The sequence below is a fragment of the Euleptes europaea genome, chromosome 4, assembly GCF_029931775.1.
Source record: "Euleptes europaea isolate rEulEur1 chromosome 4, rEulEur1.hap1, whole genome shotgun sequence".
Taxonomy (NCBI): domain Eukaryota; kingdom Metazoa; phylum Chordata; class Lepidosauria; order Squamata; family Sphaerodactylidae; genus Euleptes; species Euleptes europaea.
The window spans coordinates 54692091-54836269 of record NC_079315.1 but is presented as its reverse complement, the minus strand read 5'-3'; the positions used below and the strand labels follow the sequence as shown (position 1 = coordinate 54836269).

The window sequence follows — 144179 nt, the reverse complement described above, 5'->3', positions numbered from 1 at the left end:
GAATGACATGTAGGGTGAAGTCTGAGACTGAGAAGATAAAACCATCACCATGTTGTTTTTACAGCTAGGGTAGGCAAGCATGTGACAAGAGAGGTATGTGTTGGTATAAGACTAATAAAACATAATCGTATTCATCATGTATAAAGAGAAAAATAAGGGGATTAAGAGAAGTTACACCATAGCTGTCATCACCAGATTTCTGCAGATAATATATATATATATTTTCAAAAGTTGCATCCAGTGCCAAAAAGAAAGGCAAGTGGGGGGAAAAACACCTTTGTACAAAATGTGGCTATATATGTAACACAGGAACTAGCTGACATATCAAGAAATGCATGGTCCTTTCATTTTCTTGGAAGACAAGAATGTGGGGTGGATGGGGCAATTGCGGGTAACAGCCAGCTTTCAGTGCAAGGATCAAGAAGCCTTTTCCTTGTCTTCTAAGTCTCTCCACTGCTGCATTAGCATTAAGAGTGAAGACAAGGGAAGGTTGCCTGTGTTTTCTTTGTAATATCTCATTTTGCCCTAAAGGAAGTTTTTGTGGTTTTTTTGCTGTCAAGTCACAGCTGACTTATGGTGACCCCATAGGGTTTTCAAGGCAAGAGACATTCACAGGTGGCTTGTCACTGCCTGTCTCTGCGTAGCGATCCTGGTATTCCTTGGAGGTCTCCCCTCCAAATACTAACCAGGGCTGACCCTGCTTAGATTCTGAGATCTGGCAAGATCAAGCTAGTCTGGGGCTGTCCGGGTCAGGAAGTTAGTAGGATTGAAAGCCAGAAGTCAAACAGTACAATCCCAAGAACAGTTTTGGTTGAATAGAACCAAATAGGATTCTGAGATACTTTTTTTTAGGATTGCTCTTTTCTTTCCTCATTAGCATAAAAGATAGAGTAATTTTACTGTGCTGAAGTATTTATTGGCCGTAAGTCATCATCAGTATTATTTTCAATAGAAAAGTAGAATATGAAGATGAATATAAATATATACGAATAAATATATACATAGGTAAAAGTATACTTCATTTATTTTGGTGGAGCACACCACATTTAAGCCACTGTGGCTGTAGTCCTAATAATACTTTCTTAGGATTAATCATATACTTGTTAGGCTTGTTCCCTAAAATTTGTAAAATAATCGACATCACCCCATTCTAATTTAGTTAAATCCCAATCTTATTGCTATTGATGGGGAAGATCCATCCATCTTGAACAGGCTTGTCTCTTCCTATGCCTATTTGGAGTATTCTTGAGGGGGGAAGTCTCGCTTTTCTCCCCTGACAGTTTTGTGATAATCTGAAAGATCAAAGCTGTGGGAGCTCTTCCATCATGTATTGCTTGGATCCTTTCCAATTTGGTTTCAGGACTGGTTGTAGCACTGAAACAGCCATGGTTGCTCTGGTGGATGGCCTGTGCTGGAAGCTGGGCATAGGCAGTATGTCTATGTTGATTCTCATGGGCCTCTCAGTTGCTTCGATACCATCAATTATGGTATTCTTCTAGACCGCTTCTTGAGGTTGGAACTGGGAAGCAGCATTGTGTGGTGGTTTCAGTCCTACTTTGAGGAAAGGTTTCAAAAGGTGGTGCTGGGAAACTGCTGCTTGCCTGTTTGCCCACTAGCTATGGAATCCCACAAGGCTTCATCTTGTCCTCTATGCTTTTCAACATGTATATGAAACTGCTGGGTCATGTCACCTGGACTGAGTTATCACCAATATGAGGATGGAACTCAGTTCTATCTTGCTCTTCCAGTGGATATCAGGGATGCTGTCAAAACCTTGAACAGATTCCTGGAGGCTGTTTTGAGATGGATGAGGGCCAATAATTGTTTGCTGCCTTGAGAGCCCCATTTGGGTGGAAAGGCAGCATACAAATGCTTTAAAACAGGGGTGTCAAACATGCGGCCCGCTGGCCGGATCCGGCCCCAGAGGGTTTCCCTCCGGCCCGTGAGCTGAAGCAGCCAGCCCCCACTCCCCCTCCTTTTATGGGTTTCTTGGGGCCATAGTGGCCCTGCTCGCCCAACTAGCAACCCTCCACCATCCCATTCTGGGCTCAGCAAGGCTGCTCTGGCCTCACTGCCCCATCCAGCCACCTCCCCCCATCCATCTTGGGTGCAGCGAGGCCTGCGTGGCCTCACTGACCCATCCAGCCACCTCCCCCCTTCCTTCCTGGGCACAGCAAGCCCCATGCAGCCTCGCTCACCCTCCCCCCAGCAACTCCCTGTCCCGTTCTGGGTGCAGTGGAGCTGCAGTGCCCCACAAGTCCAGCCACCTACCCTCTCCATCCTTCTTTGTCTTTTTCTTCCTCCCTCTCTCTCCCTCTCTTTCATTATCTTTCTTTATCTCTATTTCTTTCTTTCTCTCTTTCCCTTTTGCTTTCTCCCTTTCTCTCTTATCTGTTTCACTCTTTCTGTATATCTCTCTTTCTCCTCCTCTCTTTCTCTCGTTCTTTTTTTCTCCCTGTCTTTCTCGACTGGGGGAGGACTGCAAGCTTGGCAGCCAAGGCAACCCCCTCCAGTCCAGCTCTGGGCTGGCGAGTCAGCTGTGGGCCCCCCAACAAAGGCAGCCACTCCCCCAGTTTAAAATGTTAAAAAATTAAAGTGAGGGACTAGGTATTTATTTATTTATTTTGTACACATGGTCGGCCTGACCAAGTGACATTTATGTTATATCCGGCCCTCCTCACAAATGAGTTGGACACAACTGCTTTAAAATGAATTACAATGAAATAAATAATTATTGTATCTTCCAGTTTCCCTCTTCCTTCTCTTTCCCCCAAATGTCCTTAACTTTCCAAACTAAGTGGTTGAGATGGAAGATTGCAACCAAAAGGACTTGCAAGGCCTGCACATTCTTTCTGAGATCTTGACTTCCTACTGTGAAGGCTTAAGAACAGTGGTTCCCAACCTTTTTTTGACCAAGGACCACTAGGACTTTTTTGTTCGGTGCAGGGACCCCAAGGTTCAAAATAAAAATTCTGAGAATTTGAAAATAAACTTTAATCATAACTGTTAGTTAAACATTAAACTTAGAATAATATTTGAATATATATTTTTATAATAGAGAACTTTTAATTGAAAATATTAATTTATTATGGGTTTATAACTTTGTTTCGTGGACCTTAATTTAGTTCTTGCGAACCCCTGGGGGTCCACGGACCCCTGGTTGGGAACCAGTGCTTTAGAATGATTGGAGTTTACATTCTCAGTGTAAACTAGAAGAACTGCCATTTTTATTCCTCCTGGTCATTGTGAGGAGAAGTAGATAAATAAAACTTTTCACTTTCCAAAGGTCATGTGAACTATTCAGGCTCTGCACATAGCCACAGGCTCTAACTTTTGCAAATATTTCTTAATCACATTTTCTCGTTTCCTTCAGTCTAGTACGGGGGTCGGCAAACTCATTAGTCAAAAGAAATATCAACAGTACAACGATTGAGATTTCTTTTGAGAGCCAAATTTCTTAAACTTAAACTATATAGTTAGGTACACTGTTTATTAACTTAATAAACTTTAATTAAAGTTTTAAGTCTTAATTAAACTATAGGTACACTGAATAAAACTTGATATCATACTTAATAGTGATCTTATTTATTGATAAAAATTAAATTGTAAGTCCCTGCCATTTCCCCCTCCCCATCTGGAGTCCTCGTCTGGAGGCCTGGTCTACCGCCATAAAAGCCTATTGGTAGACCTGGCCTCCAGCTGAGTCCCATTGGGAGGCCAGGTCTACCCATTGGCTTTCTTGGCAGTAGACCTGGCCTCCGGAGCCCATAGAAGCCAATTGGTAGACCTGGCCTCTGAAGGGGGACTTTTTCCCCTCCTCGGAGTCCAGATCTACCGCCAAGAAAGTCCAGATCTACCACCAAGACATGGCTTCCCAATGGGACTCAGCCGGAGGCCAGGTCTACCAAAGGAAGCCCGCCCCACCCAACAGCTGATAGGTGGGCAGGGGGGCAGGAACCGCCGAGCTGCCCACCCAGCAATTGCGCGGCTAGAGGGAAGGGGAGGCTTTAACCTCCCAACCATTGAGGGCAAGGGAAAGGGGGACCTGGCCATTCTCCATGGCGGGGGGAGGGAGACAGTGCGCCCACTCGCCTGCTCTCTCACACTTGCTCGCGCTTTCTCTCTCTCTCAGGTGCACCGGCTCCGCAGCCCAGCTGCCGGCGCCAGTGGGCGTGAGAGCAGGGACTCCGAACCAAGTTCGGAGAGCCGCACTCAATGGGCCAAAGAGCCGCATGCGGCTCGGGAGCCGCAGTTTGCAGACCCCTGGTCTAGTAAAGTGGAGACAGAGTGGAAATCAGAGTGAGGATGTTAACTGTAAGATGAGAGAGCTGGTTCTAAACCATTTTAAATTGACCTAAAATTTCAGGATTGTGTGTATGTTGTCAGGTCATGAAGGCTCAGGGATTTCAAAACTCAGTGAGTTCACTTTATTCCCCTCCCCCAATTTCCAAATCACCATCATCAGTGGATGGAGCATAGTGACTAAAAGACTGAACTATGAATCAAGAATCCCAGATTCAAATCTTGCTTCTACTAGGAGCTCACTGGGTGTTGTCAGGCTAGCCACTCTCAGCAATAATCCTTCAATGCTATTCTGTAGGCAAGATCATATATGCAAAGCCTTTTGAGCACTCTAAAAACTCTTTTTAGTTTTATGTATGCATTGTTATTGGTCACCTTTGAGTAGAGTGATTTGCAACCATTAATTCATTTAAATGCAAGTATGGAATATTTTGCTTCTTAGATGCAAGGCTTGTCTGTTAAAGAAAATCAAGCACCTAAAAATGGTCAGTCTTGCTTAATACACACGAACAACGATAATATTTCCAAACCCAGAACCATATAGGCAGAGCCATGCCACATCCAGTCACTACTGCAGTGGTATGGAGAAAAGCTACAGTAAAGCAATTTTGGTACTACTATGTCCATGTATTAAAGGAACCATAAGGTTAATCTCAATGACAGTTATGAAGAAAAACGTGTGGTGTTTGTGCATACCGTGTAGCATGCATGCGCTGGCATTTTTATCCATGCTACTCCCTTCTCCCAATCTTTTCTTCCAGTCACCATAGGCTGTGGCATGTGCTGCCCCAGTGAAGGTTGTGCATATCTCGCAATTGGACCAGCTCCAGGGATGATTTTTACCTCTCTTGGACACATTGTTGGCTTCTCATGTTTTTGATTTACCACACAGTTGCTGAAATGATAGGGCAGGAAGTTGTCTGGACGTGCCCCCAGTATGTGGTGAAAACTCTGCATAAGAAGCCCTAGAGAGTTTCTTGAGAAAAAATATCTGACAACACAAATGCATTCTACACCTGTTTGTGGTCTGAAGCCAAAGCAGCTAGTTTCAACCACATTTGTTTCTTATAAACCACAAACAGTGCATTGAAGGCCATTGCAAATGCTATGCATATTTTCCATACAAAGTAAATGTTCTTTTTGTGCTTTTCTACAGTCCATTTGCATGCTTTTCTCTCACATCATTAAAAATTATAATCATTATACATCTTAATTGCCATGTTCTGAAGTTAGTCAGTACAGTGCGACGTATAGTACACCATTGTACCAGTTTGATCTACACCAGTATATTTCAATGACATTTATACAAGCAGTTCAGCTTATGGCAGGACAGCCTGTTGTCATGTCCCAGGAGGATTATGAAATAGGCTTTAACTCTAAACATATATCATTCAAAGAAATCATATTATATATCTTTTATCTAGATACATGAGATACGTTTTTCAAACATTTTGAAAATCTAAGGAACAAATTTAATCCAATCCTTTAAAATCTAAGGAATAAATTTAATCACACTTCAGCATAGCTTGTAATAGTCCCCCACCCAAAGTACAGGAAAAGACAGTCATGCTGCTTGAGGAGATATTATGAAGATTATGTGGCTGAGAGTATCTTCATATCATGGGTTATGCCCACATAGAGGACAGCAAACAATGTAAACATCAACAATCCTTTCTAAAAATCATAGTTAAAAGGAACAACTTAAACCACCTAAAGAGACTGATCGTCTCATAAAAATGAGGAGTTTTAAATGGATTCCTCAAGAGTGTCACATGCCATCCCTTAAAATTGTATCATAATTGTAAACAGCTCATCAGAATGTGGTTATAAACACAACCTTATAAAACAAAAAAAAATAGCCTAATGTATTCTGTGTTTCCCATAAAATGGCCAGTTTCAAATAAAGTATTCTGTATTCAGAAAAAAAAGTTAAAGTCAATTATTCAGTGTATAAATACCTGCATACAAAAGCTGGGGGGAAATTATTCTCTGGTCTGAAATAAAGGAAAACTTTATAACAAGTCCATTAAAAAAAAGGTAAAGTTCCCCTGTGCAAACACCAGGTCATTCCTGCCCCACGGGGTGATGTCACATCCAGACGTTTTCTAGGTAGACTTTGTTTACAGGGTGGTTTGCCAGTGCCTTCCCCTGTCATCTTCCCTTTACCCCCAGCAAGCTGGGTACTCATTTCACCAACCTCGGAAGGATGGAAGGCTGAGTCAACCTTGATCCGGCTACCTGAAACCGACTTCTGTCTGGATCGAACTCAGGTCATGAGCAGAGCTTGGACTGCAGTACTGCAGCTTACCACTCTGCACCACGGGGCTCTTCGACAAGTCCATAACAACATAAAATAAGTGAACTTGCCCTTCTTTCCTACCCTCTTGGAGAAAGTGGATATACATGCCGTCTCTGCTGTGGACAAGAGAGAGGTTGTGTACTTTTTTTCCCTTTTTTTTTTTGCACTCCTTAGCCAATCTAGTTTCAGACCCAAGATCTGGCCAGAAACAGATTGAAATGTATCTAGGTTATCAATACCATCCAGGACAACCTGGGACTAGATTGCCACCACAAGCTCAAGCATCTTGGCCATGCACAGCACATTTAGACTGGTCACAATTTCTTTTAATCAGTGAGGTTTAATGGAGGCATTTTGGGGGGCTGCAGGGCTTATGTCCTGAACCCAATGTCCAGAGAAAGCACTCCGCACATGTGGTGGCCTGCATTTGTGTAGTATTGGAGAGCCAGTGTGGTGTAGTGGTTAAGAACAGTGGTTAGGAGCGGTGGAGTCTGATCTGGAGAACCGGGTTTGATTCCTCACTCCTCCACATGAGTGGCGGAGGCTAATTGGTGAACTGGATTTGTTTCCCCACTCCTACACATGAAGCCAGTTGGGTGATCTTGGGCTAGTCACATTTCTCTGAACTCTCTTTGCTCCACCTACCTCACAGGGTGTCTGTTGTGGGGAGGGGAAGGGAAGGTGATTGTAAGCCGGTTTGATTCTTCCTTAAGTGGTAGAGAAAGTCAGCATATAAAAACCAACTCCTCCCCTCCTCCTCCTCTTCCTCTTCTTCTTCTTTAGAAGTCCATGGCCTGGGCAAGTGTGTTGCACCCATGATAAGTACGTTGCAATGTGACCAGGCATGTGTTCATGCATAAAGCGCCTGCAGTCAACATCACATGAAAGCAGGCCTGAACTCACAATTTCAGAATAACATGAAGGAGCCCTTCCTGTTGAGCCAGCCACCTCTCTCTTCCCTGTTTCTCTATTGGGCTCTGTGGGTGGGAAGGATAATTAAAGACAGTACGAGGTAGCTGCAGTCTTCAGACAAAGCTCAAAGAACACTTTATTACTTTACTGTCTTGCTCACTTTGAAGTCCTGCCTTTATCCCTACACAATTAAATTGGTCCCAGATTGGAAAAAAAGATGGGATACCCTTCTAAGTCCTCCAAAAAAGACCTCCCAGAAACCATGTAAAGCCTGGCAATCCTAAGTACCAGAATGAGCCCAGTACACAGAAATACATGGTTAGAGAGAAAGGTCAGAGACTTTTCTGATATAGAATTTAATTGTCATTCTCCCATGACAGTATAATAGAGAAGGATGCGATTGATTGATGATTCACAGGTTGACATTTTATTGTATGTAGATGTGCTGACTCTGTCTGTGTGTCAATTCTGGCTGATCTATGAACGTAACAAATAAAGGTGAAGATTCATAGGTAGGGTTTGAGCTACTGGGATGAAAGTAGGGGATCTCATTCAGTCCTTTTCTTTAGACAGATACATACAATTTAAGCATGCTTAGGTAGTGCACAGATAGAAGGGACTAGGATTGTGCATGTTATTTCAACCTTGTCTACTCATCTTTCACCTCCTGGGTATATAAACTATACATAGCCAAGCTTTGTCTCCATAGTGGTAAGCCACCTTGGACAGATTTCTAAATAAATAAATAAGTTGTGAACCTTGTAAAAACAGGGATCCCAATTGTAGGAACAGAGCTCATGCACGTATAGTTTGTATACATGATGGTTCTTTGCCAATGTTAGGTTGGACTCATATAGGGGGACCTACAGGCACAATCCCTCCCCCTGATAGACTGTACAAGCTCATGTTATGGGCAATAAATGCAAATTTAATCTTCTTTTGAACCATGCTGTTCAAGGTATTGGACCACATCTACTATAATAAGACATCTACTATAATAATATCATGAATACTCTGTGGTGTATTAACACATGGAATCTTTTTCTCCACTGAGTGAAAAGGATACATGGTTATTTTATCTGTTGCTTTTAGTGTATGAAGCACTGAATAAATGTACCTTTGTTGGAAAATTCCAGAGATGCTAAATTTATGTGATAATACTGTCTCAAAAGTTCCTGGTAAGGACACATTTTGTGGCTCCTTAGACAAGATACTATTATAAGTAGTCTAGTAATATTACTGGCACAAGCTATGACCAGTGAAACTACCATACCATTCATATGTAGTGTATACTGTTATGGAATGTTTCAGAAATAGGAGTGGCACCATGATGTGGGACAGCATTGAGCCTGTGCAGTAACCACTTGCTCGTTGCAGCTTGTGGTTGCTATTGCCCAGTCCAAGAATGGAAAAAGAGGCAGTTTTCTCTCTGGGTGTGGCCATTTGGTCTTTAATCAATTTGTTATAAGTAGACAATTGCTTGCCATTTTCACCTGTGCAGCGGGATGCATCCTTTAAAAATGACTGCCACCGGCATTGCCATTTTTTTGCACCTGCACACAGACTTAGTATCTATTTGACAAGTGGTCACACAAACTGATTACAAGATTTCCCTGAAGAAGTATACCTGAAGAAATGAGCTGTGACTCACAAAAGCTCATACTCTGCCAGAAATTTTGTTAGTCTTTAAGGTGCTACTGGACTCTTGCTCTTTTCTACTGCTACAGACAGACTAACACAGCTACCCACTGTGATTACAAGATTAGCTTTGTTCACGGGCAGACACCGAAGGCACCCAGAAACACTTAGGTGGTAAGTCTCAACTTAAATCTCAGACTGAATTGTTTTCTTTTTACTATGTGCCTTTTCAGTATTAGAAGTAGTGGCTGTAGTAAAAAGTAGGGCTGTCAAAAAAAAATTCGGTACAGTTCGGATTCGGCCGAATTTGACCCTTGTGGGTTCGGTACTTGCCGAAGTCCGAACTCCCCCGCTTCGGATCCCCAGTAATTCGGGGGGATCCGGAGTTCGGGGGAAAATTCGGCCCCAGCGCGCCTTCAGAGGGATTCCCTGAAGGCGCGCAGGGGCCTTTAAACTGATCTGAGCCTCCCAGCTGGGAGGCACAGATCAGTTTAAAGGACAGTCCGCCCCCCTTCAGCGGGCTCCGCTGAAGGGGGGCGGGCTGTCCTTTAAACTGATCTGCGCCTCCCGGCCGGGAGGCACACATCAGTTTAAAGGGCAGCCCGCGCCTCTCCAGCGGAGCCCGCTGAAGGGGGGCAGGCTGTCTTTTAAACTGATCTGTGCCTCCCGGCCGGGAGGCACAGATCAGTTTAAAGGGCAGCCCGCGCCTCTCCAGCGGAGCCCGCTGAAGGGGGGCGGGCTGTCCTTTAAACTGATCTGAGCCTCCCGGCTGGGAGGCACAAATCAGTTTAAAGGACAGCCCGCACCTCTCCAGCGGAGCCCGCTGAAGGGGGGCGGGCTGTCCTTTAAACTGATGTGTGCCTCCCGGCCGGGAGGCACAGGTCAGTTTAAAGGGCAGCCCGCGCCTCTCCAGCGGAGCCCGCTGAAGGGGGGCAGGCTGTCTTTTAAACTGATCTGTGCCTCCCGGCCGGGAGGCACAGATCAGTTTAAAGGGCAGCCCGCGCCTCTCCAGCGGAGCCCGCTGAAGGGGGGCGGGCTGTCCTTTAAACTGATCTGAGCCTCCCGGCCGGGAGGCACAAATCAGTTTAAAGGACAGCCCGCGCCTCTCCAGAGGAGCCCGCTGAAGGGGGGCGGGCTGTCCTTTAAACTGATACGAGCCTCCCGGCCGGGAGGCGCAGATCAGTTTAAAGGGCAGCCCGCGCCTCTCCAGCGGAGCCCGCTGAAGGGGGGCAGGCTGTCTTTTAAACTGATCTGTGCCTCCCGGCCGGGAGGCACAGATCAGTTTAAAGGGCAGCCCGCGCCTCTCCAGCGGAGCCCGCTGAAGGGGGGCGGGCTGTCCTTTAAACTGATCTGAGCCTCCCGGCCGGGAGGCACTAATCAGTTTAAAGGACAGCCCGCACCTCTCCAGCGGAGCCCGCTGAAGGGGGGCGGGCTGTCCTTTAAACTGATGTGTGCCTCCCGGCCGGGAGGCACAGGTCAGTTTAAAGGGCAGCCCGCGCCTCTCCAGCGGAGCCCGCTGAAAAGTGCGGGCTGCCCTTTAAACTGACCTGCGCCTCCCAGCTGGGAGGCTCAGATCAGTTTAAAGGGCAGCCCGCGCCTTTCAGCGGGCTCCCCTGAAGGGGGGCCGAATTTGCCGGATTTATTTGCGAACTCCCGAACTCGCTGAATTCGCCCCCCCCCCCGGTTGCCCGCCAGTTTTGAGTTCGGATCCGTCCGAACAGAAAATCACAGAATCAGGGGAAATTCGGTTGATTTTCAGTTCGGACCGAACCGAATTGACAGCCCTAGTAAAAAGGTAGCTGGGGAAAACTGCTGCAAGAAAGTCTTCTAAAAGTGTGAGAAAGCAGTGCGATGATGATTGAATGCATCCAAACAGCTCACCAACTGGGTCTCTGCTCACAGCTAGTGATTAGGACATAAACCACACTGTCAGGTGTTCAAGCACAACTAATTAAAATTCCTTGTTAAATAAGTGTGGGAAATAACTCATTATTACAGAAGAACAGTAACATTTAAATGTCCCTTTATCAAAATTTAACGTGTTCCTTTCACACAGGCTGTTAAAAAATAAAGCACATGTTTCTTGTGGCTAACAACCACAATTAGATGGTGACAAATGAGGGAAATTCTTATGTGTTTGTTTTTTAAATCTCAAAAATTACCTTTGGTGGAAATGTTATGATAGTACGGTGACCGTTTATAAAGTTCTCTGGCATTCAAAAGCAATGATGTGGTTATTCTGGAAGTAACTAAAGAAATATGATGAAAACAGGGCAAATTTTCAAAAAGGGAGCATTTGAAAATATTTCTTCTGCCAAACTAAGCAGCTACATAACTTTTTTAAAAAAAAATCACAATGTACATTTAGTTGTGGCACAGTGACAGATTTCTAAGAATAAACACATATAATATCTAGGAATCATATCATATATAGGAATAAAGGAGAACATTTTCACCTTAGCTTCAATTTAACTTACTGCTTATATATTCATAATTTTAAACTACAATGTACTGTTAGGGTAGCATAGTTTTTTGCACAGCACTGACAGAGCCAGCATGGTGTTTTGGTTCAGAGCGATGGAATCTAATCTGGAGAACTAGGTTTGATTCCCCACTACTCCACATGAGCAGCGGACTGTAATCTGGTGAACCGGGTTGGTTTCCCCCACTCCTACACATGAAGCCTGCTGGTTGACCTTGGGCTAGTCACAGCCCTCAACGAACTCTCTCAGCCCCACCTACCTCACAAGGTGTCTGTTGTGGGGAAAGAAAGGCAAGGCAACTGTAAACCAGTTTTAGAGAAAATTGGGGTATAAAAACCAACTCTTCTTCTTCTTCTGGTTTTAATTTTTCAGTTGCTTATTAGTGTTAAATAGCAAACATAAAGTGATTCCATGCTTAGTTGCTGAAGTGGACAACTGAGAGTTAATTTGATTGTGCTCATTCTGATTGAAACATAAGCGTGCCAGTATTTTTAGAACATACTGTATGGTATACTGTATGGTAAAACATACTGTATGTATATTGTTATGTATACATCGTTTTAAAGTTCTATGCCATATTTTATGTGCGATCTTGAATCTGGACACATGTATACCATCCTGTGGATATTAATGGCACTTACACACTTATCATACTATGATCTGGGAAACCCTCGTTCACATTTCCACTCTGGGCCCCCTTTGGGGAAGAAACATGGGGTAGAAATGAAGTAAGTAAGCAGTAAAAACATAAGTAACTGTTGTAGGATTTCAGTAAAATAATTTCATTTAACAATAGTTCATGGGCAGAAGCTTGCAAGAGAAATTGCTGTACTGCCAGATGGTCTTTATTATTTGGGCCATTTAAAATATGAAGCATCTTAGGAAGATAGTACATCACCTAAGAGGTTATCAGATTGGAGCAGTGGAGTCTCAATCAGTTTCTTTGACAATGAAGGAATGGGTAATATTGCTGACACCTTCCCCAAATTTGACTTGATATAATACATTCTAACTAGAAAGCAAAATACTTTCTTTTCTAGAGTCTCTCCTTGTGATTCTGCTTGCCTCTTTTATCTTTTTTGCCTCCCTAAAGTCACTTTGAATTTGTTTCCCCTTAAGGGCCCTGTAAAGGTACTGAAGTTGTAAAGGAGCTACTTTAATTACAAGCTTTCCTGGAGGACACATCGGCTCTGGGCCCATTTCAATCAGGCTTCCAACCTGGCCATGGGACGGAGACATTATATCAACAGTAAACCTGTGCAGTAATCTGAAATCATCCAAATGGCAAATACAAAAAATAATCTTATTTACACAAAATGTATTCAATAACACCAAGTAAATATCAACAAAAATACAGCTAGCTCCAAAGTCCACAAATTGTACAACTATCAAAGTAACAACTAAGTTCAGGAATCCGGGTCTTCCTTAACAAACAATTTTCTTCTTAAACAATCCAATTCAGTTGCAGGTCAGCGTTCCAGTAGCAGATAAATCGCAGGTAACAGTCAAAATTGGATCACCAATAAGAATCTAAATCAGTCAATCACAATCTCCATCTGATTGTGATTGATTGGTTTTGATTCTTATCGGTGATCCAATTTTGACTGATACCAGCAATTTTTGTGTAAATAAGATTATTTTTTGTTACCAGCATGCTGTATTTACCATTTGCATGGGACGGAGACAGCACTGGTCGCCCTCACAGACCATCTCCGTAGACAGCTGGATAGAGACGGGTCACCACTGCTGTTACTACCTGATCTGACAGAGCCCCCTCTCCCAGCTAGTCTGGAGTTTCAGGCTGGGTTGTCATCAGTATGCAGACGACACCCTGCTGTATCTGGCGAGTTGGCGAGTTGTCTGGGGGCCGTGATGAAGTGGTTGAAACAGAGTAAGCTGAAATGGAATCCATTGAAGATGAAGGTTCTGTGGCTGAGCTGGGGAGACTTGGGGTTGGGATGCCAGCTGCTAACTCTTGACGGAGTGCAATTAACACCAGCATTGACTGTCATGAGTTTGGGTGTGATTCCGGATGCTTCTCTTTCCATGGAGGCGCAGGTCACAAATGTAGCCAAAGTGGCATTTTATCATGTCTAACAGATTAGGCAACAGGGGTACCCTTCCTATCTCATCCTGACCGAGCCATGGTGATCCATGCAACGCTCACCTCCAGGTTAGACTACTGTAATTCACTCTACACAGGTTGCCCTTGAGACTGCTTTGGAAACTTCAACTTGTCCAGAATGCGGCAGCGCAGGTACCTACGGTGCCCCCATGGAGGGCACATATACAACTGGTGCTCCGCCAGCTGCATTAGCTCCAGATTGAATACCAGATCAGGTTCAAGGGTTTGATACTGACCTTTAAAGCCCTAAATGGTCTGGGGTGACCTCTCCTGGTATACCCCCCAAGAGTGTTACACTCAGCTGGGAACAATTGCTGGTGGTCCCTGGCCCAAAAAACATCTGGCTGTCCTCAACCAGAGCCAGGGCCTTCTCAGTTCTGGCCCTGGCCTGGTAGAATGCTCTGTCAAATGAGATCCAGGCCCTGCAGGACCTGAAGCAATTCTGCAGGGCTTGTAAAACTGAGATGTTCCACCAGGCTTAAGGCTGAAGACAGCAACGGTTTCTAACTTGCTGGCCTCCCCCTCCCCTCCCCTCCCCTCCCCTCCCCTCCTTTTTGTTATTTGCTTATATCCTATTTATTTTAATCCCTATTCCTCCCTTACTGAGAGTAATTTATTGTTTCCCTTATTCTTCTCCTCTGAATTGGTTCCTGCTATAGTTTATTGTGATATGGTTTTAAGGTGCATCTGGTAAAAATTTAAGATATTGTGGTTTTAAATTGAAATTTGGGGTTTTATCTGTGCTAGAATGTTGTAAGCCACTCTGAGTCTGACTTGAAAGTCAGGAAAGTGCAGCATTTAAATCAAATAAACAGATAATGAATGAATTCAAGTACATTAATTTATCATAAAGCACTCTACTATCTCTTTCTAAAGTATTTTCCAAAATTATATGAATGTGATAATATTATGGTTCAAACTTTATCACATTCTTGTTATTACACACACATTACACACTTGCTTTTTATTTTATAGAAGACATTATATCAGTGTGTGTGGTCTTCTCCTAATTTATTTGCACTTCAAACTATTAGGATCAAGCATTCAACCCTGTAGGCTAATGGAGATTGCGGAAAGGGACAGTCTCCTACCTCCTCCCATCAAAGCAGTTTCTCAAGTATCACAACTTCTTCATCTGGCCACTGTACAAATTGTTCTCTGCATGGAGGGATTCCAAAAGACCTAATTAGCAACTTACTGCAAACATTTTTTGCATTAGCTAATGATCCGGCTACACTTGTAAGTAAACAGCACCAACATAGCTAGCTAATCAATGAAAAGAAGAAGAAAAAAGCCCAACAGAATGCCTATTAAACATCTGGATGTAATTTTCCAGTTTGGCTAGAACAAAATGAAAACATGTGCAGATTTGTTTGATCTTTGCCTCAACAAAGGAATAGTTGGTCTTTAAAAAAAAATACACTGGCCAGTTAATGTGTCATTTTCATAAAACCTGATCATTTTTCTTCAAGTGTTCCCAATTTAATTCTGTTGGTTTCCTTCAGTCTCTAATTTTACCATACTGTGTGAAACCAGAAGAGAATCTTTGGAGTTGATCTTATTTATAGTGCTGCATGATCACTGCTACTGATTTTTCTTCTTCTTTTGAGAATACAAAACCAGGGCCGCATGCAGAAGGCAGCTTCCCCAGTGGATGGTTTAGCATTGTACTTTTAAACTAGAAGTTGAGGGGAGGAACACATGAAGCTGCCTTATACTGAATCAGATCTTTGGTCCACCAAAGTCAGTATTGTCTACTCAGAGTGGCAGCGGCTCTCCAGGGTCTCAGGCAGAGGTCTTTCACATCACCTACTTGCCTGGTCCCTTTAACTGGAGATGCCGGGGATTGAACCTGGGACTTTCTGCATGCCAAGCAGATGCTCTACCACTGAGCCACAGCCCCTCCCCATATTCTTATATCCTTAAGTGGAGGCACACACACACACAACCGGGCCCATGTGCCCTATAGAGAAAAATGAGGCTTCGCCTGCTAAAAAGCAGGTGCAGCCTTACTCTTCTCCATGCCGGCGTTCATGGGGCGAAAGGGGACAGGAAGCTGCCTAACGGCAGCTCCTCCCACCGGCCCTCCCTGGGAATGCCTCCCGGGATGCTGGTGGAAGGCCCCGTCAATGTCCTGGGGCAGCGCTACCGCAGCAGGCTTCCCTGGCATAAGTTGCCCAGAAGCTGGCGTAAGTTGCCCGGTGTAAGTTGCCCGGATGCTGGCCGGGGCCCCCAAATACCTGTGCAGTGCCTTCCTGGCCTCCTAAGGGCTTTTGCCTTTCAGGCTCAGGAATGCGCTGTCAGTATGTCAGGGGTTTTTCCACTGAAGTTTTCTGAAAGAAGCACAGTCCCAGCATATAGTTGGAGGGCACCTTCTATAACAATCTTGCTAAAGTTAAGTAGGTCTGAAGTTGGTAATTTCTAAAACAGGAGATCTCTTGATAACCTTATGCATCTTTCTTGAATTCAGTGACAGAAAACAGGCAGGCTATGCATGAAATATCAAATATTTGCTTAGATTTGGTATTGTATAATTTAATCTATTATTTTACAAATTTTATATATTATATAAAATGCATGCCTTCCTGTCCAAATAACATGGTAATGCCTTTAGACTGCTCTCTTTCCTGAAAGAGCATAACAAAGCCGGTTTGGGAACAAGTATACTGAGGACAGGGAAAGGACAACTGAAGCACCCTTAGAGCACAATGTTGTGTGAGTGCTCCAAAAACACTCCAATTTGGACATAAAGTGAAGGACCACCTCTACGTGGGAGCAGCCAGACTATTTCGAACCAGAATGTAAACACAGTGGGCGGTTTGAGTGAGGTGTTCCCTGTATGTTTGTTGAATACAATAAGATCCACTTACAGTGCAATCCAGGAGGGGGACACACCAAGGGAGCTGACCATCTGTTACGGTGTCACATATCAGCTCTGTCCCGCCATTCTCAGCTGCTGTCACAGCCCTGTGGTGGCTGCCTGTTGGTGGGCCAGTGGCTTAGTCAAGTTAACCCTAAGTTATTTCAGCCCAGGAACACCTCTGTCAATGGGGGAAAGCTACCCCAGCAAAAAAACATGGCATAGCTCATAGACAGCCATACAAGCCAAATGTGGGTGGCACCCCACTGGTGTCACTGTCCTAAACAGGTCTGAATAAGCGCAGGATGCCAACCATGGATGCAACCAATCACTTCCCTCCCCTGTGGCAGCCAAACACTGGCCAGGACACCCCAGAACTCATGAGATAGGGTTTACATCACAGGAAGTCTCAGAGGGAGGGATGCTTTCTCCGGGGGCATGGAGGGGCTGGCAGCATCTATGGCAGCAGTTACCAGGCACCTGGAGGGGCTGATGGCTCTCTCAAATGACATCAGGGATAGCCAGGTGTGCATCAAGAGGGGCTGTACTAAAATTAACAACAGGGATGGCTGTTGAGAACAATGGGCTATGATGGAATGCCCATTGGATATAATGGGAGCCAGGAATGCCAACTGACTTGCATGGCTTCCATTGAAATACATTACTGCACACAAAAGTTACAATGAATATTGGAATGGATTTAGAATGTAAGTCTCTAGGCATAGGTAGATTGCTCTTGGACTGGAATGACAGCACCCAGAGTGGAATTGAACCAGATCAATTGCTGTAATAAGTGGTTATGTTTCTAGATTTTGCATTTCACTAAAAAAAATACTTTATCTTACTTAACTATCCACCTCAAGCAATGACACAACTTTGAATTTTCAAAAAAATCCTTTTTATTGGAAGAGCTTCAATAATACTAATAAAAAAGTGAAAAACTCAAAAAACTCACTAGTATATATGAAAAGTAGATTACATGAATAAATCTAACAGATTCTAACAAAATAACACAGATCTGAAATACAGTAAAAATTACAATGGAAAAATGCAGTAAAGTATACCCTTCAATGTGTCATGCCAGGGATAATTCTCAGACAGACAGCATGCAAGCCTGCCTGGCCAAGAATATCCAACCTCTCACAATCTTAAGCCCCTTTATATACTTTTGGCTATGGGAACCAACGAGAATCAGCAAAAAATTGTTATGACATTCCTGTAAAGTTCACAGACATCAAAATGTATAAAAAGACAAAACATCCCTTTAACGAACACCTTTCCCAAACTTTGATCTCATATCAGACAAACAGATGTCATATGTATAACCCAAACATATTTCCTTTCTCAAAATAACTTTTCATTCTCACACTTTCCTTCAAGGCTTATTAACCACAAAAGACAAACAACTTTGTTATTCACATTTTGACTTGAAAGCAAGGAAACCACGAAAACAGATAAACTTGTTTTCCACTACTTAGTATTATCAGTAACCTTATAAACTATACCATGTCTGACCTTGTTTTGTGGTTTTTGTGGTTTAACATCCTGTCTCACAAACAACTTGTTTTTCTCAAGTGTCTGTCTCTATTTGCAGGCTCAATTATGAAACCTTAAATGTTAACTTTAATGTTAACTTTAAATGTTAAAAAGATTTTGAAGTGCAAGGATGTGACTCTGGCCACCAAGACTAGATTAATTCATGCCATCATATTCCCTATTACTATGTATGGGTGTGAAAGCTGGACAATGAAGAAAGCTGATAGGAAGAAAATAGATTCCTTTGAAATGTGGTGTTGGAGGAGAGTGTTACGGATTCCGTGGACTGCCAAAAAAACAAATCAGTGGGTTATAGATCAAATCAGGCCTGAACTGACCCTAGAAGCTAAAATGACTAAACTGAGGCTATCGTATTTTGGTCACGTCATGAGACGACAAGAGTCACTGGAAAAGACCGTCATGATAGGAAAAGTAGAGGGCAGCAGGAAAAGAGGAAGACCCAACAAGAGATGGATTGACTCAATAAAGGAAGCCACAGCCTTCAATTTGCAAGATCTGAGCATGGCTGTCAAAGATAGGACATTTTGGAGAACTTTCATTCATAGGGTCGCCATGAGTCAGAAGTGACTTGACGGCACTTAACACACATAAATGTTAACTAGATCAATGCTGTAGGTTGTCAATATACCTTTAACCATAAATGTATTGAAAACCATAACAGAATGAGGGCCTCTGGGACTGGAACACTTCTGGGACTGGAATGACTGTGCTCAGAGTAGAAGGCTGGTCATTCCAGTCCCAGAACACTTCTGCTTCACTGAGGAGACTATTGGGGGATCTGTCAGTAGCACAGCATGCCCCACACCAGAGCCCACACAGTGGCCCTCTCTCCTGCTCTGCCACTGGTGAGGGTGGCCAGGAGGGTGGCCCAGGGGTGACCTTGGCAGCATGCTAGTGAGTGGTAGAGATCCCTGGCTGGGCACAATCTCATTATCACCCTGTGCTCATTTCTTGGTGATTGTATCCTTTGGACTGTTTGGTCCATAGACCAGTGGGAGATCGCTGGGGCCCTTGCCAACTCTGTTAGCCGCCCTGTTACTGTTAGGCAGGGCTCTCTTCCTTTAAGAGGATGGGAGCGACATGGACAAGGCCCCACAGTCCATGGTCCTGCCCCTTCCCACACCTTGGCTCTGACATGCACAGGGCTATGTCCCCGGTCCTGCTGCCCCATGAGTGATTCTATCTGCCCTGTCCATCACTGCCCTGCCATTACACCTTGTGACCTGTATGGGACACGACAGCATGGTTGCTCGGGACACTGATGTGGTTGCAGCCTGTGTGGCCCCACTCAGTCTTTTGCCTGCCTCCTGATCTCTGCTGGAACCCTTCAGGAAGCAGACTAGCTGCTCCATGATTAGACCGGCACTGGTCCACTGTAGCATGGGTGGTCCTTAGTATCAACAGAAGAGACTGAAAAATGCTCTCTGGTATGTAAGCGCACATCTCAAGTGGCTCAAAAACATTTGTTCTCAAGAACATGAAAAACAGAAAGCTCTCTCAGTATGTGTTAGAACACACCCTGCAAAAATTAAATTTGATCAATAAGATTACGTGGCCTACTCAACATCTACAAAGGTATAAGCCATTTGAAGTGCGGGTGGGGAGATGTTGCAAAACACACTGTTTGCACTGCTTTTCTCTTTAGGTCATATCAACAACTTGTGCCAGCAGGTTAAAATTAAACCTTAACCTAAACTTAACAATCATAATTCCACACAAATGTTGGTTCTCAGTCTGTAGCTCCCACTTCCATATACTTCTACAAATCTGAACATCAGTTACCTCATTTAACACAATTATACCATTTAAAATGGGACAGAATGTTTTTACTGTAATTGTAATTTCATTGCTAAAATGGCACTCCTTGCTATTATTGCTTGGGATCTAGTAGTGACATCCTAGGCAGAGTCAATGGTCTTAGAAGGGTGTAACATGCTCAGGTTAGCATTGTAACTCAGTGGCTTTACACAGTTAGGGAATGCTTTACACACTGGCTTGTTTACTGTTGAACTCCTGAGTGTTGTAGAAGTGAGAACTACTGATAAGCTAATATATGTGTGTGTGCATGTATTTATCCGTATGGTATAATGAAATGTAATGTTAGAAATGCTTAGTGTTACTTGTGAGCGATGTGCTATGCCTGCAGGATAATACAGAGGCCAAGATCCAGAGCACTGCTATGATGGTCCACACATGCACAGGGTTTTTTTTAATCCCTGTCTAACAGTGCCTGAAAAGTCCCCTTTGCAAAGGTCAGAGCCTTCAAGAATAGCATGCCATCAGATGCAGGGTATAGCTACCAGAAGCAAAGATCAGCCATCTACTCTTTGTGTACAGAAGATGAATCCTGGACAACAGGATGTGAACACTAGAATGTTTATTGAAAAATAATGTCTGGCCTTGTCCTTCACTGAAAATCAATGGGAGGTTTGCAGCCCCCCCCCCCCCCACAGAAGACCCATAAGAAGTTTGTGACTGCCCTTCCGGCTGGAACTTGAGAATCAGATTAAAGTTTGTGACTGCCCAGTTCTGGTATCATAGTCCCCCCCCCCACCTCACCAAAATTTAGCTACTACATAACAGCTCTTTCTTCTGCTGTGCATCCTCCTTGCAATGGTTGTGTTGTGGGGGCAGTTTAGTGTTGCTGGCATCAGACACAGTGTCAGTGCAGAGGCCACACTATACCTGATTAAACAAGGACAAATTTTCCCTCTTGCCAGCTCTGGGAGTGAGTTAAGTGCAAATACTGTTTTAATAGAGACCTTGTTTTAAAGAATAATCACTATTGGACACTACAGCAGTCAGAAAATCAGCAAGCAGACCACAGTAGGCTTATAAACCCTCTGGGCAAGGAACTGTGTTACTTCTGTGCACTAAATAAATGTTAAGTATAAATAGTGATGAATTCTAGGCAAGTTTCTAAAAGAAGCATATGATGAAATCCCAACCCTGTGGGGGCACATTGTAAACCTAGCCTTTTCTGTTTGTGGATTTTTTTTTAAAACTAATAACTTCCATGGACACTTCAGGCAATTCATCTCTTGAGAAAACTTCATTCTCCCACCACAAAATACAACTTTCTCTCTCTCTTTGTAGGTGAGTGTAAGGTTATGCTAAGTCCAGTTTTCATAAAACACAGCTCAAATTGACTTGCATTCAAGAACTGTCTAATCCTTTTTTGTATACCAGTATTTTGAATAGCAGCTGCTGGGAATGACTAACTATAGGAAAGGCTGTTGAATTCATAGCCCTCTTGTGAGCTTTCTAGGGGCATTTGGTTGGCAATTGTGGTAAAAGATACCTGAATAGATAGGTTTCTGGTCTGAACACACATTGTGTACATTGGACTACCTGCCTACAATTTTTAATAGACATTCCTGAGTTGTAATAATCAACAGATCTAAAATAAATTGCTTGTGCAATAGGAAATAATATGGCACATTTGTCATAGCCCTATAGCAAAGAGTAGATAGAAATTAGGTAGTAAGGTACGTCTGTAATGCTCTGTTATTTGATGACTGTATGACAACAGGGGCTTGGATTCCTACATCCTTTCCCACCCATAGTAGACATTTTCACTTCCAGGGCAGGATAATTTTTTTTGCCATTTCTCCCCTTTCATTGCAGCACCCCATGGTGTTTCTAGGGGCCCGCTGATCTATGGGAGCACCATTTCGGGTGGGGCTTAGAAGACTGCAGCAGCAGAAGGTAGGAAAGCTGCCATTTGCACAGTATAGGCCAGTCTGTTCAGATTGGGCAGGATCCAAGGCAGAATCCTCAGGGTGGAGTTAATTACAGCGTGGGTGTACCACTGTCCCAAATTCCTCTTTTGATTTTCAATTTGCCTGCAAGTGTAGGAGAAAAGACAGCAGAGGTCAAAAGATGCCCTCAGGGTCTTCAAAGTGGGGCATCTTGACCACCACCCCCGTGAAGTGAACAATCAATAGTGTGGTTCGAATTGGGATTTATTTTTCCATCAGCTAACAGGCAAAAAGCAAAGCCGTCGGCAAGCCATGAATGTTTGGTCAGTTGATAGCTTTAACATGAGATGAATATATTTAAGGGAACAGGGGGTTACGCCAAGTGGCCCCTTGCTCTGCAGGGGAACCTTGGCACTTGCATTCACAGTAGCCCTTCAGACAAATAAAAGGGAACCGTTGGTGAGCCGCAGCTACGTTTTCTTAAGCCCTAGAGAGGAGTTGTTCTGAGGAAACTTTGATACAGATAGGTATGAACACGCCATCCTCCAAGGCAACATCATGTCCCCGTTCCTCCATTAGCTTAAACAGGGCAGCATCTATCTGACTCCAGCTACTGCCTGTCCTGTAGCAGGGATGCATTATTTATCTCTCCGTGTTATTTTCACAGATTTCTGGAGAGAGTGGGGCAAGGTAAAGGAATAATAATAATAAAAAAAGAAAGCCTAGCATAGTCATCTCTCTCTTTCTCTCCCCCACGTTACTTTGATTGACAGCTCAGCCGCTCCACTCTCCTTCTCACCGACCTTCCCATTCTCCCTGCCGGTCTGAGCATTCCGCTGCCTCCCATTGGCTCGCTCAGAGGGGTCCTGCAGCTTCGCGAAGAAGGCTTCCCAGCAAAGGCAAGGGGGAGAAGGGGCGGCGCTGTCTGGCAGGAGCCGTTCCCATTGGTTGGCTGTCCCTGTCCCACGTTGGTTCAGACGCAGGCGATTGGCCCCCTGCCTCTCCTCCCACTCTCTCTGGGCGGGGCCACGCTGCTGGTTAGCTCGAGGAGTGTGAAACCGCGTGTTAATGTAACCAGCGCGGGCGGATACATTGTGTCCCGTTTATCAAGATCCCGCCGCCGCCGAGCTGGGTTGTATGTCCCGAGGAGTTTTCTTATTACACACGGCTCTTATTTCCACGGAGGAAGAATCTTTGTGATTATTATTTTTTTTTTGGAGGGGGGGGGGGGTAGATCGGCTTTCCCCCACCCAGCCTGGATGTTTCCTCGAGGGATCCTGGAGAGAACTTTAGCCCGGGATTGAGCAAGAAAGAAAACGAGAGAGGAGGACGCGGGAAGAGCGTCGCCTGTTTAGGATGCGGTTGTTCCTGCCGCGTGTTTGTATAGCTGGTGGGAGCCGCCTCGTGTCCGATGGGCCGCGGCCCTAGGGAAGCTTGCACTTGATTTGCGTCCCGTTTGCGGTTGGGGGGGTTGCGGGGAGGCCGAATCTTTTTTTGTTGCAACCGTCTGGGGAGAGGGGTGCTCTTCTTCCTCGTCGCCTTTCCCCAGCCGGGCTGCTCCGAGCACCGCAGCCCGGCCCCCGGTTTCCTCCTCGGCGTCCCGCGCGTGACCTGGCCTTGAGTCTCGCGCCGGGAGCTGCGCGGCCCTTTGTACTGGGACTCCTCGGCGGCGGAGCTCGGGCCCCCTTCTCGCCCGGGCCGGGCCCTTGACTCGGCTGGATTTCCCCCCCCCCCTTCTCGGAGCGAGAGAAAAGGAGCCGCCGACGCCTCCGCGCGGGCTTTCCGGTCTTACAAGTGCATCTCGCAAGTTCGCCGCCGGCCGAGAAAGGGGAGCCCGTGGACTTCCCCCGCGAAGAAGCCGAAGGGCGAGCCACGAGGGAGGGCCCGGCCCGGACGGCGCTTGCGGCCCCGGCGCGCGGCGAGAGCTCGGCGCGCGCGCACCCCCCCCCGCCCCGCGCGCAGCCGGTCATCAAACAAGCGAACAACAAAGAAAGGAAGCGGCTGGGCTGGCGCGAGGCGGCGGCGGTAGGATGACCCTGCCGCTGAGGCCACAGGCTGTGTAGCGCGCTTGGTGCCCCCCGCCCCGTCCGGCTTGTCCCCCGGGATCTAAAGTTTGGGGGCTCGAGTCGAGGATTGAGCTGCGGAGAAGCCAGGCGGCCGCCGGAGCCATGTTCCCTCAGAGTCGGCATCCCGTAAGTGGGGCTCCCCCCCTCCTTCCTCTCCCACCCCCCCCTTTGCGGGATGGCAGGCCGCGAGCAAAGATGGCCTGGGGGGGGGGGGAGAAGCAGCTGCTCGCGCTCTCTCTCTCTCTCTCTCTAAGAGCGCGCGCCTGCCTTTGGGGCGGGGGGAAAGGCCTGGGAAACTTTCTGGATCGAGTTTCCCCTTTGGCCGGGGCTGCCTGAAAGCTTCCCGCTGCGGCGGGATGCCGGGAGGCTTCTGCTCCTTTGTTGACTCTGGGACTTGTTTGCTCTCCAGCCTACCGGTGGCGGGGAAGGGTCGGCCGCTTCTGGTCCTCTCGGCTCTGTAGCCTGGGAGGAGGCTGTTGCAAGTGAAACCAGGGTGCGCTCTTGAAGTTTCCTGGAAGGCTACCAGCACTTGGGACCGCATCTTTTCCCTCTGGGCTGTTCCCTCCCTCCACCTGAAAGCCATTGTTATTATTAAGGGTGAAAGCACATAAAAGTAGAAAAGGGCCAGAGTCCAGTAGCGCCTTAAAGACGAACAAAAATATTTTCTGGTAGGGTAGGAGCTTTCGTGAGCCACAGCTCATTTCTTCAGATACAGAAGTAGAAGTGAGCTGTGGCTCACGAAAGCTCCTACCCTACCAGAAAATATTCTTGTTCGTCTTTAAGGCGCTACTGGACTCTGGCCCTTTTCTACTACTGCAGACAGACTAACACGGCGACCCACAGCACATAAAAGTATGAGGCATGGCAAAAGATGTTTGGTGGGTCTGCTGGGGGAACCCCCGCAGGAGGCTCCTTGCTGCATGGGCTGGGTAAATTGAGGGTGGGCCCAACTTAGCAGAGCCCTAGGATTGCTCAGTGGAGAGATGACTGGTTGTTTTTTTAATCTCAGTGGCTTCCTTATAACTCTGCTTCCTATCCAGCCGCCACATCAGGCTGCAGGACAGCCCTTTAAGTTCACCATCCCAGAGTCTCTAGACCGCATCAAAGAGGAGTTCCAGTTCCTCCAAGCTCAGTATCACAGGTGAGTGGTGCCTCTTCACTTTTTTTTTTTTACTCTGTCAACCTCTGGCAGTCATTAGTGTTGGAGATTTCAGGTTTCTCTCTACACAGCATGCTTGTTCAGCGGGGTGTATTTTGTTTCTTCAAAATGTACTTTGTATTGTGCCCAGGTGGTGGCGTGTAGAGTCAGTTTAAGGCCTGTCACTCACTTAAAAAAAACACATTCTCTTTATTTGTATAATTTGCTACAGTTCAGGTGAACTTCCCTCCCTCTTCAAAAATGTGCTTTAACAGGAGCTGTCAATATTTGCTCTGGAGTTTTTTTTTTTTTTTTAAAGAGCCTGACCTGACAATTGGTTAGCCATTGTTCCTGTTCTTGTATTCCTGCATTCTGTTACTAAATGACTGAACAACTTGTTTAAATTTTATTCTGAAAACAAAGCAGTACCAGAATATTAGGAATCAGCAAGTGGCCATCACTGCAAGCACCTTCAGTTTTGGTTTATTGGCTCTTCAGAAAATGGTGCTTGAACTTGGCCACAAACAACATGATCCTGTGCATGTGTTCTTAGAAGTAACTTCTATTAAGATTTGTGAGACTTGATCCTCAAAACATATTTATAGACTTGCAGTTCAGGGGACAGTTACATTATCTGTATGCATAAAAATGGGTTTTCAGCTGTACTTGTTTAGACAGAATAAGTGTTATTAAAATCAATGGGGTATAGTAAAGCAAATTTAGGATTAGTGTATTGTCTTAATTTGTGACAGAAATAATTTAGATACAGCTTGATCACTGCTCTGTTCACAAAAGACCATGCCTATTCAGGTTTTGCGTTCAAACAGCAAAGTTTTCACATGGTAAGAACGACTTGGACGTAACAGTAAACTACTGATGACATTGCAGCAACAAAATGGAATTACTTGAAGTTAGTGGTGATAGGGCCTTTGTTTATCCCAGCTATTGCAGTTTAGAAGTAAAATCCAATGAAGTTAGTGTGCGTAGAAATCTATTTAAGGCACAATAACCTGTTCCTGTGCATGACTGCTTTGAAGTAAGCTTTACTGTGTTCAGCAGACTTATTTACAAGTGTGTGTTGTCTTGTAGTTAGTCTGGTTGCTCATTAAGGTATTATTCAGCCAGACTTCTTTTTATTATTTAGTTACAATGTAGAAAGCTAAATTGATAATGTGTGTATGATAGTGAAGCACATGAGTGATGCTAAATGTGCATGACAATCTCTCTGGTGTGGTGTCCTTGAAATTACACTTTCATCCTTGTTGTCAGGTACTTATGTATATGGATTTTAATTGTAGGAAGTCCAGGTACTACATACTCATAGTCACTTATCTTATTCAACTAATTTTAAAAACAAATTGGTAGAAATTAGCTTTTGTCTTAAGTATATCATTTTAGATATTTTAATGCTTAGAAAGAATACCAGAAGACAAGAAGAACTCCAGTTCTCTTTGATTTTTAGTAGTCTGTTTTGTGGAGCAACAGCTTTAATGAATCCTGTAATTCCAGCATTCACACAGTATGTGACTGAAGTTTGTAGTAAATCTTGTTTCCCATTATTTGTGTGACCTGCAAATATCATGTGAATAAAAACTATTAATTGAATCTGAAGAGATACTTCCTAAACATATTTCAACTTAGTCGTTTGTAGTATTTATTTATTTGATTTATAGGCTTTCCTGGCCAAGAGTGGCTCACAACCTTTTAAAACAGCATGCTGACACTTTTGGGCATTTATGTTACGTTAGTTTGGGGAACTGTTACAAGGTATTTCTCTTTAGTATGTCAATAGAAGCAAATGCTTGAAATGAGCAACACACTTAAGAATACCTGTTTTTATCTCCTAGCCTTAAATTGGAATGTGAGAAGTTGGCAAGTGAAAAGACAGAAATGCAGAGGCACTATGTGATGGTAAATATAGTCTTTGCTTCTTGTTTTGTTTTGTTAAAATATTGTTACATTGCGCTTGTTACATTGTGCTTGTCTTTAATGAGATTCTTTTCCCTTTCAATTGCAGTATTATGAAATGTCGTATGGATTAAATATTGAAATGCACAAACAGGTAAGAAGTTCAGGCAGTCCATCAAATCTACAGTGTAGTTTCCTTTAGGAGCATCTATGTTCATGATAGCTTTGAAAATATGAGTGGAAAGTGATACAAGTGCAAAAATTACAGCTTTTGTTTGATACATTGCTGCTTGACCATATAACTATTTGAATGAATGTGAAACAATTGATATGTTACTGTGCTATTATTTAATACTGCTGCAAAGGTATACTTAATGTTAATTATTTCAAGGAATCAGATTTATAGGTGGAAACTCCATGTTGGTGCAGCCCTGTATCAGCCTAACCATGCAGCATATGTTGATGGTTGCTCAAACCCTAGCACTTTAAAAGCATGAAAAGATTAGTGACTTGGAAAGTGCTCATTATGACTGAGTTTGCAAGTTCCCATAAAATTCACACTTATGGCTACTATAATGGTGAATAAAAAGAGTATTGAACTGGAACAAGGCACTAAGGACCTCATAAGAGAAGAAAAGCTAAATGATTGCTCAGCCCAAAGGACCTTCAATTGAGTAGTTATTGTCTGCCAAAGAAAGCATTAATGGCAGGGTATAAGTATTCTGTAGATATGCTGACATCCACTTTTTCATCAAGATGCTGGTACAATAAGTCTTTCAGAAATCGATGGCCTCTTAAAAAATTATCATTAGATGAAGTTGCACAGTTGGACACATTTCAAAGTGCAACAATACAATTCTTTCTTGATGTATATGTGCTATTTCATCTAAAACTCTTGTTTCATTAAATTAAAGAGCATGGCTGACCGGCTAGGGCACAGCGAAGAAATTGATTAGTTCAGGCTTCACATCTTCAGTATATTCAAAGACTTCCATTAAGCAAGTGTGTTTCAGTTCTGAATTCTGCTTTTGTAATTCTGAACTCTTTGATTTTTTTTAGCTTTAAAATCCATCATAGATTTGAGAACATTGTATTTGGTAACATGAGGTGACCACTGTGTCAAAAGTAGATGCCTTTTAGCTGTAGAAAGTGTTTACATTCATAGTATTCACTCACGTAAATATCACAAATTTTATCACAAATCTTAAAATGCTTGGAGGTATCATTGAATTTAGCCAAAAAAAATTGTAATATGTTCCATGTTGTAATAATTTAATATTTTGAAAATATTTGGTGTGTATGGATACAAATACTGTAGTTTCTCTAGAGGGGAAAAAACCCAAATGTCTAAGCTGCAATTTGCTGATTATGCTTCTATCAAAAATTTGGCAGCTTTGTTGCAAATAATAAATTATATGTTTGTTAGACATTAAAATATCTTCTAAGGACATATATAATTTGGCTCAGTGCACTGAACACTTAAGTTAACTTAGTGTTAACATGCAATACTAAAGACCCCTGAAGCAGAGGCTTCTATTTTGATCTACTGAGTTCTATATTTTGAACTAATGAGCTCCCTACATGTTCATAAATCCAAGTACAGCTTCTGTCCAAAGTATTTTCATGCAAAGTCTGTATGAAAATATTTTGGTGCAAATTTGCATGTCAGGTTACTCTTCTGCATGTACAATCTAACATACAAACCCATGCACATAGTGGAGCTCATTTCAGTTGCCTAGATTTAAATAAATTCCCTCTGCACCCAAGCTTCAGGCTTTCAAAAGTGAGATTGCATTGCTTAAGTCCGCATAGGTTGTCTTAACCTCAGAGAGAGGGAGAAAGGGGGGAGGCTCTTCCAGAGTTTAAACATGGACAGTATGTTCTTAGGCATTTGGTAGAGAGTAATCATAATTCTTATTAAAACTGGTGATGTGTAGCCCCTAGGGTGTTCCAGGCTCAAATTGATGCTTTTTGCTGGCTGATCACCAGCATGGCCTAAGTGCTCATTATGTTGTAGAGAGGGCCTTCAGAGCTCTCATTACGTTTGACAGGAATTCTCTCTAGGGGAAAACTGGGCATTAGCTAGACTCCTGACAGGCTGAAATTATTCCTGCTTTATGGCTTATAACCAAATGCTTAGCAAGGCATCATCAGGGGATACAAAAAGTTGTCACTTCTGACAACATCTTTTTTTTTTTACTGGGAAATGCAGTGATGGGGAAACTTTTCTTCAACCTTTAATGTTAGTGAGGCCTCCATCCAGTGTAGCTATTATAGTTGGCTCATTTGTGAAGCTCTTCAGAGTTTTCCCCCTTTCTAATTATCATACATTTCCACATAGTAAACAGTGTGTTTTCTTTGTAACACTGGTGCTGCAAAATATACAAAAACTGTAAATTCAAGAAATTATTTATTGCTACTTCTGTTGATATCCAATGTTGTGTCGATAATTTCCTGATGATTAGGGCTGTATTTCATAAGCACAAACTGGTGGACCATATTCTTTTTTGGGAGGGGAGAGTGATCCCCTACTGCGCATTATCCTTAGGCCCAGAGACTTGGAAAGGATTGAGGGAACCTTACTCTGTGCCCTAATGGTATGTGCAGCTTATCTCCCAAAGTTACTTAGCTCCTACACGTTTTTTACTTGGGGGCGAGTCTGGTTGAATTTACCCTGAAGCGCTTTATACTGCAGATGTGAGGCTCACATATTTGAGTCCAAATCTGGAGTGGAAGGGCAGCAACCCCACCCCCCATGCCTGCAGTATGAGTGGTATAGACTGGGAGGAAAGATACTACCTCATGCCTTTTCTGCATATTTGAATTCATCTTATTTCTGGAAGTGTGTGACTGGGTAGTCCTGAACGCTGGATGATGGAATGGAAATTGCATGCAGGACTACTGCTTTCTCCCATTTAATTCTAAACAAAGACTTGCATTGTCGTCTAGTGGCAGTTCTTACTTGCCACATGCAGTTAAGAGAAGCTTGAAAAGTATGTACAACACATATACAGTACCTGGTGTAGTGTACAGTCAATCCTTAAGAGGTTAATTAGAAATGTCTACTTGGCTTCAAGTACAATGACTGAAGACAGTAATGGATAGTACTATTTGTAGAAGTCTTGGAAGTTACTACATTTTGGCTAACTGTATAAAATTAGATCTAAGGTAGTGGCAGGTATAATACTACTTAATACAGTGTTGAACTATCTTCTGTTCCCACTTTGTACATCTCTGCCTCCTGTCATGACAAAGTGAGCTACATCAGTGAATGAAGTTCCTTTTTGAACAAAGTGTTTTTAAAAATCTTATTTCTAATTTTGGTTAACATTTGTAGAGGTCTTAGCTGGAGGGTGATTCTCCCCACCCTGGAGCTGTAATTGGTGGTATACCACCAATTTTATGTTGCCTTGCATATTGTTTACCAAGCACTGCAGTAGTTACAATAACTGATGAATGAGAGAGTATTTCTGTGACCAAAATGCTGAAATATCATTGGTGGTGAATGAATAGTACCATATGAGTTGCAGTTTATCACAGTATGGTGCCTTCCGAGACTGTTCGGAAACTTTTAAGATTGACTTTAAGGAGCCCAGTAGGGTTTCCCACATCTTCAGAGGTTAGGTAGGTACTGACTAGGTTGTCTGTGATATCCTGTTTTTGGAATACTGTCCCCAGAGTCGTTTATATGGGGCCAGTGACGTGTGTGAGAGATGCCAGTAAAGACATTTAAGTTTCCTGAGTATTTGGTGGCTAGTTGCTGATTTTGTTTATAAATTTTTGAATTTTTGGTATTGAATTTTACTGTTGGTTTAAAAATATGGAGGCCTTAGGGCAGAAAAGCAGCGTAATAACTGACTGGTTCCTGCTAGTGGGGGTAATCCAGTTTGCAAAGAATTGTTTCCATCATCATTAGCAACAGCAGTCTGTCTTTCCCCTCTGGCATTAGTATACCAGTAGTTGCTTTCCCTTGTTATTGCAAAGCATTCAGGAATTACATTCTCCTTGTGAAACTTATGCTGGGACTGTGCCTCTAATCCTGACATCAATCTTTCTAGGAAGCAAAAGTTTTAAAAATGGAGTTTTGTGCCAACATTTCACTTTCAAAAAGCTTCCTAATTATGGCAGCCCAGGCAAATAGTGGTTACTGAGTTCAGTCTGGTCCCAAGAGATAGAATTTCTTGGTTACTTGTAGCCACATGGGAAATGTTCTCTGTGTGTCATTCTCCACAATCGTGTCCACTGGCCTTCTGAAAAAACCAGGAGGTAAATCTTCTCCCATTAAAACCCAAATTGTTTAGGTGTAAGATTAGCCTTTATTCAGTGGCAGTCAGCCAAAGAATGATTGATCACTGCTGAACCCACTGACAGACTATATAAACTACTGCAGTGTTTAGGTTCCTGCCATCCTAAAACTGACAGGTGGGCCTTTGTCTGTTTTGGGTGGATTGCTATGATCTTTCTGACCTGCCTTCAGGCAAGCTTGTCACTCTGCCTTTCTATGGTCTTTTCTATTTGGCTTGCTGCCTTCTCACTTCCAAATAATTATAACTTCAAAAACAGTGCATGCTGCTAACAGTACCAGTCTTCTCTGTTACTAGTAGCTCCTTAAGAGAGGAACACTAACATCAGTATCTTTTCCTGATCACTTATTAAAATACTAGTGGGTTAAACAGAGTGACTATTAAGAGACTTGCTCAGTTCTCTACAGATCTTTAAAAGGATTGTGCCATTGGCATGGTACTCTGTCTTGGTTTTGACTTGTGCTGCTTACAGTTGGGCAGGTGGGCTCTTCTGTAATGGAATGCTGAAAAATGTCATCTGGGTTTTTATATGGGGTTTTAGTGGCTGGATTTTTAATAGTTGAATTTATCTTGTAAGTTGCTTAAAACAGTCTCGAAGAGGTGGCATATAAATGGTTTAAAGAGATAAAAATAAATTTGCACTTAAGTGTTCGGAAATCCCAGTGGTGAGGAAGACCTGAGAATTATGCAGTGGGGACACAGAAAAGGAAAAGAACGGTTGCCCTTGCTGGTTCTCTAGCTTGATTTATTTCTCCCTTGCTTTTCAGCTCATTTAGATTTTCATAATCAAGGATACCTTAATAAGGGAGCACTTTCTAACAATTTGTTCTCCCCATTTGGATTCTGAGGAGGTACAATCTTATGAGAATCCTGTACCACATGCTCTCTGGGAGGAAAGTGCTTACTTCTTATCTGAAATGAGAACTTTGCCACATTTGGCAAAGCCTTTGAAGCCTCTGCAATATTTGCTGGGAGTGTGGTAGGAGTTTTTATCAGCTATAATGCCTTGATTAGTGAAGGTGCTCTTAAACAATTATATTAATGGATATAATTAAGGTTAGGACATGGTTGTTGTGCTGTGGCTCTCTGGATTCGTGACAGCTTTTGGTTAAATGACATCTATGTGTAGAAAAGCTTTCAAAACTATTGGACAGAAAATCAAGCCATGTTTTTGTTCTGTTTTCAGCCTTTTGGTACCTTGGGAAAACAGTCGGTCAAAGCAGCTGATGGAGTAAGGTGACCAGTCAGTGTATTGACAAGAGCAGACACAATAGAAAACTGCATTAGGAGGCAAGCCATTGGGATTTGCAGTAAATATATTACTGAACACAAGTGAATTGCCAATACTGCTTGTTTAGCAGTTTGCAAGGGCAATGGCAGTATGGATTTTTGAATTAGAAGGGAAGGACTGTTCTTTCTCTGTGCTGGAACATCTAGTGGATGGCTGAGAAGAAAATTGATTTAGGGAACAAAAGGCTGCAACCTCTGTTTTGTGCCATGCGAAAGGCTTCTATGGATTAGTGGGTGAAAACACCACGGTAGTTTACAGTTTAGTAGGAGAGTAAAGCAGAAGAAGGCTTTGTTGCCTGATCAAGATGACATACAGCTAAGTGTAAAAGATTTGTGGGGAGGTATGAGGGCTGCTTTATTTTGGATCAAAGTGCCTGCAGTACCCTGGATGTGTTAATAGTAGCAGATTTACAAAGTAACTAAAGTGCTTTTTCACGTGCTTTGCATGAGTGGTAATGTACAGGTTCACACTGACAAGTCACTGTACATTGAGTATCCCCAAACTGAGGGAGTGTGAATAAGCTTTTTTGCTCCATGTGTTGACATGGCTCCTCTTATCCATCTGTACATCTATTGTGGGTCATTTCACAAATATTTAATAATTGCAACTTTTTAGGTAACTTGCATTTGTTCAATGGCCTTCACAGATCAGACAAAGCTTCAGTGCTGGTTTATGTTGCCCTAAGTCAGGGGTGGGGAACCTTTTTCCTGCCATGGGCCATTTGCGCATTTATAACATTATTCGGGGGCCATAACCAGGTGTAGATCTCCCGGGGGGGGGGGAGACTACGGTTTCCAGGTCTCCAGCCACCACCTGGAGGTTGGCAACCCCAGGGGAGACCATGCAGAGAAGGCCTGGAGGGCACCCCCACTCCCTTGTCCTCCCCCCCTCCCAGGCGGGAGGGCAGCCAGCGGTAGGCCTGAGCAAACGAGGCGCCAGGAGGCAACCGATCCACAGGGAAGGAAGGGAGGAAGGAAAGAAAACAGAGAAAGAGGAAAAGGGAGTGAGGGGAAAAGAGAGAGATGGGGAGAAAGAAATGGAGGGAGGGGGAGAAAGAAAGAAAAGGACGGAGGGAGACAGACAAAGAGACAGAAAGAGAGGGAGAGAAAGGAGAGTGACAGAAAAAGAAGAGAAGAAAGAAAAGCCTTCCCCCCCACACAGACACCTGTGCACGCCGGCCCCACGCGACCAGGCCCCAACCTCCACACCTCCCCCCCACACACACACCCGGCCCCGGAGCTCCCGAGGGCTGCAGAAAATGTCTTCGTTGGCTGCATACGGCCCCCGGGCCTGAGGTTCCCCATCCCTGCCCTAAGTGCAGTGTCTTTAAGTGGCTGCAGTTTACATATTGCACAGAGTCATGAAAGATAAATTGTTGTATGATTGTGTATTAGGAGTTGTATTAGCATTTTAGGTAGATTATCTAGTATTGTAAAACCTTCAGAGAATTGGTTGAAAAATCAATTGTAATATTTTCTAGTATAATTCCTATCAAAGGATAATAATTATAAATAGTGCCCATTGTGATATAGTGGATAAAGCAATAGACTTGAACCAGGTATATATGTGCTCAGATTGAATGAGGCTTGCACAAGAGAACCTTTAAGAAGATTATTGTATACAAAAATGGAATATACAGTAAAACAGCCAGCAGCTAACAGTACAGAATAAATGATATCCTTTCCTCCTTTTTATGACTTCAAGGAACATGGGATTGGCTTATATGCAATTAACTTCCTGTGCAGATAATGTATACTCAGCATTATGCTCTGCACATATGCAGTCATATATGACAAGAACACACAGATTGACTTTTGTGTGTGCATATGTGGTGAGAATCCCTGGTTAGCCTGCAAATACAGAAAGAGGCATATCTACTTTTTCATGTAGGATTCTGCTGGTAGTAGCGCTAATACTGAGACCTGATCATGCATGAAACAATACTGACAAAGCCAAAAATGCTGAGCTTGAAAAGATGAACAATTAACAGTTTGATCCACAAACCAGTTAAGGGGATTAAATTTGATTAAATTAAATTACCCTGGTTTTAACTAACTTGTGAATCAGACTGAGAATGACCTATTAAAAGGGACAAGAAGAGCATAAGACATCTGGCATTTCCCTCCGTGTTTAACATCCAGAGGAAAAAATATGCTATCCAATCAGCACAGAGACATTTATTGGTCAGAATAAGGTAATACAGGCAAATCTGATTTCTTAAGAGTGAAGGGATAGTCATATGTAATATAGCACTCCTATTAATGTGAAGGCACAGATGTAGGGAGGTCGTGGGGGTTTGAAGTGATGCACTATGATTGCAAATACATTTAGACAGTAACTGATCAAAACTCATTTCAAATGGGTATATGTTCCTGTTTATCAGTTTGAGTATAATCTGTTTGGAGTAAATTTTCCCACCCCTTTCTGTTGATGGCAGTATTAATGGTGACAGCATTGATGACTTGAAATACCATTTGAAGGCCCCCTTCTACAGATTTTCCGTGTAATGGTTAATATGGCTGTAAATAGGAGATGAATGTGGCTACTTTTCTGAGTCTATTACTCAGGAGGCCAGTAAACTTGATTGGCTGTTACAATTCTAGCAGAATCATTCGATTTGAGAGCAATAGAGAGATAAGATATCCAATTACCCAAATGATTTGCAGGGCTAGCCAATGTTGTCATGGAGACGTGAGTTGGAACAAATTAAATTTTAAGCAATAAAAATAATCTTAAAGCACGTCTGGGAACAAGAACATTTGGCAGTGGCACTTACCTGAATTGAATCTTAGTTTGACATGTTGTTGTTTGACATTGATATACTGTGGGGGCTTAAACTTTTTGAAATGGCACATTGCCTCTTAACGTTTTGCTGCCACTGCCAGAATAAGAGACTGGCATATTTAGTTTTGAATAACAAGGCGTTAATAATTCATGCTTATTGTGGATACTAAACCTTAATTCAGTACAGCAAAATATTTGGAAGATTTAATGCTTTCAGATATAACAATTAAGACTGAGAAATATTTTTGCTTGCCTCTCCTCCGAAGTACATAGAAGTTAATATGAAGATATAACTTTACTGTAAATAAGGTTGCCAGGTCCCTCTTCACCACTGGCGGAAGGTTTTTGGGGTGGAGCCTGAGGAGGGTAGGGTTTGGGGAAGGGAGGGACTTCAATTCTATAGAGTCCAGTTGCCAGAGTGGCCATTTTCTCCAGGTGAACTGATCTCTGTCGGCTGGAGATCAGTTGTAATAGCAGGAGATCTCCAGCTAGAACCTGGAGGTTGGCAACCCTAACTGTAAATGAACATCCGAGGTGGTGCCTATATTGACTATTCCAGTTTGGCTTGTTATCGCCCAGCGAGCACTTACAATACATACTTGCTTGGATCCAAATATCCTACTGAATGAGAGAGAAGCATTCCTTCTCATGTGGGGTGTAGTTACCACTTTCCCTCCATCTATACCCCTGCCCTGACATGTCTTCAGAAAGCTTTCCTGACCTTTGTGTAGATGGGGGTAGGTTGCAGATGGAGGATCTGGAAGGTAATTTTTGTTCTGTGGCAAGATTTTGGGATTTAAACCATCATAATTTTTTGCAAATTAGTAAACAAGATCTTTGAGGGAAAAGGAGTATTTAATGTGATAATAACTATTTTAAAGTGTGTTTCTGTTGTGTGAAAGGCTAGTTTCCCTTATTAATGTTGCTTCCTGGCTTGCAACATGTTTTTTTGTTAAATCCAGAACATCCTATAAAGAGCTTTTATCCTCATGTCTGTTAGACAGATGGAGACAAAAATTGGTCTGAGGTCAAGCCATTTGCTGCATTCTCGCAGCCTTCGATTTTCCTCACCACAGATCATCTCAAATGATTCAGTAATGACCAAAAGTGCAGCCTTGACCTTTATTCCCTGGTGGATTACTGTTACACAGTATAAATGGCAAGAAGAACATTTTGTTCGTTTAGATGAAGTTTTCAGCTCTATTTTGCTGGACCTTCTACAGCACAAGTGCAGAGCATTAAACCCAGTTGGTTGCTGATTCTGTGGTAAACCTGAATGTGTAATTTTGGTTAGGTAGTAATAATGTTCTTTTAAAGATTTCTTTTCACAGTAGTCTAGGGAGCCATCCTGAGTTTTTAAAGTGACTCTTTCTTAAATAGTAAATTTCTAATACCGAAGACCGCTTTCCCTTTGGGAAAAGTTAGAGTCCTAATTGTCACTGCTTAGTGTTGTGATAGCATTCTCATGCCTGTTTTATTTTCCTAGCAATATTAGCCTTTATCTTTTGTGTGGACAAACCAATTGTTTTAGCGTATGGGCTAGCGTGATGTAGTGGTTAAGAGCAGCGCTTAGGAGCGGTTGACTCTAATCTGGAGAATGGGGTTTGATTCCTCACTCCTCCACATGAGTGGCGGACGCTAATCTGGTGAACCGGGTTGGCTTCTCCACGCCTCCATGTGAACCCAGCTGGGTGTCCTTGGGCTAGTCACAGTTCTCTTCGAGATCTCTCCACCTCACCTACCTCACAGGAGGAGAGGAAGGGAAGGTGATTGTAAACCTATTCGATTGTTCCTTAAGTGGTAGAGAAAGTCAACATATAAAAATCAACTCTTCTTATTCCCATGGATCTGGCTCCATTTTATAGCTTGTTATAAAGTCACTTATGGAAAAGATTTTATAGAAGGGCAAAAGACTGCACACTCTAGGCCAGTGGTTCTCAACCTTTGTCGAGTCGCGACCCCCTTTTACAATTGCCAGGTAACCTGCGACCCTCGTCACATTTGCATAAATGACATTTTCAATAGGATAAACAAAACACATTTGTTTTTTTGGCAGTCCAGGGTATCCATATGTATAATTACTTTAAATTTTAAAGTTTAAAACAAACAAGCAAACGGTACTACCACCTGTTGCGCAGCAGCTGTGACTGTGTGGCGCGGCAACCTTTCCTGGCACGAAGGAAAGAGTGCCTCTAAGCATGCACTGCATTCCTTGTCCTCCACTCTCTCCCAAAAAACTCTTCCAAGCAGGCCGGGGCTCTCGCGAGGAAACCCCCTCTCTCGTGACTGGGACACTGCTTGTGCACAGAACTGCAGTTATCCCTCAAAGCGGAGCTCCATTTAATCACCTCACGAGAGCAAAGGGCCAGGAAAGAGCTGAGGGCCACTTATCCCGCTCGGACTTTTCGTGTCTTTTTCTCCCCTCCGCCAGTCACCACTCCTTCTGGGCCTCACCGAACCTGCGCGCTTGAGGGGAAAATCCCGAACTGCGCATGCACCTCGACTCTCTCCCCCTTGGCCTTGCCAGAGCAGAACTGGTGACTCAGGGCAGAAAAGCGAAGCCACACTACAGACATGCGCACTTGGATTCCAGGCTGAAGCTCCCGCCCCACCCGAGCGCGGCTAAAAGTAAAAACAACGTGGCTGTAGCGGCCTCAAGGGGGACCGCCCTCTTCTCCTCCGAGACCTGAACTGGCCGAGCCAGGGGAGCTTCCTCGCCCTCCCACACATCCTGCCGCATCAACTGCCCGGCGCAGGTGCGACCGCGCCCAGGTCTGGCCCGCCCGCCTCTCAGCTGGGCAGCGGGGCTACAGCTGGTGTGCGGCGGCACGCCGCCGCGTCTCTGCAGCCCGGCTCCTTCTGGCTGTCGGTCAGCCAGTTCCTCACCTCTCTGCTTGGGGTCTTCCCTGCCCTCGCGGATGGACCAGGGTTACAGGGCATCTGGGTTAGTCCTGGACAGCCCGGGATGGGGGCTGTCCCAGGACAGTGGCGGTGACCCCCCAGAAAACACTTCGCGACCCCTTTGGGGGTCCCGACCCCCAGGTTGAGAAGCACTGCTCTAGGCAAACAGTGTAGATGTATTCTTCAGGAAAGGACTTGGTTTTTAAATAAGGTGGTCTGAAGTATGCTATGGGCATCAAGACGATGATTTTCAGTTGGCCAGGAGAGAGCAGTTTATGGGGCATATCTTCATAAGTAACACCTAATAATGAATCAAATGGATACATCCAATTTGATGATAATTAGGCTAGAGATTACTGAAGTAATGTTTTCATCTGGTACATCTTCCGATCTGATGTGCCAGAAAGTAGAAGTTGCAAAGCTCTGGTGTAACTGAATTTGCAATATGGAGGGTCAGAAAGACCAAGTGACTCAGTCATAATATCCAAGCTTTCTTGCCACTTTGGTTCCATGTTGATCTGGTAATGTGTAATGTTTCTACCTCTGTTTAAAACATTGGCGGGTTCTATACTGTAGCCCTGATGCTGCTTGGCTTATTCTTTCTTAATGCTTTTTTTCCCTTGTAATATCAGAATAAAAAGGAAAAGGTTGGTGTAGGATGACCCTGTATTGACCATAGTTCTAACTGTATGTAGACATCTTGCCTGCCTTTCGGGTTTCATAACGAGGTTGCAGATACAACAAATACAACAAATAAATACAGAGATACATTCTGCTAGACTAAGGAAGCTAATTTAAGATACTTTACAAAGATTCAAGCCATTGAGTCTACCAGATACCTTTCTTTTTACCTCATGTGGCATCTCCAAAGGATGAATCAAATGCTACTACTTGCCCAGTCTCCATATTACTTCCATTTGGATAGAATAGAACTGTTAAACTATTTCTCCTCTAGCAACAGCAACTAATCATATTTGGAAGAAAAATCTCAATGTTTTCTTTAATTTGAATAGTTCCAGTTAGGATATTATAAGAAACATGGTGGGCATGTTATGAGGGTCATTTCTTCATGTTCAGGTTTTGTAACTATAACCTAAATTTGAACTGACCATTTTTTCTTTATTTCAGAGAAATGCTTGCGTGTATCCTAAACCTTGCTTCAGTTTGTGTTGTGCCCTTTCCCTTTGTGGCACAACACAGTGGATCCTCCTCGATGTAGTGCATTCCTCTGGCACTATGTGCTTCTACTCAAGCAAGCATAGTGTCTTTCAGTGCGTTGAAAAGTGCCCAGCACTAAAGGAACTCACTCTGCAGTGGAGGACCACTTCCACAATGGACAAGAAGCAGAAGCAAGGTTTAGGATCTAAGCAATTTGTTACTATTTTTCTGGGTGTCTAGGTCCATATATTCTGATACTATATGCAAGAAGATGTATCTCTTCACTATGATGATAAATGCCTGGTTCAGGAATCTCAGGCAAGGGGGCTGATGGGTAGCATCTAGGAACTGTGTAATCTCTGGCATAGCATATGGAGTGTAATTGATCCAGGGTGTACAATACATATTATAGCTTTGAGAAACATGTCCATGCTTTGACCACACAATAGGAGATCTGTGTTCCATTTTTACTAGGTTTAAGTTTCTGCAAAATGCCATTGGGAAAGTATCAAAATGTTTGGAAAACAACCAAAGCTTCCATTTGTTAGGATTATTGTGATAGTTGGTGACCATTGATCTCTTGACCAATTGCTGCTAGGAAAAGGAGAGGCATCTGGGGCATCACATCTTTGCACTGAAACATACATTTGGATGTACTATCACTACATGTAGTACAGTGCAGAGGAGCAGCATCTATGTTAGAGGTATGGTTTAAATTAATGTGGATGCCCTTTCTCTGCACTACAGTACTTTGAATGGGATGTACATTTGGTTGTGAGGGAGCATCAGCCTGGTTGCCATAGCAGGGAAGATACATTCTTCATCCTCAGCACCCATCCCTGTGGGAGTAGTTTCACAGTCTTTGGCCACAGGATAAAGAAACATTGCCAGAGAGGGGATGTCAGATAGGAGATAGGGTGACAATGTCTGTGAAATATTCTCCTTTGTTTCTTAGCATTTGTACATGTTTTAATGAGACTAAACTATTAGCAATAAACAAAATTCTCTGAGGTAGATGAGGAATTTGCAGCAGTGCTTTTTCTAATATGTAGGAAAGCACAATCTGTTCTACAAAGGATGGTTCAGTGCCATAGGTCAGCTTCAATTGAAGAGGATGTAAGAGATGCTGTACTTCTTTAGTAAACAATTTTTATTGAAATTACAAGCGCCATTTATAATTATGCATTGTGTGTAAAGGGCTGACAAGTTGCTTCCGACTTATGGCGACCCTATGAATTAACGACCTCCAAAATGTCCTGTCATTAGGACATTTGATTAGGTCTTTCAAACTGAGGGCCATGGCTTCCTTGATTGAGTTAATCCATTTTATGTTGGGTCTTTCTCTTACAGCTGCCAGTATATTTTCCTAGATTATTGTCTTTTCCTGTGAGTCCTGTCTTCTCATAATGTGGCCAATTATTCATTATGAGTATATTTACAAGTGGACACTGCAAGGACTTGTGTTGCATCTCATTTCCCCCACTAGTTCTTCTTTCCCTTCTTTGAAAGCCCATTTCCTGATGACATCTCTCCTTCCCACCCAATAGCCAACCTACCTTTATCTGGCCCCCTGTTTTCAGCCCCCCCACTAGTAGCATTTCCCTTGGATAACTATGGCCCAGTTGTGTGGTGCCTGCTGCTGGGCAAGGCCCACTTACATGGTAGGAAACCCCCCTTCCAAGGACCTGTGGGAGGGGCACATTACTTTTCGCTGTATCCCTCTCACCACATTATTTCCTTTTCCCCTCCTGGCAACCCCCATATCCTGTCCTTTTTCCTTGCCTCGTTATCTCCTTCTCAGCCATTCACGAACCTACCTTTTGTCTGCCTCCCATCTACGTTTTATTTATCTACATTTATACCCTGCCTTTCTCCTCAGTGAGGACCAGCTAAGCTCACATTATTATCCTGTGCTCCTTTTTGTCCTTACAACATCCCTGTGAGATAGCTTAAGCTAGAAGTATATGACTGGCCTAAAATCTCCCAGTGAGCTTCCACAGCAAGATGGAGATTCAAACCTGGGTCTCCCAGACCCTACTCTGAAACTCTAACCACAACACCACAGTGGCTTCCATAGGGTGACTGCTGTTGCAAGTAGCAAGCAGCCAGGCCTAGGTAAGTCATGCTAGTCAGATGGTATCAAGTCACCCAGTTGTTGCTGCCAGGCCTGGGTCTAATGAGTCCTCCCTCAAAGGCTGAAATAGGCCTGGAAAGGACCTTGCCCCCCCCCCCGCCTTTATTCAGAGAAACCAAGCCTAGAATGCTGTGGCTACCTAGCAACAGCCACTGAAGGGTACTGTTTCTTAAAGATACAGTTGGGTTAAAAAGAACACCCCAATTTTCCCCACAGAATTTTCTGCATCCCTGGGACATTTTTCAGGTTTGTGGAACAATCTGTCTTGTCCATTCATAGCTCCAGTCACTGGATTTAAGTATCCTTTGAGTGACTTTGCTATTAGAATATATAATTTAAAACATTTAAAGTATTTTATGCCACTTTTCCACCCAATGTGAGCACTTAAGAATACAAACAGTTAAATGTTAAAGACCTGCTTTAAAACAAGTGCAGGCACACACAGAAAATATTAATCTAAACATCAATTTAACTCTCAATGCAAACAAATCTGTGGATACTTAAATCCAGAGATTGGAGCGATCAGCAGACAGCACCAGTCTTTCTACAAACAGAAAAAAAGGCCCCGGTTTTCAGGGAAATCCTAAATGTAAAGAAAAAAAAAAGATTGGAGCATTAACTCCCCCGAAACAATAGAAGCAATATCTGTAGCTTTAAGAAACGAATTCTCTCAGTAGTGTTTGCTAAGCAACCACACAGTATTGTCAGCCTTTAAGGTTTCTGTCAGTAAAAGGCAGGGGGTGGGGCAGAGCCCTTTCTGGGCCAGTTTTGGCCTTTGAAGGATAATTTATTGGAGCCAGGCCAAGCAGCAAGCATATCGACTTGCATGACTCACCCTGGCCTGGCTGCTTGCTTCTGTTCAACAGCATACTATGATCTGGGAGCCGAGGTTTAAATCATTACTCTGCCATGGAAGCTCACTGGGTGACTTTGGGCTAGGGTTGCCAGGTCCTTCTTCGCCCGTGAGGTTTTTGGGGCGGAGCCTGAAGAGGATGGGGTTTGGGAAGGGGAGGGACTTCAGTGCCATAGAGTCCAATTGCCAAAGCAGCCATTTTCTCCAGGGGAACTGATCGCTATTGGCTGGAGATCAGTTGTAATAGCAAGAGATCTCCAGCTAGTACCTGGAGGTTGTCCTGGGCCAGTCACATTTTCAGTCTAACTTACCTCACAGGGTTCTTGTGAGGGTAAAATGGAGGAAAAGAGAATGATGCAAGCTGCTTTGGGAGAAAGGTGGGGCATAAATGAAATAATAAATACAGCGGAAGATGGAGGGGCAGATAAAGGGCTGGAATTGGGTTGGTGGGAAGGAGAGAAGGAAGTAAGGGAAGGGGGGATATGGAGGTTGCCAGATGGAGGGAAAGAGGAAATAGTTTAGGGAAGGGCAAATGGGGGAAATGAGGTGCCCCCATAAAATCCTTGCATTAGACCCTTGCAGCTGGGCCATAGTTTTCCTGGTAGATGCTGCCAGGAGGAGGGACAGCTGAAGACAGGGGAGCAGATAAAGGTAGGTTGGTGAGAAGGAAAGAAGGAAGCAAGAGAAAGGGATAGGCTATGGGTAGGGTTGCCAGGTCTCTCCTCTCTGGCGGGAGGCTGTTTTTGGAACGCGTGTGTGCGTGCTGATGCACACACGGCACTTCCGGTTTAGAGCCGTAAGTTCTGCCTTGCGAGGGGCCTTATACTTTTTAGTTTGAGTGGTAAAGCGGCCCTTTACCACTCAACTAAGAGGTATAAGGCCCCTCCTTCGCAAGGCGGAACTTCCGGTTCTAAATCGGAAGTGCCGTGTGCGGTATGCACGTGTGCATGCATGTTTGCCCGCTGACCCTCAGGTGGTCAGTGAGCAGAAGGGTTAATTGCCAGGGGTTTGCCTGCCACCAGCAGGCACCTGGCAACCCTAGCTATGGGGGATGCCAGCTGAGAGAAAGAGGAAATAATGGAGAATGGGAAATGAGATTTCCCCCTGCAAATCCTTGTGGGTCCTCTGCTTGTAAGAAATCTTTTCCTATAAGTCTTTCCATGTGTCTTTTTACTGCTAGTGTCAGGACAGCTAGGTGAATGTGAAAATTAGATTAATTTTTAAACCTTTTTGTTATGCTATCATTTTTCTTGGGGGAAGAGAACTGGCTTTTCTTGTTCAAATAAAAAATATGGGGTAAAACATTCTGTAAGAGGAATCCTCCCATGCCTTAAAAGTATGTTTGTGGTTCAGGCCAGAGAAATTCGATGGATAAGAAAGAATTTTAATGGGACTGTATTTTACAAACACATTTTATAGGGTTGGAATCTGCAATCTTGTCAGAGGGTGTTTTCCTGCATTCCCTTCTTCCCAGCAGCCCCTTCCAACCCCTGTAAAGTTTATTCCTGGGGTCATGGGACTTGTGTAGACTAATAGACTTATGGGTTTGTGCGCTATACTGGGGAGTAGGAAAGCACCTTGGATCTAAGAAGTATGAGTTCTTCTCTCCCCCCCAAAAACAAATGTTGGCTGTACCTTTAAGTTTAGGCAGAGTAGCATTATGGAAGAAATTACATGATGGTAAGGAGTTGCATCCATGCTGAAATTTCCATTAGATGAATTGAACTTTCCTGCTTCCCCCCTCTCACTGATCACCATAAAATGCTGCTGTTGGGGGCATAGGAGACCCTCAGGAATGACATGGGGGGTCTGCAGCAGTAAGAGGGAAATGGTCATTTTGTCTTGATCCAATTGATAGCTTCCAGATGGGCTTGAACATCAGCTTCTCTAGGGAGCAAGTGATTGTCCAGTAACATTTGAAAGAAGTCAACCATGGAGGGTACATTCGTACGTCCTCTCTGATTCTTTCTTGTCTGGACTTGTTAAGCAAGGATATAGGTGGCCGAAAGAGCTTAGCATTGTGCTTAATATTGTGTGAAAGGGGGAAAACCCTACAGTGTGTGTTTTCCTCTCTCTGGTACTGCCAAGCAACTTTTTTCCTCGCTTACAATAGCTGCACACTTCAGAGGCAACATCATACACAGGCCCTGGCGAAGGCAAGCTGTGGAGCTCAACCAATGTATGATAATTTCCCTAAGAGCTGCAAATGTTTAGAGGTGGAGCCACAGTTAGCAAATGGGCCTTACAGGCTGTAATTCTAGTGTCAGTTTATTTACTGAGGAATTCAGTTTGAACACAGAGATCCCTTAACTTTACACAATTCTAATCTCCTCTGATGAAAAGCAGTAACTGTATAAAACAGAAGATTTAGCAGACTTCATCTGTTGTTACTTTCACCATTTAAAGCATCAGTTTAAATGTTGTGGTTGCTTTTCTAGAATGCATGATAAAACTCTGAGCAAAAGTATTAACAGTGTTAGCTTTTTTGTTGTTTCTGCTGAGCTTATTTAAAACTATTCTTGAACCTTTTTTGCCATTCATTTCAGGAGTAAAATTTGACAAAATGACAACACTTGTTCTTGGCTGTATTTTAGGTCAAAACACTTAACTTAATACACTCACCAAATGGCAAACCCCCACCAAATGACAATGCAATTGCTGTCTGAACTTGATCTTGCAAAATGCAGCTGAATTCCTTCATGTTAATTTTAATGATGCTTCAAAAGGGAGGGCAGCACTTGAGTCTGGGGCCCTGGCAGACTTGTCATTTGCAAATAAATCAAAAGACCATCATCACGATAGCAAGGATTAATGATTGGAGTTGCTGTGTACTGCTTGATAGGCCCACACTCAAGCCTGCTATTAAAAATGAATGCATTCAAGAGGCCATGCATTAAGAACATAAACAATTAAGGGCACTTGAGATGCTTCAAGAAGAGCTGCCATACAAATACAAGGGCTTTCACATGAGGCTCCGACCTCTGCAATCTGCTTTGCTAGTGAGCCAAAGAGAACATGGGCAATTAGTGTTGATGTGTCTGCTGTCTGCAAGGACTTTTTTTATCCTCCATTGTTTTAACTGTCCTCTATTTGCAGATCAAAAAATCATAACGATAAGCTGTGTCAAAGCAGTGACAGCTCAGAAGTCATGAATACTACATGAATAGTACTTTAGATGCTGTCAGGCATTTCAAATGTTTAATATCAGATGTATTGTACAGCACATCTGTAAAGTATGGCTGTATTTTGATTGGCTGGATGTTTTCTCTTCTTGGGTCTCTTCTCTTAATTTTCTATAAGGTTGTTGAACTCTTTGAGTATTAGAGGAAGTGGGATGTGGCAAATGTTTAGAGAGCAGGATCTTTGCCCTTTCCCCATAATGTGAACATTGAGCTTATTGTATGCTTGTATCAGTTCTATATTTGAAGGTTTCCATACTAACTGAAGCTTGATAATCTTTGGTGCTTCCAACAGGAAAAAAAAAAAAAACCACATCCTAACTTGTGTGTTTTGATAATGTTGATGGAACAAGCTAATTAGTCTGGTTCTCAGGTGAGCTGCATAAGCAGGGACTGAGCCACTACATTACAACTAAACAAGCTCTCTTCAGAAATTAGTACAACCTTCAGACGGGAGGTATTATTTGAAGTGGGAGCCATGTTATATGCTGTGGAAAATTAGCATGTCAGGGAGAAAGTTGGTTTATAATATTTCTCTGACATGCTAATTTTCTGTGGTCAGGAGTTTTTTGACCTGGGGAAGTGCTCAGACGCCTGTCCTCTATTTGCAGTCTGATCAGATAGAGTTCAGAAAAGTGTCTACCACAATGATGCTTTGTGTATGATTCACCTTTAGCTAGGGGAAAAAACACAAGAAGTGTTTCTGTCTTGGTGCCTGTATAAATGATATGGTGAGTTTCCCACAGACCTAGAAAAACTCTGCTGAACAGTTTTTTTTTAGAAAAGCTGTGGTAAATTATTATGAGTAACACAATTATTTTAAGTTTAATATTGACACGTGTTTTGATGGACTCAGTACTAAAAGTAAGGCCTTATAATGATATCATAGAATGGTGATTTTTGTGGCCCTTCTTCTGTAGCACAGTCCCAGATTTTCTTAATTTATGTCTGAGGCTTTCATCACTTTAACTGAGCTGGAAATTTATACCCTACTGTCCTCCACAATGGGGGATCCATAGTGGCTTATAACATACTCCCCTTCACCATTTTATCTTAACAACCCTGTGAGATAGGTTATAAGCTGTATGTGTACATGTGTGTGTGTGTGTGAGAGAGAGAGAGACTGACCCAAGGGAACTTAAAATGTAGCAAGTTTTTAATAATATATCCTTATATAAGCATTTGATTTAATTGTTTGGATTGTATCTTCTGTCAACTATAATAAACACCTGAAGCTGCTGTGTGCCAAACCTTTTCATGTAATGTGGCCTAGTATCTTGAGGAAAAAGAAATTTACAGCACAAGCTGTGAGGTGTGATCTGTGAGGTGGCCGCGTGAGCCTGGCACCAGCGTAAATGCCACTTGTGCTGGCATAAGGGACACTTGAGCTGACGCTGGGAGTGGAACAGCAGCACCACACATGGGTGCCAGTGTAGCCACGGTTGCAGTGCACCTCTGTTGCAGGGGTTGCACTGGTACCAAAGGGGGCATTTCCGGGGGCGGGACTGGCAGTAGTCAGCTCCCTGAGCCCTTTCACCCAGGGAACGCCCACATCTGCCGGCATAAAATCATTGGTGCATCCCATAGAGCTGCATACAGCAGTTCCAAGGGCATTGGGGAAGAGTCCCTGCCTGGTTGTTGGCTACAGTGCAGCAAGCTGCTTAGGAGGAGGCTCATCTGTGCTGTGGCTGTGCTGGCCACAGCTCAACTACTCCCAAAGGCTTTAGTGGGATTTTAACCAATACTTTACTTGCTAATAAGCTACTTATGAAGGGCAGATTTGTGTTCTACTTCATGTAAAGGTGTAGATACAAGAGATGTCCTTCATCAGACCAAATTCTGCCCTGATTAATACACTTTTAGGCTTCTAACCATATTACACACACACACACTGAACATTTTTGGCCACTTCTTTATTTTGTAACATTTGTATTTCATGATTCTATAAACTGGTTAATATAAAATGGCATTTCTTAATTCAGACATTTCCTGCTTTTTATAGACAGAAATTGCCAAGAGACTGAATACAATCTGTGCACAAGTGATCCCATTTTTGTCTCAAGAAGTAAGTATGACTTTCAGTTGCTTAAATTGAAATTATTGCATCTTTGTAAATTAGCTAGTTTTAAGATGTTAATTGTATCAAAATTCACAAGTGTGAGGAACATCTGTTATAGCTGAAGTATGCAAGCCCCCTGTTAATTTAGTCTAGCATATGAGAGTTGTAACTGGCAGAGTAGCTCAACCACAAAATTATGTTTTCCAAGGCAGGAGGAAGGCAAACTTGTAAAGACTATCAAGATTTAATGCCAGTATTAGCTTGGCAGCTGCTAGTCTAACCATTTGTTAAATTCTTTGTAAATAAAATTGTGGCATTTAATTGTACCACTCTAAACTTTTGAGTGACATTTGTAAAGCATGATTGCTAGTGAAGTCAGACACAAGGTGCTGTGAAATGTGTCCCATCACATTTATGTATCAGAATGGGATCATATATGTCAAATAGGACTGTGCCATGATGCTTGTCAAGTTGTGATCTATGAAAGTGCCCATTACCATATATCTGAAATGTTGGATTATGCAGTTTGCCTCTAGTGGGATCATAGTCTTCCAGTTCAGTCTGCCATGCTGTTTTATATCTTACTTAATAGTAGATATAATCAGCGTTGCAGTCTTGACTTATATTAGGGGTGTTGAATTCATTTGTTACGAGGGCCGGATATGACATAAATGTGACTTGGTTGGGCAGGGCTGTGCCTCGCCAGCCCAGATCAAGAGTGTGTGGGGGTGCTGCCCTGGCTTTCGAGCCTGTGGCGGGCTCACGAGCCCAGATTGGGACTGAGGTGTGTGTGGCTGTTTCAACTGGTGAGCCCACGGCAGGCTCTCCTGCTCAGATTTTGGGATTGGAGGAGGTGGCTGCCTTGGCTGGCTCTTGGGTCAGATAAGAGCTCTCAAGGGGCCGGTTCTGGCCCATGGGTCATATGTTTGACACCCCTGGCTTATATTGTTGTTCCTAAACAGTGTTGTTTGTCTTTGGAAACCAGTGTCTCAAATTGTGTTTTAGATCTAGGCTGTTACCGCACTTGTATTCCCAGCGATGTATTAAGAGTTTGAAAACGTTATAAAAAATACTGTTCGCACTTTGTTTGTCCCCTTTAGCTGTGAAGACATCTTCCAACCATTTATAAGCCATGGTATCCAAAAGCCCTTTTAAAGCGATTTTTTTATAACATTTTAAAACTCTTACTGCACTTTGTATTCCCAGCAATGTATTAACAGCCCTAGCATCATTTATTGTAGCTGTTCCTAAATGTTTGTTTTGCTGGTGCAACGGCTTGTAGAATGTGGCCTAATCACCTACTGTTCTTGAAACTACATTATAATGTGAATGATTTAAGTTGTGTAACCTGGAGAATTGAATTGTAAAAGTCTGACTCATCGCGTGTTGACATTCAACCATTGGCTTATGAATAGTGGATAAGGGAAATATGTGGGCCATAAGCATGCATCCATATTCAAAAGTAAATGTCACTAGGAGAGTAGTATAAAATCTGCATTTGAAAAACTGACTACCTGTACTTCTTACAAAGTAAGCTGCATCCTTTCTGTACTTCCACAGAGGATATTTGTTAACTTTCAGGATGGTATTGGAATATTTCTGCCTTTGATAAAACACCCATGTCTTCCACTTCGTTTCTAGGCCAGTGATGGTGTGTGCTTTCTCTCTCTTTTTCCAGCATCAACAGCAAGTGGCTCAAGCAGTAGAACGTGCCAAACAAGTGACCATGGCTGAACTGAATGCCATCATCGGGGTACGTGGCCTTCCAGGTCTACCTCCTACAGTGTGTATAACCAGCTTTCCTTTCTTATTGTTCTTGTAGTTTTATGTATTTAAGCAATGTTTGGATGTTTGATAACATAATGATTACTTCTGAAGCATGTTTGTCTTGTTACCTGTGCATTTTAGGATTGATAGAATCACTGAAAGCTTAGTTTATAAGAAAGCATCAGCTCATTATACATGCATATCAGAACTATCTCTCTTTGTGCCCTTGTTTTTGGTATCTACTATTTGCAGAATCTTTATCCTTTGATAACTTGAGCTTCTTGTACTGTGGTGCTCATTTCAAAGAAGCAAGCAAATGTCCTAACTAGCCCCAGGCTGCAATCAGAGATGTCACAGTGAAGTGTTTAGTTTAAGTTTGAGTTTATTGTTACAGGCCCTCGTTAGCCTTCCAGATGTACACAACAGACCACAGTTTATTTGCAAATCTCAGTTACTCGCCTTCTTTTCCAGTCATGAGCAGAGTCCATAAATGCTATCCTAAACTCACTTGCATTGTTAGGCTGCTGACAAAGCCTTACTACATGTGCATTGCACTTGCTGTTGGTCAACAGAAATACAAAGAAAGAGAATGGCAGAAGGAAGATGCCCAGGAGAAGCCAAGCCTCTTTCTTGTTGCTGTTGCCAAGGATAGTCATTGCCTCATTCTCTTAGCCTTTTCTTTCTAGCCATTTCAGTGCATTCCCTAAACTATACTCTGAAACAATTACCTCTGTATTTAGTTGCCTTTTAAATTTGCAAGAGGCTGAAGTCTCTAAAGCATATTCCTACTTGTCTAGTCATCATTAGCAGGGAGTAATGGGGCAAATTGATTTAAGGCAGGAGGAAGCAGTAGCAATTGTCCTTAGAAAGTGCTGTGGCTGCAGCAGCCAGGCCTTCTGTTGGTTTGTGCTTCCTTCTCTGTATGCAGGTGACTAAGGGGTATACTGTGAACAAACAGGGGTTTCTGCAGTCATTTGTTATGACAAGCTGCAATTGACAAGCCAGGTATACACTGTGGCAGGGGTGGTAAACATAAGGCCTGTGGGCTGGATTGGGCCCATTGAGAGCTCTTATCCAGCCCATGAGGCAGCCACCCCTCCCCCCTCTCGAGGCATTACCTGGCCTGACATGACATTTATGTCATATCCGGCCCTCGTAACAGTTGAGTTTGACACCCCTGCACTGTGGTATAGAATCCCAGTTTAGTATTTGTTGGATAGCCTGCACTCAGACATTATGCTAAACTGGAGCTCATCAAACCATGGTTTATGAACTGTGGCTTATGATGACATTTGAATCTAAAATGCAGAGATGAGTTCATGGTGTGTGCTTTGTGAGTGGTTTTCAATCTGAAGTAATTCATTTTGCATTGCTGAACTCCATGCCCCATGCATACTTTCCACTGCATGGGTTAATTTCCCATGTCCCAGTGCTGTGCTCTCTAGAATATCACTTGTGTTTCTTTCCCTTCCACATTAAGCAAAAGGAGCTGGAAACAAGAGTGGTCTTCTTTTTCTTGATTTTATTCATATGCAAGTGCCTTGAGCAGACTCAAATTATTCATTTATCAATTTATGTTAATTGCTTGTGAGAAGATGCCCTGCTGGTCTTTATAGTTCCTCAGACACTTTGTAATGATAATTAGACATGCTGCTATATGGATTAACAGTGCCATAGTCCAATGACGTCTACAGACAATGGAACCAGTTAATCCATCTGTGCTTAAAATTACATCCCGACTGGAGATGAGGGAAAAAAACATAAGAGCAAGGGAGGATTAAAAGAATGAGCCTCTGCTTGAAAACTCTCCTTTTATCAGTTTCTGAATTGTAGATCTGCTGTCGCTTTGCCTGTGGTAAGCTATTGGCAGTCAATTAGGTGAAATAAACTGGGAGGGTGACCTTCATTTCCTTTTAATAGCCATTCCTCCCTGCGATGGGGAGCGTTGGTGGATTTTCAGCTTAAATTTTATTCAAGCTGCTTTATTACACTTGACAGATTAGCTTTGCATAAACAGACCCCCTTTTTGAACCAGATCCTTGTGTGTCCCCCCCACATCCAATCAACTGTTTTAAAAAAGAGTAATTAAGCCTCTTTCTCTACTGCTTTCACAACCCTTTTGCTTATCTCATAAATTCTTAATTTGAAAGTTCAGTTCCAAAGTTCACATAGTCTGTGTATATATTTGAAGGCATTAGCCACTGCAAGACAGCCTAACAGCTCCAGTTAACAGGCCTGTTTTCTTTTAAGAGATTTCATATGTACCTGCTGAACTTCTGAGTCAACATTCTGAACAATGAAAACAAAATTTTAATTAAAACCTTTAACATTAGACCAGTGAAGTTTGAATAGCACACTCTTCTGTTATGTCTGGCTGATCTTTCTTGGTAGTGTGAAACTCTAACCCAGGACAACAATGTTCCATGAAAAATCTCTTAAGCAAATTCATACAGTTGAATGCAAGTTGCACTGTCCCCCTATTATACAGATATATCACACTATTTCTTACTGTTCTTGTAATAGTATTCTCTTCTTCATTTGCATAATTTATTTATTTACTCTGGTAATTTCCGATTGTATAATTTTTTACTAGTAAACTCATTAATTCAATTAAACTAGCATATTGGATTGAAATAATTTGTATTGTTTCATTCAAAAAAATTCAGAATGTTATTTTGCCTGAGTTAGAATACTTGAGGTATTAAGAAGTTGTATATACTTCAGCACATAAATCACCTTTCAGCTCAACCAAACAAGATCAGCCTCATCCCTAATCTGAGGATTCTTGTATAGTTTTGACAATTCTATTATCGCCTGAAAAACAGTTGTGTGAGCTGCAAACTTCACTACCCCCACCAAGAAGTTTGATCCAATAAGATATTCTCTTCCCCTTTGTACATTTGTATACATCAATAATTATCCTGTGCTGCACAATAAGTTTCATGCTCTGACATATGCTTGATTTTGTTTGAAAGGGATTGTGTGCACTCTGGAAAATTGGAGTAGCATAAAATCGGGCTGACAATTCAGTGGACCTTTGCTCCCCTTCACTGAACATGCACTGTGTCAGCCTGTCTCCCCAGAGGGGAGGAGGCATCAGGAGCCTGTCTCTTCCTACAAGCAGCAGCTGCACAGAAAGTAAACGCAGCCCAGTTTGATAGCAGCTGTCAGTATTGTTCAGAGGGCCCAACTTAGTGTAAAGAACAATAGTGGAAGCCATGCTCTTAAACCGCAATGTCTTTCAAGCTAATAAAAGAAATAGCAATTTAACGGTTCAGGCCTCTATTGTGAGCATGAAATACTTCTTTTTAAAATGCAAATAGGCTGATGCATTCTCCAACATCAGAAACACAATCAAGTAGCCAATGGCTTAAAAGTCTTAAAGATATTTCTGAACCATAAAAGTAGGAGCAGCAAAGGAGGGGGGATGGGAGAGGAGACTGTATTTGAGAGGGATGTTAAGTGTATTCCTAGCAGGTACTCTGCAGATAGTTTCCTGTCTGTAGGTAGAATCTATATTCTTACTGATTCTCATTCTCCTCCCTCCCCCAAAAAGGCTATGATCTTTCATATTGGATGAGCACTAATTGTTTCTAATTTCTGCCAATTTTAATTGAGAGTTAGGTACTGAAGGCAAGGCAGAATTGGTGCTCCCATTTGGACTGAGAAGGGGAAGGAGCATGGCAGGGGGGTGGCACACCTCTAATTAGCAAAAATGAAAAATTGTTGAAATATAGGCATGTTTTGTAATAAAGCACACTGGTTCTGAAAGAAGCAAGCAAGTAAAATGTAAGGAGGAAATGGATATTGGAGGAAGGAACAAAGGCGTCTCTTTACCAAGGAAAAGCTGTAGGCAGGACATCTGTCTCTGTATATTGGTTCTAGCCAAACAGTACAATTATAGTGTTATGCAATTTGATAGTTACTGCTGTGCAAAGGATAACAAACAGTATGTATGAACAAGCAAAGAATGGGGAGAAAAAGTGCATGATCTAATTTGTGTGTAGACACTTCTGATCTCCATTTCTATGAAGCTTTAATAATGTGCCTTCAATTTTAGGTAAAATTATTTGAGAAAGTGAATTTGAAATATAATCATTTTAAAAATAAAATGAGATAGTCTATATCTAAATGGAATGGTATATTTTGCGCTGGAGTTGAGGAAATCCAGATTATGGCATGAAGGATTTAAATGGATTATCTTGGTAGAATTTGAGGGGATTGGAGAAGGAAGTTAAGCAACAGGCTGGAAAATTAAAAGTGTTCAGTTGGGCATGTTGGGAAATATAAAGGCAGTTATAATTAGTCTTCCATGATAACCAGTAAAATTGATAGACAAGATTGGTACAGAATAGAAGATTTAAAAAAAAAATTTAAAGGCAACATGGCACATTCACACGATATAGGCAACCTGTGAGGGTATTATAGTTTAGCTTGTTCATAGAGAGTTTAATACTTGATGGGTGTCTGGTTCCCCACCTTCCCTTCTGAGGTGTGCTCCTAATGGTTCTGTGACATGTATCTCTTGGGTTGACAGTGCTTGCGAGACAGATTGAGTTGTCAGCCTCCAAAGGGTCAGCCTCCGTCATTGCATGAGGTGATTGACTAAAGGATTAGCAAAATGCTGGATTATTTTTCCTCTTCTTGGCTGTGGTTGCCAGCTATCTTTGAGATTATAGTGTGTGAAGTTTAAGAGGATGAACTTAACCTCTTGAGAGTTTATTATGAGCATGTAGTTAATCTTTAGAAAGCCTATAAATAACAAGGTTATGTATTTTGTTGTAAAATTGAAAAATGGACGCAAAGAACATTTAATGCAAGCAGTAATATTAAAACGGCTTAGCTCTTCCGTTGGGTAGTTTCTGGGCACCTCAACTGTAGTGTATTCTGAGCCAAATGAGAGCACACTTTTTTAGGATGGGGGGGAATAATTTTTTTATTTCCTGTAAAGGTATATTATAGCGATCAAGATGTGTTGTGTTTAACTTCTTATGCGGTATCTTTTGTTGGCTAAAACTTGGAGTAAGATTTCAAATAATATTATTTTATTTTTTAGAGACCAAACTTCTGAAGCAGGCAGAACTCATATAGAAGAAGCCACTGCTGCCAAAAATTTAGCTTTAGCCAAAGTAATTCCAAAATCAGTATCCGCTAACAGGAAGACATAGAAGCAAGGGAAGCATCGGAAACTATCACCGGCTGTATCCAAAGATCTTTCAAAGGGGCGACCAACACACTATCAAAGAAAATGAGATAACCACTTGCACATAATCTATCCAAGTAGGGTACTCCACAAAATCTACCCACCAGAACAGTAAAGGGAAAAGTATCTAGCCTAGCCAAGAGAAAAGCCCTTTGATATTTGGGGACAGTCAGTCAATGAAAATAAGATGAAAGGGACAGGCAGAATTAAATTTGGGAAATATATTTTAAAATGCACTGATTTGGATGGCCCAGGCTAGCCTGATCTTATTAGACCTCAGAAGCGAAGCAGGGTCAGCCCTGGTTAGTACTTGGATGGGAGACCGCCAAAGAAGCCCAGGGTTGCTATGCAGAGGCAGGCAATGGCAAGCCACCTCTGTTAGTCTCTTGCTTTGAAAACCCTATTGGATCACCATAAATGGCACTTTTCACCACCACCATAACATCTTTCTTCCCTTTACCTACTTATAGGAGAGCATAACAAAGAAGTTTAGCTTTGCTTCCTTATGTTTAGGGATGTAAAAAGCAATAAAAATGTATCAAGATTGACCATCATTTAAACATTCAACCATTAACATGCTCACAGTCTGTCCAGTTCATGTACATATTCTTGCATATTTTCAGCTGCTACAGATTTTTTTTGTTTAGAATTAATATGTTAATGTGCTCCAGTGTCAGGTTTGTGCACATATGACTAACAGTAGGGAATGGCTAGGTAATCCTTCAGATGTTTTCCATGTCTCGGAAAACTGTCGGACATTTAGAGCAGTATATAAATAATAAAAAGATCCTTGTTGTTTAAACACTAATGTTGTGTGTCTCTACTTAGACTGGATAATGTGAGTGTAGAAAGAGCTAGATGTAAAAATTCCCCCAAACCTGTCAAAGTGCATTGTCAGGCAGATTTTGGACCAAAGCATAAACATAAGAGAAGTCAGAAAGCTGGAAAACTTGCCCTACATTGACTGTAGAGTTCCTACTTAGCCCCTTTATGGTATTTCCCAGTTTTCTTGATTGGTTGCCAGACTTGTGATATTGAGGCCAATCTTGTACCAATACTCTCCCAAGAATGTGTATATGTATTGGCTACTGCAGGTTTCCTACAATGAATTTGCTAACCATATTTTATGTAACATTGCTTTGTATCTAGAAACAAAAGTGTTATTATTATTATTATTATTTGCTCAGAAATGAAATTAAAAAGACAATTCTAATAATTAATCTTTGAGCTACTCCAGATTGTCTTAATGAAAAACATTCTAGTTTTGATTGATGCTATACATGTACTTCTTTAGTTGTGGGACTTTAATAACTAGGCTTTATTATCATGTCTTAATTTCCGCTTTAATAATTGCTACATTGTGCCAGGTTAGATTGTATCTGTTGTCTGACCTCTGCTAAAGAGGTGGACATATTAATAATGATTGGTTTTATCTGCTTATGCTTTGAAGCATCTTGATGCATCTCGCTGGTCATCTTTGCTAATACTTTGGGTTTCCATTAAGGGTGGTAGCATTTAAAGATCATAAATATAAGAATTAACAACAAAATTAGTAAGAAGTAAATTTATCACCACTGCAGGATATTAAGATGACCACCTCCTTTTCTTGACAGTGCACCTGGGAAAAGAACTAGTCTTCCTTTTGTGTAAATATAGTAAATTCCTTAACTGATCTGGAGTCAACTAGACTCCAAAGCAAGTCATAGAAATAATAAAAACAATCCTTGGGGTTGCATTGAGCATGCCACCATCTGCAAAGGGGGAAAAAGGTCAACCCTTTATTACAGAGTTCCTCAAATGGATCTGGGCCCCCCAAAGGGGAGGGGTCCAAAAGAGTACTCCAGAGCACTTGTGAATACTTTGCTAGGACAGAGCTTAAACCCACATGGCTAACATGAATATGGAACCCTGTTGGTTTTCTAAGAAGAGGGGCAGGAACATTCTGCCACAGGAAAAGGATATGGAAACACCTTATACTTCTTTTAAAGAATGGGAGCCACTACCACCTAGCTTCCAGAACATTAACTAGAGAATGCACTGATATGTTTGCTGGGATTAAGTAGCTCAGCCCATTAAGCCGTTTATCTGACATGTATATGCCACCTATTCAATGTGGCTCACAAAATAAAGGAAGATAAAAATCATAAAAACATAACATCAAACCATTAAAAACCCAGCCAAAAAGAACTCAGAGCATAAAACATCTGGCAACATTGTCTTCACAATAGCTGCTAGGCTAGAAGCAAACTAAAAGCAGAACTTCAAAAACGTTAAAGGCCTGGGTAGAGAGAAATGTGTTGCTCTGATGCCTAAAATATAATAAAGTAGGTGCCAGGTGAGCCTCAAGGGGGAGGGCATTGCATATGTGAGGTGTCACCTTTCTCTGGTTACCACTCACCTCACCTTTGCTGGTGGGGACACATAGCAAGGTTCCTGAGGAAGATCTCAACTTGTGGGCTGGATAGTACCAGAGGATGCAGTTCTTCAAATACCCCAACCCATTAAGGGCCATTAAGTTAAGAACTGGCACTTTGAATTCTGCCCTGAAACAGCAAGTGCAGATCTTTCAGCCAAGGAATGATATGATCCATATATTTAGCCTTGTTGCTACATCATGGACCAGCTGGAAGTTTCTGTACAGTTTTCAGAGGCAGTCCCACATAAAGTATGTTACAGTAATCTAACCTGGATGTGATCCGAGTGTGGATCACCATGGCCAGATCATGTTTTTTGATGCATAGCTGTTGCTGGAGTATCACCTGAGGCTGAGAGAAGGTACTGTGACATGGAGTAGACTTGACCTATGTTTTCTAATGTATATGGTTTCACCATTGAGATGGAGAAACACTGCTCTCTGCCATGCCTAATGGTGATTTTCAGTTTATTGCCAGAAGTTCAGGATTCCTGTGACACTGGTCTATGTCTGTTTCTATGAGTAGCTGTGGAAGTTTGTCCAGATCCTTTCCCATACCTGTTCACTCAGCCTTTGATTACAAATTACTGTGAACAAGTGCTGCTGCCAGCAAAAATTCCCTTTCAACCATGGGTGAGATTGATTAGAACTTGGGTTAGGGCCTTTGAATTTTGGCCCTCTACAATCACATTCACTCTGAGACTTGACCTTATAGCCATGTGCAGAAAATATGACCTTTTTACTTAACCTTGCTTTTAAAGTGTAGCTGATGCAGTTCTCAATGTATTATTGTTTTGAGGAACTAAAAAGCTTTCCATGCATGCACTTGAAAGAGGGCCATTTGATGCATGTTGGATATTGATTATGGAGGAGAACTGCTGATGTAGTAAATATTTCCCTTTGGCACTAAAGGAATAGGACAGCACCAAAGATACTCAGGAGAAAATGTTTAATATTAATATATTTTTCCAGGTCAGTTTGACCCTACTTTTTGATTAAGGGTCATGATCACTACCGTGACCCCCCTAAATAAACTTTCCAGCTGTGGTTTGAACCAGCTGAAGTTTCCTGATATTGTTCAGCACATTACCAAATATAGTGTAGGATATCTGTGCAGTCTGGGTACTACCAAGATATATGTGAATTTAGACGCATCTGTCTTTTCCAGGAATGACTTCAGCTAGTGAACCAGACTAAGCTGGTGTTCCTGGCTACCCCCACAGTCTATTTTTCAAGCAGCAGAGCTCCTCTTACAGTTTCATAAAGATGTTAAATAGTATGGGAGACAAGAAAGGATATTACTCCTTTGAACACCTAGCTCATGTAAGGTAAATTAGATACTAGATTATAGTTGTGCAGATCTGAGGAGATACAAAGTTGTTTCTTTCAAAAAAATCTTATGGTTTCTGATCTCTCCTATAGTAAGGGCCAACGTACTCCAATGTTTTGAGTTATCCTTTCTTTGCCAGGTTTTTCATGTACTGGCCCACACCTCTCCAAATAGCCTGACAATATTGTCAGGTTGCACAACTTGTAGAGTATTAATAGGAACATGATGAGCAGAAAACTCAAGAAAAACATTCAGATTACCATGTGAAGTCTAAGTTAGGTCAGATAAGATCAATTTTATCTGTAAAGTGCTTTGCAAATAGGTCACAGCAAGTTTCCAAGAGATCACCAATTCCTGTTGAGGCTCATCATTTAACAGGCCCTGTTAAATATTGTTTTTCAGCACTAAGTGGATGCAACGGTAGGGAAAAGTTACATTTCTTTGTCACTGTCACCACAGAATAGGATCTGAAATATGCTGTAGTCAAGGTTTGATCAACTTCAGCATAAATTTTCTTCCTATGGTATTCTAGCCATTGTTCCTAGCTCCTCAGTAAATCAAGGCACTCACTAGCTGCTTGAGAGCAATCATGTTCATTATATGTGCAGTGCCTTCATTTAAGATATCATCTAGGTCTTTGACAGGTCTACCAGTTTATCAGATGGCAATTCCTGCAGAGCCACCAGAAAATCAATTGAATCTGTCAACCCCCAGAAATGGACTGTTCTACTAGGTCCCCCAGCATTGGAGTGTCTTCAGTTGTTTAATCTTTACTAAGCTGATACATGCATGATGGTGGAATTATTAAAAGCTCTTGTACCTCATGAGAATCCCATGAGCTCCCAATTCAATAGATAAACTCAAAGCTGAAGGACAGCGAGTCAAAACACCTGGCAAAGGAGGTAGGATGCTGCTAGATGGTGGCCTTTGCCTGTTCACTGTCCTGCTTCTTCTTCATAATAGCTGTCTTTCCATTTCGTTCTTTATTGTGGTGAACGTACAATACTGCACCTGTCTTGAAGACTCTGACTTTAATGGCATAGACTCTTGAACAAAGTAGGCCAGCATATTTGATTCTTAGTTTTCATGTATTATTTTTCTTGTTTCAGCATGGTTCTTACTATCCCAACCTTGAGAACAGAATAAATCCAAGAACAAGCAGAACACAGGTTGAAAAAAATATTCTTTGGGAAAGTGTCATTTTCAGCTCAGAAGTGTCTTACATCATGCATTCAGAGGAATTGAATTAGATGGTCTAATAATAAAGTCATGTTCAGTTCACATAATTGGTTTTATATAAGATAGCCACACCTAGTACTCCTGAAGCTTTTATATTTTTGTTGCTGGGAGATTATCTAATCTCTTCTGAAAATGGTTTAAGAATCTTAGAAATTGTATTTTATCTTTTAAATTAAAATAGATAGGATATGGGCTGACGTGTATGCTTTTTATTTCTAATTTCACTGACATATGCCAGCATTTTTGTATCACTGTAATTTCTTTTTTATTTAATTATTTCAAGAATGATTAGGCTGGTTTTAAATAAAAAATCTTAAAAAGATAAACTTTTGAGTGATTTTTGGTTGGGATACAAGTTTTTCAATTGACACTGAAATAAACTTCTCACCTCTCTTCAGTCTGTCAATAGTCACAATTTTGTAAAAGTGAACTACAAACTAAATTTGACTTGGTCTTCCACAAATTTGTTGCCTTTTTTTGAGCCATTGTTCAGTGATGCAAATGTTAGTTGTATGCACAGCTTCTTCAGTCTTGATGGTAGCTCAGCTTTGACAGGGTAGATCAGTGTTTTAAAATTCCTCCCCAGTAATAGTTGAAATACTATACTAAGCTATATTTTAAATGCTTCATTTTCTGGTGGTTGACTGGATTCTTTATGAGAAGGAAAAGCAACATATCTTCTCACTGTGCCTATATGTTTGGTTGTGACTAAACAGTTACTGCCGATGTAGAAGAAATCTATAAACCTTTGCACACACATAGATGGCTACACCATTGTAGCTCTAGCACCCCTGCACAGGTTTTGTGTATAATCCTTCCCATCTATCTTTTTATGTAGATTTGAATGGATGTTACTCACTGTGCTACCATGTACAATTTTCTTCTTTATGCCACTAGTAATGTGTAATGCTACTATTGCATGTGAAAAAACGAACTAGGAGAATAGACAGATGACATCCCAGTTGTGATACAGATTTTTATTTTTACTACTTGGCTTCTGCATGTGAACAAGAACACAGTCAGCAATTTACCTTCTAAGTTTCTTCATAGAAGGAAAATAATGTGCATTATCTTCTAAGGTGCACATGCACCATTTCAGATTTTGCTTCTGAGCCTAGGCCTAGCTTTCTAAAAAGAATGTCTAGCTTTTAATTAAGTACTAATGAGCACACCTAGGATACTGTGATAAAACCAAGTACTTTGCTATTACAGAATCTTCAGAAATGGGCAGGTGTTAATTATTTGAAGTAGCATGTTGTAGTAATGGTATAATGTAATGGTTGCTGTGAATCATATAAAAGGATGAGTATGCACATGTTTTCTTCTGAGGATAGCTTACATCTCATTTATATGGTAACTTCAGCCAGGATCCAGACAGCCCCACTGAGCAGCAGATAGTGTTTCTGGTTATGGTGTATGTACGTGTGTGTACGCATGCTGATCTTACTTTCCAAGCCAGTCCCTTTTTGTGCTGCTTTGAATTTTATTCTTGTCAGTCTCCCAACTTGGGGTAAGGTGTGGGGGGGGAGTCAAGGTTAATATAGGCTGGAAAAGTACACATGAAGCTGCCTTCTGTTGAATCAGAGCAGTGGTCCGTCAAGGTCAATAGTATTCAGACTGGCAGTGGCTTGTTAGGGTGTCAAGTAGAGGTCTTTCATATCACCTACGATCTGAGATACCAGGGATTGAACCTGGGACCTTCTACATGCAAAGCAGATGCTCTATCACTAATTCACAGCCCTTTGCACCACTGTGCATGTGGAACACTGCAAACTGTTCTTTTGATCTCACCCATTGCAAATAGTACTGAAGGTTACCAAAATCATAGCTGTTGATTCACACATCATATTGCCCAAGTAGTGACATGGCTTTTCAGGAGGTTATAGGAGAGGTGGTCTTGTCCTGGGTGCAATGATGTGCTTGACTGTTTTGGAACATAGGCCACTATTCAGAAAAGTTCTGAATGCAATTAGTGCTTCCTCAGCCATAGTTTAAACATGTTTGTAATGAGTTGTGGCCTTGTACCCATTATGTCCTACTTTCCAGGTATTCCCTTAATGAGTTACTTATGCCAGCACATGGATCTGAATTTGGATGAAAGGGAGTAGATGTCATTGATACAGAACTGCGTGTAGTTTTTGCCCTGTTGTTTAGACAGTTTCTTTTAGCTTATGAAAACAGGGACATATGCTTTATAAGAAACAACTGCAGGGAGCTTGCTTGCTTCCTTCCTCTGCCAGGGAAAAAATCCTCTGCTTAAAATTTCTCTCTTCTTTTGGTCAGAAGTCCAATGGCTTTTCAGTAACTTTGTCTTGGGATTTGTTGTTGTTTTTAATTTAGTCTGTAAGTCACCTTGATTGAAAGGCAGGATAAATCTTCCAATTAAATATATCTAAGTTGTTGTATTCCTTTTTACACCTATAGTTTAATTAAGTAAAATGTGCATCAGATGGCATCCAACCAACTCATAACAGAATTCTCAAGAAGGGTCCTTGCCACTGGGCCCCTGAAAAATTGTCCTGAATGAACAATATCAGATATGGCACAGGGGCCATAGTGAGAAGGCGGCATCAGTGGAAATTCACCCCTTCCCAAAAGTGTGAGAATTTTTGCTCAGTAGGAGTGCTGGTGCAAGAACAGGAAGAGGCAAATTCCGCAGTCCCCAAATTCCCTGAAAAGCTGCTTCTGATCACCAGAAGGTCTTTGGGAGTGATGTGGGATTCAAGTAAGGGAACAAACTTAACTAGGATTTCTGGTTGGTGGAAATAAGATTTATTTACTCTGTGGTCTTTAATTTAGAGGATAGCCATGCAGTTTATGACATGAAGGCTTCCCTCCCCAGAGAAGCTTGATTAATGTATCATTATAATCACAGTAAATATTTCATACATATCAGCTGTTGGTGTGTGTCCTGTCAATGTTAAAGTAAGGCATGGATTTATGTGAGGGGGGGAAAGACTAGTGAAAACAGTGTTTATAAGTGACTCCCTCGTAGCACCTCAATGCTAACATGCAGCTTTTGGAGCACAAAGTTGTCTGTTGACTCTTTAGTGCTTAATATATTCCTAGCAAAAGAGACAGTGAAGCCTTATTTTTAGGTAGGACTCTTCAGTTAATCATTTTGTCTTTAATCAAAGCAGTTGTAAAAATAGGCTTTTGGGGGGTGGAGAGGTCTGAGTAAGCTGTAGTCTTGTCTGTACTAATTCTGTTAATATGGAAGTGGATTTGGAGAGCTGCCAGATGTCTTAAAGAGTCTAGACTGCACAAATCTCCAGTTAGTGGGACAGTGGATTTAAGTTGTATGGCTCAGCTCTGTAATACAAAGGAGGATCAATAATCTGAGGAAATATTCTGGCAGTTGTGAAATCTAGTATGGGGTGATTAGCTGGGGTAGGTTTTAAGTATAGGAAGTAGTATTTTGTTCTATTCGCTTTGAAAACAGTTCAGTTGGCTAACCGGTCCTTTTTTTCTTTTCTTTCCTCCCCTCAAACGGCTTGCTGTACGCGCTGCCTCTGCTTGGCTATTCCATCCCAAATAACAGCAGCAGCAGTTGCAGGCACAGCACCTCTCACATGGCCATGGACCTCCAGTGCCTCTAACCCCCCACCCATCAGGACTTCAGCCTCCTGGGATTCCGCCCCTTGGGAGCAGCGCTGGCCTTCTTGCCCTTTCAAGTGCTCTGGGTGGGCAATCTCACTTGGCAATAAAAGATGACAAGAAGCACCATGATGCAGACCACCACAGAGGTGAGAGGCATGGAAAGCCTGATTAGGACATTGTCAAATGAGTGTATGCACATTGCTTCAAGTTACAGGCATCTCTAAAGAAACTGAGCTCTGTAGAGCGAAAGCCAAGAACAAACTGATTGTCAAATGTTAAGACTAGTGTTCTGCATTTAAGCCACTGAAATAAAATTCAACTTGAATTTTTTTCAGTATTTGAGCTTGGAGATTGCTAATGGTGTCTCCTTCTTTTATGGAATGTAGGGCATTTTGACAGATGCTTAGGTGTAACCTCAATGGTCTGCACAATCTTGTTGAAAATTGTTAAACAGAATACATAGTAATGTTTTTTCTCTTTTTTAAAAATAAAATGTTTAATGGAAGTGGGATTGGGTGGGAAGGGTGGAAAAATTAAGAGTCAGATTTTGAGGCAAATGTGTTTGGAATGAGAGGCTTAGAGCTTTTACATCTGTTTTGTAGGTTTGTTTAGGACACTCTTAAATATTGGGCAAAATTGCACTTGAATAATTTTTGAAGAAAAAAAGTAATTTATTCTGTCATGGAAAGAACTAGGCTTTGTGTATGGTTAAACTGTAAATCATGTTTACAAAATGTAATTTTCAGGAAATCACTGTATTAGGAATGTGCAATGACTTATATAAATAAAAGCCATTTTAAAACTGTTCGCGGCTTGCGTTCTAATTTTTCCCCCCTTTTTATTTCTGTTCTTGCCTCTGTGTCTGAACGGGCATGTCTGTGCATTTCTTGGTTACTACGGGAACAGACAGAGATCCAGGCACAGTAAGTACCTATATTCCTGCTAACGTTAACATTTTCAATTACTACCATAGCTGATAGCCCAAATACGCACATTTCCTTCCCTGTAGGCTTACTTTCCACTTCTCTTCTAGTTTAGAATGAACATGGTGTTTTTCTGTTTGAATAATGCAGTACTTCGTTGGAATAATTAAAATGAATATTTTTTATGTTAAACAGCTTTTGTAGCTCTTATGATAAAATCCCTGAAAAATAATCTGGTTTTGGATAGTAGCTGCTCAAGCCTGCATTAATTGCCTTACATATATTTGTGTACTTAGAAAACAGGTGAGATGAAATAAATCGCACATTAGCAATCACCAGGGATTTGCAGCTTCTCATAATTTTGTTGTCAAATACACACGTCTTAAGTATGTGATTATGTATCACACATTTTCCATCTAATTTGCCTTGATTGATTGATTTACCTTCTTAGGCAGAACTTTAATATATTAATATAGAAAATGTTTGATCTCCCTTGCTACAGTTATTGTGATTTTTCTGTGTGGTGTCGGTGTGTATGTGGGCAAGTATAAAAGCTCAATTTCTTTAAACTTCCTCTAAAGCAGTAATCTGGTAAATCCCCCCTTGATGTCACCATGTACACTTCCATTTGATTCCTGAGGCAACATTTTTGATAACAGAAGTTCAGCATGAGTCTTTGTCCCCACATGCTCCCAGTTTGGAGAACAACATGTCTCGGGCTTTAATATAATGAATACCAGAATATATAGTAGTGTTATGTATTGCTTTAAATTATATTTGAGGTTACCCTTGTAATTGGATGTCTCAGAGTCTTTTCATATACATAACTCATTTTTGAGATGTGAAATTAATTTTCTGACCTCCCTTGTAATTTGTTAGCAGATATCTCATTCCTACAATGTAGGAGAAAGCACACCAGGGTTTTAGAAGCACAATTTCTATTGGTTTGGCCAGCAGTCTTTAAATTTTGATACATTGGCTGTTGCCTCACCGTTTTTGCAGCTGTGACTTCTAGTTACTACCAAATTTTGTAGGGTATATAAAGTAATCAGGTAGCAATAACTACATTTGCTCTAGAGGCTGCCTAAAGCTTTAAAGTTGTTCCAAGCCTTTGGGCTAGCATAAGTGCTGGATCTTTGCATACATTATCCATAGTAGTAGGACTGGTATGATAGTTTTTGCTGCCATTTCATGCTGTGACTATATGTGGGTAGGGTGTATCCCTTTGCCACCTGTGACATTGCAAATATAGAAAAGAGCAAGAGTCCAGTAGCACCTTAAAGACTAACAAAAATATTTTCTGGCAGGGTATGAGCTTTCGTGAGCCACAGCTCACTTCTTCAGATACCCGGTATCTGAAGAAGTGAGCTGTGGCTCACGAAAGCTCATACCCTGCCAGAAAATATTTTTGTTAGTCTTTAAGGTGCTACTGGACTCTTGCTCTTTTCTACTACTGCAGACAGACTAACACGGCTACCCACTGTGAATTGCAAATATAATTAACCTTAAGAATGAGACATGCTAAAAGCAGCATGGTAAATGCTCTTTGAACTGTGCTGCCACAAGTAACTGCTTCCTGCTAAATATTATTACATATTGATTATATAACACCAACAATACTCATAGTACTTTAAGAAGTAATGAACCTAGTGTTGTATGGCTGATCTGGTCAAGCACAGTGTCAAAAGAAGCCCTCTCTAACTTCTGTTGCTTGCAGTAATATGCTTGCTTCTGCTTGTCTATACTTCATGGAACTTTAGGACCTGAGTGTTTGTAATGTTATCCTCCAATTCCCCTTCCCATTTTCACTGGTTTCCTCCATGAGCTGTCATATTGCACAAGACCATAATAATTTGAAAGGGGACCACACCTCTTAACTGCTAAGTCACATCCTCAAAGATACTATGCCATAAATATTCAGCTGAGGTTACATATTACACTTTGGAGCAGGGAAAGAGGACGATATCCCCATTCTAAAAGCTTGAAACGATTTGACTTGCTTATGAAGGTGCTCTTTGAATGAAATGTCTCATTAGCCAGAATTAACACAAAAATATAGACTTCAGGCAATAGCTACAACTCTCTTAACTTATGGGAAGACATTAAGGCTTTCTTAACCTTGTGAATTTATGTTTTCTCCAATTCCCCTCCCCCACATTCTGGTATGTATATAATAGTGTAATGAGTTGGATCCAAAGAACACTGAATATTAGCCAGACAGCAAGTTAGTATCAGACTAGCCAGTATGAAGTAATAGTTAAGAGAATCAGACTGGGACCTCAGAGACTCAGATTCAAATCCCCACTCTGCTGTGGAAGCTCATTGGGTGATCTCTGGCCAGTCAAACAATCAGCCTAACCTACCTCACAGGGTTGTTATGAGGATAAAATGGAGGAGATAAATGTAAGCTTGTTTGGGTTCCCATTGGAGAGAAAGGAAGAGTATAAATGAAGCAAATAAATTTAGGAATTGAGAGACCAAGGTTAAAATCCCCATTCAGCCAAGAAACTCTCTAGATGATTTTGGGCCTGTCACTCTCTTACACCTCCTAGCCTTCCTTGTGAAGGTAGTGAATGATACAATGGGGCAATCTATGTATGCCACTGTGAACTTTTTGGAGGGTGGGATGGAATAAAATCATATGTATAATAGTATTCTGCAAATGTTTTCTGCAGCACTAGCTGAAGTAAGTGCAGTGACATAATAGGCTCTGTAGTAGTTCTCTTTCATGCACAAGAGTATGCACAGCTGGAAGGAAATATTGGCCTCTTCCTCAATGCTGTAGTGCAGGGGTGGTGAACCTTTTTCCTGCCAAGGGCCATTTGCACATTTATACCATCATTTGGGGGCCATATCAGGTGTAGATCTCCCGGTGGGGGAGGGAGAGGCTAGGGTTGCCAGGTCTCCGGCCACCACCTGGAGGTTGGCAACCCCAGGGGAGGCCACGCAGGGAAGGCCTGGAGGGCTCCCCCGGTCCTCCTCCCTTCCCAGGCGGGAGGGCAGCCAGCGGTGGGCCCAAGGAAACGAGGCGCCAGGGAGGCGCAGCCCGCGGTCAATTGGCAAGGAAGGAAGGAAAACAGAGAAAGAGGAAAAGGGAGAGAGGGAGAAAGAAATGGAAAGAGGGGGAGAAAGAAAAGGATGGAGGGAGACAGACAAAGAAAGAGACAGAAAGAGAGGGAGAGAGAAAAGCCTTCTCCCAGCCCCATGCAACCTGGCCCCAGGCTCCATGCCCTCCCTGCCCCAGAGTCCACAAAAGGCCCCCTGAAGCCCTATCGGCTCCTGTGTGCATGCTGTGCCGCCAGGAGCCATGGGCCTCTTCCCCCCCCTCTCGCTGCTCAACAGCCGACAGGCAGCAAGAGGGGCTTACAGTGTGCCCCGGCATTCCTGCATGTTGCGGCTATAGGGGGCAACCTTGGGGGAAGCGTTCCTCCCCCTCCTCTCGCCAACCAACAGCCATCAGTCAGCAAGAGGAGGTCCAAAGGGCGCCACAGTCCCCCTGCAAGCCGTGGCCCCAGGAACACCCTCAGGAGGGCCCTCCATTCCACGCCTCCGCAGCAGGGCCCCGGAGCTCCTGGGGGCCACAAAAAATGTCCCCGGGGGCCGCATACGGCCCCCGGGCCTGAGGTTCCCCATCCCTGCTGTAGTGTGAGGTGAGATATAAAATGTCAATGAACAGAAGATAAGTAAAAATAACACCAAATGAATATTGATGGTATAATCCTTGTTTCAGAAGTGCACAAGAACTAGATTTGGTCTTACAATAACAGAAGCATGTACTGAACATTGTAATGCACAATTCACTTTATGCCATGAAGAACACAATCCAAGTTGGTTGCTTGGTTTGTATGTGTCACCTTATATTTTCCATTTTACTCTCAACCTTTTTTGAAACTAACACCCCTCTCTGCCTTACCTATATGTCATACTGATTTTTCAAAAATATGTATTTATTTGAATTTATAGCCCACCCTCATTGTTACTCAGAGCAGGTAACAATTAATGATAAGAATGTAATACAACCATAAAATCTCTCATAAAATTTAAAACAGTAAGCAATAAAACTCCACATATAAATAACAAGATGGCACTTTCAGTCATAGTAAGCACTGAAGGCACAGCAAGCAGTCGACATCCCCACAAGATAAAGCGACAGTGGGGGGAGGAGTAGGGAGGCCAGCACCAATGACCACCTGTGGTTGCCGTCAATAATAGACCTAGTGGAAAAATTCTGTCTTACAGGCCCTGTGGAACTCTTTAAGGTCCTGCAGGGCCCTGATGTTACTCAGAAGGGAATTCCACCAGGCCGTGGTATGACTGTTCTTGAAGAAGCCATCTTTAAATCCGATGGATCTTTCTAGCCACCACCTGGTTTTGAATCTATCGTAACTGGGTAAGGTAGTTGTTAGAGCAGTTGCTGAACAGCTGCAAAGATTTCTGGATGATATATCTGCCTTTAACCCATTCCATTTGGGTTTCCACCCTGGCCATGGGATGGAGACAGTTCTGGTCACCCTCACGAACAATTTCCGTAGACAGCTGGATTGAGGCAGGTAGGGGCTGCTGGTACTTTTAGATCTATCAGCAGCCTTTGACATGGTTGATCATGACCTGTTAGACCATCGCCTTGTTGACACCAGAATTTGGGGAGTAGCCCTTCAATGGTTGTGTTCCTTTCTCCAAGGTTTCTCCAAATCTTAATGCTTTCCAACTTACTGTTGTGTAATTACAATATCAATTTCTGCTTGGATCAATCATATTTGTGATTTTTTCCCTGCGTTAACACCAAATGGTGCTTTTTTTAGCAAAAACTTCAAGCAGTCACTACAGCTAGAACTGAGAGTTTTAATTTGCAATTCTTGATCAGTGTTCTGCAACACTATACAGTTCTGGAGAGAGCTTTCAATTTAAAATTCACTATAATGAGTAGGAACTATCTGCAAATAAAAGTGAAATGATGTGGCTTCCGATTGTTCCTGCGGCCTTGAAACCCCAAATCTAAGTTCATATACTGGTTTTGCGCACCATGTTTTCATTGTTTGGGGGTTGAGGTTTTGATTAGCTTTTTTTTTTGTTTTTACAGCTTTTCGGCTTTTGAGTTTTAATTTTGAGAACTACTTTATGCAGGACTGCTTATATTACAGGGCTTGGAGACTGCAAACTATAGACCTTGGGCATGAATCTTCTGAACCTTCAGATATACAAGTGAGCTAGCTTGGCACTAGCCCTGTACATATGACTCCTCTGCACACTGACTGAACATGTGCAGAAGGAGAGTGGGCTGCAGTGTGCTGGCCCCACCCCCTGCCTCCTTGTGATCACCAGCTCATGAGCATGGCACCTACAAAAGGAGAAGTGTCTGCATGTACATTCCCCTACCTGTGATCAGCAACTTTCAGAAAGCAGCATCTCCCATCATGGAGGGAAAGCATACACATGGGCACTTCACACCTTCCCACTGTGCAGATGATCATGTGGAGGCAAGCCTAGCTCATGCACTGAGCGGTTGTGGGTAGAGGGATACCATTTCCATAGGACTGCCACCAGTGTTAATGATTAGTTTAGTTCCAGCACATATTGTTTAACTTAAAGCACTTACGTACCACACAAGTTAAAAACACTTGAGACAGTTCCCAAAATCCAAAATATAATAAAAGTTGGAACAAATCAGGTTTATCAGCAAAAGTGGCAAACCATTAATCAGCAGCATGAAACAGCAATAGAAACAATTAAAAGCAGAATCAGCATAATACCCTTATATTGGAAGAGTTAAACATCTTCAGGTTAAAAATGCCTCATTGTGATGGAAGGAGCAGGGGGAAGATACCTTTCCTTGCTGGGAAAAGTCCTTTATGTGAAGGGTTCCCTGGAAAGGACCTAGTAATAGCTGTCACCACTCAGGGATCTCCTAAGAACATCTAGACTGGCCCACTAAAAAGGTTTCCTTCTAGTGCAGTACTAGACCAAAAAAGATATAACATGGTATAAACCCTGGAAAATACCTCATGGAAAACTAGTGCCAATGCAGTATAGCATGTAGGGAAGAGATTAAGAGAAATATCTCCAAGAAAAATACTGTACTGAAACTAAGCCCGCCAAAAGGTCTTTAATAAAAGGTTTATTGTAAGAGGAAAAAAAGAGGGGTGGTTGGATTCCAAAAGGGGTTGGAAAAGGGGATGGAACAAAAATCACAGGGAGGAAAGCACACAATATCACCGAACACAGACTTTCAAATAAAATTAGTAAAGTCTATCAGTTCAGCTAGTTACATGTTAGCTAGGTTGTTGTAGATTCTGCAGAGCATGTACAGAGTTTCGTGTAGTAACAAGGTGTCAGGAATCTTTAACCCCTACCCACTATCCCATGGGCTCTAGTTTTAAGCTGTTCTAAGAGTGACTAGCTCATCTAGCCAATCCAATGGAAAGCCCCATCTCTGATGTTACCAACATGATAGTTCCGCCTGCCAAGTCACTGTTGATGACTCTGAACTTCCATGGTAAACTGGTGGTCCCATCCAAACTGTTTTGTCCTTTGCCTAAAAAGATATGTTTAGCAAGGTGGACCTATGTGGAATGAGTGTGAATGGGTTATTTGAATGTAAACCTTAGGGGGTCCAGGATCCCAGATGCTCTAGGTGGCACACTTGAGCCACGTTAAAGTTTTTGGGCTTTCTATCACACTGGAGAACATTTTTTTTAAAAAAAAAAACTTAGCACTTCAATATCATGTTTGGCACCAGGGAAAGGGGAGGAGGGAGGGTGTTCTATTAACAAAGTGCCCAAACTGAAAAGGCCATATTCTTTGCGGGCTCCAACTTCATCTGAGATTGAGCCTGGTTTATACTTAGGTTTGCATGTTGTCTCCCCCCTCTCATGAACAGAGTAGAACGGAGAACTTCTGGATTTAGGAAACCTTTGATCTAACACCAATTCGTTGTGATGCCAACTTCAGACACCTTAACACACTGAGGTTCATTTCTTAACTACAAGCTGGGATTCTAAACCACAGTTTCACTCTGATATAGAATCATGTTTTGTGGTCAGGAAACCTCATTGTGTTACTGTGACTGAGTTTGAACCATGGAAGTCTTCAGTCTCAGCTCTGTGCAATGCTTCATGTTATGTTCCAGCTAAAGAATAAATGAGATGTTCTTTTAATGGATAAACTCCCATTTGTTCCTGATACCTAAGTACCTGTAGTATTACACTCTCCTCGTAACACAAGAGACATAGTTCCCCCCTCTTTTATATGCACAAAAAACCTCTGAGGTAGGTTAGACTGAGAGAGCATGTGACTAGCCCCTAGGAGTTTCATGACTGAGTGAGGTTTGAACTTTGGTCTCCCAAGTCCAACACTAGCAGTTACATTAAATATTACTTGGATTTTGCATGGAGTATCCTGTAGGATTAACTGCTTCTGGCGGTTATCTGTATGATTTTATGTGGTGTCAGTCTCTTGGCCTCATCCCTTTTTATGGTTTACTATGTTAGGTGTAAATTAGGGTTGTGCATATCAAGACACCCAAACTCAAAATAAACCCGAAATTAGCCATTTCGGTAATTTTCGGGCTTCAGGTTTACCAAATACCAAAACCTGGGGGAATGCCTGAAGCCGAATAGGCTATCCCTGAAAATTCAGCTTTTTTGGTTTTGGCTATTCACCTTTGCTCAGAGGCATGGCGCTATGCTTTCTCCCCCTTTTCTTTCTTTTTTTGACTGGTAAACCCGGTAATAAACCGAATACCAAAATTTATCAGTATGGGTATTCGGCTTGTTCCAAGTTTACCGGAAAAAAATCAGGCCCAATAATCCCGAACCCAAAATTTGCCGATTTGTTCTTTGCACGACCCTAGTGTAAATGGATGAAACACAGTGGCTTAAATCCCAGCCTGCTGAGGTAAATGATGATATCAAACAGACTTGCTGTTTTGATGCTAACTTCCAGCAGTCAAAACATCCATTGTTTAGCTCTCCAATATAACTTCAGCAAATCTGGATTGGTAGCTAATCGACTAAAACCAATAATCTTTTTCAAAATATTTGTTCCAAATCATTTTGTGTGATTCAGCTGCTAATATAATAAATCCAACTATCTCTTATCAAAACATCCCTTTTAAAAATCTTAGCATTGTAGGTACGCAACATGTACGATTATGTGAATGTCAAGGAAGATGATGTAATCTGAAACAACGCCATGCATGAAGGATGCACATATTAATCATACTATAGTAGTGATGGCGAACCTTTTAGAGACCGAGTGCCCAAACTGCAACCCAAAACCCACTTATTTATCGCAAAGTGCCAACATGGCAATTTAACCTGAATACTGATGTTTCCTCCCAGCTCGGCGGGGGGGGGGGGGGCGGCGGCGCAGGGAGTCCAGGGAAGGGGGGGGCTTTGAACGGCTCCATGCTCCCTTCAAAGCCCCCCTCCACGTGTGCCCACAGAGAGGGCTCAGCGTGCCGGACTTGGCACTCGTGCCATAGGTTCACCAACACGGTACTATGGGAAGCAGAATTTTGATAGGTTTAACACAGTTTCATTTTTAAATCTCTTGTGTGTAAGAAGCTGCCACAATTCCAGTAGTACACACAGTCGTATTTGCTAAATGGATTAAATGGAATGCAGTCTGATTTTTTTTAACCAATTGCTATGGTAGAATGAATTGGAAAACCCCTACTCATGAGAAGAGGGATGCAGCAATGTGCTACCTCTCTTCATAGGCAGTAAGGAAAATATCTAAAAGCAATGGAATTAGGAAGTTCTTTTGGAGTTAGCAAGGCACACTAGTAGAAAGGTAATGTCATTGGAAAAACAGCTTTATTTCTTAGCCTGCCTGCTAAGGCAGGACTAACAGGTCACATAAGCATCGTAAAGGCTGGGCTAGGAGTGGGGCTGTTCTCTCAGGTTCAAATAAAGGTCTTATGAAGGTGAATCAGCTGCAGTATAGATACAGTTGTAAGTTGCTACACTTGGTAGCTGTTTCTCAAATGCTAAACATTTCACCATATAAAACAGGACTTTCAGTACCAGCACAAATTTCTGCTCACTGCAGTTACTTGCCATTGAATAGTTCATCAGTCCTCATGAGGTGGATACATGAAAACTTATTACAAGGAGACAAATGCTTAAGGATTCCACCAGTTGCCTGCATGCACTTGTCCCAAAGTATATATCACACAAATTTTACCCATGACACTTTTTAACTAATTTTTTCATGATGTCATCTGTAGGGATAAGCAGTCACATCACCTGTGAAAAGTCCAACCCAAACAATGTCTACTATATAATATCGCTAATCCAGATGCAAAAAATTTCAACAGTAACGCATGGAAACATTTATTTTGGGGGGTGCTATGGCTGTCTGGTTTCAGTTTAACAAGTAATGGCAAGAGGAATTGGGGAGAGTGACTGCAGATCAGTGCTGGACTGGGATGTCATCCAACCAGTCCAGTTAGTAGATTTTCCCTTAGAACATTCTCATTGCTGTAATTGTCATTGCCTACAACTATATTAATGGTGAACAAACCTGGGTAGGGCATTCTTGAATCTATGTAAAGATGCCATCTTATATAGGGGACCCAGTTATCTGGGGTTGCAGCTGCTAGGCGCAGTGGCAAATGTTTTGCTTGGCAGGCAGCAGGGCCACACGAGGGAAATAAAGACCCAGTCTTTTCCGTTGTCTTTTTGGTCAGAAAGCAGTACACCTCATCAGCAAACAAATTAGGCTGAATCCCAATTTCCCCTTGTGCTAGAGCTCTTGCACAAGTAGAAATGCAAGAAAAAGACTGGTAGCTGCTTGTGCTATGTCAAACTTATCACCACTTGCGTTTCTGGTTGTGCAAGTTCTTGTGCAATCAGTTTCTGGGCACTATATTATATAAGGAGGAAAGCATTAGGTGTTGCACAAGAGGAATTGTGCTAAGTCTATTTATATTTTTGCTGATCCAAGCCATAGATTGTACCTTCTGATGGGTAGGAATCTAGACTAAAGGTGAGACAAGAAGCTCGAGCCTCCCCCATCCCTCATAATGGGCAATATGCCTGCTTTTCAGAATGGAGGCAAAATGTCTTCGGTTTTGCCCTTTCTTGATCGTGTGTGTGTGTGTATGATACACACGCCTTTCCTCTTGCTCGCCATATATGACATCTAATTATTAAGAATCCATGATCTTTCTGTGGATTTCATTTTAATTAAAAGAAGATAGGGTGGGTGGACCCCATATGAGTTTTTAGGCTGAACAGATCCTCTGTCAAGGAAATGACAACTTAGATCCTCAGTTCCTCATTAAATGTTCTTGAATATTTCAGTCATGTGGCTGATTTACGGAATCAGCAGTTAACACTGCTGGTTAAACTGTATTATTTTAACTGGCTTGCTACAATAAAGATCATATTGCATGAGCTTTTGTAGATTACTTATAGCCCCGTGGAAATAGCTGGCACTTCTTCACTGACCATTTTTATTATTTTCAGTTTTTGCCTGTCCGAGTATGGGGAGTGTGTTGCAGTGGCATGTGGTTACTGATGGTCACTGAAGAGCCATGTTAATTTATCTCTTGATTTTTGAAAAAGCTTAGTTTGAAAATATCAGGCGTAATAGAAGCCTATTCAATCTGATAGTTTTCTTTGATTATTAAGGGAGGAATTAGAGCTCTTACAAGTCAGAACGGAGTACTTTAGGGTGAAGATACTTTGTCATTAAACAGAAATAGTAATTGCTTTTTTCTTCATTATCTGTTGAAAAATTGAGTTAAGTATCAGCTTGACCATTTGACGTTATGTTACATATGCTAGTGATTTTCCTTAGCTTATCATTGTGAATAATGAGCATGGTGCTTTAAAAGAATGTGTAACTTTGATTAATTACAACGCACATTTCTTTTCCCCCCCTAAGAGTTAGTATGTGATACCCTTTGTTTTGTCTAAACGCTGCTTTTTAGACCCCTTCTGTCCAACAAATGGCATTCAACATTATATATGAAAGAGGAAGGCAGGCAGAAAGTATATAACACTTACCAGTAAGGAAAAACATATTTCATAGCTGTTTGGTTTGAAGGCTTGGGTGTGGCCACCTATTTCTTCATGTTGTGTAATGAAAAATTGGAGAGTGGCACTGGTCTATGAAGCAGAGCTAATGTGTCATTTGATAACGAGAGCCAAATGACAAGTGCCACGTGTTAGGTTCAGTGTGAATTGCCTTTGGAACTGAAGATAAAAGATATCAAGTGTGTGATTAAAGGAGCAATTCTAAGCAGGTCTGCTCAGAAGTCTCATTTTATCCATGGGCTTACTCGCAGGAAAGTATTCTTAGTGTTGCAGGTTAAGCATATGCACACATATTACATGAATTATGTTGCACAACCGCTATTTTTTAAACTGTAAAGTTCAAATGTCTTGTTGCCTTATCAGTTGTTGAATCAAAATGGTTTGCATTCAAAAATCAACTATATACAAATAGTGAAACTGGCCAAATCTGAGGATACTTAAATCTGGTGACTGAATGGGCAAGCCAGATCTTTCTACTGCTTTGGAGGGTGGACTCTGTTCCATTATACCCTGCTGAAGTCACTTCCCTCCCCAAACCTCACCCTCCCAAGGCTTCCCCACCAGGAAATTCCCAACCTGAAGCTGGCAACCCTAGGGGGGAACTGATCTTTGTAGTTAGAAGATCTGTTGTGACTCCAGGAGATCTCCCAGCCTCACCTGGAGGTTGGCAACCCTAGAAAGAGAAAAGGACTCATGGAAAGGGGAGAGGCTATGGGGGCTTTCAGGAAAGAAAAAGGAAACAGTCGGGGAGGGGAAGTGAGATTCCTTCCAGGAGTCCTTGTGCATTTCCACTTGTAAATTCTAACAAGCAAGTCAGCCAAACCTTTGGATACTTAAATCTGCTCATTGGAGCTGTCAGTGGGCAAGACAGATCTTTCTACAAACCTGAAAAATGCCCCAGGTTTTCAGAAAAATATGAAATCTAAAAAAATTGCATTGAGGGGTTTAAAAAACCCAAAAATGATAAATGCCTGTAGCTTTAAGCAACAGATTACCTCAGTGACTGTTGCTAGGCAGCCACAAATTTCAGGCTTGGTTCTGTCAGTAAAAGGCAGGGCAAGAGGGCAGTGTCTTTTCCAGGACTATTTTAGCCTTTAAGGAAGGACTCACTTGGGCAAAGCCTGGCTAGGGTTGCCAGCTCCAGGTTGGGAAATGGCTGGAGATTTTGTGGTGGAGTATGAGGAGGTCAGGGTTTGGTGATGGGACAGACCTCAGCTGAATATAATGCCATAGAGTCCATCTTCCAGAGCAGCCATTTTCTCCAGGGGGACAGATCACTGTCATGTTTAGTTTAGTTTATTCGATTTATACCCTGCTCTTTCCTGTCAAAGGAGTTTAGTTGTAATCTGGAATTTATTTGTATTTCTGGGAGATCTCCAGGTCCCACCTGGAGGATGGCAAGCATAGGCATGGCAGCAATCTCTGGGAGACTTGATACCACCCGATTTGTATGCCTCAACTAGGCCAAGCTGCTTGCTACTGTTAACAACAGCTACCCTATGGAAGCCAGTGTGGTATAGCAGTTAAAGCTTCAGAGTAAGGTTTGGAAGACCCAGGTTCGAGTCCCCATCTTCCTGTGGAAGCTCACTGGGTACTTTTGTACCAGTCATATACTTTCAGCCTAACCCACCTCACAGGGTTGTTGTACAGATAAAAAGTAGAAGAGAATAATGTAAGCGGCTTTGGTCCCAAGTGTGGGAAAGTTGGGTAAAAATGAAGTAAATAAATAATATAGCTGAAGATGAGAGATATATAAAATGCAGGGTGGTGAATGGCTCAGAAGTAGGGAATGTGGTAGGGAAAGGGGAGAGAATATGGAGGTTGCCAGGGGGAGGGAAAGAGGAAATTGTGTGATAAAGGGGATATAGGGGAATGTGAAGTGCCACCCCTCAAGTCATAGAATCATAGAGTTGGAAGGGACCACCAGGGCCATCAAGTCCAACCCCCTGCACAATGCGGGAAATTCACAACTACCTCCCCCCTCCACACCCCTAGTGACCAGAAGATCGGCAAGATGCCCTCCCTCTCATCATCTGCCTAAGGTCACAGAATCAGCATTGCTGACGGATGGCCAAGTCCTTGAGGGTTCCCTACCATGCTAGTAGTCCTGGAGGGAAAGTTTAAAACAGAGGGGTGGATAAAGGTAGGTTGGCTGTAGGGTGGGAAGGAGGTAGGGTTGCCAACTCCAGATCAGGAAATTTATAGAGACTTGGGTATATCCTGGGGAGGGTTTGAGGAGAGGAGGGACCTCAGAGGGGTGTAATCCCATAGACTCCACCCTCCAAAGCAGTAATTTCCTCCATGGGAACTAGTATTGCCTACTTCCAGGTGAGGGTTGGAGATCACCCAGAATTACAACCACTCTCCGGGTGATAAAGATCAGTTCTTCTGGGAAAATGGCTGCTTTGGAGGGGGAACTGTATGGCATTATACCCTGATGAGGTTGCTTCCCGCCCCAAACCACACCCTCCCAAGGCTCCACCCCCAAATCTCCATGAATTTCCTAAACTGGAGATGGCAGCACTTAGGAAAAGGGGAGAAGCTATGGGGGCTTTCCAGAAAGGGCAAGAGGAAATAGTGAGGGAGAGGAAAATGAGATGCCTCGCACAAGTCTTTGCAGTTCCTGCTTATATTCTCTAATAAATAGTCAAATTCAAAATATAGCTATGGATTTTCAAAATATGTGGAAGCTTGATTTCTGGGAAATAAAATTAATTAGGATTTTGTTTCAAAAACAACTGATGACCCAAGAATTCAGGATGTACATTTGCATGTCTTCTCTGAGTGCTTTCTTCCCGCTAGTTTAATCTTATCACTAGTGTTCAATAGGAACTTTAGACTTTTTGGTACCTTCAGTACCTTTAAAACCCATTAAACTAGCCAGAGTTTTGTGAGAAAGTAGCAAAGAAATTAATTTTAAAAACTGGTCATGTGTGATGGTGTTTTTGTTGAACAGATTTTCATTTTGTTTGCTCACTATTGCAACTTCTAAAATTGTTGACAGGGGAGCTGCTTTGGCGCTTCACTCCCAGGTTCTATGAATAGAGTTCCCAGCATTGCTTTTCTTTAAACAGGATACAAATGTGGTGGCTGATTTGCATTGAGACAGCAGTGCAAGTAAGGGATGTGTATGAAGTCATCCCTATGTAATGGTTTCCTGACCTGAAACTGCCCTATGCCGCTGCCATCCTTAGGGGCAAACAGTTCTCTCCATGGGGCCATTTTAAGTAGGGAAAATGGCACAAGGGTGTTATGGTTCCAATCCAAGAGATTCCATGCACCTGCTGTTTAAATGAAAAACCCCTGGGAGCTCCAACCATGGAACTCCCAACCTCGTCTGATTTGGCCCAGATTGTTTGAGTGCCAGTATAAAGCTCTGAATAGCAGGCAGGGCTTGACTTGAAATTCTGAGTCTTCAAATTCCCACTAAGGTTTGGAACTCGCTACTTGGGTTTGGGCATGTCTCTCTCTTTGTCAGCCTCATCTACCTGGTAGGTAGCAAAGAAGCAAAAAGTCTGTTCTAAGCTCCTGGGAAGAAGGGAGGATTGCATATTTAATTGAATGATACCTCTTTTAACGAGTGCCTTGCTGTGCAAGACTCATTGAAATGAATGGTAAATCCCATTCATCACAGTAGGCAAAGCTGAAGTGCTTGAAATGCCCCACCTTGAATCATAACAGAAAGCATTCTGAATAACAGTATTAAAAGACATGGGTAAAATATAAATATTGCACATAAAATTGATTTAATCATGTAGGCCAATCTGGATAGATAATGTAGGCTTCATATTCTTAATCCTTGATAAATTGGCTTCTGACCATGAAAGCAAGGATTATCCTCAATTAAAGTGTCTAGTCTACTGAAATTAAGACAAAACGACTGGTTTCATGTTGTTTCTCTTAGCAAGGCTTAACAATTATTTGACAACCATGCAACCAAATTAGTTCACACTATAGACTGTAAATCAACAAAAATATTTTGCTATTCATAAAGTGTAGCATGCTCTAGGGGGAAATTAGTGCTTTGGGCCAACATGTCAAATCAATCACCCGCTGTAGCATAACCCCCCCTTTTTTCCTGTGTGTAGTTAACTATCAAAGAATAATGGGACTGATGGCTCTTTGGTAGATAATAATGCACATTGGTTTGCAAGGTTCTGGTTGATAATGATTTTGACTAAATTTTGTGTTAGTCGAGATTAGATTTAAAACTTGCAGCTGTTACATAAGGGCCATGTCACGGAATACTGTCTGTTAATGGCCCGGGTGGCAAGGTAGCATAGCCAGCAGATATAATGCTTTAAATGTTAAAGATCAGAATGCTAGATGCTTCCACTCTTTTTCAAGCTCTGAGAGGAGCGCCTAATAATTATTTCTGCAGTGTAGCTGCTATGGGGTGTGGGGGAGGAACGCTTCCAAATGGTGGGAGTCCATTACTCAGTAACAAGAACAAGGGTCCTCTGTATTGCCTGGTTGTCTCCAGTGTGTGTGAGAGAGGCACTGGTGTTGGTAACCTAATGATTTCCATTTGTATTTTTAAACTTCTGTGTCTTGGTAATGTCCTGACCACTGCTTTTTTAGCACAACACCAGCTTTGTTCAGACCCGCTCCAGGCGGGAACCCGATCTTATGGACCCCAATCTAATGGGGGGGGGCTGTAAACCTTGGTTTTCAGCCCACCGAGACTCCTAAAGGGTTAGAAATCTCTCCTTGCTGATGTGGTTGCGAGCAGCTAGCCAAGGCTAGACTGGTTGGCAGCCATTTCCTTTTTTTTTTTTTGCTTTCAGTACGCATGTGTGAATTGTTTGGCTGTTTACTTCCTGTTGAGCATTCTCAACAGCAGCTTAGGTTGTAAACTCTATGACTAAGGTTAGACAATGCACATACCACGTTCCAGGCTGATATGATATCTAGCAAGTTACAAACATTGCATTGTGTGGTGTAGAGGATTTGTTTTTGAAAAACTTTCTCCAGACCTCTGGATACCTTATCCCATAAACTAATGCAGGCTTTCTAAAGGAAGTTGCAGAAGCTGAAAGTAGAACCATAATCACAGACTGCTAGATAGTCCATGTTCTTTTAGTTGGGTTGTAATCATAACTCTTGTTGTCAGTCAATCAAGAAAGCTTCTTTACTGGCAGTATAATGCAAATGCCCTAATTGTTATATACCAAAAAGATTGTAGGGAAACAATCATGAAATTGTTTCTCTGTGCAGCTGAGATTGCTGCTAGATCTGAGCTTCCCATTGGATACACAGGTAGTAGAGGTGGCCAGGATGCATTTCACCAGTTTTGGCCCATCCTGGGTAAAAAAGATCTTGTCACTGGGGTGCAGGCACTAGTAACACCTAGATTATACTGTTTCAGTGTTTCTATGTGAGACTGCCCTTAAAGCAGGGATGGGAAACGTCTGGCCCGGGGGCCATATGCGGCCCCTGAGGACATTTTCAGTGGCCATCGGGAGCTCCAGGGCCCAGCCGCGGAGGCGCAGCACAGTGCGGCCCTCCCCGAGGGTGTTCCTGGGGCCGCGACGAACTTTGGACCTCCTCTCGTCGACTGTTGGAGGGGGAGGAACGCTTCCCCCAAGGCTGCCCCCTACAGTCACAGCATGCAGGAATGCCGCTGTACACTGTAAGCCCCTCTCACAGCCTGTCAAGTGGCGAGAGGATGGGAGAGGCTGGTGGCTCCCAGCGGCGGAACATGATCGCAGGAGCCGATTGGGCTTGGAGGGCTTTTTGTGGACTCGGGGTGGGAGGGCGTGAAGGCTGGGGTCCGGTCGCGCGGGGCTGCGTGTGCTGCCGTGAGTGTGTGTGTGGGGGAAGTCTTTTCTCTCTTCCTCTTTTTCTGTCACTCTTTCTCCCCCTCTCTCCCTCGTCTCTTTCTTTGTCTGTCTCCTTCCATCCTTTTCTCCCCTTCCATTTCTCTGTTTTCCTTCCTTCCTTCCTCTCTTCCTTCCCTGAGGATCGGCTGTGGGCTGCACCCCCGTGGTGCCTCATTTGCTCGGGGCCCACAGCTGGCTGTCCACCCACCTGGGAGGGAGGGGGAGCAGGGGTGCCCTCCAGGCCTTCTCTGTGTGGCCTCCCCTGTGGTTGCCAGCCTCCAGGTGGTTAAGGAAAATACAGCACCAGCTCAAAGGTTTCTCAATAAATACACACTCTCAAATAGTGATCAAAACAAAATCAGTGTTGGTAACTCTCTATACACTTGTAGAATACATAAACGTTACAATCTCTATACACTTGCAGAGTACATGAACATTACAATCATAAGTATCCCCACCAATGGAAATTAAAGACTATAAATTGAAAAAAGGAACAGTAGTCCTCAATCCGGAATTCCAAAAACCAATCGAAACCAATAACGAGTCCAGATGTAACAGTCTTTGAAAAAGACCACCAGGTTCTAGTATAAAAATCCAAATAAATCCAAAAATTCAAATCCAAATCCAAAACGACACCTCCGGATTTTGTGCACGTTTCGCCAAGAAGGAGCTTCTTCAGTTGATTAATTCACAATTTCAAGGGGTGCACAGACCTCAACGATGATGCAGCCTCCCAGACTGATTTCAAGGGGTGCACAGACCTCAATGATGATGCAGCCTCCCAGGCTGTCTGAATTACATAGGGTACAACGACCTCTGTAATACAATAATAATTTCCAACAGAACCCAATGGTATAAATATTCATAAATGCCTTTAACAAAACCTTATAGAATACACATATTTATATCCATACATACCAATGACCAGCAGCCACACGGGCTCGTCTTCATATCAGTGCTGGTAGAGGTAATAGGGTAAACCAACTTGGTTATAGGAAAACCCAGCTGAGACACATTACGGTCCTAAGCGGAGAGGAGAGAGGTACTTAAAGTAAAACTACCTATTTTAACTACTCAGATCAAATTCATTATTCAGACCTGCAGGGGAGAGGGTTTTAAATATATATATAAATTGCATTTCACGTCTGTGAAGGATTTTGGCAATGTCTTCTTGTTGAAACCTGCGTGGTTTATATTGCCACAATGCAAAAAAACGGAGATCCATATCAGAATGGCCCTTTTGAAGGAAGTGGGCAGTAAGTGGTACCTCCATGGTCCTAGAGCGTATCCTTGTTTTATGTTCACCGATACGTAATTTCAATTGGCGGCATGTTGACCCTATGTAAATTAAAAAACAGGGACAGATGACCGCGTAAATTACGTTTTTGGACAGGCAATTGGTGAAATGTTGTAAAGTATATTTAAAATTTGTGCCTGTTGCACTCACTTCCTTAATAGGCAGACTCTGCGGGCAGAATGCGCATGTGCCGCATTTGTAATGTCCAGGGGCTTTAACTCCTTCCTGTCTGGGCAATCTGTCTGATCTTACCAGGACATTGCGCAAAGATTGAGTTTTTTCAATTCAGAGCAGCCGGGGATGTCATGCAAAATGTGCCAATGTCGGCGAATGATTTTCTGAATTTCATATGTAAGATGGATATATTCAAGAGAAGAATACACTCGGGAGGGTTTATGTTCCATGTTCAATTGGGGGTGGAGCAAGGTGTCTCTGTCTTTGAGTGCCGCTTTAGTCATGGCATGAGAAATGGTGGAAGGATCATATCCTCTTCTTACTAGATTGTTATTGAGACTCCGTGCTGCCCGAGCAAAATCACATTCGAAAGTAGAATTCCTTTTTAGTCTAAGCAGTTGACTATAAGGTAAGTTCCGTTTTAAATGTAACGGATGATTCGAAGAGAAATGTAGTCCTGCTCCCACATCAGTAGGCTTCCTATACGGTCTTACTGCTATCCGATGGTCCGGGGTCCTAAAGACCTCCACATCTAAAAATGAGATGGAATGCTTGTTCAATTGCCCAGGTGGTGGCTGGAGACTTGGCAACCCTAGCCCCTCCCCCCCCCCCCCGCCGGGAGAGCTACACCTGGTTATGGCCCCTGAATGATGTTATAAATGAACAAATGGCCCTTGGCAGGAAAAAGGTTCCCCACCCCTGCCTTAAAGACTATCCAGAAGCAACAGTTGGTACACAATGCTGTGACCAAAATGTTGACTGGAGTGGGTTACAGGGACCTTATCGCTCCAGTCGTGTTTCAGTGATTCCCAATTTGTTTCCAGGTTCAATTTAAGGTGCTATTATTGACCTTTAAAGCCATGTATGGACTGAGTCAAGCATACCTTAAGGACCACCTACTCCCTTATGAACCTACTCAACTGCTCTGGTCATCTTCAGAGGCTCTGCTTCAGGTGTCCCCACCATCTGAGGCTAGACATATGGCAACCCAAGAAAGGTTGCTGCTGGTTTGATGGTGCTGAAACTTTGGAATTGCCTTCCCAGGAAAATTTGTGTGTGTCTCTATTGTTGTCTTCCACCAGTGGATGAAGATTTTTGTTTTGTTTGGCATTCTCTCACTAATTCTTTTTACCATTATCCTTGTTTGTGTGTCTCTGTGTGTATATATATATATATGTTTTATTTAAGTTTTAAATATTTTAATATATTTGTATGTTAAACGCTGTTTTAATATTTATAATGCTCATGGCCTTAGAGACGCTGAGTTGGCTGGGAAGGTGGCATAGAAATGCTTTAAATAAATAAATAGAATAAATAAGAAAATTTCCTGAGGTGTAAATACACATGGTAAATCTTCTAAACAAAACTAATGTGCCAGATGAAAAAAATAACCATCATTTAGAACAAGGGTGGGGAACCTTTTTCATGCCAAGGGCCATTTCCATATTTATAACATCATTCGGGGGCCATACCAGTTGTAGATATCCCAGGGGGAGAGGCTAGGGTTGCCAGGTCTCCAGCCACCACCTGGAGAAACTATGCAGAGAAGGAAGGGTAAGGAGGGAAAGAAGGAAGGAGAGGAAGGAAGAAAAGCGAGGGAGAGAAAGAAAGAGAGAGAGAAAGGGAGGGGTTCCCAGCTTTCCCTCCCCTCACAAACACGCAGGCACGCCCCCAGCTGCGCAAGCGGCCGGGAGCCATCAGGGAGATGCCTCTGTGGCTTGTCCCGCCTTTGTGCGCGCGCACACACACAAGCCAGCCTGCCCCCAGCCGCACAAGCAGCCGGGAACAATTGAGGAGAAGCCTCCGCGGCTTCCCCCGCCTTCGCGCACGCACACACACACACGCAAGGCAGCTCGCCAGCTCCCAACTGTGTGAGCGGCTGGGAGCGATCAGAGAAGCCTCTGCGGCTTCCTGCTTCGTCACCCGCGCACACACAAAGACACACACACACAAGCCAGCCAGCCAGCCTCCAGCCCCACGAGTGGCCGGGAGCGATGGGGGAGATGCCTCCGTGGCTTCCCCCGCCTTTGCGTGAGCGCGCACACACGCAAGCAAGTCAGCCAGCCCCCAGCCACATGAGCAGCCAGGAGCAATCAGAGAGAAGCCTCCGTGGCTTCCCCCTGCTTCGCGTGCACACACACAAGCAAGCCAGCCAGCCAGCCCCCAGCTGCACGGGTGGCCGGGAGTGATGGGGCAGAAACCTCCGTGGCTTCCCCGCCTTTGCACGCGCACACACACACATACTTTACCTGTTGGCCTCGGGGGAGAGTGAGGGGAAGGCTGCGTAGGAGCCCACTGAGCCAGCGGAGGGTGCAGCGCGGCCATCAGCAGGGCAATGAGAGCGGGGGAGAGCGGCAGGAGATTCAGGTGCCCCCAACAACTTTAAAACATGCCGCCGCCGCCAGGGCGCAGGCCGGGGAGAGGGGCAGGAAATTCGGGTTCCCCAACAACTTTCTCTCCAGGAACAGGAAGCAGGGAGACCTGGGGGAAACGCCCCCACAGTCACCCAATCAGCTTTTAGTTTTGTTAGCATGCTCTCCTGCCTCCCTGCAAAGCCCGAAGTGCCAGGAGAAGGGCATGGCTAGCAATAGCTAGCTCCCGGTCTCAGCAGGTGGGCCATGGAGCTCCAGGCCTCGGCAGGCGGGCCTGGGGCCGGATAAAATGGGGGCCGGAAGTTCCCCACCACTGATCTAGAATAAGGCTGAATTATATGCTTATCCATAATGCTTGCCAGACTGAAGTGGAACCACAAGGCTAAATTAAAATCAGGTTACCTGAAATTTACATAAGATGTCCCTGCTGGAGCAGACCAAAGGTTCATCTTGTTTGGCAGCCTCAACGCAATGCCCTTAGGAAGTCTGCAACACTGAATTAAGGGTTGCATCTCAACAAGTGGTGGTGAGAGATGCCTGCATCAGACCATAGTCATTCCATTTAACTATCATACCTCAAAGCCATTGCTCAATCCCTCCCCTGTTAATTTGTCAAGTCTCCTTTGAAGCTAATGGCTATGATGAACTTGTGACAGTGAATTGCTTACCTTAAGAATTCATTGTGTGAAGAAGTACTTTCTTTTGGTGGTTACTCTGCCATCTTGTGCAGTCACTACTATGTTCAGAGTCAAGCATCTGGCTGGAAATATGCAATTTGTGTCACGGTGGTATGTTCTGCCCCTATAGATGGTTACGTGGGATGAGCTGGAAACAGACATACCGTATATACTCGTGTATAAGCCGAGTTTTTCAGCCCAAAAAAAGGGCTGAAAAAGCCGAACTCGGCTTATACGCGGGTCAATACGGTAGGGGAGAGGAGGGAGGGGGGAACTTACCGCCGCCGCCTTTTCCCGGCCGGGAGCGGCCTCCAGAGGCCCTCTGCGGCCGCAGGGAGGCTGCGCTGCCACCCCCGTCGCCTTTTCCCGGCTGGGAGCGGCCTCCAGAGGCCCCCTGCGGCTGCAGGGAGGCGGCGCCGCTGCACCCGCTGCCTTTTCCTGGCCGGGAGCGGCCTCCAGAGGCACCCTGCAGCCGCAGGGAGGCCGCGCCGCCGCCCCCGCCGGGCCCGCACCACTTGCTGCCGCCAGGAGCGGCCTGGGGGGGCCTCCTGCAGCTGCAGGAAGACCCACCCCCGCCGGAACTGCCGCTTCCCGCCGCCAGGAGCCCGATCAGGTAAGCCTGTGGGGGGGGGGGATTATAAGCCGACCCTTGGCTTATACGCGGGTGCCTAATTTTCCCCCATTTTTGGGGAGAAATTAGGCACCTCGGCTTATACGCGAGTCGGTTTATACACGGGTATATACGGTATGCTTTTAGTGGCTATATGGGTGCATGGTGGCTGTAAGAATAGGCTGATCATTAGATTATATCTAGGCTTGCTTATATGCTATTATATAGTACTTCCAGTGGTTTAGGCCTCCACTCCTAATTCTCATGTATTAACTACATGTGGAATTATGCTAGTGTTGCAAAGATGCCATGATAGCATTGCAATACACGTTAGCACAAATGTTGAGGATGCTCTTGTATCAGAAACCAAGCAGTTTGTTATATTACCTGATGGAATGCATTGTAAATTAATGTGCTTTCCCAAATTTCATCACTAAGCACATAAAAACCTTGATCCTATAGAAAGCATCAGCAATGATGTGTTAACTAGCCCTAATAACGCTTGATAAAACACATCAGTGGGAAATGGTTCTGTTTAAACGGGTATTCTGCTATCAGTGTTAATGATTTTAGGGCTGTACTTTCATCAAAGTTTATACAGGCCTTGAAAGACAACAGAGAGTTTCAGATGATTATTATTTTTAAATGCCAGAATTGTAAGAGGTAGTCCTAAAAGGATTGAAAACACTTCTTGACCACCAGATTTCCCAAATAGGTCTGTAAAGGTCTGAATGACCCTGGGTCCTTTCATCTGGGACCTAGGACCTCCTCATTTTGTCCAGCCCTCCAGTTAAAATCATTTTCTGAAGCTCTGCTCTCTGTGCACCTGCCGTCTCAGGTGAGACAGGTGGTGACTAAAGATAGGCTTTTTGAATGCCCCCCTTGAGGTCTGCCTGATGCCTGTTCTACTGTTTGTTAGGCACCAGTCCAGGCCAAAACATTTCTATTTCCCCAAACTTTTAACTAAGGAGCTCAATCTTTTTTAGTTGTTTTATGGTGTGCTTTATCAATACCATTTTAGACTGCTCTGTTTTATTATGCCCTGGATTGTTTTTATTAGTATGATTTTTGTTGACTTGGATTGTTTTATTGATATGTTTTTGTTGGGGTTTTTGTTTTTATTGTGTTTTGTTTTATTGTTGTGAGATTCCTCAAACAGGTATGGAGATGCAGCATACATATTTTCTAAGTAAATAAATTGGGCAACTTCTGGATAATGGGCTGGTTGTGGCCTGATGACCAAATGATGATGTTTCAAGCTTTCACAGGTTTTGCCCTCCTCAAATAATGGGTTTTATTGGTGGGTGCTTGCAAAGGCGTGTAACCATGTTAGTCTATTAGAAAAATGAAACAAAAGTCTAGTGGCATCTTAACAGACTACATTTATTTCAATATGAGCTTTCATGAGTCACAGCTCCCTTCTTCAGATATTGGTGGGACCTTCCACCAGAGCAAGAAGCCTTCTGTGGAGGGGAAGCTGCCCTGGAAGGTATTAATGGTACAAAACCTTTGGGTCCAACTTGTTGTTTTCAATGAACCATGAAGTCAGAAAGTGAGGGGGAACACACAGTCCTGGAGCACTTCTCTGGTCTGTGTGAAGCTGGTGTCAGCTGTTCAAACACTTAGCATAACGCTGGAATCAGCAGGGAGGTGAGTGTGCTAGAGTTAGAGTGAGGACAGGGAGAGCTATTAACATGCTTATATTTGGACTGTGTTACTTGGGATAGGAAGTAATGAATAAGTTTTTTAAAAGAAAAAAACATTTCTGGTCTTTAATGTCTTATTTATATTGTCTTGATATTACAGCTTGTAAATCTCTGTAAAAGAGTTCTTATATATAAAGACTGGTTGTTAGAAATTCATCAGAATTACTTATTGGTCCAGGGATCTTTACAAACCAGATTCTTCCCAATTCAAGTTAAAAATCGAGCTGCCAATATCTTGTAACATGAGTATATAAAAAAGTTATTTTAAAATAGAAAATTTAATATTGGTCCTAAATTCTCCCCTGCTGCTTTCCTAGATTCCTTGATTAAAGTAAACAGGGGGGGTGGTTATAAAAAAAGAAAAGAAACCCTTCATCTGTATATTAAGCTAATTAGTTCAGTGATCCAACAAAACTTACCTTTTACACACAAAACACAGTGATGAAGACATGACTGCAAAACTGCTTTTCACTAGCTTTCATTGTGCTCTCCCATATCCCTTTTATAAGATTCCCAGTATGTGTTTGAGCTTGAATAGTCAGAAATAAAAGCTTTGAAGTCTGATTTCTGGAGTGATAAAGAAACTTCAGGTTGCTTTAAGTGCTCATGTTTTGTGTTGTGTGGTTTTTCTTCCTCTATAGTTGAGAATGTATATATAAGGACTGCAAAACTCCTAGGCTCAGTTGTTTTTTAATTGGGCACTCTTTGGTTGGGTAGCAATATTAATATTGTGTGTGTTGCTTCCCAGGTATAAAAATCATTTGAATATACATAAATGTGTTCTTTGAAGTGTTAAAGTACTGATTTTTTTTGTTTTGTTTGTTTGTGTGTGTGTGCATATAGCATTATGCTCCTGTTACTTGTAAAGATGACTTTCAGAAATTAGGTTTGTCAGGTCTTTGTGAAAAGCACCTCCTTCCCCCAGTCCTTTATTCACATTGTTCATGGCATTAACACACCATTGGACAAATTGCCCTTCTTGCATATGCTAATCCTGAACTTAAAAGAGCCCATTGTGACATGTTTAATGCTTTAGCTGGAGGGGAGATGAGAACTGGAGTTATGTCAAATTGTCATGTGACCCAAAAATATCTCAAATGCCTCCTTTCCCCCTTGGGTCAATAGTTCATACTTAGCATTATCCAAAAAAGTAGCCCATGGATTATGGAAAAGATTATTCCTTGTTCTTGAACTTTGTGAGTGTTGACTTGTTTTTATGGGGTCTTCCTTTCAGATTGAATTATGTTCATGATTAAAACATGGTATAGGCTGAATGTCTCAGCCTATTTTTAAACGTTAAATCATATTGCTTTGTAATTGGCAATTATTTATGTCCTCATAAGTAAAAATCTTCCATTTATGTTTTATGTATGCACAAAAGGATAGTGCTTAAATTGAATTCATACATGTTTTCCAAATTCTATGAGTTGTTTTTCGTAAAGTACAGAGTCCAATCTGTTGTGTCTCGTATGACTTTTTCAAACAACTGCCTTTTAATCTGGAGAGCCTGTGTGGTATAGTGGCTGAAAGTGTTGGATTAGGATATGGGAGACCCACGTTCAAATCCCCACTCCTGCCATGGAAGCTTGCTGGATGACCTTGGGCCAGTCACAGCCTAATGACCATCACAGGATTGTTGTGAGGATCAAATGGGGGAGAGAATAATGTAAGCCACTTTGGGTCCCCATTGGGGAGAAAGGCAGAGTATAAATGAATTAAATAAATAAATAAGTTAAACATGTTTCACAGCTCAAGCCTATATATGTTTACTCAAATTTACTGCATCCAGTGAATTTGACTATCTCATACATATGTTGATGATTGCAGCTTTTATGTTCATTAAAAAAAACTATTTACATTGGCCTGTGTTCTTGTTAGAAAGTCAATTAATAGGTTTTCTTTAAAAAAACTTTTTAAAAACCCCAAAGCATCCTGTATTTAGTTCTAGCTTTGAAAGCATGTATATACAAAGGGATTCTCAAAACACATGTTGATTGACCTTCATTTTTGTCTTCATAGAGTAATTCGCTCTTGGTTCCGGACAGCCTGCGGAGCACAGATAAACGTAGGAATGGCCCTGACTATTCCAGTGACCTGAAAAAAAGAAAGGTGGATGATAAGGATTCAAGCCACTATGTAAGTTAATCTGTCAAAGATGATTAATTTATTTTGAGATTACTGTGTATGTGGAGAAATTGTTCTGCATTTTTAATTTCATATTTAGTACATGCTAGTGTGAATGTTAAGAATGCCTTTCTTATGCTATATATGGGTCTCCTGTCTGTATTTCACAGTTCCAGGATCTATCCTGTTTCTTCTTGGTTCCCACAAATTGCCTTCGCATCAATGCTGCTAAATTGCAAGCCCAACAGGAGCCCTGAACAATCCCAGGGTGTTTGTGTAGGAACCACCTTTATGTCCTTACTGGTCACTTCCTTGTTCTATAAAGCAGATCAAGCATATTGATACTACCAGTAGGATATGGCATCTTGGCCGGATAGTGGTCATAAGGCATGTGATGCAATTCCCAGATTTTTAGATAATAACAAGGAAAGCTTTAAGCTTCTGTATGTCTCGCAGGAATGACTTTGTATTGTAAGCTCCAGTTTCCATAGAGTGAATAATTAATTTCTAGATCAGCACATACAAGAATGCTTTGCCAAAGCAGAACCATTAATTACATTGAGACTGTCGAAGAGAAATTACATTTTATATTAATTGTAAATAATTATATGTATTTCATATTTTAATATATTCTATGGTGAGATCAACTCTTGTTTTTAGCAGTGATTTAAAAAATCTCAAATGGAAATAGTTGAGATCTGTTTCTTTTAATGTCCATGTATATGTGTTAATATATAATAAATAGCTTGTAGTAAAGAGTATTGACCAAAATAAACATTGTATTTATCTAGGACAGCGATGGTGACAAAAGTGATGACAACTTAGTTGTTGATGTATCCAATGAGGTAACTTCCTTTGCATTTGTATTGATCTGATTGGAGCAAGAAGGCGCTATGTTTATGACACTTAGCTGTATCCTAAAAAGCTGTGGGTTACTGGCACTTACAGTGTAATCCTATTTACTCCAGTTGAAATCCACTGGATAACTCTGCATAGGACTCCACTGTCAGTTTCCTGTTGAATGTCTGTGTTAGTCTACCCTACTCTACTATTAATGGGTACCTGTTACTTTCGACTGGATGAGCTGGGCGATGGTGTGAGAATTTCTTGCATGCCACAGGGTGTATAAATTACTGTGCTTCCACCATAACATACCAGTGATTTGGTTTGTTTTGCTTTGCTAAAAGTGATAACCTAGACTAGCCAATGCAGGGGAGGGAGGAACAGCTCTAAAATATACAGGGTGGTGGGTTTTTTGGGGGGGTGAATCAGTAATGCTGGGAGAGGTGGTTGTCTACTTACATTCCTTAAAATGCCTTCGAGTAATAAGCTTTGTTTCTTTCGAGAATATTTCAGGGAAGAGTAAGGATACCTGGCATCATAATGCTGGAAAGCTGGGTTCATTTAGAGCTCTTCTGACAGCAATAACAACTATAATGGATTGCTGTAATGTTTAACCATTTGAAAATTGATAGTTATGAATAGTAGGAGGCAATATCATGTTGTTCCTGTTCAATGTTCAGGTTAATTGAGAGAAATTGATCTGAAATCTGCTCTTATTAGATCTAAATACCCAAATTACTATGCAGTTCTAAGAGTATTTTATCCTTATCCACTGGGCTGCATGTAAATGTCATATCTAAGCTTGAATGAAAGGAATAAATTATGGAAAATTCCAGTCTTTGAATCGGTGCATCTCAAATTACTGATAGTTTTTATTCTTGTACACCATTACTTTGCATAGGTCAGTAATAGTTTTGCTATTGTGTCTCCTCAATTCACTCAGGACCCTTCATCTCCAAGAGCAAGTCCTGCTCATTCACCTCGTGAGAATGGCATAGACAAAAGTCGCCTACTGAAGAAAGATGCCTCTAGTAGTCCAGCATCCACAGCCTCATCAGGAAGTTCTGCTTCCATGAAATCCAAAGAAATAAGTTTGGTAAGTGTTTCCTGAATGCCTTGTTTCTCAATGGTCCTGCATTTTGACAATAATAAATAATGATTATTCAGGTGTATGAACTGAACATTATCTTTAAAAACAAATCAACCCCTGGGTGAACAGAAACATTTTTGGCCTAACACCTAAAAGAAAGCAACCTAGGCACTAACTTAGCTTCAAAGGGAAGGGCCTCCCACAAGTGAGGAACCTCTACTGAAAAAGCCCTGTTTCTGATTGTCACACACTTCACATCTGAATACAGAGGTACAGAGAGCAGGGCTTGTGATGCAGATTTCATCTGGCAGTCTGGGCAATATATGAGGAGGCAGTCCTTCAAGTACCCTGGCCCCAGCCATTTAGGGCTTTACCTTTCCTTTATCCCTTAGAAGCTCCTTTTTCCATTGATTTTGAGCAGCATAAATCTAGTGTTTGAGGGATGTAAGGACTGAAATCAGTCTTGCCACTGACAATGTAGCCTTGGGATCCCTGTCACTTAATAAAAAGGCATTATATCAGAGACAGAGTCATTTTAGGGCTTTACAGTAAGAACCAGCTCCTTTAGTTGTGTCCAGAAACAAATGGGCAGCCACTGCAGATCTTTTAGCACTGGGGTGATCCCTGTATCCCATCCCTGACAATAGCCAGGTTGCTGCATTTTGGATGAGCTGAAGTTTCCACACCGTTTTCAAAGGCAGCCCTATGAAAAACACATTACAGTAGTCTAACCTGCATGTAATCAGAGCATGAATCACTATGGCCATATCACTTTTTTTTTTGAGGAACAGCCATAACTGGCCTGTCTAGACCTCCAACCCCTCCCAGGACAGGCTGACTTCTCAGTTCTCAAGAAGCTTTGTCATTGACCAGTAGCACTGTACTCTTATCTGGACTGAACTTTAGTTTATTGGCTCTCATCCATCCCATGACCATCCCATCCAGGCACCTGTTCAGGACTTCCACAGGCCCACCTGACTCAGCAGCTAAGTAGAGCTGGGTGTCAGCTGCAAACTGGTAGCCCTTTGTAAAAAAAAAAAAAAAAAAAAAAAACTACACTATTTTAGTCTGCAATCTTATTTTAAGATTTCTGTGATCTATTGTTATTTTGGGCTGTCCCCCCCATGCTGGATTTTAATTAATACTCTTATTGTTTTGTTTTCATTATTTTCATTTTGTAAGCTGCCTCAGGCAGATTCCTGGAGAGGCAGCATACAATTTTTCTAAAAAAATAAATATGCATCACTTTTTTTTTTTGCTAAATGGAAGAGCTTGCTGTTTATTCATAACATGGAGAATTTCCCTTTTCATTTAAATTGATGAAACTAATGTTAGCTAAATTGGTGAAGTTGCTTGTTATGAATGGGTATCTGCTGATGATGCCACTGTTAGTATGCATGGAGTATTTCTCAAAATTCAGTTTAGTAGAGAACTGAGTACCTAGAATACTGTTGTCTCTAGGAATTTTAATCCAAAACACAACTGCAATCTTCAGCTGGTTGTCTTCGTACTCCAGTGAGGGGAACTAAATTACATGAGTGCAAGGTAAACTGCATAAGCTCCACCAAATAATGTTGGAGAAAATAAATATTGAGAAAATAAGGGTCAGCAAATGACTACCACTTTCTAATTACTTGAAAGATGTTCATTGTCTTGTCCTTCAAGTACCCTGGCCCCGAGCCATTTATCTGACTTGTGCAATACCATTCAATTCTCAAATTACACTAGGCTTAAGGTGAACCAAGGTTCAAATCCATGTTTGCTATGAAACTCACTGGATGATCTTGGCCAAGTCATACTTTCTTAGCCTAACCTGCCTGAGGGAGTTGTTATGTAAGAATAAAATAGAGAAGGAAGGATCTGTGTACATCAGAGCCAGTTTGGTATAGTGGTTGGAGCATTGGACTAGGATTCGAAAAACTCTGGTTTGAATCCCTACTCTGCCATGGAAGCTTGCTGGGTGAGCTCGGGTCAGTTACACAATCTCAGCCTAACCTACCCCATGGGTTTGTTGTGAGGTTGAGATGAAGGGGAGAGTGTTGTAAGCCATTCTGGGTCCCCCATTGGGGTGAAAAGTGGGGTATGAATGTGTGTGAGCTGTCATTGTGTATATAAAAAGAACCAAGCAGATAAAATTGATACATCTAATTCTCAATGTGACCCCATTTGTGGAAACTTAAATCTGGAGAGTTGGTTCATTGCGGGGGACATAACCCAAAAAACACTGAAAAGGCATTTTCCACCACTAACCCTGATTGCTATCACCAAAGCAAAAAGGTAATTTCTAACCTAGGGCCTGACTTCTACCCAATTTCTTTTAATTCCATTGTTGCAATAAAAAACACCATTTAATTGCATATTGGAGACAGTATACGAACCAACTGGTTAAGAAATTATTCACCTGTCTCCACTGAATGGTGTGAAGTAAACATATACATGAAAAGAACTTCATGCACATGGATTTTATGTCATACAACAAAACATTCTGATGTGAAATGATAAATAAGCATACTTCTGAGGACCACCAAGAGGTACTACAATAAACTAACTGCTGAAAATAGTGACACCACAATGATATTTCTGGGCACTATGGTGACCTGGCACCTGATATTTATCGAGCCCTGCTTTAAGGTAAACTCTGTAAACTTCACTTGAATTTTCTGAAACTTGAGTGGGGCAGTAGATTGTTAGTGCCCTGCACCTCAGCTATGTTTGTGATAAATTATGTATTATGGTTTAGCTTAAATGTAACAATAATTAATAACAATAATAAAAAACATAATTGTTTTTTATTATGTTTTGTTTTGTAAGCTGCCTTGGATAGGGATCCCTGGAGAGGCAACGTAATTTTTTTTTAAAAATAGTAAATAAATGTTTAATTTGCTTCCAGCATGAAAAAGCCAGCACACCTGTTCTGAAGTCCAGCACACCAACTCCACGAAGTGATGTGCCTACCCCAGGAACGAGCTCTACGCCAGGACTTCGTGCAGGTCTTGGCAAACCTCCAACAATGGACCCTCTGGTCAATCAAGCTGGTAATGTACATTTTGTTAATACTCAGTACTCGTGGTTCTCCTATGCCAGTGATGGCGAACCTTTTAGAGACCGAGTGCCCAAACTGCAACCGAAAACCCACATATTTATCGCCGAGTGCCAATGCGGCAATTTAACCTGAATACCACCCCCAGAGGGGGCCCAGAGGGAAAGGCTAGGGTTGCCAAGTTCCTCTTCGCCATGAGTGGGAGGTTTTTGGGGTGGTGCCTGAGGAGGGCGGGGTTTGGGAAAGGACTTCAGTGCCATAGAGTCCAATTGCCAAAGTGGCAATTTTTTCCAGGGGAACTGATCTCTATTGGTTGGAGATCACCCGGGGCGGGGCAGAGCCGGAAAGGCCAGCGGCTTGGAGGAACTGCGCGTGCCGGCAGAGAGGGCTACGAGTGCCGGAAGTGGCACTCGTGCCATAGGTTCGCCAACACGGTCCTATGCCTTTCTATTCAGAAGATTTCGTGTGTTAAAGGTTCTTGTTCTTCAATATCATCTTGTTTACCTGTTTCTCTCTGATCTGTTTGTTCTGTTACCTTCCCAAACAGTACGACCTGGAATAACATACCAGTTTTATTGCATTTGATCAAAGCCATCGCAAAACAATGAAAACAACAACAAATAAAACAATACAATCAGTGTCAAGTAACATCCATAAAATATCCATTAGAAAATTAAAAGATATAATAAGCATTTAAAACACAAGCTTTATAGCTAAGAGAAGCAGGAGTTTACTGTTCCTATAATAATGAGTGATCTAGAATAAACCAGTGAACTATTCATAGGCCGAACTTCCATGAGAGGATTTTGACTGAATCTTTACAGCCCAGACCACAAACTTTGCCAATTGTTGGGTTGCCCATTTATCTCTATCTGCAAGTAGTATCACCGGTTTATTCTGGTCTGACTGCACTGAGCATTGTGATAAAATACTCCCACCCTGAGCATATTGATAAAATACTTCCAAGATATCTTCCACAGTCTACTGAAAATTTTTGGCACCAAGGAATCACATGAGCCAGATCCTCAATGGACCTATGGTCACAAGAGCAGACTTGCTCATTATATGGGGCGTCGTTATAGCAACTTCCTACCATTGCCAATTGTAAATTATCCAGACGTGCCTTAGTAAAGGCTTTTCTATACTCAAAATCTGATAAACCAAATTTGATAAAATAGGCCGGGAGGGTTAAATGAAGGGGGGGGGGGAAACAACTGGAATAAAAATGCTGTAGTTTCTGATCGTTATTCAGAGTGCAGTTTGTTCCGCCTTCTGTTATGCCACATTTGAGATTGAAGCAGCAATTTTTCTTGAACTGTACATCAGGACAAATGCAGAATGACACTCAGGGTTGCCGAGTGGTAGGGTGCCATCATACACACACAGAGAGAGTCCACAAATCAAGCATTATTTTAACATGTCAATCACAGGGCTGGCGACAGGGGGAGGCGGGGCTGGGGGTTCAAAATTCCTGGGGCCCAAGCAGGGGGCGGATTTAGGTTTGATGAGGCCCTAAGCTATTGAAGGTAATGGGGCCCTTTATATGTCCAGCTGTCCTTTGTCAACAACAAATTGTTGCTGTTTTTTGTGTTGAATATATGCTATATGGTAATTTATGGACCTAACAGGTATCTAAAGCCATTTGCACGTAACAAAATATGTATTTTATCAAAGTAATTGTTGAACTGAAATACAATTAAGAAGAAGTATATTAATAGTGAAATAATTATTAAGCTCTAACTTAAAATGATTTTTTATTCATAACAAACTTAATAATGCAAACACATTGGCATTTGGCAAAAACAAAAGTTCCTTTAGAAACACAATGTACATCCAGTTTTTTTTCCTTTAAATTTTTTTGGGAGGCCCAAGAGAGTGGGGCCCTAAACTATAGCTTGTTTAGCTTATACGTAAATCTGGCATTGGGCCCAAGCCAGCTTCAAGGCTCAGTGGAGCGAGAACCATCCGGCATTCAACAAATGTATTGCAGTGCAGTTGTGTATTGCAGCCACTAGGGGCACAGGCAAGGCAGAGCAGAGCAAATAGGCAGATGCTCTTCCTGCTTGGTGCTGTCTGCTATCCTTTTTTAGCAGCGATTTTTAAAGACAGCTCTCCAGGGCTAAAAACGTTTAAAATATGAAGTTGAGGAAAACATTTTCTGTCATGAGTCGTTCCTAAGCCCACCAACCAACCTTGTATGTCTTCATGTCTCTTTTTTCCCCACCCCCACTATCTAATTCTTCTGTGTTTGTCCCCCCTGCCCCTCTGCAGCCTCATTCCTTCTCAACCCTATCCTGGCTGGGGAGTGAAAACATACTTAATAACAGAACAGAAAAACTCTGCCTCAAGTTAATATTTCCCAAGTATCTAAAAATAGTGAAAGGGTGATCCCCCATAGACATACTCTTTACACGTGTTGTGATCTGTATTAGTCTATATAAGAGGTTATAAATGGAATAGTGGATGCCGTAGGCAAATGTCTTAGTTTCAGATTATATCACATGCTGCCTTATTAATTCATTGACTAAATTACTATGAGGTGATATCCACTGGTTTAGAAGACTTTAAAAGGGAACTAGATAGCTTCATGGAGGTGGAAAGGTCTATGAGTGGCCATTAGCTATGATGACCAATTAGAACCTCCATGTTCATGGGTAGCATACTCTTGAATGCCAGTTTGGGGGGCAACTGTTTAGGGTGGCTGTTGCCTATATTCCTTGCTGATGGGATTCAGGGAAGCATCTGGCTGGCCAGTGTGGGAAATTGCACATTGGACTACAGAAACGTCGGATGTGATCCAGCAAGCCTCTTATTTTATTTTTATGAAGATACAGGTAGGGTTGCCAACCTCCAGGTGGTGGCTGGAGATCTCCTCCTATTACAACTGATCTTCAGGCAACAGAGATTAGTTCCCCTGGAGAAAATGGCCGCTTTGGCAATTGGACTCTATGGCATTGAAGTCCCTCCCCTCTCCAAACCCCGCCCTCCTCAGGCTCCACTCCCAAGATCTCCAGGTATTTCCCAACATGGAGCTGGCAACCCTAGGTACAGGGCATGAAGTTAACCTATTATCATTTTTACAGGCGGTTAAAAAAAAGTATTCAGTGATCCCACTGCTTCCTCTGCATATTTGATTATACTACTGAATTATTAAAATGTGTAGAAAGAACGGAGACTACAGGTTTTTTTTAATGTTAAGGGAAAGGCATTCTGTGCATACCCAGAAGTGTTTTTCTACCAGAACTCAGCTGGTGCTGAAAATAACTATTAGGCTAAATCTTTGTGAGATCTTTGCACAAACTGGGTAACTAGAAGACAAATTTTAGAAGATAACAAACTCAGCCAGATCATACTCAGCTGTCACCATCCACCTTTCAGGGTATATTGGCAAGGGAGAACAAGCTCAGTTCTTATTTAGCTGCTTTTAGCCACCTAGAAGGGTCTTCCTTCTTCCTCCGCTGCCCAACATTAAGTGTAATCTAGTATATATTTTGTGCATTCATGTTTAGAGGAAGTAGTTTTGAAAGGTGTAATTGAGCAGAAGTTAGTCTATACATTGTCTTTTAATTCTTTTAAAAATATATATTTTTGAGCTATATTTTTACATAGAATGGATTTTCAGACCATTTGTTGAGTCACCCGTAGTTCAAAACTGGTAAGACTTCTATCCAAATGGTTTTTCATTTTAAGGTCACCAATTAAACTTTGGATATGTAGACATTGAAATCATGGAATGGAAATATTTTATGTATCCTGGACTATGGGCTAGGGCAGGATTCTTTTTCTTTGCATTTCAGTTATATCTATTGATGTTTTCTTTTGATACCTCAAAGCTTACTTTCTGAAATCCTGGAGTAAAAAAAAACACCACTCTTAGGTAAGCTAATAGTAAGGAACAGAGTGACTGGGTTTTGTGGAAAAAATGTCAATCTGGAGTTACCATATACGCTTTGCTTGTGTGGAGAGATGCAAAGAAACTAGTCATCAGCATACATGCATTATCTCATTGAACTGCAGTTGCTGGCTTGAGAGCACCGTTGGCTGTGCCAGGACCATATCCTGCACCATTTGGAATGGTACCTCATGCTGGCATGAATGGAGAGCTGACCAGTCCAGGCGCAGCCTATGCCAGTCTCCACAACATGTCCCCGCAGATGAGTGCTGCTGCAGCTGCAGCTGCGGTGGTTGCCTACGGACGGTCGCCTATGGTAGGCTTGCTCTGTGTACTTGGTTCACTGCGTACTTCATGTAGCATTGTCAAACTCCCAAGATGTACTGACACTGGAGGCTGTAGTGTTCCACTACATGTTGCTACATGGCATGGTGTTTAGTTACCCGTCCCCCTTGATATTGAAGGATGTCGGTGTAATAATTAAGCAGGTCTAGTTTTTTGTAAGCATCCTCCTTGTTTATTTCACTGAGATGCACAATTCTATATTTACATTAAGAAAGTAGTTTGAAAGCAACATATTTCATTAGCTCCTGTTTGTTCTTGTGAGGATGTAAGTACATATGTTTAATGAACATCTTAAGTTCATCTTGTAGGGCAAGAGGCTTTTATTTATTCATTTGCATTTGAATTAGAGAGATTTCCCCGCTGAGGTGTTGGTCACTATGTATCCTTTGCTCTGTAATGAATGCAAATTACATAAAAGGAGCAGTCTAACTCAGGGTTCATCAACATGGCACCTAAGAGCCACATGGGACCCACCAACACCTTTCATGGTGCATGCCAAGTATTTATAGAAAAATGGGGCTGGTGGAGTTCTTGTCCAACAGGGCTTCTGATTGACCATTGGAAACCTGGTTGGATGTGCAGATTAAAATAACATTGTATTGGCAGCAGCTGCCACCACTGTACTAGTTTTATTCTTCTCTCTGCTTTCCCAGTATGTTCTTAAAAAAAATTCTTCTTCTTGCCCCTGCACTTGGGCTTCCTTGTGTGTGTGCCCTTTTGTGGTTTGCTCTGCCTCCTGTGACAGCCATGATGTTACTGCACCCACCACCCTGTGTCAGAATTCCAAAGTTGTCCATAGGCTCAAAAAGGTTGGGGACCCAGTTCTAACTTTTTAGCTCTAGTTTTCGATATTTGTGGTATAAACAAATTGAATAGCCCTCATGAGATTGAGAGAGTAATCTGTATTGTAAATTTTTGTCAGGCAGGATGTTCTGGTCTTTAAATTTCAAGCATAACTTATCTTTAAAGGAACAAAACAGCACTTTTAATGTTTGGCGCAACCTGGTGAAGCAGTTACAAGTGGCACAGAGCTGGCTTGATGTTTATTTATTTCAGTGGCTGTTAGGCAGAAGTTTCTGGTGGGTTTCTTTACTCACGTGTCGAAGTCGCTCTTTTCCCTGGCATATAGGGTCTATGTAGTTTGAGCATGATATTCAGCCTTAGGCTTTTATATACCCTTCTGCCTTTGCACTCCGTGTAGAACATCACATTTGGATCTGTATCTTGTACTCATGATCTGTCAATCACAAAAGAATGGTGCTTACTTACATTCTATTAGAACTTTGAGTTAATTTTAACTGGCTTTTAAAGCAAGATGCTAAATATATACTAATGGATAACATAAGGTTTATTCTCAGCTTTCAACATTCCGTATATATGAACATAAATATGTGCTTTAGAGCATCACTTTAATTGGTTATTAAGCAGTATTTTGTATGTACATCTATATTAATATGTCCAGTGAGGGAAGCTGGGCAGGGTGGGGCTTCTTCCTGAATCATAAGATTTAAGATGTATTTATTGTTCATTTTCAGGTTGGATTTGACCCTCCTCATATGAGAGTACCTGGAATCCCTCCAAATCTGGCTGGAATCCCTGGAGGAAAACCGTAAGTAGTTTCTGACATAATTGTTAAGTTTGAATTAGCCAGGGCACATTTGTTTACCTTATATCATCAATTTAGAAATCCAGAGGTAATGGTATGCTGAGTTTTTCCAGGGATATGACAGTTTTCTACTGATAAGGTAAGTTTTGAATAGCATCACCATTATAGAAGCTTAGCATTTTCATACTACTCTTATCAGTAGTACATACCATCAGTTGCTAATAGTAAGAAAGTATGGGCAAGATTTATTTATTTTAAAGTAATTCCACCCCACCTTTCATGTTTAGCCTAAGATCTGTTCCCATCTTGCCTTGCAGAAGTGTGAGAAGAGGTTGAAAGTAGAACTCTAATGAAAGAAACTACCCTAGTGGAGGTACTGAGAGAAGTCTCTGCTTTTGATTTTAGCATAGCCTGAAGCTTGTTTGTTTTTAGGTTTCAGAAATCATAAATTGGCTTGGACTCAGTACTGTTGATCCCATATGCATTTGTTATTGTACCTGGAAATAACTTATCCTAGTTCCAAGGCTACCTGTAAACAGCAACTATGGGTAGTCTGCTGTAGTTTATTGCTTATTTTTGTAGTGTTTTAAAACTCGAGTTGGTTCACTGCATAATTCCTATTCTGCTTGTCTTAAGGAAGGGCAAAATGTGATGTCCCTGAAGCCCTAGCCATGGAAAGCCTGCTCAGCTTCCCTGCTGATTTATGAGATTATATCACATAAACCACATTTTTCAAGCCCATCTTTGTAGCATTAAGGGCTGGAATAAAACCAAGACATATGGTGATACCACACCCAGAACTTACAGCGTGTTATCATCATCTTCGGTGTGTGAGTTTTGGCTGCGTATTGGCAATTCCTGATTGCACCATGCAAACTCACAAAGCTTCCATGACGTTTTACTTTCATTCTGCACCTCCCACATTTGTGCGAAACATTCAGGGGAGGAGTTTGTGGAAGCACTACGTCATGCCTACTCCGCGAATGCTTCCCTGCCTCCTCCCCCCCTTTTTTACACATGAGCACTAGCATTGGAACGATAGGACACTGTGATTGGCCTGGTTTCCAAGTTCCTTTGTTTTCATCCGCCATTTTAAGAGTGGTGGTGCTGGGGCGGCGGAGGTGCTTTGCTGCCGCTGCACAGCATATTGGAAGAACTTTTCCACAATGTTCCATGCAGGCACTTCCCCCCCACCCCACAATAGATCAAAAGCCATACAAATCAAAGTGTGAGTCACAGAGCCACCGTACTTTCAGGGGTGAGACCAAGGTCCTATCATTCCTTCATTAGTAAAAGCACCATGAATAAAAAAAATCAGGAACTGGAGGAACAGGGCAGGAGATTGAAACCCTGCATGCCTGATTGTGTGGTGTGGGAACCCTTTTGGAGACTTGCGCTAATTAAAAGGGTCCTGCAGCCTCCTCCCACCTCTCTTTCTCTCTTGCTGACCCCTTCTCTCCCCGCCGCTTTCCCCCCTTTTTTCCAAACCCTCAAAAGTGGGGAACTCTCTTTCCCCTGCCAGCCCCCAAGTCCCACGGATAGGGCATAAAATCCACTCCAAGGTAAACCACCTGCAATGAAATAAATGTATCCAGAAAAAAATAGTTTAATTGGGGTCCCCGCACAACTCATTAGTTCAATGTCCTAATGTCCTGTTGTTCCAACGTTCCTTTGGTAGACCACAGGCGGTTAAGAAAAAAAATTAAAGCAAAATAAATGATTGATGGACGCAGACGGGAGGGAGGGGGAACGCTTTGAATTGGGTGTTGCCAGCATAGGGGCGGAGAAAACAATAGCGTCTGTGACTGAATGCACCCCTTGTATTGCCGTCTTTAAGACGACATGAGGAAATACTTTGTGGAATAGGCGTTTTTGGAAAACATGGAAATTTGACGCTTCCAAAGCATTTCCAAGCCAAAACGGGAGGTCTGAGGTGCGATCTAACATAGATAACACGTTTTTAATAAACGTTGTATATACTGAGTGTGTTAAGCCTCAGAGAAGTCCACATCTAATACCAGTTGCTGCACTTGCATGGTACAAGTTCATGGTGTGCAGTGGAAGGCCTCCAGCCGAGTATTCACCAACCTTGGAAGCATTTACACATTACTTGCCTGAGCTGTGTTCTCTGCTGTTGTAGCTGACCGTTTAATGTAGTACTTGATGTGGATTTTGATATCCTAAGAGTCTACATTTTGCTAATATTCATTACTTTAAAATAGTAGTTTTCTGGCTGTGTGGCTTTGGGAAGGTGTCTGAAAATGTCTGTCTGGCAAAATCTTATAAACCAAAAAGCAGAGCCAATGGCAGTTAGGAGACGGGGATACCTGTTTCTTGGAAGGCTCCATGTCCCATGGATACTTTCCCCTAGCCGTCATTGCTTCAATTTTACTTTATAAATCATCTTCCCCCAGACTACCTGGAGTTCTTTTCTACTACCTCCCTCCCCTTAGCTGGAAGCTCCTTCCATTTTAGCCTGTGTGTACTATATGAATAGACAAGATAAACTTTAAGAATCCTAGGTGCTGAGTTGCTCTCCCTTCATTATTTGCCTTTGAAACTAGACTGACGCTATGCTTGATCACCCCAAGGCAGCAGGATGCCTTCAGTTACCCATAGCAAATTTCTGATGGCATATCCTTATCTGTGATAGATAAGTCTATTGAAAATTTCTGGTGTAGAAGTACAGATAATGTGCGGTCTGCTGCAGATTCATATTGACAGCAGGAGAGTTTTCAGCTTCAGTTTGAAAGCTAGTTCCTTTCAGGCACACAAATCGAGATGTCACATTGAATTTATTTTGTAAATGGGATGCAGCATCCAAGCCGTATATCCTTCTTTTAGTAGAGGGGAGATTTCTCTTCCCCTCCCACAACATCTTCATGTTTCAGCTGAGGATTGTTACATTATCTCTTACGTACAGCAACTCTTGAAATGTGTTTTTTGTGTGTGCGTAACAATGCATACTAGTTCTTGCTAAATAAGCTCTTAACAATGAGAACTAGTTGCTGTTTTTAAAATATATATATATATATAATTATATATATAATTATATATATTATATAATTACCCTATGGATAACCAGTTTCCTGTTGTTTCACTATCATTTGAATAACATGCTAACAGAATCCAAGGTCCACAACAGTTTTTTTAATAACCCATGTTAAAAGGCTTCTTCTCTTTAAAATTCTAAGAGTGACTTTCAACATCAATGATATGCTTAGATATTAGAGAATTATCCTTTCTCTATTTACATATATTATCAATGCCCAAAGCTGCTGTAAAGCTACTGTTTGTTGTTTGCTTTGGGCTGTAGCCCAAGTGTGCCAACTTTAGGGGCAAGTCCCATTAAATTCTGTGGCTTTTCCAACTCTGTGTATTGTTTTTAATTCACAGATCAAGCTGTTAGTGGCTATGGATGATTACATGTAGAGTACCTTTTGCACCCATTCAGATAATTCAGTTTAGCAAACAATTTGTACCTTTTGTGCTCCCCGCTACAGTCCCCTTGCTCTCACGGATATGGTCTGTGATGGCCCATGCCATGGGCTTTTCTGTTGTTCTATGAAGGGTTGAGGCTGGCACCTACCCTTGGGGCCTATCGGTGTGGCTGTAAGACAGGATTATTTAAAACAGCCCATGGGGGAAGCTAGAACAGGCTCTTCATTTTGTATGTATATATCATTGTCATCTGCCTTGGGGTCCTGACTTGATAGGGGGATAGGTGGTATATAAAGATGTTCTAAAAATGTATTTCACTTTCATATTCTCCAAATTGGTGTTGGGGCGGGGAACTGTTTGCAGAAGAACCTACATTTTACCTCTGTTTTTGTGTCTAGCAATAGCATATGGTAACTTTTCCTAATACATCTAACTTCAGTGATGTGTGTGAATCCATCTTTCTGGCAAATACATGTGTATGATCAAAGTGGCGTGTGGCCCTTTTGGTTTTGCAAAGGATGTAGAAAGACCTAAAGTAAAAAGCATGATCTAATTAAAATGCTCCAAGCCATTGTTGTAGATAGGAAAACTAATTGTATTTGTGTGTCCAGACTGGCAGCTACCTGGCTGTGTTTTCTTTGGTTAAAAAGGAAGGAAGAGCAAACTAATTAACTAAATTACAGAATCAATGTCCTACAGAGATAATTTAGCAGATGAGAGAAAAGTAGTTAAGTGAAAGTACACTACAGAAGGGGGTGGGGAGACTGCTCTATTTGACTCTGTTTCCATTTCTTTTAAAATTCCTCGCTGGATGTCTTTGGGACTTTATATCAAACGACTGCATTGATTCCTGCCTCTCCCCTTAAAGTGTATATGCCCCAAGATAAACCATCAGGTTTTGGCAACAGATGTGAATCACTGCAAAAGTAGAGGAAAGTGAGTGTTGAACCATAAGTGACCCAAATTCCTCTTTAAGAATTGACTTGCCTGTAAAACCATTACTTCAGTAAACTGATCACAAGGAACAGCCATATACTTACTGGGAGTCATTGGGCCATATCTCCAGATAAACACAGGCATGTTTAGTTGTATGTGGTGCTCATCAATTGTCAGGTGTGAGTTTAAAACCAAATTGTACATGAATTCAAATAGAAGATGTTGTATTGATACTAGTTTTATTAATCTAAATTCTTCCAAATGAAAGATCCTTCTGATGTTCCCAGCACTTTGACTCTTACTAGCCTGTGTTTAGAGGCCCTTAGTGGCCGCCAATTACTCCGTGTTTGTATTTCTCTAACAATAAAAAGTTTAGCCTTTAGACTTTGGGGTCTGGTGATAATTTCAATTTCAATTTTATAGACTTTTTAAAAAAAATATCCCTGTAACATTCTAAAGCCCATGGTATCTTTTATTTAGTATTGTATACTGTAGAGTCACTGCTCTTGTCATTAGCATTTCCATGTGTTGATTTATTTTCTTTAAAATCATCCATTTATACATTACTGGTTGCCATTGAAGGAAATTAAGTGGGTTGGGTGAAATGATTACTTCCCCAGAATCAGGCCTGAAGGCTGAGGGCACTGCTGTGACAATTAACTATGTCTCCATCCTTGAACAGATTATTAGCTTTCTTCCAACTGGAGCAGCTATTCCATGGCATTTCTGTATGGCTGCTCATGATGGCTTGGATCCCAAGGAGCAGATTTCTCACCTTCTTGCTCTTGCTGCATTCCAAAAATGCCCCTCCTGGAAATACTGCTGCAGGGAAACTGGCCTCCCCTCAGGAACAGCATTGGGGGTGGGGGGTGGGGGATGCATCAGATGAGGGTAGGTAAGAAAGTCATACTTTGTGGGTAGAAACATTTCCATCAGTGGGAACACCACATGGGCTCCAACCTAGTGTATGAGAACACAAATATTATTTAGTACTTGGAGCATTTTATTAGTGCATTTTTAAAGCTCCTCTTCTTTCATCCAAAACAGAGCTTACTCCTTTCACGTCACGGCAGATGGTCAGATGCAACCAGTACCTTTCCCTCCTGATGCACTCATTGGACCAGGAATACCTCGCCATGCTCGCCAGATCAACACTTTGAATCATGGTGAAGTGGTTTGTGCAGTTACTATCAGCAACCCCACGAGACATGTATATACTGGCGGGAAAGGATGCGTCAAAGTCTGGGATATAAGCCAACCTGGCAACAAGAGTCCTGTTTCTCAGCTGGACTGTCTGGTAGGTAAACATGGCCCTCGTGCATTATGAGGTTTTCCTTGGGCATCCAGTGCAAAAACTTGGTCATGATTCTACTACAAAACAGAAGTCCAGTGGCACATTAAAGACTAACAGCATTTGTTTTAGTCTTACAAGACAATTGCAGATGGATTGAGTTTCTGCTTTTATGTAACACAACATTTTATGACTCCATTTCCTTCTTTTTGGTTTTATGAAAAATGTTGGATGGTTATTCTGGTCCCCTTCAACTTGTCTACATTTGTAAGATGAATAAAATTTTACTGTACGTGGCATGTAGCATGAAAGTCTGATTTTTATATTTGATTCTTTGAAGAACATGAAAGTTACAGAATCATAATAGAATGGCAATAGGCATTGAATTGCCTGTCAGTAAAATATGGACATTTTCATATTTAAAACAAGATGGACTAATAACAAGCAACTGACTTTGATAAGCATGGTTCATAGAGCCAGTGTTGTATAGTGGACTAGGAGTGGGGAGACCTGGGTTCAAATGCCCTCTCTGACATGAAGCTTGCTGGGTAACTGTGAGCCAATCATATAATATCAGCTTAATCTACCTCACAGGGATGTTGTGAGGCTAAAATTTGTATTGGAGGTATTATGTATGCTACCATTCTGTCTTAGTGTTGCAACAGATATGGGCTTGGTAACAAATTCAGCCTTTCTGTAAACAGTTCTGGTACTTTCATCATGATGCACTATCTCTTATGGCAAGTCACTACTGTAGAGAGCTTTGGCTGACACCCTGTTGTGTCAAAATAAGGGATTTTTAAATTTGGGGGATAAAAACGGTGGAGATATAAAAACCAGTTGCTGTAAAAATACCAAAGCTATAAAGCCATATAAAAACAATAATCTTTATGAAGGTATTTAATAGAGTGTTATACCAAGCCATATACTGCATCTGTTACTATGGCTTTTTCTCCTGATACCCCATTACTAGATATCAAATATCTTTGCTGAATATATATGTATGAATTATGCATTTCTGGCACAGTGGTCCAAGTTTTTTAACTTTAGGATGTACTGTTGTTTATTGCTGCTCATGAGGTCAGAACAAAGTCTCCTTGAATAACAAAATCCTTCTCGGCTATAGTAAGGGAAGTAAAACATAGCGAAAAATGCTTTCCCCTTACTAGCTCTGCATGATTTGTTATTGGTTTTATCCTCTTGGCTGCTACAGAATTTTTACCACTCTAATGTTGCTATTAAAAGTGAGAATTTTGACAACCAGTGCATTTATAGACTAAAACCTGTAACAGCTGAGGGCTGGAATAATTCCCATGTCTTTTTCTCTTTAGTTTTTCAGTAAACATTATTCTCCATGTGAAACTTGAGATATTAATAATTAAACTCTCTAAAGAGAGCACCTCCTGACCAATGAAGGCCTAGTGGCTTCATCAAAATGATTCATGTAAGTTGCAATAGCCATGCATTGCACATTGTACAGAAAGCGAATTTATCTTGGCTCTGGTTCTCTTTGATAGATTTATTTGGGAATAAGATGGAAGGAATTACCAGCCATTATCCTGAAAACCAAGCATAGTGCCATACTTCAAAGGCAGATCTTAACTTGAATTTCTTTAGCTGCAGTCTAGGGATTGTCAGTGGCTTTTCTTCTTTACAACTCAGAAGAGTCCAAGTGTTTAAAATCTGGATGCCACATGAAATATGCCATTGGCCATTATTACAAAAATATATTAATATTAATGTAATTGAGGTGGTTTGTATTTTTACAGAACAGGGATAACTATATTCGATCTTGTAAATTGCTCCCTGATGGATGCACCCTGATTGTCGGTGGGGAAGCCAGCACGTTATCCATTTGGGACCTAGCAGCTCCAACTCCACGTATCAAAGCGGAACTGACGTCCTCTGCTCCAGCCTGCTATGCTCTAGCAATCAGCCCTGACTCCAAGGTCTGCTTCTCCTGCTGCAGTGATGGGAACATTGCCGTGTGGGATCTGCACAATCAGACTCTCGTCAGGTTAGCTGGCTATTCTTCCAACTTCTTTGTCAAGCTGCTGTGTGGAGTTGTTATGCCTTCATAAGATAAGGACAAGAGTGCCTATATGAACAGTTGCTACTAGGGCGAATCTGGTTGATGTTTGATGGGGAGCGTAGTCTAACAATTTTGGCTGGATTTTATATTCCCGCCACCACTGTCCTTTCCACTTCCATATCATGCCCTCACCTTCACAAGACACAAATGTCTAGCTTCCTCCCAGTTTATGAAGAAAAGAAGGAGGTTGCACCAAGGCAAAACGAAGGCAAGGAAACAAATGGTGCAAAGGGAAACAAAGTCTTTAATAATTTTTACAACCCCTATGTGTTTTGTGTGCAGCTTCGTCAGGGGGAATCTTTTAGATTCTTTTTAGTAACGTTCCCCCTGGCAAGGCTGCACGCAAAACGCGTAGGGGTTTTAAAAATTATTAAAGATTTTGTTTTCCTTTGCACCATTTGTTTCCTTGCCTTTGTCCTTCCATATTATGTCAAGTTCCAACTTTGGGCTCATAGTGCACTTTTCTGTTCCATTACCTGCAGATCTGTTATAGCCATTCAAGTTGGAATTGGTTCTGCCTTTCGTTAGTTCTTTCCTGGCAGCTGCACAAAATCTCTGCGAAATATAGTCATCTGATGCAAATTATAGAAGCAAAATTCCAGCCTGGTTGAGAAAGGCAGAAAGATCAACTAGCATTGCTGATGGCATGGAGGAAATAGTTCTGTTGTCTCACTAGCTTCAGAGATCCAAGAATTAAATGTTATGATTGCATTTGATAAGTAAGGCCTAGAAGTGTCCAATGACAAACATTTCCTCTCCTGTTTTCTCTGTACTTGATTAGGCAGCCTGTAAATGTCCTTTCCTTCCTAGCTTGCTGCTTCAACTCACTGCCTTCTGTTACCTTACTGGGACTGGCTCTGTGTTCTAACACTGAATTGCATGTATCTAGCCATCTTCAGACTTTTATCCAGAATTGAGCTTTCCTTAATATGCTATTTAAAATGTGGCATCAAGTGTTTTTGTGTACTCACAGTCCTGCCCCTTCTATCTGCTTCCTAAAAACTATTGGAGTTTCAGGCTAAACTGACCTAGGCAACAACTAGCTAGTGCTGTAGCTAGCTGGTCATGTGCAACATCTGCCACCATGCATAGATGAAGCTTTTGCAGGTTAGCAGAAGTGCTTAAAATGTTTGCTGTGACATGTAGAAAGCTTAATCATACACATGGCAGCTGACTATATGTGGCTGGTTGACCACAGGCAGGGTGGGAGCATGTGCAGGATGTTGGATAGGGTACCATGTGCCCAAATTTTTCATTCAAACAAGTTTTTTTGTGACTATGTGTAAATAAACATCCATTTTTTAAAAAGTGACTGGCTGCTAGCCATCTTTGCTTCCTCAAAGCACAGCAGGTGTGTTCTGCAAACATTTCTGAAAATGCTGAGTGGCCCGAATATTAATAGCTCATTTTCAGGTTATCTGCTTGCCCTCAATTGCTTTTAGCATAGCATGCATTTAGGGAGAAAGTATAAAGCAAAACAAAAATTCTTTTGCCTAGATCTGTAAATAATGAGAGACTGAGTAGTTTTTTTCCCATTGGATTTATTCCAGTTGACAGCATTGTAGTGAAATTATGGCAAGTCATTACATAATTAACTGGCTCACCTTTCATGTGCAGATCATGAGTCCCTCCTCCATTGCTGGTCATGCTTTAATACATCTTTATCCTCTTGTTTGCCCTTTCAGTTCCAGAACATCTCCTGTCTGCAACTAACCCTTTAATTCCTCTGCCACTCCTTAACTTCAGCATACTAACCTGCCTACTTCCATTCATGGCTCTCCCACTCTCTTTTTTTTCAGGCGATCATTCCTTGATTTCCATTTGCTGTGTACCACTTTCTGTTCCATATCCCATAGGGCAGCGCCCATCCTCTGCACCATCAGCACTTCCAGTTAACTGCATTACTGCACCTGTTTTGTCTTGTCATCAAAGCCCTTTCTTTCATTTGAATGTTAGGAAGATAAAATCTCTTTCTCTCGCATTTAATTTCTCTTTTAACAGTGGCAACAGATGATAGGATCATTTCTTCAAAGGTTTCTCCTTAGTCATAAAAGCTGCAAGGTTTCACTGTTCTGGAATGGTACTCTATTATGGCTGTTCTGCCTAAACTGTGATCAGCCAAAAAAACATGTTTAGGCAAATGAAAACCTTTCCCATATTTCAGCTCTGTTGTTCTGTTGAACTTCTGGAAGGTATTTGAAGCTACAGTCCAGTTGCTTTGGTGAGAATTCAGAATTCTGTAATACTGGTTATTGTTTAGCTGAGAAAGCCAGAGAATTCTGTAGTCAGGAGAACCAAGCGACGGGTTTGCAGCTGTGCTCTGCCATCAATGAACTTGCATTGTTTCCAGACCAGTCTGTTGTTACCAACATCCACATTTTTTTTTGAAACAGTGAAGTGGTTACACTATTGTTGGGATATCTCAAAGGTATGGTCAGCCAAGGTGTAAAAGCATGAGACAGCTCTTGAAGCTTCTACTTAACTGAAAGGATAAATAACGTTGGAAAATAGCTCATGATTTCTATCCTTTCTGCTTCTCCTATGTGCATTTGGCTGCTGATCTCCTGAGAGCCTAAAGTATTCCTTTTGTAGTCTCTAATACTTCCAAAGAACTGAAAGGTGGTAGGGAGGTGTGCAGTTAACACAATGCCCACATCAGTCATTTCTGTAGCCTGTTTTCTTCTGAGCCTTCATGATTAAAGAATGAATTTATTGGTATACCTTAATGTGAAAATCTTGGCATGGCAGCGCCTTTTATCTGCCTAAAATAGCATTGTAATATGACAGTGTTTAGTGGACCACAAGACTAACTTGTCATACATCACCATAAAATTGGCAGTAGCCCACGATAAATCTAAGCAAGCACAACCAACATTTGCACCTGCCTTGGTAATGAGAGGCTATTTAAAGCATCAAAGTTTAGGCACTAAGCATTTCAAGACACTTAGATCCAATTAGTCATCTTAATTACAAACAAGGCTACGCAAAGTCTGCATCTGAAGGGAATATCAAAATTCTACACTAAAGTAGTCTTAACATTCAAGTAAATCAAAGTATGTAGTTTCTATAAATTATGCAAATGAAGCATATTTGTATATTTTGACTTTGTCTCTGCTAATTATGGAAAGGAGCAATGCAGGGTATTGAAGCATCACATGCTGGCTTCTTAAAATGCTGTTCATCCCACCTTCTGGCTAATAAAACATAACCTGGGGTTCCCTATTCAAGCCCATCTTCATAGTGTTGTGGCATTCATTTTAAAATGAATACTGACATTGTGCTGTTTTGATGCCCAGTTCCAGTTTCTGCTTGCATAATGCAATCACTGCATTATAAAACACAGACTGGTCCCCCCCTTCCCCCTCACGTCCCTTAGGGTCCCTGGCTCCCCTAGGAAAATCATTTCATGCAGATCAGTGGTATGCAATGGGAGGAGGGAGGCAGAAAAGTTCCATTCTGCCACTGGAAAACTTCATCTGGATCCAACCCAGATACTCAGTTCTGGACTAATATTTGACCTGATTTCAAAGAAATGTAGATGCCTTTGTCTTGTCCAAGCAGTTCTTGCTTCAGTTATACTTGAGACTGGTGATCATTTATGCCTTTTGCATGAAATCCATAAAGCACAGTGGGAGCTGTAATGTTTTCCATGTAACTGTGCACTGAGATCTAACACCACTTGTCTGAATCCTGCCTTTGCAGTCCATAACACTGTTCCCCTAATTCATCCAGCATGGTGTAGTGCAGGGATGGGGAACCTTTTTCCTGCCAAGGGCCATTTGCACATTTATAACATCATTTGGGGGCCATACCAGGTGTAGATCTCCCGGTGGGGGAGGGAGAGGCTAAGGTTGCCAGGTCTCCGGCCACCACCTGGAGGTTGGCAACCCCAGGGGAGGCCACGCAGAGAAGGCCTGGGGGGCTCCCCCGGTCCTCCTCCCCTCCCAGGCGGGAGGGCAGCCAGCGGTGGGCCCAAGGAAACGAGGCGCCAGGGAGGCGCAGCCCGCGGTCGATTGGCAAGGGAGGAAGGAAGGAAAACAGAGAAAGAGGAAAAGGGAGAGAGGGAGAAAGAAATGGAAAGAGGGGGAGAAAGAAAAGGATGGAGGGAGACAGACAAAGAAAGAGACAGAAAGAGAGGGAGAGAGAAAAGCCTTCTCCCAGCCCCATGCAACCTGGCCCCAGGCTCCATGCCCTCCCCGCCCCAGAGTCCACAAAAGGCCCCCTGAAGCCCTATCGGCTCCTGCGTGCATGCTGTGCCGCCAGGAGCCATGGGCCTCTTCCCCCCCCCTCTCGCTGCTCAACAGCCGACAGACAGCAAGAGGGGCTTACAGTGTGCCCCGGCATTCCTGCATGTTGCGGCTATAGGGGGCAACCTTGGGGGAAGCGTTCCTCCCCCTCCTCTCGCCAACCAACAGCCATCAGTCAGCAAGAGGAGGTCCAAAGGGCGCCACAGCCCCCCTGCAAGCCGTGGCCCCAGGAACACCCTCAGGAGTGCCCTCCATTCCACGCCTCCGCAGCAGGGCCCCGGAACTCCTAAGGGCCACAAAAAATGTCCTCGGGGACCGCATACGGCCCCCGGGCCTGAGGTTCCCCATCCCTGGTGTAGTGGTTAAGAGTGGTGGTTTGGAGCGGTGGAGTCTGATCTGGAGAACCGGGTTTGATTCCCCACTCCTCCACATGAGTGGCGGAGGCTAATCTGGTGAACTGGATTTGTTTCCCCACTCCTACACACGAAGCCAGCTGGGTGACCTTGAGCAAGTTACAGTTCTATTAAGAGCTCTCTCAGCCCCACCTACCTCACAGGGTGTCTGTTATGGGGAGGGGAAGGGAAAGTGATTATAAGCCAGTTTGAGTCTCCCTTAAGTGGTAGAGAAAGTCGGCATATAAAAACCAATTCTTCTTCTTCATCATCCATGTTACCTGAAAATCTATTTGAGAGATGATTATATGGTGGGTTGGACCCTTTAATTTAGTAGGCACTATAACCTTAACGTGAACCTATTTCTAGGGGAAGCTTTAATCATAGCTGTAAAAAGTCAATTTATCATTTTCCATGAAACATTTTATTTATTTGTCTGTTTGTTTAGTGATTTCTAGCCCGCCCTCCCCAGATCAGGGTGAGTTACATCATTTAAAATATATACCAACATTATTAAAACTTACAGTAATAAAACCCAATTAAAATTTTAAAAATCCAAAGATGGCACAACAATCCCATCATATTGGCCAGACAAACAGTCAGGCATCCCCTCAGGTCTATCTTATATACACATAGGAGGAGGGGGAGAGTAGGGTGTAGTAATATCCGCTGTCCTCAACTGTAGGCCTGGCGGAAAAGCTCTGTCTTACAGGCCTGCGGAACTCCTTATGGTCCCACAGGGCCCTGGTGTCATCAGACAGAGCATTCCACCAGGCTGGATAGCCGCACACTCTTAGTGCCAGAGACCACCAGTAAATTATTAGCAGATGATTGTAATGCTCTTCGGGGGGTATACCAGGAGAGACGGTCCCGAAGATACGACGGTCCCAGACCATGTAAGGCTTTAAAGGCCAAAACCAGCACCTTGAACCTGATCCAATACTCCATCTGGAGCCAGTGCAGTTGACGTAGCACCGGCTGAATGTGCTCTCGGGGCAAGACCCCAGTAAGGAGTTTAGCCGCCACATTCTGTACAGCTGGAGCCACCGGGTCAGCCCTACGTAGAGTGAATTACAGTAGTCTAGCCTAGAGGTGACCATCACATGGATCACCGTGGCTAGATCAGGGTGGGAGAGGAAGGGCACCAGCTGCCAGGACCTGCAGAGATGGTAAAAAACCACCTTGACCACAGCTGCGACCTGGACCTCCATAGATAAGGAGGCATCCAGGATCACACCCAAGCTCTTGACAGCAGGTGCAGATGTTAATTGCATGCCATCAAGAGCTGGGAGCCAGCACCCAGTCCCCAGACATCCCTTTCCTAGCCACAGGACCTCCATCTTCACTGGATTCAGCTTCATTTTATGAGATTAGCTTTGTAGCATCAGTGTTGCTTTGTATTTTACTTTTGGATACACAGATATGTGAATAGAGAAGAATGTTAAAACCCTACATCTTTAATGTTCTAATAATACTTCCAGACATGTACAATTAGGGGAAAGCAATGTCTGAAGTAGCTTCAAGTTATTCAAAAGTTGTGTTTCAGCTTTCAGCCCTTTCTGTCTTAATTCTTATAAATTAATGTGCCAGCAGTAAAAAAAACAAATGAACAAAGCACAGGAGCAGATGGGTAAGCACTGTGCCAGGAGAGTAGCATGAACTATGATGTTCATCTTTGTGGCATCTACTGTCTGCATGTGGTAATTCATCATATGGAAAACTACTGCATAATGCAAATGGAGTCCTGCAAACAATTTGCATATACTGGAGTGGATCCTACCCTTGTCCTGCCATACCACTGAGCAAAATGTGAAGCCTTTGTCCAGCCTAACCTTCTCCAACTTAATTGGCTCTTCTGTTGAGGATTAAGGGAAGGCTTCCTGGAGGATGGTTGGATATACTGTGATCACTAAAATAAATAACACATTTGTGTGACCTGTTCCAAGAGAAGAGTGAGAAACATAGGCAAATTGTTAGGTAACGCCCTGGGACTAAAGTCCCAAAATAGGACCAAGTATTGTTTGAATACTGGCCACTGAATGTTAAAAAAAACCCTGAAGGTTAGACATCGGGAAATTTTGATGTGATAAGAAAATGCTGATTTTTCTCCCATTGGCCTGCACAAAGGAGAAGACGTTATTTAGGTTTATGTAGTGAACTTATAGAAGCCAATATTTCAGCTTACCCTCTTATGTACTTAATGAATTTGTACCAGTGAGTTCTTGCCAGGTTTCCTGAGTAATAAGATTTGGTTGCCAGTTTGTTGTGGTTCACTTCTTATTCTTACTCGTAGCAGAGTAAAAATAGCAGACAGTAAAAAAAAAAAAAATGCACTAACTGATAGCTCCTTGAATTTTCAGACCAGTGACTTCAGACATACCATGTTGATTCATAGCAAGTCCCATGATAGTCATTCTTCCTCTTTTGCTGTTAAGTCATGGAAATAAAACTAATTGCAGGATGGAAAAAGGCAGGCGCCTCTGAACGCTCTAGTTTAGGGATTAAGAAAGGCTCGAGCTGACTCTTTGTTACTGAGAGGAGGGATTTCAGAACACGAAGGTTCAAAACGTAAAACAATGTTGAATAATGATGACAGCTCATGACCTTTTTGCTACCAAGGGCATAATTTTGCAGGCTCAGCCAGTGCAAGCAGAAAGCTTAGTGTTTTTGGATCCCTTCCTGCATGTGTTTATGTAGCTGAATCCTTTAAAAGTGTTTTTACATTCTTGATTCACAGCTTAAACAAAACCTATAAACAACTGCCTGCCTCTGCTCAAGCAATTTGTCCTTTGTACTTTTTAGGTTAGCTTAGTAATTGCTTAAGTTTTATTTCCCAATGTAATAATGGATTATGTTACAGCTTCTTAAACAGTTTTCTTACTTTCACAGATCTGTACAGACGGGGAGCTGGTTTTGTTTAGCTGCTCTGTGGTCCATTTCACATGCTCTGGCACCTGCAGAACAGCTTGTGTACAATGATCATATTTCACATCAGGGTTGTGGGAGGGGTCAGGGTTGTTGTTTGCTGCACGTCAGTTGACACAGGGGAGATGACACACATACAGAGTCCAAAACTAACAACACAACAGTGTTTACCTTGTGTTCTGGCAGGAAATCATTATTCAATCTGGTTTGTTTTATCAGGCAATTCCAGGGCCACACAGATGGAGCCAGCTGTATTGACATTTCTAATGATGGTACCAAGCTCTGGACAGGAGGTTTGGACAACACTGTGAGATCCTGGGACTTGAGAGAAGGGAGGCAGTTGCAGCAGCATGACTTCACATCCCAGGTGTCTAATATATAATCCTATATTTTAAGACAGTGATTAATACGATACTTTACCACTCCCAAATGGTAGTTGGGTGAAGTTATTTATATTTATATTAATAATTGTATTTGCATAGGCTGTTGGTATAGCTAAAATTGGTTTTAGGGAAAGCATTTACCTTTGAATAAAGCCATTGTTGGCAGTGAAGCACCATATTTTTATTTATGCAGTCTGCTATTTTAACAGCAATCAGATATCTTTCTAAGTGCCTATCTGAATTTTGAATTTTGGCTTTTCTTTTCTTTTTCTTTTTTCTTTTTGGCTGAGCTTGGGTAGTAAGAGCAAAGAGACAGATAAATGCCATGAAACACTCGTAGGTAACGAAGGTGAGAGGGCAGATTCCTTCTTCTGAACAGAGGTTTAGGGGAGGGGAGAATGAGGAACTGGGGCAAATAGTGGTAACAAGGCAGGAAGTCCTAGAATGTCTAGACAAACTGCAAACTTACAAGTCACAGGGACTAGACTGTATTCATCCTAGAGTTCCTCAAGAAACTGCTGAACTTCTAACAATGATATGTAACATGTCCCTTAGATCAGCCTCTGTACCAGAGGACTGGAGAAAGGCCAATGTAACACCCATTTATAAAAAAGGTTCCAGGGGGACCCTAGAAATTACAGGCCAGTTAGCTTAACATCTGTTCCAGGTAAATTAATGGAAAGCATTATTAAAGATAGAATTGTCAAGCATATAGAAGGGCAAGCCCTGCTGAAGAAAACCCAACATGGCTTCTGTAAAGGTAGGTCAGTAAGCATGTGGACAGGAATGAGCCTACAGACATTGTGTATTTGGATTTCCAAAAGGCATTTGACGAAGTCCCTCACCAAAGACTGCTAAGCAAACTTCATAGTCATGGGATAAGAGGACAAGTCCTCTTATGGATTGAGAGCTGGCTGAAAAATTGGAAGCAGAGAGTAGGAATCAATGGTCAGTTCTCCCAGTCGAGAGAAGTGAGCAGTGGGGTCCCTCAAGGATCAGTGTTGGGACCGGTGCTTTTCAACCTGTTCATCAGTGACCTGGGGTTGGGGGTGAACAGCGAGGTGGCCAAGTTTGCAGATGACACCAAATTATTTAGGGTGGTTAAAACAAAATTGGACTGTGAAGAGCTCCAAAAGGATCTCTTCAAACTGGAGGAATGGGCATTAAATTGGCAAATGAGTTTCAGTGTGAGTAAGTGTAAAGTGATGCATATTGGGGCAAAAAAATCCTAACTTCACATATATGCTGATGGGATCTGTGGTGGCAGTGACAGACAAGAAAGAGATCTTGGGGTGGTTGTGAATAGCTCGATGAAGATGTCAGCCCAGTTTGCGGCTGCTGTGAAAAAGGCAAATTCCATTCTGGCCATAATTAGACAAGGAGTAGAGAATAAAACTGCTACTATCACACTATGGCGAGGCCACACTTGGAATACTGAGTACAGTTCTGGTCACCACACCAGGGTATTGCAAAGCTTGAGAAGGTGACGAAAAGAGCAACCAAAATGATCAGGGGACTAGAGCAACTGCTCTATGAGGAGCGGTTAAAATGCTTAGGGCTGTTTACTTTGGAAAGAAGACGGTTAAGGGGAGGCATGATAAAGGTCTATAAAATTATGCATGGTATGGAGAGAGTGGACAGGGAGAAGCTTTTCTCCCTCTCTCTTAATAGTAGAACATGGGGTCATCTGCTGAAGCTGGAAGGTGACAGATTCAAAACAGATGAAAGGAAATATTTCTTCATACAACGCATAGTCAAATTGTGGAACTCCCTGCCCCATGATGTGGTGATGGCATCCAACTTGGAAGTCTTTAAGAGGGGAGTGGACATGTTCATTGAGGAGAGGGCTATTCATGGCTACTAGTAAAAATGGATACTAGCCATGATGCATACCTATTCTCTCCAGGATCAGAGGAGCATGCCTATTATTATTAGGTGCTGTGGAACGCAGGCAGGATGCTGCTGCAGTTGTCTTGTTTGTGGGCTTCCTAGAGGCACCTGGTTGGCCACTGTGTGAATAGACTGCTGGACATGATGGACCTTGGTCTGATCCTGCATGGCCTTTTTTATGTTTTTATGATAAGCATGGCACTGCTTTATGTGTGATAAAATTACAAGACCTCCTAATTTATTACTTTTCCATCCTACTTTTTGGTGCTGAAAAGGAACAATCTTCACTCCCATGTTTTAAGCAATGCAAAATACCTTAGATTGTTTTCTGTTTTATCTCTTGATACTTTTGTAAGGAGTGTTCACCCCTATTTTTTCCACCAAAGATCTTTTCCCTTGGCTACTGTCCCACTGGTGAATGGCTTGCTGTGGGAATGGAGAGCAGTAATGTGGAAGTATTGCATGTAAATAAACCAGACAAATATCAGCTTCATCTTCACGAGAGCTGTGTGCTGTCACTCAAGTTTGCTTACTGTGGTAAGTTGAAATAAACCTCCTGAATTTCTGTATGCTAATCATTCCTCAGCTGGATGTTTTAAGGCAAGTGCAAGACATTTACATAGTTTTATTTCATCTTGATTGAACAGCTGGAAAGTAAGTCTCACACCCTTTTACCAGCTCTTTCAGGAAAGTTGTGAGAGAAAGCCTATGCATATAAAGTAACAGTACCATTAAGACATGGATGTGGTCATTTAATCGTCAAGAATTTTGGATGGTGCTCATTGCTTACTGAGCTACATATGCCTGTTAACTGATTTATATATGTTACCTAACAAAGGGAAGGTGCCCTGAATCAAAACCTGGGATGGCCTAGGGCTGATTTTAGGCACTCTTGGATGTAAGCCATGTGGCAAACACTTGCAAAAGGACAGCTGTTGAAGCATATACGTATCAGGATGGGAGTTATTTTAGATGATCTTCCCTATTCTCTGTTGTTCAACATAATGAATTATTAACATATTAATCATATCTGGATTATATTTAGCCATGTGATCTACGTACCAGGGAACAGGAAAACATGCAGATTTGCTAGTTTATGTGGGATGTTCTACTAAGTTTTTGTTCAACCTTTTCAGGCAAATGGTTTGTAAGTACTGGAAAAGATAACCTCCTAAACGCTTGGCGAACGCCATATGGTGCCAGTATATTCCAGGTAAGAGTAACAACTAAGCAAGTAGATGATTTGGAGGTAGGGTCTAGTGGTAGCATCCTGGAAACTTTACAAGGTATGTTTGTCTGGGAAACAGCAATTTCCTAAGGCTAGCACATCATGGCAGTAAGAGGATTTGAGCCTTAATCTCCCTGGTTCAAGTCCAATATTCTTCCACTGGGGCTCATTGGAATAGTTTGCATGAAAGAACAAAAAAATCATCTGATGTTATACATTTGAGCCTCAGGATTGAACACTCCCTGTTTTTATTCTTCCCCGCGTGTAAAGTCTTCAAATGAATCATTTCCACTTATGTCTGATCACCAAACCCACTCTTCCTTCCAAAATACAGTTGACAAGCCATAGTGACCACAGAATCAGTGTGTGTAGTGATTAGAGTATTATCTTAGGATCTGGGAGACCCAGAATCAAATCCCCGCTTACTCAGTTGAACCTACCTCACAAGATTACTGATAGGATAAAATGTAGGATAGGAGAACAATGTAAACTGCTTTGGATCCCTCTTGGGAAGAAAGGTAGGGTATAAATGAAGGAAAATAAATAAGTGATAATTTGTGGTTCGCCTGTAACAACAAATAAGTTTTGCCATGAAAGTAGAAATGTAATTTCTGAGCCATGCAAAAGGGGAGATGGGAATATGTGAGTCTGAGAATTTCCAAGGGCTGGTCTCCTAATGTTTCATCACCAACCACCTTGAGTGTAAGTAAATTAGGTGGTATATGAATATGTTAACATGAGAAACTACCATTTGCCATTATGTATAAACCTGCCATTGGCTCTTATCTTCAGCAAACTGCTTCATTACATATGAACCCTGGCCACAGTATTATGAGGGCTAGAGAAATGAAGTGTGTATGTGTTACTTTCCCCATTTTTATTACAGCTGTGTTCTCTCTCTTCTAGTCCAAAGAGTCTTCATCTGTGTTGAGCTGTGATATCTCCGTGGATGATAAATACATAGTCACAGGCTCGGGAGACAAGAAAGCTACTGTCTATGAAGTAATCTACTGAAAAAATATGTTGTAAACATACCTTCTAAGGGTTGAACTGGGCCAAAATGTTCTTAATTTGTAAAAGTAGAAAGGCTTTACCTTTTTTAATAAAAAAGGAAGAACTTGGTTTCCACATCTTCACATGATGCTGTTCAGCATGTATTAAAGAGAAGGTGACTTTGTTGATATCCAGCTACTGGCTACTTGGACCAATGTGAAGCAAGAAGGCAAGATGGATGAAGTAGCATAGTTTCGTTGGATTTTAAAAGCAGTTTGCTGAAGACTGCTGCACCCTTAGGACCTCATAAAGATCATGCTCATTGCCTGAATATGTGGATTATGATTTTTGCAATTCCACCTGCATTCTGTCTTGTGTAGAGCAGTGGTATCTTGGATAAACTTGTTTCCTGGTTTTGCCTCTTGGGCTATGGTTTGTTTGTTTGTTTGTTTTGTATTTTGTTGTTGAAGATCAAACATTTGTATAAATTGTAAATATATTTGGTTTATTACAGTAAAGGCTTTAGTATCAATAAATTGTCTCTTTCCCCCCCTGATGACCCTGAAATGATCTTTTAAAGGATTTTTTTCCTTTTTGTAATTTAAAACTTTTAATAAGCTAGTTCAGAACTATGTGAAACATTTGAGAAGGTCTTTATATGCGAAGTATTCATGAAACTTGTTTTATTAGAATTTGACAGTTTCATGCAAAAGATGTAGCATTCAGATATTGTCTTGTACTACAGAAAATGGAAAAACAAGAACTTTTACATTTAGAATAAAATTTAAATTTTGAAGAGCCGTTTATACAGAAACATTTATAAACAGATGGTTAAGAAATCAAATCTACGATGCACCAATCAGTTGCAGCCTTTGGGTTGCCTTCAATGTTGCAGCTGAAACCAGGAACACTTCTGAGTGTTTCACCTTTGAGTCATTCCCGTTGTTATATTGGTATATTGCTGCAAAGCACACAGCGCTTTCAAGGAAAGAGTCGGGGACAAAAGTTTCCAGAAGAATCTGAGTGTTATTGCAGGTTGTATAAATTATCTTAAGTGGTACGTTTGATGCATAGATTAATAATGAAGATTTTTTTTTTGCTTTTATGGTTCAATTCTTCTAGACAGCCTCCTCTTTCTCATTTGTTTATCCAAAACAATATAAGTAGTTTATCTACAAAAGAATATCTCCTGGAAGCACAACACAGTGCCTATGTGAGAGGTTCATTGGCTTAACTACAGGCAAAGTTTCCCATTTAGGAACAAATTTCCTTCTTGCTTCCAGTGTCTGAAGAGGCATTAGTTTTCTTTTCAATTTACATGCTCGTTCTGCTGAATCCATTTTATAGCGGTATAGAATGGTAATAGCCCTAATATATATAATTCTGCATTTGGAATGTAAAACGTTAACTATTCGTGATGGCCTAGTTCAATAGCCTTGAAAATTAGTACTGTTGTCTATCTACCTGTGGCCACACTTCAGATGTGCATCTATTTGAAAATGAGTGACTGAGCAAGTGTGGTTATGAGAAACTTGTGTACGTTTGTTTTGCTGCTTCCAAGGTATGAATCTTTGGCATTGAGACCTGTCAAGTATCATACCTTAGAAGACACCCTCCCAAAAAATGAAAGTTTCTTGAATTTACATGTTATGATAATGTCTCCCCCTCCAAGAACTCTATTTGATGGCACATTAGTTGTATTTGCTTTTTGAGGAGGTTGTGCTACCTAGTTCAGAAAAGAATCAATGGCTATGATTGTTAAGTGTGATGGTTCTGATTCTGTTTGAGTAAACTAAAGATAGAAATGTGTTTCCACTCAACCTGTATTCTTTTTAAAAATCAAGAAATTGTATAGCTGCTGGTAAGTGATCCCTCCCGCCCCCCACCATTACTATTTTTTTTAGGCAAATAAAACACAGCATTCAGTTGCAGAATTGGAGTTTCTGTTGTGGAGTTTTTGAAGTACCATAGAATCTTAGACATTCTTACCCTTAAATACCAACACCATGTTTGTTTATGCGCTTTGTACTGAGATGAACTGACCCTCCACCCCAAGATACAGCTATGAGGCTTAGTGTAATCTGTGGCAGGGCCATCAATCTTTGGTAACCTACACTGAGGGGTGAACTATTTCTGCTGTTCTGTCTATCAGGTTCTCATATGAGATTGTGTGCATGCTATCTGACCCTCCTGAAGTAGATTTACAGCAACCAATAATAGCTGACTCCAGGAGGCTGATCCTCCTCTGTAATTTTCAGTTTAAATCTGGTAATTTTTTCCTTTTTGACTTGTAGGAGAAATGCTGCATGTAACATTACGAAAGGCCAGGTTGTCAACAAGGCCCGTCCAGAAGTGTGCCTCTGCTGATGCATCTAGCCTTGGTGTAAGAGCCATGCTGCAGAGATGCATGTATGCTTCAGTGAGCTTTTCCTACATGCACATTAAAAAAGGTATCTACCTCTATTCAGATTGGTGGCACTGTAGTCTGATAGCTCCAGGCACTTTTACCGGAAACTGCATTTAGTGTACATCCCCCTAATTCCTGTGATTTAAATAGACCATCTGAGGGTTTCCTAACTGGCAACAGATGCCACATATGCAGTTCTAGATTATGGATATGGCACTCTACCATCAGGAGCTGTGCATCTTCCATAAATATACGGGGGCTGCACATTGCCCTTGCTAGGAGCTGTCTTCATCTTTTTCCTCCACATTTTTGCCAAGAATGAATTATAGATGAAGGCAACAAATTGTTTCACATCTTAAGTGCTGGATTTTCTGCTTGTCTGACCATATACTGTGGTTTCAGGGCTCCCTGAGAAAAGAGGAAAGATGGAAGTCCATGTAGGAAATTATACGAATACTGTACGTAGCTTATAGTACTTGGTAAACACAGAGACATGTTGATTTTGCTGCATGTAAATTGCATCTTGTATGAAGCAACCTTTACTGGCATAAAGACTGGAGATTTGCAACAGAAAGTAATAAGCCTCTGTGCTCCTTTCGGGGTTGTGCTTAACAACAAGAAAAAAAAATAGCAAGCAGCCTGGGAAGGTCACAGCGGGAAGTTAACCTGTAACATGGAAAACTGCAAAAATCACTTGTTACATCCCAGGGAGTGGGCCTAATTTATTTAAAATCAAATCCATCTGTTCATTTCACACTCTTTGTTCCACTTCCTTGCAGCAATCCACAATGGATTACTCCATTACTTTAAAAATTGGCTGCAATTATGATAAGCTAATAACTCTTATTTTGTGGTTAACTGCCTCAAGATATTTTGGATAACTTCCAAGCCTCCCCTTAATTTTTCTGAATTATCCAAATCATCAGTTGACAGTGCGGCCAAAGTATTCAGTGCAAAGCTAAGTTTAAAATTAATTCTGTATTTTAATATTTATAAATTTGTATTAATGCTGTCATTCAGTTATTTGCTGCTGATGAATTAGCCATGTATTTCCACTTAATATGACAGTAACCGTAATGTCATATTGGTATTTGCAAATATACTGCATGTATTATTGAAGAAAATACACATTAAGATTTTACTGGTTGATTTCAAATGCATATTTCTCTCTAATGTAATTTGCTTCTATTCAAGACAAGTTTGTAGGTGCCAATGTACTGGCTGTGTGTAATTTGGTTGCCCTGATTCAGAAACTTGCATGTGTTTGCCACCCCTGCCTATACACAGGGGGAGAGGCTATGGTAGAGCATCTGCTCCACATGCAGAAGTTCCCAGGTTCAGTCCCCAGAATCTCCAGCTAAAAGAATCAGGCAGTAACTGAGGTGAAAGACCTCCACCTGAGAACCTGGAGAGCAACTGCCAGTCAGACAATACTAACATTGATAGACCAATGGCCTGACTTGGTATAAGGCAGCTTCATGGTCCAACTGAAAGGACTTCTCCACTCACTTCAGTTGGTAGGCAGCTTATGCATGGAAATAATTTTCTCTTTTCAATAAAATATATTGGAGTGACCTTTAGACAGAAACTCCATAGTTTTGTGTAAAGAACCTTCTTTAAAATAACTGATTATGAAAAAATAGCTTAATACTAGGACTCGTAAGGGTAGGGTTGTCAGCTCTGGGTTGGGAAGTACCTGAGGAGGGCAGGGTTTGGGGAGGGGCTTCCGCAGGGTATAATGCCATAAAGTTCACCCTCCAAAGCAGCCATTTTCTCCAGGTGAACACATCTCTGTTACCTGGAGATCAGAGGTAATAGCAGGAGATCTCCTGCCACAACTTGGAGGTTGGCAACTTTACATAGGGGGCATCTCATTTTCCCTATATCCCCTCTCATACTGTTACTTCCTGGAACCCCCCTACGGCCTCTCCCCTTTATCTGCTTCCTTCTCTCTCACCACCCCACTAACATATATCTGCCTCTCCCAGTCTTCAGCGTTCATTCCTCCTGGCAACCTCTTTTTTTTTTGTACCACCCACCTACCTTTTTCTGTTGCCCTCCTTCAGCTTCTTCTTTTCTACCCCTCCCAAACTTCCTTCTGGTAAATAATTCCCCCCCTCCCCCACCACTTGTACTGGCCTCTGGTAAAACTGATCCAAGTTGTGAAAGTTGCACAATAGTGAGTTTCCTGTTTGAGCTGTGTGGTGGTTACCATTGGGCCTGGGTGAGTTGCATAAACTGTATGGTAGCCACAGCCACGCTTAGTCAAGTTGTGCAGTTTTCACAGTAGTGAGTCCCTAGGGCTGCCAACCTTAAAATAGGGCCCGGAGTTCTCCTAGAATTACAGCTGATCTCTGGTTCCCTGGAGGAAGTGGTGGATTTTGAGGGCAGACTATTGCATCATGTCCCTACTGGGAGCTCCTTCCTCTCTCATCCTCAAGTCTCCGGGAATTTCCCAAGCTGGAGTTGGCAATCTTATATGTCCCCCAGGCAAGTTACATATCTGCTGCTGGGCCTGGGCAAGTCATGTAAGTCACACAGTAGTGAGTCCCCCCAGTGAGTTGTGCAGTAGTCACTGCCATATCCTGGGTAAGTCACATAAGTTGTGTGGAAACCAGTTGCCTGGATGAGCTGTGTGGTGGCTGCTGCTGAGCCCAACCAAGCTGAGCGAGTTGCATGGCAGGGAGTTCCCCAGGTGAGCTGCGTCGTGCCTGCTGCTGGGCCCAAGCAAGTCTTGTAACTCCTCCAGGTAAGTTGCTTGGCCAACACTGGTCACGGGCAAGTGGTATAAATTCCATGGTGGTGAGTCACCCAGTCAAGTTGATGATGGCTGCCAGGCTTGGCCCTGCCCAGGTAAGTCCTCAGCTTTTTCAGACTGTTTTGGACCCCACTATCCCCCTGCTCCTTTCACCCCAGCCTTCTAAGACTTAGAAGGCTTAGCTATACTATGGTTTCCTGGAAATCCCCAAAATGACCACCAATATCTCAGAATGTAGTTTAACAAAATCTCAATGAGCATTCATTTCTTAAAGCTATAGACTTTGCTTCTGTTATTTTGTGGGGAGGCTTAAGACCTCAGTGTATTTTATAGGTTTCAGATTTTCCTGCAAACTCGCTGTTCGTTTTGTAGAAAAAAAATCTCCCATGTCTGTTCCTGGCTCCATTGTGTGGGCTTGGGTGCTGTTCAGAATGAGATATATTGATGTTCAATAGTTGGTTTCTAAACTTGCTTATTTAAAGAGCGTTGATTTGAAGGGGGGGGGTTAATTGAAAATAAGTCCATGTGTTCTTTTCCATGATCAGTTCAATTCAATTTCTAGGTCTGGATTCCTGGTTAGCTTTTTAAAATAGTTATGCTTGGAATGGTGATTTATTTATTCTTCTTTGTAGGTGACTGCAATTGTAATCCAGCAAAATCTGGGCTACATAGATCCCTATCCTTAATTAGCTTTTCCAAATGGAGAGGTTGGGGGCAGTATTCAAGTCAATAAATGGAAGTACCTTTGTAGCTTGGCAAGCAATTATGAAATTGCTTCAAAAAGAAAACATTAAAGGTATAGCAACATTTGCAGAGACAGGATCTTCAGTGCCCTTCAGAAAGGGCACTTGAGCAAAGGCAAGAAATGGTGCCCAATAACACAAAGAGAGACTGCATGGTTTAGTGGTTAAGAGCTGGGCTAGTCACAGTTCTCTTAGAACTCTCTCAGCCCACACGGAGGCGGGCAATAGCAAACCACCTCTGAACATCTCTTGCCCTGCAAACCCTACCTGTCTGCCATAAGTCAGCTGTGACTTGAGAGCACTTTCCACCACATCACAAAGAAAACAGCTTCCAAAATGTTAACTCAAAGAAATATAGGGCTTCTTCCTCCCTCTATGCTCGTCAATTACTCATCATCATCCTGTTGCTTTAGATGCTTTCTTTCTCTGGCTTGCACCTGCAAAGAAATTAGTTCCTCTGTCAAGCTCTAGGCCTTCTCTTTCCTGCTACAGGCCAGACTGATTGAGGGGTTGGAGCTCTTGCAGTAATACAAGAGCAACTTAACTAACTGCCCATGCTCTAGGACCTTATGCTCCCAGGCCGTAAATGCTAAACCTTTTAAATAGAAATAAAATAACATGTTATGGAGAAAATGACATGGATTACACAAGTCATCAAGTTTTCCATGATTTTAAGAGCAGGGCCTATTCCACACGTGTGGTTTTTGTTGGTGTTGGCCCTGAACTACTTCAACTTTTTTTCCTCACATGTATTTTGCCCCATAAAGAAGTAATTTGATTTTTCCTCCGCTTTTCTCTGGCTTTTTTGCAAGCACTTTTACCACAAGGTTTTTTTCAAAGCCAATTCTGAGTCGGCTTCACTTAACATGTGGAAATACTACGTTGGGGGAGGGGGGTTTGCCACCCATTGACACCCACCCATGCCCACATCCAATCGCCCCAGTTGATTCCATACCCTTTCCGCCTTTCCCCTCTCCTCTACCAGGGGATTCATTGCCCCTTTAAAAAAAATTAAATGTGCAGAATTAGAGATCAAATGCTGAGAAACCTGCCAGCTTTCAGTGAGTCTCTTCTGGTCAGCCTTGCCAACAGAAAGCTGACCATGAAACTGACCAGAAAGTCATGCTACTATGAATCTGACCAGAAGCAGATAGCACAGGCATTTTTCCACTTCCCCTGCAATTTGGTCAGTTTCATGGTCACATTGCTTTTTGGTCAGCTTTAGAAAAAGAGAAATAAAATACTGCTGGATCAGTGAAACATTAAAGCAATAGTCTTAGCAGGTTCTCTGAATCCCCAAATTTCATTTTTGTCAAGTAAGTCTAAGCTCCTTCCCTCATTGAGATAATAATAATAATAATAATAAATATATTGCAGTCATAGACCAGAAAATATCAAGGTACAGATTCTATGCTACAAATCTAACGACCTAAAACCTTATGTTTTCAAAATTTACTAGCAAAATAGGTAAAATTCTATATAAACAATATACAACAATATAGAGCATAGATCTGTAGTTAATACGATTCTTTATCATTACCAGCAACCCTTTTCTTATTTCGAGCTTTGGCCATATAAGCACAAAATTTGGCCACTTGCTTCAAAACTAATGGGATCTTCATCAATTAATAGCTTTCCTAACCATACCTGCTCTGAGCATTCTGGGAGTTTAGATAGTAAAGGAGAAACAAACTTAGCCCTCAATCCACTGTAGTACAGACATCGAGAAAATACATGTACCATCATCACCTCACCCATTGGACCTGGGCAGAGTCTCTCTAGGTATGGAGTTCTTAAATATTTGCCTTCAAGTACAGCAGAGGGCATAGCCTCACATCTGGCCAGAGTGAAAGCTCTTCTAGTTTGATGGGCATCAAGATGCGAGAGTTAATGAGCTGGGGCCATGATATACCTGAATTTTATAGGAGACCTAAAACATGGTGACTTCTGGAGATCATGTTGTTGCTCTACATTCACTATCCTCTGTTTAACCAAGCCTTTTGCTTGTTCATAATCTACCTTCAGGAGAGCACTCGGAGAAAGACCCACTCTCCCTAAGTTATTCCTAACCGCCTGTATCCACTTGGGCTGGAAAGATTCTTGGGCAAACAGCTGAAATAAGCCTCTTCCATTTATATTTAAGTCAGTGATAGACTGATGGAAGAAAAACCCTAGCCTCGATTCACATAATGCCCAACTCAAGCCGAATTAGGGTGTTAGATAAGCAAGGGAGATATAAGGGAAAAGTTATATGCATGTGAGGGAAAAGACTAGATACTTACTTTAAAAAAAAAGAAAGCTGGGAATTCAGAGAACCTGCTAAGACTACTGCTTCAATGCTTGAGCAATCTAGTGATACATTACTGCCTTTTTTTAAGGAAAGGAAATCACTCTTGTTCAGGGTGGGTGGGGGGAGATGTCAATCCTTCACATACTGTTTAGAATGGCACCAGTTAATGCCAGCTCAGGAGTCATTTTCTTTAGTATTCTGTTCTCCAACTCTTCCACATGTGCATTCACCTCCCCATCAGCGTTCTATCGCTAAACTTATCCTTTAAAAAAGATTTTCTTCTGCTCAGAAAGAGCTCCCAGGAAGCAGGAAGTATTTCAGTCCCCACCTCTGGACATGCTGCTTTGTAACTGGCTGTAAGAGGAACCAAACTTGTGTGCCCTGCACTTTGCCTTATGCATGGGGATTTCACCCAGGCTTTGCTCAGGGAAGATGGAAGAGTTGGGTTAATAGAGGAATGAGAAGACCTAGACATTATGAGGGCCGGCAGCGCGGTCATCTCTAATGGACAGAAATCTCATGCATAACTCCAAGGAACAACTGAGACAGACTGGAGGCAAACATGAGTGAAAGTACCCATGCATAAACGACCTGTCTGCCTGTCTAATCAACTGTTAGTCAATCATTTCCCTAGTTTTGTCAGACTAAATTAGACCCTTAGTTTCATAGGCAGTGGCCTAATTTCTTAAATCTGAAAACCACATATTTGAAAGCTTCCAAAGGTTCAAATCACTTTCTACTTTTATCCTCATTTTTCTTCACAATAGCTTCCTTTCCCAGCATTAGATCATCAGTGGCTCTAAGCTTTACTGTGAGCACAGATATTCCAGTCTGCTGCCAGAGCACTACTGCAAGATGCAGAAAGCTCTTGAGCTGTTGATCTTGACTCCCCTTGATTCTCCCCATCCTGAACTATGGTTCCTGGCTTTTTCAGTCCAACAGACATTGCTGCCTGTGGCAATGCTGCTTTGTTCCACCATTTTGTGGATGAAGCAAGCAAGAGCACTTGTACCATTTTCTCCTCTAATGTGCAGGAAAACACGCAACTCCTGAACATCAGTTTCCTTTCTTAAATTTGAGGATAGTGCCATGGTTTCCCCATAGCATTTTGTACACTGATAGCTGGCCTGTGGGTACTGCATACTTAAAAAATATAGTCAGGCAATCTGTATTCTGCACTGATAATAAAAATCCTGATAGCTGAGATTCTCAGGAATGATTGCATTTAGTGCTTTTGCTGTCTTGCTCAGTCAGTAGTCCTTTTTAATAACCTATGTGTGTGTTCACATGCACACATATGAGTCTTTCAGAGTTTGGTGTTTTTATATTAAATTTTACTATTTTTTCTATGGTTGAAAATTCCTCCCACTCACCCTGATTACTTGTGGCCTCCTCTGAAAGGAGAAAGAAAACCATTACTGTGCTATCTATACACAAGTCTCTGCATTTGCCTGTTTTGAATCTGAACAATGTCTAGGAAGCTATTTTGAAAGGCAGTTAAACCACTAATCGTATACAATCTATTTGCAACTGTGGGTGATATGTGGTGATAGCAAATTCAGATGGAAGAAGAATATGAAATTCAGATAGCAGCTTGAATGATTTGGTGTTAGCATGGGGCCCAATAACACTACAAAGCTATAAACTCAGTCGATCTAGATTGCCCAGTTAGGTGGCAGAGATGCAATTTGTCTTTTCTGAAGCCGCCTGCTGCTTGCGAGCTCCATCTCCTGTCACAGCCTATTAGCTCCCCGAGAAAATTGGTGGGAAATTGCCTGCAGATTGTAGGAAATTGCATCTCCAGGCCCTGGAAAAAATGTAGGATAGCACAACACTGACCCTCCCAGCGCAGCTATTAATACAGCAAAAGCTGACCTTTTGGCTTGGTGTGAAACGGCTTTGCTATTTACTGAATAAAGGCTGTATTATGTGTGGTTGCAAGAAGGTACAAATTATTATCGTAGCTAGGCTGGTAGCCATCCTGCTTTGGAACCATTTTAAGTGTTAGAGAGAGAGAAAGAGAGAGACTTTGCCTTCGATCTTGGAAATGGAAAAGAAGCATTGTTTGGGGCTGGAGCATAAAACTTCATCTTGACAAGATTGCTGGAAGTAACAGGCTTCCATTGCATTCTAAAAATATAAAGTTGTAAACAGTTTGGCATCATCAGAGACTAGAGATTGCCATCCCCTTTCATCCTTTCCATTTCTTGTCATGATCTGTAAGATAAAGTGAAAGCGTCCTTTTTGAAATCCATGATCAGGCTGTTGTTTGTGCACAATTGATGGTTCAGACCTGGGCTCTATTTTAGAGGGCTTTAATTTTTTTGTTTCTGACCACGTACAGTGTCTCAGAATCAAAAGGCAGGTAACGTGAAAACCTGTGTTATTAATTCCAGGACCTTCTGTGGCTTCTACGTGTGCTATATGAATTTCTACTCAATGTAATCTTCTCAGCTGTCCCATTCCCTCCTACAGAGATAATAAATCTTTGCTGCTTCCATCCATATTTGAAGTCTTTTGATACATCTTAAGTCATCATATTGCTTCTTGTCTCCTGGCCACTATCTTGAATCTTGTATGGTGTGATGGGACAAGTATCAGTCAGAACCAGTAACACAGAGAATGTTAGATATCTTGAGTTGTCTCCCACATTCATATTAATTCTGACTTTTCCCTTAAGGAACTCAGAGCACACCTCACCCATTTTTATCTGCATATTTTATCTCCTCCATGAGGCAGGTTAGTCTGAAAGAAGGTCACTTAGCATGTAATGTCAAGCCATGGATTAATGTGAGAAGAATCTGTGCTGAACTCATTTGTTACAAGGGCCAGATATGACATAAGTGTCACTTGGTTGGGCTGGGCCATGTGTACCAAAAGATTTAATGCCAGGTACTGGAGATACAAACTTTATAGAAGACACAAGGAAAGCCAATTAATATTATTTTTTACTTTATTTTTTACTCAAAATACAAACATGCTTAAAACAATAAGACTATTACAACACAGATCAGGTACCGGGGGAGTTGCCCCGGCTGGTGAGCCCATAGTGGGCTTGCCAGCCCAGATTGGGATGGGGGGGGGTAGCTTCCTCGGCTGGCTTGCAGGCTGGATAAAAGCTATCAAGGGGCCACCCTCCCCCCGGGCCTTATATTTGACACCCCTGATCTATACGGTCCGTTCCAGTCCGTACATTCTGATATAGAAAATGACAAACCATAGGTTTGGATGGCTTGCAGTAAATAGGAAGCAACTAATTGAATCTGAGGATGTGAGGGAAAGAAATGGGGAAGTACATGGACTTGTACTTGCAATTCCAAATCATGGCTTTGTATTGCATGTCAAACAAGACCAGTTGAATGGCCCGCGGTCACCTAATGACTTTCATTGGATAAGCAAGGATTTAACTGGGTCATGCTGGTCTAAGCCCAGCACTCTTGCCACCATACCATACTGGTTTTCTTATTGAGTCACTAATTCACACTCAGTAACTTACTGAGATTATGTTCACAGACTCTCAATTAAACACAGGTCCCTGATTGTAACCTGCTGTGAAACATTCATTATGTCTCGGCTGGACACAATGCAGAATGTTAATATGAGCCAAGGCTTCCCACAGTACTGAAGCATAAAAGGGCACATAAACAATTCATTCCATTCAGTGACAGAACAGTTTAGAACTATGAGGGGAAGCCATTGTGACACGTTGGTTGAGGTTAAATCTGTTCATTCATCTCGGCACAGGTGGTAGATGGGGCCAAGTAAACATGCCCAAATACCAGATACTGAATTTGAAGTATCTGAGATCAACCTGTGTTGTGTTATGTGGGTACAGATAGGATAATGGAAGAAAAGCAAATTCACAACAATAATGTCATAGTTTGGGAAGTAGCCTTTAGTAATAAAATTATAAGAATACCAATTGCTTTCAGTCACTGAGGTCTTTGGTGCTGCATTCATGCACTATTGTGGAAACAGTGGTTTCACTATTTGACCTAATTTTACTGGTACTTTTGAGAATAGAGGAAGAAGTGCACAATTAAATCATTCCTAAACAAACTCTGCCTACGTTTGCCAGACTTCCCATCACTATAATTGATCTAGAGCAGTGGTTCCCAACCTTTTTTTGACCAGGGACCACTAGGACTTTTTTGTTCAGTGCAGGGACCCCAAGGTTCAAAATAAAAATTCAGAGAATTTGAAAATAAACTTTAATCATAACTGTTAGTTAAACGTTAAACTTAAAATAATATTTGAATATATTTTTTATAATAGAGAACTTTTAATTGTAAATCAATGTGATTTTTGAGCTTGCATCCTTTTTACAAGCTGGGCAATTCTGGGGCTAATACTGTTGCTCAGAGCTACACAAATATCATCACTTGCTTCCAATCGATTTCTGGTCTTGTTATTAATTATAAGCAAAGCAGAAAACCCTTGTTCGCATAAATAAGTTGTGGAGAAGAGCATAAGATATTGCAAGGCGAATCCCCGAACTGTAGGATATGAAATTGCTTTTTTACACCAGAACTCTTCAAGAGAAACTGATTCAAACGCATCCTTACAGTGCCTATCATTTTGGAATTCAATGAGCTCTTCCTGGATTTCTTCTGCAACCTCTTCAACAGCAATACCAAAAGGATTGCGAAACAGCTTTTGGGTATCTTTTGATTCTGTCTGGTTATATTCCGAGAAGTAACGGTGGAATTCATCGACCAGCATTTACAGATGACTTCTGATGTTGTCTTGTATATTTGCAATGATCATGTCATCTTTACTTTCATCGACCAGTGCTTTTAATGTCACAAACGCAGAATAATTGTTTTCGCCTACCCATAATTTAAGTTTGCAAATAAAGGCACGCAGTTTATCTTCAAACATAAAAATGTTTTCCACACCTGCTAAATTTATGTTTTCAGAACCTTGCAACTGTAAGTTCATTCAAATGTGAAAAAATATCCACAAGATAAGCCAAATGCATCTGACTTTTCGCATCAGAAAACAGCTCTAGTAAATCTTTAATTTTCTTCTCGGCTAGAAACAGCTCAACCTCTTTTCTTAGTTCAAATAACCTTCCCAGCATATTGCCTTTCGATAGCCAACGAACTTTGGTGTGGAAAAGAAGAGTCTCATGATCGGAGACCATTTCAGTGCACAGTTTTTTAAAAAGGCGTGTATTTAAGGCGCTGCTTTTAATAACATTGACCACTTTTATGGCCATTTCCATGGTATTAACAAGGCTTTTAGGAAGAGTCTTGGAAGCTAACGCCTGACGATGTACGATACAATGAGTTGTTATTGCTGAAGGATTCTTCTGTTTTATTAATGTTGCTAGACCGGAATGTGATCCTAACATGGCTGGAGCGCCATCCGTGCAGAAGCCAGCGAGCTTTTCCCACATAATGCTATGTTTCTCAAAATACTCCGCTATTATATTCATGATGTCGATACCTTTTGACGTCGTTTCCAGTTTCCGCGAAATCAATAATTCCTCTTTAATAGTGTTGTTGTCATCTAAAAAGCGGACAAATACGAGCAACTGACCGCAATTAGAAACGTCTGACGATTCATCACACTGCAAAGCAAAACATGGCGAATTTTTTATTTTCGAAACTAGCTGCTCCTCGATATCATTTGACATAATTTCAATTTACCGTGTTGTTCGATAGAGGTATTTCTTGTATTTTCTTTTTGGCCTCCATCCCTAAAACCTCTTCGACAGCTATCATCAAACAAGGTTTGACAAGTGTTTCTCCTATTGTGTGTGGTTGTGTGAGGCTCGCTTGCACCCTCCCCCGGCCTCCCCGCCCCCGCATGTTCCTTACTTGTCACGCGCCGCTCCCGCAAGTCACCACCGCACGCCGCCACGCTCTGCACCCGCGAGCCGCCGCCATGCCACTTGCGTAAATATTAATTTATTATGGGTTTATAACTTTGTTTCGCGGACCCCTGGTTTAGTTCTCGTGGACCCCTGGGGGTCCATGGACCCCTGGTTGGGAACCAGTGATCTAGAGACATAATGGATGACATAACACACTTCATACCTCTGAACTGGTTGAATACCCATGAGCCCTTCAGTTCCTGGAGACATACAAAGGTCATGATTAATACATAAATACTTTATGTATCTTTTGCAGGCTTACAGTTGTGTGGATGCCCAACCCTTACCAAATGAGGTAAAAGAAATCTGTAAACAAAAATAAAATGAAAAAATAGAACAAATTCAGGCATAAATGAAATATAAAGTAATATTCTTACTAGTACAGGGCCCTAACTTAGATGTAAAATACCTAGGGTTGCCAGATCCGGGCTGGGAAATACCTGGAGATTTTTGGGGTGGAGCCTGAGGAGGGTGGGGTTTTGGGAGGGTCCATAGAGTCCAATTGCCAAAGCAGCCATTTTCTCCAGGTGAACTGATCTCTATCAGCTGGAGATCAGTTGCAATAGGAGGAGATTTCCAGCTAATACCTACCGGGAGGTTGGCAACCCTATAAATGCCTATTGTGTGAGGGGTACAAAAAAGTCCACAGCCTGCCTGCAGAAAGAATCAGAAGGTCCCTGCCTTCTTCTCTGTGCTGCCTGCTGGATCGTGCTCTTTCCTGGCACTTAGATTTGGACTGATAAGGGAAAGAGGGAGCAAAGGAAGTTAGCTAAAGGTAGAGTTGAAGATAAGAGACACCGACTTGATCTATAATCCCATGCAATCCTAAACACACTTACTAGTGAGGAGGCCCCACTGAACTCCATTGGTCTTATTCTGAATCAACAATATGTTTAGGATTGCACTGAAAATCTTTTTATCCCTCTCCCATTAGACTCCCTGAGAGATCCCTCCCCCTCAGTTTGCATACTATGCTCTATTATATTGGTTGGTGTTATTACAATGTGTGTAATGGCTTTGGTTTTGAACATTTATGAATACAATATTTTAAATTTCTCTCAGGCACACATTGAAATCTGAAACAAAACAGGTGAAAGTGTGCACAAAAGTACACAATACTTTTTTTTAATTAAATAAAGCTTTTTTTCTTGGTTGGGACATTGCTAGAATGAAATTTAGGTTTCATTGTAGTCCCATTTCTATAACAACCAAACATTTGCTACAAGTAGTACTGTTGTCTTCTTATTTCAGGCCTGTGCACCCCCTATGCATTTGCTGCTATTCAGGAAAATGAATAACCAGTTCTGAATATCTTTGATGGGGCATTTGCAACTCATACAAGCAGTAGGAAAATGTCTATATTGCTTCTTCCTGGATTAGAGCCTCACACTGGTGTTGGTACTAGTTTCTGAACACTCTGGAAAAGTGTGAACAAGAAGCAATTCAACAAGGATAAGTGCTGAATTCTACATCTAAAGGAAATAGAGGAACACACATACTAATGGTTGCCAACCTCCAGGTACTAGCTGGAGACTATTACAACTGATCTCCAGCTGATAGAGATCAGCTTACCTGGAGAAAATGTCAGCTTTGGCAATTGGACGTTATGGCATAAGTTCCTCCCTTCACCAAACGCCTCCCTCTTCAGGCTCCACCCCAAAAATCTCCTGTTGGTGGCGAAGAGGAACCTGGCAACCCTATGCATAATGGATGGGGGATACACTTCTGAGCAGCAGTGTGTGAACAAGAGCTTGGGGTACAGGTGGACTGTAAGTTAAATATGAGCAGCCAGTAAAGCAACAGAAAAGGCTAATGCGATCTTGGGGTGTATCAACAGAGGTATGTCATCCAAATCACAAGATGCCATAGTCCCTCTGAGGAAATAAATAAACTCCTTGTTGACCAAGCCCTATTAGGAAAGGTTGGGGGACTTGGGAATGTTTAGTCTGGAGAAGAAAAGGTTGAGAAGAGACATGATTGCTCTCTTTAACTATTTGAAGGGCTGTCACTTAGAGGAGGGCAGGGAGTTGTTCCTGTTGGCAGCTGAGGATAGGACTTGCAGTAATGGGTTTAAATTATGTGTGGAAAGGTACTGGCTGGATATTAGGGAAAATTTTACAGTAAGAGTTGTTCAACAGTGGAATCAGCTACCTAGGGAGGTGGTGAGCTCCCCCTCTGGCAGTCTTCAAGCAGCGGCTGGACAAATACTTGTCAGGGATACTCAAGGCTGATCCTGCATTGAGCAAGGGGTTGGACTAGATGGCCTGTATGGCCCCTTTCAACTCTATGATTCTGTGATCCTCCAGCCTGTTACAATAATAAAACAGTTTAGCATGCTGTAATATAGTTTAGCATGCTGATGTCTGCCAGAGATTTAGTCATGATGTTTATGTGTAAACCTTTTTTAAAAAGTGTAAATGAGAACAATCCAATATTTTTAGTTTCTAGACGTACATCAGTATACTCAGCCTACAACTCCTTCTCAAGTGTACTTGGCTGTGGATGTGTGGGGTGTTGTTGGTTTTTTGCCTTGTAGTAGGTGTTAAGTCCCTTTGGTTGGGAAAATGAAAAGTCTTACATTGTGCTGCTGATTTCTGTGAAGAGAACTGGAGATGAAAAAGCAGGGGCTAAATTGAAGTATAAATAAATAGGAACTGAAAGAACAAAAGGAAATCCAGGAAATCACTGAGCAACTTTGGAGCATAATAACTTGGTGTTTTGATTGCCCACTAGCCATGAGAACATGTAAGCCATTATAATTTCCACTTTCCTGGCCATAAACAGAAGATCTGGGGCACGGAGTATGATAGGGCTCGCTTAAAATAGCTGTGAAGGTATGAAGTTGCTAAGAATTCCATGGAGTTCAACTGAACAGCACAAGGCAACTAAATCTAAACAACAGTAAATGCTTTGTAATTGATTTTATTATTTTGCTTGCATGAGCAATAAATAATTGAAGGATAAAATATATTTCACTTTAAAACTTAGTGGCATTTGGATTGTCACAGGTGCATTCTAGTGGAAAAAAAATACCCTGGAAGCTTTTTTGCATTGTGCATATTTGAATGTTAAAATGGGCATGTAGCTGCCCCCCCTTTACCATGAAGAAAATAGTTTTCTGCTATTTTGTTCCTGAAATGTGCTACAGTATGTGTTTATAACAAGTGTTTCTCACTGTGCTACTACTTTAAAGTCTGAGGTTTATCCGTAGCAATTTCCCATGTTTTTGGTGCAAAGCCTTGAAAAGATGCCTCAAGCAAGACATTCAATCAAAAATAAAACATGCCAGTTATTGACTGTGTCTCCAGCTCCTTGGGGGGGAGCTTACTGCTACACTAGTCTGAAGAAACCTATGTTATGAAAAGCAAAATGAAAGAAAGCAGAAATTAAAGACAGCAGCTTTGTCTGAGTCTCCCATCACTATATATATCCTTTAAAAAAAAAAAAACTCTTTTCCTTCCCTTTCAGACTCTTTCTTCCTCCATAAACACTGGGGCTTTGACCCACAATGTCTCTTCTGCATGCAGAAACAGATTCCCATATGTGGCGTAACTATTTTTCCTCACAAAAGAACCTTGCATGAAAAAATAAAATAAAACTTCAACAAGACAGCCTGTTCTAAAGGCAGAAGTCTTTTTACAATTAGATGTTCATGGATTTGTACTTCCTTATGTGCACACAGAATGTCCATGTTTCTTTTCACAGTCTTCCAGGAACTGCTGACTTCTTCAGCAGTGGGGGGAAAACAATAGATATTTTCTTGTATTATGTAAAACTTTCACATTCAGAAGTTGTGTCAGATCTATGGAAATGGGCACTCCAGGGTGTTTCAGTTACACTTCCTTGCTAGTTGTCTTGGACCTCTTGCGTATAATTCTTTCCAATGAGCTGAATGCTGCACACCACAGCCTATGATCCTGCTGTTCTCGCAATCAAAAGGCACATAACATGTAAGTCCACATAAGAAAATATGAAGTGTGAATGTGGCAAGTGTGTATCATCCAGGTGTACTCAGGGCATCATCACAGGCTACAGTTTCTTGTTTAACATATACTCTGTTGCACATCCAAGGTCTTATTTGCATAATGTATGAAATGACTTTTTACCCGAGGCGAATAGAATAGTGCTCCCAGTCTTGTCAGGATTAGCTGATTTCTCTTGCTTGTGATGAAGGAGGTTCTGGCTTATGAAATCTAATGGCACAATAAATGTTAGTATTTAACGCACTGGATGTTATTGAGGTTTTGATTACTTTCCATACTCTTCAACCCCTTCACCTCTTGAATTAGTGAAAACTAGGGCTGTTGAAAAAAGAAATCGGTAAAATTCAGATTCAGCAAAATTTGGCCCGTTTTGATTCGGGAAATGCCAAAGTCCGAACTCCCCTGATTCGGATCTGTGGAATTCGGCACCAAGTTCCGAGTTCGGGAAAAAATTCGGCTGAATAAAGCCATTAAAAACACATTCATGCCTTTCTGCGGCTCCGGGGGGGCATTTTTGGAGGTAGAGGCCCCAAAATTTCAGCGTAGCTTGAGGGGGCCCTTCTTGCAAGAACCCCCAAGTTTTGTAAAGATTGGGTCGGGGTTCCAAGATATGGGGCCCGGAAGGGGTCCCCCCCAAAATCACCCACAGGAATAAAGACATTAAAAACACATTTGCACCTTTCCATGGCTCCGGGGGGACATGTTTGGACATAGAGGTCCCAAAATCTCAGCGTACCTTGAGGAGACCCTTCTTGCAAGAACCCCCAAGTTTTGTGAAGATTGGGTTATGGGGCCTGGAAGGGGTCCCCCCATCTGCCCATGGGAATAAAGCCATTAAAAGGGATGTACCAAAATGAATGACAAGTCAGCCCATTGGAAGCAATGGGAGAGGGGAATGTTGGCTGACTTGCACTGACTCCACTGAAATACATTACAGGGGATGTACAAAAACGAATGACAGGCTAGCCCATTCGAAACAACAGGTGCGGCTGCACAGCCCATTGGAAACAATAGGAACCAGCCAGAGAGAGAGACACTGACCCACAGTTAACTCCACACGAAGTTGGCAACCAGTGAAAACAGTAGAAGCACAGTCCCACACAGAGGCAATCAAGCCCACCCCCCAGCAGAAAAGGTAAACCCACCCCCCTTTGGCTTCCCCCCTCGCTCTCACACACACACAGAATCTCCCCCCCCCACATACACAGGAAAAAAATTATAGAGAATTATAGAGAAAAGCCCCCAAATGGGTCTTACTGTGGATGTCGTCTTCTCTTTTATCAGGAGCAGGGATTGGGAGGACTCAGGAGTAATCCTATCCAATACAATTCTGGCAGATTCACACACACATACTCTCTGGCACGGGAGGTTTTACCTTGGATTTGCTGCTCTCTAGACGCACATTAAGGATTGCCTGCTCCCATTCATTCCAATGGGTGGATTGGGGGGACCCCATAACTCGGGATTAATTGCCTTTTAGTCAGACCCCTTGGCCGGGGTAATGGTATGGCCCAACTGCTGAGGCAACCAGACCCCCAGGCAGGGGTAATGGTATGGCCCAACTGCCAAGGAAACCACCAGACCAGACCCCTGGGCCAGGGTAATGGTACGGCCCAACTCGAATGTGTTTTTAAAGGCTGTAATGGGCAGATGGGTGGGGGGACCCCTTCCAGGACCCACAATTCGGGACCACCTGCCCCAATCATCACCAAACTTGGGGGTTCTTGCAAGAAGCATCACCTGAAGCTACGCTGAAATTTTGGGACCTCTACCTCCAAACATGCCCCCCAGAGCCGCGGAAAGGCGCAAATGTGTTTTTAATGGCTTTATGGTTATGCTGCTGATTCGGAGCCCCCGAATTTGCCGAATTTATTCGGTGATCTCCACGAACTTGCCAAATTCGGCTCATTGTTTTCCCGCCTTTTTTGAATTAGGTTCCATCGGAACAAGAAACCGCCGAATCGGGGAAAATTCAGCTGTTTTTCTGTTCGGGACAAACCGAATTGACAGCCCTAGTGAAAACTTGCCAATATTACATTATTTGAATTCTGCAATCATCCCATGCCTTACAAATATCAGATAATAGACAGTTGTAAAATATTACTCAGGGACAAAAATCGTCACTCGAGTTTAATAGCCAAATATGAGTCTAGCCTTATAATTCTGTTAGCGTTTACTTAACAAAGAGAGATGCCTTGCCTGATGGCTAATTTCAGTTATTCAAAATGGTCTAGTAGTAACATGTAAGGTTGTCAACTCCACCGAGGGAAATTCTTAGAGATTTGGGGCCTGTGCCCACATGGACAGTGTTTAGAGAAAGGGGGAGGCTCGGTAGGGACATAATGTCAGGTCTAGGACAAATGTCAGCTACTTCTCCTCTTCCTGTGAGGTCACTGTAGGGGAATTGTGGAATAACATTGTTATTCCAAGGAGATAGTGGCATATCTCACTCCTCCTCACACAACAAAGGCAGGTCAGGGTGATATGCCTTTAAGCTCAAGGCTGCACACTCCCTGCAATGGCTGGAAGCACCCCAGGTGTGGCTGCTTTGTGCATAGTAAGTAGATTTGGAACGGGTAATGAAAGAGGGATTAAAAAGTCAGGAAAAGGGGGTAGAAGGAGGGAGAGAGATGGGCTATGACTCTGGGACCTCTCCCTCACCATTCCAGCAAGAATCGAAGTACAAGCAGAAGGGATGGGCTTGTAAGTATATTGTGTTGCCCACTGATGGGGGCTATAATGCAGGATATTAATTGACTCAGTTTGTTACAATAAAAGCTTGGTTTGAAACCCACTGGTGTGCCTTGCCTCTGGATCCTAGGAAAAGAACCAACTGCCAGCTATTTGGCAGAACAGTCACTTCCTCCCATTAAATTCAAGTTTTAAATTTGCCACCACCTATCACTTACCACTTTGACCTGGATGGCCCAGGCTAGCCTGATCTCATCAGATCTCAGAAGCTAAGCAGGGTCAGCCCTGGCTAGTATTTGGATGGGAGACCACCAAGGAAGTCCAGGGTTGCTGTGCAGAGGAAGTCACTGGCAAACCACCTCTGTTAGTCTCTTGCCTTGAAAACCCCATAAGGGGTCGCCATAAGTCAGCTGCAACTTGAAGGCACTTTACACACACACATCACTTACCAGTGCCTTTTTATCTCACCTTACATCATTTATAGGCTTCTGTATACATGTGTGCCCTCACCTGGATAGCCCAGGCTAGTCTGATCTCATCAGATCTCAGAAGCTAAGTAGGGTTGGCCCTAGCAAATATTTGGGTGGGAGACCTCCAAGGAATACCAAGGTCGTGACATGGAGGCAGGCAGTGGCCATTCCACTCCATTCCATAAACCTTTAATGGCATAGACATTATGACAAATATCACAAACAGAAAACATACATCTTAAAATTGGTACGATAAGATCAAAACTGAGAACCATAAGTTTCAAAGATTTTAAGGTTTTGGATTTTCATCACTTCAACCAAAAACTTGGCTAAATCCACAGTGATCTCTGGAGTTACATCATTCATTAAGAATTGGCATTTTAATTTATTAGGCAAGTGAGACTTGGCATGTAGCCTATTTCCTAACCATTTCTCATGTGGTGATACATATAAAGAGCAGTCGAGTAATATGTGATCAAGCGTATCCAGTGAATTCGAACCTGAATTGAAATTTGGTGAAAACTTCCGTACAAAATTTGAGATGGGAAGGCATTAATCCTGGCAAGAGAAAATGCTCTCCGAAGGGAAGGAGTATCCAAATTATAAAAATATTGGGGGATACTTTCAGTTTTAGTAGAGAGACCCAGCATTGCTGACTAACAGACAAAAGGTTGAGTGGGATGTAACCACTGAAATTCCATATCCAAAAGACGTTGTTTGATAGTTTTAGTGGGCCTCAGAAAATGGGTCTAGATGGTCAAGAGAGACTCCAATTGATCTTATTTTGGTCAGAATCACGTTGTCCCAGGAGGTGTTGTGGAGTTCCTTTAACGTTAAAGATAAAAGGGAGCCCTGCTCCGTTCTAAAATGTAATTTGATCCAGTAGTGAATAGTTGATAACCAAGCCTTGGTTTCGCACAGACTTTGGCCAAGTTCAGAGGTGGTTGCAAAATAAGACACACAACAAGGAAAACCCAAAATTTGTCTAAAAATATATAGCTTGGAGCGCTTCTAGATCGCGATTAAAGGCATTTATCCAAATAGGGATGCCGTACAGAATCTGGGGTAAAATTTTAGAGTTAAAAACCTTAGTTGCGGCAGGAACGTATTGGTTGCCCTTACAAAAAAAAAAAAAAAAAAAAAGACTTCAGTTGGCTTAAAGATATTTTTTCAAGTTTGATGGTTCTAATTCTATGCACCACCCATCTAAGGTTATAATTAAAGGTCATACCCAGGTATTTGAAACTCTTTACTTGTTGGATTTTGGCCTTTCCAATACGCCAGATAGAGGGCGACCACTTCTTTGAGAAAACAAGAACATTGGACTTTGAGTAATTTATTTTGAGAAGGTTCAGCTGACGGTATTTCTCAAATGCTATTAAATAGCGCTTAAGTTCAATTTTAGAGTAGGATAAGATGACAGTGTCATCGGCATATAATAGGATGGGAACTGGTTTACCACCTAATTTTGGAGGGTGTCCGTTGATAGAGTTTAAGGAACTGGCCAAGTCTGACAAAAACAGGTTAAAAAGAAGAGCGAGAATGTAACCTTGCTTCACACCTTTGTTCAATGTTATTTTATCGGTGAGGCCTCCACATGAAGAAAATCTAACTTGGCTCATTCTAGAAGAGTGCAATTTCTTTAGAAGGAATAGGAGGTGCAGATCGATACCTAGTTTAGACAGTTTGGTCCAAAGAATGTCTCTACAGATCGAGTCAAATGCAGACTTTAAGTCAATGAATGCGACGTATAGTTTTTTGCTGCCCAATTTCATATACTTTTCTGCAAGAGTGGTGAGTACTAAACAGTGGCAAACTACCTCTGAACATCTTGAAAACCCACCAGGGATTGCCATAAGTCAGCTGTGACTTGACAAAAGAACAAAAGAAAAATCCACTCTGAAGGCTCAGAGGACAGCAGCAACAGTTGTATCCCACTTTCAATCCTCAGCCAACCTGTGGTCCTTCGTTTCTTTATGTGAGAAGCAGTTTATCCATAAGAATAATGGAAGAGCATCCAACCTCTGCAGCCAGTCTATACTTACATTTCTCCAAGTCCCTATGGTACACCGTAAAGCCTGCCCTCTGATGTTGCTATTTCTTCCATGGGACCTGATCTCTGGAGAAAAATCAGCTGCAATTCAGAGAGAACTCCATGTCCCATCATGCAGTTGGTAACCCTAGTAACATGCATTTGCTTATTCATTTAAATTTACTCCTTTCAATGCACAAGGTAAGAATAACATTGTTCTAGTTTACTGATGGTGTAATCCCGAGGATTGTGGAGGCTGTTGGCTACTGGTGCAACAGCGGTGCTCCTGGTCTGTTCCTTAAATGAATTCCACAATGGCCAGGGGCCGGGCAAATG

At 42.1% G+C, this 144179-nt stretch overlaps 1 protein-coding gene across 2 annotated transcripts; it reads left to right on the top strand.

Moving 5' to 3' along the window:
* The first annotated feature begins 23985 nt into the window (after positions 1–23985).
* On the top strand, positions 23986–120878 carry LOC130476017 (transducin-like enhancer protein 1). 2 transcript variants are annotated; one of them, XM_056847819.1, is made up of 20 exons: positions 23986–24069; positions 24984–25084; positions 26929–26992; positions 27099–27143; positions 47596–47658; positions 49331–49435; positions 63146–63350; positions 64111–64127; positions 89850–89966; positions 90746–90799; positions 91741–91893; positions 94778–94922; positions 98945–99135; positions 100700–100773; positions 106195–106444; positions 108208–108455; positions 116314–116461; positions 118754–118904; positions 119504–119580; positions 120502–120878. In XM_056847819.1, exons 1-20 carry the CDS (start codon positions 24046–24048, stop codon positions 120607–120609), a joined length of 2340 nt encoding a protein of 779 aa, XP_056703797.1. In that variant the 5' UTR covers positions 23986–24045; the 3' UTR covers positions 120610–120878. The 2 variants fall into 2 exon arrangements, with proteins under 2 accessions (XP_056703797.1, XP_056703798.1); XM_056847820.1 differs by lacking the exon at positions 64111–64127 and having other exon boundaries at positions 49331–49405; positions 63146–63366; positions 89852–89966.
* The last annotated feature ends 23301 nt before the right edge of the window (positions 120879–144179 follow it).

Coding starts and splice junctions, on each gene's coding strand:
- LOC130476017 (XM_056847819.1), top strand. CDS start 24,046: ATGTTCCCTCAGAGTCGGCATCCC. Junction 24,070..24,983: donor TCCCTCAGAGTCGGCATCCC/GTAAGTGGGGCT, acceptor CTTCCTATCCAG/CCGCCACATCAGGCTGCAGG. Junction 99,136..100,699: donor CCTACGGACGGTCGCCTATG/GTAGGCTTGCTC, acceptor GTTCATTTTCAG/GTTGGATTTGACCCTCCTCA.